The sequence below is a fragment of the Falco rusticolus genome, chromosome 2 (genome assembly GCF_015220075.1).
Source record: "Falco rusticolus isolate bFalRus1 chromosome 2, bFalRus1.pri, whole genome shotgun sequence".
In the NCBI taxonomy this organism is placed as follows: domain Eukaryota; kingdom Metazoa; phylum Chordata; class Aves; order Falconiformes; family Falconidae; genus Falco; species Falco rusticolus.
In genome coordinates this window covers 92,897,292-93,022,081 of record NC_051188.1, presented here as the reverse complement: position 1 = coordinate 93,022,081, position 124,790 = coordinate 92,897,292, and the positions used below count along the sequence as shown (strand labels likewise).

The 124,790-nt window shown below is 41.1% G+C and overlaps 3 protein-coding genes across 11 annotated transcripts; 1 reads left to right on the top strand and 2 right to left on the bottom strand.

The window, feature by feature from the left end:
- Window positions 1-7,367: 7,367 nt before the first annotated feature.
- On the bottom strand, window positions 7,368-30,057 carry CLTRN (collectrin, amino acid transport regulator). 2 transcript variants are annotated; one of them, XM_037377315.1, is made up of 6 exons: window positions 29,605-29,874; window positions 29,171-29,229; window positions 23,423-23,508; window positions 16,459-16,575; window positions 13,468-13,662; window positions 7,368-9,367 (listed from the first exon to the last, which is right to left on the bottom strand). In XM_037377315.1, exons 1-6 carry the CDS (start codon window positions 29,669-29,671, stop codon window positions 9,211-9,213), a joined length of 681 nt encoding a protein of 226 aa, XP_037233212.1. In that variant the 5' UTR covers window positions 29,672-29,874; the 3' UTR covers window positions 7,368-9,210. The 2 variants fall into 2 exon arrangements, with proteins under 2 accessions (XP_037233212.1, XP_037233213.1); XM_037377316.1 differs by lacking the exon at window positions 16,459-16,575 and having other exon boundaries at window positions 29,605-30,057.
- A 6,183-nt stretch (window positions 30,058-36,240) lies between these two features.
- ZRSR2 (zinc finger CCCH-type, RNA binding motif and serine/arginine rich 2) lies at window positions 36,241-53,600 on the top strand. Its single transcript, XM_037377309.1, has 11 exons — window positions 36,241-36,336; window positions 38,171-38,250; window positions 38,386-38,485; window positions 38,767-38,875; window positions 39,198-39,284; window positions 41,465-41,503; window positions 42,998-43,113; window positions 45,795-46,008; window positions 48,341-48,396; window positions 48,574-48,683; window positions 49,305-53,600. Exons 1-11 carry the CDS (start codon window positions 36,290-36,292, stop codon window positions 49,784-49,786), a joined length of 1,440 nt encoding a protein of 479 aa, XP_037233206.1. The 5' UTR covers window positions 36,241-36,289; the 3' UTR covers window positions 49,787-53,600.
- An 851-nt stretch (window positions 53,601-54,451) lies between these two features.
- Window positions 54,452-86,929, bottom strand: AP1S2 (adaptor related protein complex 1 subunit sigma 2). Of its 8 annotated transcripts, none has more exons than XR_005102639.1 (7): window positions 86,745-86,928; window positions 85,211-85,389; window positions 77,615-77,723; window positions 76,561-76,698; window positions 68,086-68,180; window positions 57,300-57,308; window positions 56,338-56,447 (listed from the first exon to the last, which is right to left on the bottom strand). XR_005102639.1 is itself a non-coding variant. In XM_037377312.1 (7 exons), the coding sequence occupies exons 2-5, from the start codon at window positions 85,387-85,389 to the stop codon at window positions 76,159-76,161; spliced, it is 447 nt and encodes a 148-aa protein (XP_037233209.1). In that variant the 5' UTR covers window positions 86,745-86,928; the 3' UTR covers window positions 56,342-56,447; window positions 57,300-57,308; window positions 76,148-76,158. The 8 variants fall into 8 exon arrangements, 4 of the variants coding, with proteins under 4 accessions (XP_037233207.1, XP_037233208.1, XP_037233209.1 ...); XM_037377312.1 differs by lacking the exon at window positions 68,086-68,180 and adding an exon at window positions 76,148-76,179 and having other exon boundaries at window positions 56,342-56,447; XR_005102638.1 differs by lacking the exon at window positions 57,300-57,308 and having other exon boundaries at window positions 54,452-56,447.
- Between the last annotated feature and the right edge of the window lie 37,861 nt (window positions 86,930-124,790).

Sequence of the window (124,790 nt, the reverse complement as noted above, 5' to 3'; positions counted from 1 at the left end):
GTGTTTAGGCCCATGTTTTAAAAGGCTCTTGCACAGCCCAAGTGATTTGGAGAACATACCTCATTTTCAAAGCAACTAGGGCAAATAAAACCAGATTTTTAAACATGTTCACTGAACCATCAGAAAAAGTAGCAAGAGATTTCATGGGATCACAGCATCCTGCATAGAGACATAATCTGAACTATAAATCAACTGGTTTTAAGTCCTAAAGTGATTAAGACTACTAAAATGACTCCAGTAAAATATCTAAATACCTTTGCTAATCTAGCTGGGAGCCTAGCACTTACTGCAAATCAATAGGAAAATCAATGCATGAATTAGTTCTGGAACTGCAGCTTGGGTTGTGTAACCAAACAGGCAATACCTTAGTACTTTTTAAATTAGCCTATTTCTGCTCAAGATCACGTGGTTGGGTGTGTTTTGGGTTGGTTGTTTGTCTTTTTGTTTGTCGGGGGGGGGGGGGGGGGGGGGGGAGGGGGGGAGCTTTTTGAGACTCAACTCTGCAGCCGCACCTATGGGGCTGGTTTCCACTTCTTGGCAGAACTTCTCCAAACCCACTATGAGTCTGTCTACATGGGAACAACAGCAATCAGCCCCTTTACTGCCAAACTGTAAGAAAGGAGCTCCAGCTCACCCACCTGCAACAGGCTGAACACAGCACGGCCTCAGCAGAGCTACCGGCAACAGGCATCCCCAACAAGGAGAGCCAGAAACCAGGGACCTTGAAGAAGCACCTTGCTTTGATATCTTCTGATAACTACATCCTGTCAACCAGGGACAAGTGATCTCTGTCATCTATGTGCAATCCTCTAACAATCCTTTGGGTTTTTTTTTTTCAAGGGAAAGCCAACAACATTCATTCAACCCTTCCCCAGAGGTCACATTCCCCAAATTGCATATTACTCCTCTTGGTACCATCCAGACTCACTACATTCTGTGCTTCCTCCACACCTGATCGTAACTGAAATCTTATCAATTATCAGCAGTGCAATCACTGTCTGCATCTTACATGCTGTACCTCACTGATACACACCTTCTTTCTGGCGACATTAGCCAACGTTGACTCATATTCCGGTTGTGACCTTTCTGGTAGCACTGGTCCCTGCTCAGCTGTTCCCTTTTTTGTCTCTATACATCTAGTTCTAGGGTGGCACTAATTAGTGCATTTTGAATCTGTCTGGGGTGAAGTCCATTACACTGATTTCAGACCATTTGTCCAGTTTTTTATGATCACTGGAACTGTAATCTTTCAAAAGACTCCCAGCTTGGTAATGGCCACAAACCTGTTAATAGATAGGTTTTTCTCTTCCCACATCCAGATCATATGGGTGGGATACAGCAAAGCCCAGGAAAGCTATCACTTAAAATGGCCCCTCTTCTTGACTGAGAACCATGGAGCCAGTTTTTTAATAATTATGTGCCTTTTGTGATTCTTGTCTAGCTCATCATTCCTTGATTTGCCAGTGAGACTGTCACGTGGTGAAATGTAGGAAGGTTTTTGTGTTGTTGTTTCATCTGCTGTCTGTCAGAGCAGAGAATTATGTCATTATGACATTATTATGACATTACCTTGATATGATTTCTTCTCCTCCAGCAGAGAACAGGGACTATGTTGACTATTCACTTTAATTCTTATTTTTTATTTCTTGGGGTGGACCTTCAGGCTGGTCTAGAAAGCTGGTGAGAGCATGGAGGCAGCTTGTGCCACAGCAAAAAGGAAACAGCAAACAACTGAGAAAGGGAAATACCTTAAGCCTTTCCAGGAAACCCAAACCTCCAGCGAGGGCAGCAAGGCAGCAGCCACTGGGTGATAGGAGAAGAGCAACTGGGAGTGAAAATCCAGTCTCAATCAAATAGTTGTACGCGATGGCAGCCAGCCTGCTTGGCTCAGAGCAAAGATGGCTGTGTCAGTTTGACACAGTTACAGAACAAAGGCTGCGGGTAACTTGACATGATAAGACAGGCTCGTTCTCCTCCAGTGTGCCAGTCCTCCCCTTCACCCCTTGGGTCTGCAGTGTCAGCTGTGGCTCCCAGATCCTACCTGATACTCCCAGTCTGGTAGTCCCCAGGGTCCAAGTTGTCTGACACCTCCTTAAATAGCTGCCCACCAATGTTCATCTGTACTCTGGCTCTGTTAGAGCAGTTTTCTGCCTCATCACTCATGTTGTTGGCTGAGCTGTGCTATGAAACTAGGACTGCAATAACAGAATTGCATTTAGGGCATGCCTCAATAAGAAACCACTGTGTTGCGTACTGGGCACCACACACCCTAAAGATTGCTTAAAATACCATTATCAGGCCATTTTTCTAGGCAGAAGCACTGCTTAATCTCTCTGCTGCACTTTGTCATTCTGCCTAGTGGATAAAAAAGACAAACATAAGCATTACTCGGTGACCGATTTGCCGAGAGGGGCTCTGAAGGGCTGGGGCTGCACGGCACTGGGGCTGCCTGGCCTGGATCATCCCCGGGGAGCACCTGCGGCCATGGGACAGCCACCCCACCACCTGCGCCGGGCTGCGGCTGCCCCACTCTCTGCGGCTCCTCTGCCTTTTGGCAAAGAGCAGCTCACATCAGTTAAATACCTGGCAAATCCTTGCTCTGAGGACTTCCCGTAAAGTGACTTTATGGAGGCAGTGGACGGCCCAGGGGTGGATTCAGCTCCTCTGCACATTGCCCTGATTCAGCAGTAGTGCTTGGAGAGGGGCTGTGCTGCTTCAGCTGCACCTGGGCATCGCTGGGGGACAATCCCAGATTGTCCCTCTCTTCCTCATGCTTCAAACTGGGGGCTGGGCAAATAGTCCTTTTAATCCCCTGAGCAGCCTTTTTCCCACATGACTAACCCTTCTGCATGCGTGACATCCGCCTTTTCTCAGACAAAAGCCCTCCCGCCAGCGCTGGGACTGATGCGCTGGCTCCCTGGCTCACCAGCTGCCTTCAGCCCGCGAAGCAGGGGCTTTCCCCATGCTGGGAGCCCTTCTGCAAGAGGGGGATTTCGTGGGACCCTTGTGTCCGCTCTCTAGGTGGGGAGCAGAGCTGTGTGGCAGTGAGGAGGATGGATGTCTCTGCCCCAATGCGGGCAGGCACAGCCTGTCCTGCTTGACCTCTGAGCCACCCAGGACCAGCGTCGTCCTGTGCAAAAGGCACGTACTAGCAGCCAGCCTCAATGCATCAGCATCAGCAGTTTGGGCTTAGCTGGCTCTTCCTCGGCAGGAATGAGGTTGCTGGTTGGATTAATTCCCCGTTGTCCAGCAGGAATGGAGGTCAGGGCAGCCAATGCAGAGCACAGAGAGTCCTCCCACCTGCTGCCCACACTTGGGACCTCTGTCTCAGAGGGGAAGAAGTGAGGGGGATTGCTACCTGCCTTACACCAGCTCCTGCAGCTGGCTCAGCCGTGTGGCCGTATCCTGGTGACCTCCCAGAGCAGGGAGGGGTTTTCACCGCACTGGCCCGAAGCTGAAACTATGTATCCCTCCATAACCTCCGGTCCCAAGATAGGCTGCTTTTCTCCCTGGATTTCAGACCTAAATAGAAGCTGTTATCTCTGCACCACTCCTTTGCACCCCAAGGGAGGCACAGGCTGGTGGCTGTTCCCCAAGTCAAAGCACACTCAGCATCACCAAGGGGGAAAATGCCCTGTGGGCAGTGGCGAGCCCCAGATCTGAAGACAACATCAGGAGCTGTGTAAAGATGCTGTCAGTTGCCCAAAGCATCAGGAAACCAAAGTATTTTTTCAAGGTTTAGAAGAAAACTTTGAAACGGAATGATTTTCAGGAAGGCAGATGAATGTACAAATTGGCAGGTTACATTAGGATATCATAAACTGTCATTGCTGAAGGCCACAGTCAAAATCAAGACCATATGTTAAGAAGGTAGAGGAGAGGGAAACACGCAGGGGCAGCATATTATGTATTCCTTGTCCATCGTCCACCTTGCCCATTTACAAAAAGCCACCTGGCCCACCAATGAAGGGGAAGGTACTGATCCTGTGAAACACAGCTTTTCATCTAGGCAACCTGCATTTCTCATTTCAGTTTTACTAAGGCAGGAGTGAGTGCTCCCAGTTTGTTTTACAGTGACCATGTGTCCACACGTCAGCATCTACTATGTTGTTTAGATACAATACCATAGAGAACATTAGTCCAAAGTCTAACATTCCTGTTGGTCCACAACTGACAAAAGCTACACACTGTAATTTGGAGCAATTAAAATCTAAATGATAGGAGGCAGAAGCTGATAGAGAGATAATGCCAGAACACTCTCACCATTTCTCCAAAATTAAACGTTTTCTATCTAGCCATTGCTGTAGCTAATAAGATGCTTTGATAGCTTCAGGTTGCAACCTCTAAGGGAAAGGGAAACACAGTAGGAAGAGGACAGACTAGCAAAATCAAACTTTTCTTTTTGTTTTCATATTCAGTTCCTACTGAACCAGCTGACTTTACTTAGAACAAAGTTGAATCTGTGATATAAAGGTGGAATTCTTCCTGATTCATCCAAACATCAATCCAGCCACAGAATATCCAGTTAAAATGAAAATGCATTACGCTGAGTGCACCCACAGTACTTAATGTGTTCACAGAGCTGAATATACTGACACATTTGTGCTGGCAAGCGTGTATCACTCATCACTGTCAACATACTTTAGCTCTATGTGATTTGAAAATTAGCAAGATCAGTATGTCAAATCAGGCATATCTAACAGTGCAAATTTTTCATTAGCCATTGTCTGGTAGCATAGAAAGCTGAGGTGTCACTCTGTTGCACGCATCACTTCTCGCATGCCACATCAATAGGAAACAAATACCATGAGAGGCCAAAAGGAACTGCTCATAGAAAACCAAGCACAGATTGCTCATTGCTAATGGATTGTGGACAGTTGGTCAATGTATTTTCTGTTAAAACTTGGCACATTTAAAACAGCTCATTTCATGAGCCTTAGGTTACTGCACTGATGGACTGACCAAATTTCTGAGGGCATCTGAGCCATGTTTTTAAGAGTATCTAGAAACACAGACTGCCACTTCTTACTGGGAGTTATTTTATGTTTTTGTTGCACTTCTGCCCTAAGCTTTAAAATAATTTCTCATTTTCCCACATGTGGGAGGTTACACGTGAAAAACTCTTTCTGTCAAGATCTGATAATGGTCCTTTCTTGGTCAAAACTGATGCCCTGTTCTTGGAACCACATTAGCGAACCAGAAGTTCTTGTGCTAATGCCATGATTGGTATTAATTTGGTAATTATTTCATTCTCATAGTGATGAAGGAACCTCCTGACCTGAGGTTTCTTGTGCCCACTTCATCCTTCTCTTTTGTGAACAACAGAAAGAACAATGAAGTAGCTTTAGTTATATCTTCCCTCCAAATGTAGAACAAAGGTGTCCCTTTCTGAAGGCATAACCAGCAAAGGGTTCTCGATGAAGGCCAGCATGACAGAAAAAAATGTCATACCTAGACAGACAAATAGGAGTATATAGTCTGCAAGAGGCCCATGAGGTCACCCCCCCAGGCTCTGAGGCACCGGCCGAGCCCCAGGGGAATACTGGGTCCAGCTGTGAGTACCAAGCTTCATGGTGAGCTAACAGGAAGATGTTTAGGGGTAAGTACCACAGATAGACTCTCTCAAGACTTTGTACATTGTCCTGGAATTCTGATGTGACAGAAGTAGCTTCAGTCTAGTTTTCTCCAACACAGATTAGGCATCAACTTGCAGGACAGACATTAGCTTTCCTTAAAGGAAGTGGCAGAATGGCTCAAGTAAGGACTTCAGCATCTGCCCACAGTTTGCAATCTTCCTTAAATAAACACCGATAAACAAGGACTACTAATTTCGTTTACAAAACCAGTTTGTGGTTGATACAATCCTTAAGGTTGCACACCGCAAATGTTTGTGTCATGACCAATGCAGTTCCTAATTCAAGGAGGGCACTACAGCATTCACAATGTTCCCCAGCACTCCAAATGTGTAGCTAATGACTGACAGTGTAAGCAATTTACTCATGCATGGTTTGCGCTTATTTTGGCCTAGACATCAATACTGTCTCAAGTAAACTGAACAGAACTGTAACATCCTTCCTGAAATGTTGACTCGCTGGGAATATAGAGCTAGTGATAAGCATTGAGTATTTTCTTCAAACAGAATTTCTCTGGCTTTATTGCTTCATCTAATTGAATTTTATTGCTTCATTCTTTTTTCCTCTCTTTTCTCAAACACAATTTTTGAAAATGAAACAGCTCTGTCTCAGGCACACCATGTTCCTGCGTCCAAATTCATTGGCATGGCACAAATGTAACTGAAAGCAGAGCCGACTCATTGTTTCAGGAAGTAGTTTACAGTATAGTCTGTATTGCTTGTTACTCACTTTCCTGTTTATTATCAGGCTGTTCAATGGCAGGTGGTTTAGAGAAAAAGAAGGTGAAAGTTACATAAAAATGTAGTCCAGATACTCAAGTGATATAAATTGTCGCCTTACCATTTGAAGGCTCTGGAGGACAGGCTTTACCAAATCAAAGTGCTCTTTGTTTTCTAGTAACATCCTGCTGCACAGAGACTAGAAACGAGATTTCTTTCTTCTGTAGCACTGTGCCCTTGATTAACCTAGTTAGTGGTACCTATTGCAGTGAAAGAGCTAGTATCAACACTGACTTCAAAGCATTGCTAAGTGTGGTACCTGCCTGTTCAGCAGAGGCAAGCAAGATGTATGCTCTGGGTGAATCCCCTATCATCATTAGCAGAAAACTACACCAAACTGCTGTAAAGCAATCAAGTGGCTAAAAGGTGAGCTGGGAGGAAGTCAGTGATTAAATACTTACCACCAGAGTCAGCCCACATCCCCTGATGTTTTGTTCAGAAGCTTTCAATCTGTTTTCAAATCACTGTCCAGTGCCACGGGCTGAATTGAACCTTCACTCAGGCCTTGAGAAGTATGTCCAGATATGCTTGGCCCTTTTTCATACCAAGTGAATTTTATTTCAGTATCATATAGTACAATACAGGATAACAGTAATTCTTAATCAGTAGCTCAAGGTTGCTCTTGCACTGCCAAGCTATTCTCACTGAAATCTTTCACGGGTTCTTGCAGGGTGCTGCAGTTACAGCAATCCATTGTGGTCACACTGCGATGTAGCTATCTGTCATACGAAGAATGTGAAAAGTGTGAAGGTTTAGAAATGATGGGATGTGAATTACCTCAATAAAACTCTGCCTGACTGAAAGACCTTGCAGCAATGACTGAGGAAGCAATAATAACACTGCACTCTCTATCTTCCCTCCAAATGATCTTAAATACTGGTAAGCTTAATCTTTGACATTCCTGTGAGAAATACATCTCCATGTTGTGGATGGTAATTTTGAAGCACTGAGATAGTACTATTAATAACTGCCTTTATTAATCCTTTCCCAGAACAAAGCAGCACACCCTCTGGCACACAGAGAAGATGCAGTCCTTGTTCAGAGGGACCCACCAGAAGGACATCAAAGACAACCATGACAGACAAGACCATATGAGGCAAATGATCAGTGGGTTCCATAGTTTTATTTTGTATTTAGCCCTCCTCTGCCCTGCCTCCCTTAGCCTCCAGCTTACCGGCTTCCCCTGTTCAGCTGCCTCCCTTTGCCCCACTGCTTCCCCTTCTCCTCCCCATTCCTCCCCTTCTGCTCACCCTGTTCCCAAGAGCCAGTACTGAGTCAAATGGATAGTCAAAAGTTCTCAATACAGCCAAAATTTGTACCCTGGGAGACCAGAAAACTTTGTACCCTTTAGGACACTGGATAGTCCTTTACAAGCAGCTTTTACCGTTTTACCCTCTTCCTGTTGGTGAGAAGTCTGAAGAAATAACCCTAATAAGTAAATAGATTTTCTAATATTGCCTCCTCCAAACGTGACACTGGAAACAGGGTGGTTAATGGTCAAATCTTGCCCTCAGTGATATGGGCAGCTGTTTGGTGACTGCAGATATCATATTTTGCTTCAACACACTTCTGTTCTCTGTGTACAGTTACCCACATATACCACTCCCCTTTACTGGGCCCCTGTTTTTCTGAAATTAGTCAGAATTTTATCACTGATTTAAATAGGAATCGGATTAGGGCACAGATAGCACAGTCTGTGTGTATGGCTGACTCCAAAGTAATCCAACAATGCAGTTTAGGGTCTGGCACCATTTGATGGTGCCCTCAACTTCCAGTCACACAAATGGGAAACACAGGTTTCAATGGTCTCTGCTGACTTACCAGCATCTACACGTTCTCACCCCGGTCAGGTGCACCAAGCCCACCAGCTGGTGATCCAAGCACTGAATCTGTTCACAAGATATCCAGCTGTATGATACCTGGTGATATCCTGAAGGTTCATCTGACACTGGGTTGGCTATGTCTGGGTAATCTACTCTAGTTCTATTTGCAAAAAATGTAAAGAAGATTTTTCCAAAGAGCTGTGAAATGCCCTCATAGATTTAATGAGAGCTGGGCCACTAACCACAGACTGCACCTTGGGAAAATCTGCCCTTTGTTGCAACTTTTAATTTCAACAAATATCGAACTTTTGCAACTTTTAATTTCCAGGTCATGTAATCCATGACTTGGATCCGTTAAGTGAAAAACACTTTCAGTACTAGATCTTTCCTAGCTCTAAAGCTGTAGGCGACCCAGCCACATTTTAACTTGCTCTTACAGAGGCTGTGAAAGCTTGCTTTTTTTTTTCTCTAGAAATGAATACTTTGATGCACCAATTACTATTCCATCCAAAGGCATACTGCATATCAGCAAACAGAAGTCATTTTACAGAGAAACTTTTGCATATGGCTTGAAAGAAAGCCCAGCAAGAACTGACAAAGATAGATGATCTCCCCAGTGATATTCAGGAATAATACAGTTTCACATTTATCTCAGGGAAAAACAAGCAATGGACATATTTAAATAATCATTAAAAATTAAATCCCTGACACAAGGCAGGATTCAACCCTGTTCTGCCACACATCTTCTGGAAATCTTTAATGGATATCATTTGAGGTTGTCTCATTTGCTTTGCTCATGCACAAAAGCTTCGTAATGGAGGTTTGAGTGTATGTGTTATCCGCAAAAGGTTCTCTCGAGGGAAATTAAGTGAAAGGACATTTTTCTTGTCTTCATGTTTGACATTCAGGAGTAGTGGCGAGATAAGGTAGGCACAGGAGTCTTTCAAAAAACTGCCAGATAGCAATGGCAGCATTTCATAAGGGTGTGAATCGTTCATCATCTGCTGCAAAAACTCCATTAACATGGCCTGCTTTTAAATCCAGCACTTCACAAGGAATCCCATTTTCTACTGTTACTGTCACTTCGCCTTTCTCTTCTAAATTTTCTCTCTCTGTTGACTCTTTAGTCTTTCTAAAAACAAGAAAGAGAAAATCAACTTATTCTGTTGACCTGCAGCACTTCGCCATGATTCCACAGACATAAAACCTGCACATTTAGTCAGAAGTTTATCATAGGTTATGTTCTGAAAGACATAATCTGGTGCACCTCTTTGCTGTTGTAAATATACCATGGAAGGTGAGAGGCCTACAGATTGGAAGCCCTGGTTTAGTGGTTTGAGGTCAGGATCAGGAATCAGAAAACCTAGAGTAAACACGTTGTAAATATGTTATAAATATTACTTCACTTCCTTATTCTGTAAAATGACTGGAAGGTGCAGAAGGAAAAGGTAGCGCAAAACAAAAATGGAAAACATCTTTAAATCTGTTCCTGCTTTACATCAGGAAGGACTGCACTAAACATCTAGTCTGACACTGTTATGTGTATCATAGATTTCACCTCACGATGTGGACAAATTAAAACATACTTTTTAGAAGCAGACCAGCTTTAGACTATAGCCTCCAAAAGTGGAGACTTGAATGCCCTCATACTCCTTGATGATCTTCTCTAGAAGTCAGGTACTCTTAATGCTGCAAATCTGCAGTTCTAGTTCAAACTTCATTAACAGCCACCTTCCTACCCAGTATTTTATACTTCTGTTTTCTAGATCAAACAATTGCACAGCTTTCACTTTTCCAGGCTCCAGTTCTCACTAAAAGCATATTAAAACAGTTGCTGAATAAAGTTATCTAAAAATACAACCATGAGAAGATGTAATACAGAAATACCAGTCAATGTGTCATGACATTCCTTTAATTCCAGATTTATTCTGACCTTGAGATCTACTAGTTCATAGTTGAAAAACCTGCTGTACTTTGCAGCCTGCAGCATCAGCGGTTTCAGAGGATAAGAAACTCAAAGGTCAGCTCCACTGCGTCCTATCCCATAACATGTACTATAACAATCTGACTCAGGACTATCATAACAACCTGACTCAGTGTAACTGCTAATAACGGCGATTTTCACAATAATAACATTTTATTGGCCTTTAGGAGATTCTTGGCATTAGAGACTAAAAAAAAAGTGGGGAATACTAGTTGAAACCTCTGACCTCTGGCTGATTTTATCTGCTCTTACAGTGATAAAAGGAGGGTTCTTTAATACAAAACCTGTGGGAGAAGAACATAAAAGATACTAAGAAACAGGTTTAGAAGAAATTAGAGGAGTAGGAGGTGTGTGGAACTAGATGTGTGGAATTTGTTGCCATAGGAATTCAGAGAAGCTAGAAATTTCCAGTCTAAGGGGACACTCAACAAGTTAAAGAAAGAGAAAACATTGTGGGTTAACCAATACACACAGACCAAATCCAGCTCCGGAAGACTCTCAGCTGCAAATTGGATGCTGGGAGAATAACAGAGGGAATCACTGTGTGTGCTTACTCTGTTTTCACTCTCCCCGAGGCAAATGCTTATGGCCTCTGCTGCAGATGGGATTTTGGGGGCTTGGGGTAGAGTTCAGCCTAGTTCAGCATAGCCAGCAGAGGCTGGTCCTGCCCTGGGTATACACCAAATCTATTATCAGAGAGGGAGGTGTCCTGTTGCTGCAATGACAGGAGAACAAACATAAGGCTGGGAGACACTGTGTCTGATCCAGCTCGCTGTAGAGTCGAGGGCTACAGTCACATGGAGCTCTTCCAGCTGCAGGCAGCTGTGGCTTTGAGTTTTACATGTTGGGCAGTGATGCACAGTGAAGACCTAAGTAAGAAAATCTTTCAATTCAAGAAATGATGCATGAGTCTAACTCATTACTGAAACTCCATTATAGGCCTGTGCTTCCCTGTCACCCGGAATACAAACAGCCTGAAGCACGTGTTTTGGGGCTTATCTGAACTAAGGCATTTAAGTGGTACTTTAAAGGCCTATAAAGACAAAATGCCAGATTTATGAGAAGTCAACACCGTCCTTGGGGCCAGATATCCAACACAGCTTACTAGGCAACAGAGCTGCCATTATGTCAGCTCTGGACAGGTTTCCAAGAAAACTCATTACTGGACACGCAGAAGTCTTTGACAACCTGGTCACATACTTCAGTGCCTGAAAAAGAGATGAGCACTTTTGAAATTTTCTTCTCTGATGCCTGGCTTTTCTTTTTCAAAAAAGCCAAATAGCCCAGATCATCCCTTTTACCCCTCCAGTCTTTGCAACAGTAGATGGAAGAAATATATGCTTGGTTTACCCTCCCTCTCACTTCCCCACCCCTGCCTGGAAACGCCATTGACGTGCAAGGAAGGTTAGAGTTCAATCATGGATGGATCTGCTCAGAGGAAAGGTTATACGCAAAGGCAGACTAGGGAAACAGAGGGAGAAATAAAAAGGAGAATAACAACTAAAAGGGAAAGAGCATGAGACAGAGAGGATACCAAATAACCATAGGCAGGCAGCAACAAACCATATTACTGGTAGTATGACAATAAGGGCATGTAGTTTACACGATATTGAGGGGAACTGCTCAAGATCAGCTGAGTTATTTTGAAAATAGAGGGGGGGGAGAATGGTGTCTTTCAGCATGATAGGAAGCACAAATGATTATTGTAGCTAGAAAAAAATCATAGCTATTTAGCATAATTTATTTATATTACACTTACTTGATATGTTCAAAGACCCCCTTTAAGTTAGGCACTATATAGACACACGGAGCCATGATACTACACAGCGGGTAGATATGGGCTTCAGGTAGCAACATTACTCTCCAGTTTTACAGAAGAGGTCACCTAGGTTCAGGGGATGAAATAACTCAGCCCATACCACACGGAAGGTTGTGACAGGGCTTAAACTATCCACCGATCCCAAGTACCTGCCCAGACTCTTTCCCCAACAGCATCCCTCATCTATTGTTTGTTCAGGGTTTTTTTGAAAATGGAAAAGGGTTTTGCAAATTCACGCAACTCTTCTGAATGCAAAACATAACTGAAGGGAGTCTGACTACAATGCTAAGGGTTCTCTATGAGAAACACTTATCCTTTGCAGTAAGTGTTTTTCTGAGGTCTTTTAATGTTGTTCGTCAAGGTGATAAGGACGCAGAAAGGAAAAGTCTCTGCAACACACCACTTTTCATATATGAATCCTTTGTTCTGATATATTTGGGGATGCAGTCTACCATACAGTCAATAATTTTGTCACCTTGTTGTCAGCAGAAATTTACCCTTTTTCAGTTCTTCTGCTGTTCTTATATGACTGTGTTGCTGAAGTCATAATACTGTGTTAACCTAACCTCTGCCTCTGTGGCAGCCTAAACCATGGCAAAAGCTGAACTTCTGTGGCAGAGTCTGAGTCAGCTGAGATATTTCTATTCCTCATGCCCAGCTCTGAGCCAACAGAGATGGCTGGACCAACACTCTACTTACTTTCTGTCTTCCTCCAACACACTTACACTAGGGAAGCATGCATAGCTTTCTCTTTTTCACCAGTACCTCCACAGGGCAGAAACTGAGAGGAAAAGAGTATCTCTCTCCTACCCTATTGTCAAACAGCAGATACCTAGGCTTATGGGGAAATCTGGTGATGAACCTGTGAAGGGCTGGGTACTTTGGACTCACCAGGTGAAGAATGGTAGGCGAGACCATGCATCATTCCATTGAGCAGGGCGCCTTCAGCCATATATTAATCATTATTATGTTGTCTACTGAGGTTTCTCAAACTGCAGCAGCAAATTTCTTTTAGCCCTGCCAGCTTTTGACACTACTGCCCTGGAAGGGGCACAGCCACTGCCAGCCTTCTCCCTCTTGGTAGCTATTTGGGTAGTCTGTGAGAGAAGGCTCACCTGTGGCACACTAAACCTTGAGAAGAATGACAGCCAACGTCTTTGTAAAGCTATCATATCTAGTTAGGTGGCCTCCAGGATCGTATTCTCATACTCCCTATTTCCTCATTATGCCCCAGCATTACTAAGCCATCTATACTTCACAGTTAAAAATTTTAACCCCTTTCCTCAGAAAAGGACATATGGATTATCTTTACCTACACAGGACGTGGGGGCACAGCTATCATTTCTCTGAGGCTGATTTGAAAAGGAAAACCAGCCCAGCTTAACTTGCCGGTATTCAGTTAAAAAAGAAGAAAATCTAAGCTGCTTACTTCTTGTGTTTCTGAATCCCTGAAACAACGAGGAAAACAATTCCTGCCACAATGAGACAAAGAACAACACCAAATACAATAAGCCAGACAGGCGTCGCGGGTTCAACAGGAGGTGATAAGGTTGAGGTTATCTTCAGGAACTGCAGTGTTTTGTCACTCAGTAGGAAGGCACTGTTGATTCTGTTCCGATTCATCCTTCACAAAAACACAAAGAACATTACAACTCTTTATAAAGGTATTTTACAAGTTAAAAAGAAGAGGGGGGAGGGGGAAGGGAATTTTCATGTATGTGCTGCAAATCTGGCAGGGCTGAATTTGATTCAGCATAACACTGGCAGGATTACACAGACCTTCACTTTAACATACACCTTGCTAGTAATCCATAGACATCCACACACTCAGAAGGTTTTGAACACCAGACTTCCGTATGTATTTATCTGAAAAATTGGGAAATACAGATAAGACCTGCAGTACAGTATTATTATTTATTTCTGTTTTGGACCACGTGCTGAAGGCATATCAGACTGTAATCTGTAAGGGTGGCTTTGCTGTCTTGCTCATGCAGCATTCAAGGTTAGCATGAGAGCGGCAAATCTACCCTGCAATGCTCAGAGGAGTTACTTATCAGTGCCCCTTGGTTCCTCAAAATGACCCATTCTGCATGTTATGGGCCAGTACATCTGCTCTTGCTGCTGCAGATTTTCTTAGGTCCCCAAAGCACAGGATACTATTTGGTCCATAAGAATCCATCCTTATTGCCAACACACCCTTCCTTCCCTGCAGGTGCAGCTACAGGGACTTCTATTTTGCATACTTTTTCCATTATGAGAAATGTAAGTCTGAGAAACATGCTTTTTCATATGAGTTGTACAACTGCTACTCTTTCTAATGGATATCTTCACCCACATTTACTACTTCTAAGCATTTGCAGGTATTTCTGGATCTGAATCTAAGCAGCCTTAAGAGGCTTTAGCAGTACCTTTCATTAGCTTTTTCAAAATGTTAAATTTTTTTTAGAAAATGTATTACATATATTGGTCTTGAGAGATTCTTTTTGATTGCAGTTGTATGATTCACAGCAATTCTTTCTTATATACAGTACAACCTATTTACCATAAAGCAACTATTTCCTAAGAACAGATATATGGGAAATACAGGTAAATTTTTGAAAATTTCTTTTCTCGGAAATCATAAAGTCTGACTGTCCCTTAGACAGTAAGTTCTTAGCCTTAATGGAGAGCTAGCATTCCTGGGAGGACTGAAATCCTTGGCAAATTATAAGACTCATTATACGGTAAGCTGTCTTTGATTTAGAAAAGATTTTCATCCTTATTGATATGAAAGGATCATTGTGAACAGCTGAAATGAGCATTGTTCACCCTTATCTAATGGCTGGAGTTAGAGAATTATGTGCTGAAACACATGCAGGCAACTACAATTGCATTTTGTGTTTGTATATGCATAAATATATCCCGTGTGTCTTTATGCAAGACCTTGGGTCTCATACAGAGCTCTGAGAAGGTTTACCTTCCTCTTTGTTCTTACTTTGTAGAGGATCTCATACAATAAAATTCTGGTCCCTAGGTAGTGCTCTTATGTGCTACTGTAGTATGAAGAATTAGCATATTGGTTTAGTATGGAAGCCTGCAATCAGAAGCAATTGAATAAAAAGCATTGTAGTTTTATAGACTGCTTTATTTCTTGTTTCTAAGTTAGGTAGGAATTAAAACTTTTCATAAATAGCATATTCTTTATCAGGTGACAGACAAGAGTTAAAAACCAAACGTAATATAATAGCATCCAATTTCTGTGGCAAACAGGGCACATAAAAGACTTAAATAAATCAGCTTATGCTACTGAACGTATCAAAGAATAACAGAAATGCAAAACCCCTGCATTCCAGCACTCTTACCAAGAACTTCAGTGAATAAATAATCTGCTTCCTCCACTAATGCTATGAAACTATTGTTTGGTGTCTCTGTTGGAAATAGTTTAATCTGCTCATAAGCTTAAGTTAATCTTTCCAAAAGAACGCATACTCATTCATCAGGAATTAGGCATTACACCTCCATAGAGATAAGATGAATTTTCAAGGCAGAGTACAGAATGCCTAGAAACAAAGAGGTCTGTTTTCCATTCCAAGCCTGAGAAATGTATGTGAGTTATGCTGCTTGTGGGAGTCATCCCTATAAACCCCTTACGCAGGTTTGGTGGATGATTGAAGTCAGATTACCCATTTTTTCTTTTCCCCTCTTCAGCTCTATACTCTTGCCGGGATATTGGAATGGGATATTTAGTAGAAAGCAAACTGATTTGTACCACCTGGTACTTTGTACAAGCAATGCTCAGCTATGATATTGACTGGCATTCTAGAAAGAGCTGGTATGAAAAGAACGTGAGAATAAGATTGTTTAAGCCAAACTGGGCCACAGCCAGCTCTGTTCATGAAGAGTTCACACGACCTCTTTTCATGTGAAAGCTTCTAAATTAAGTACAGATGAACTGTACTTGAGAAGCACTGAAAGGAAGCTGGTCACTTGTCCTGGTCATTAGTGGGCAGGTGGGCATGTGGCATGCAAAGGAAGTTAAATTATACAAATCCCACCCAGAAAGTGTGCAATTCTTTCATCTGAAGGAGAAGGCTCTCTTGCTGGGAAATGTAGCAGCTGGATGAGAGTAGTGTATGTGCCACACACTGGACAGCAAATTACAGGTAGGGCTCTGGAAACGGACTAGATTTCTTCTGAGGCTCCAGCATTAAGAAAGACCCCTTTCAAAGTTATAATCCCAAAGCTCACATGCATTGCATTCTGTGGGACCCTGCAAAATCCTCTAATCTCTCATGCGTGCAAGAATCCTGACCCCTTAGTGTTTTAACTACTTGGATTAGCTCATCTTTAAAGGGGCAGAGTGCCCATTCATACAAGGCCCAGAGAGAGAAAGTATCCTCAGTCAGCAAGGAAGAAAATGTTGCCGAAGCCGTGGCTGTACCTGATGGCTGCCTCTACCACACTTCCAGGAACAGTTGTCACATTTTTGGAAGAATCTGTGACCACAAACCAAAATGACACCCGATCCGTCACATTACAGAGCAGCACATTGGAAATTCTGCAGACAGTTAAAACAAAAATCATCATTAAAGAAGCATGGATGGAATCATTGAAATATTTCAGATTTTCTTAAAATATTGCTTTCATCTAAAGGGGGAAAAATTTCTGCTTTTAAAAATGTTAACAGTTAATGCTCAAGGAAGAAATATCACTCACAGCATTTCCTATTTCCCATTATGAAATTTTGCTTATTGAGACCAAACTTGAGTCTTCAAATGAATTTCTGAATCTATTACAAACTTGCATGGGCATACATTTAATGTAATCAAATGGAAAAATACATATTTACATCTCAATCATCAGGGCTGTGACATAGGCCACGTAATGGGGCAAATGCATTGGTGAACTATGAGGTTTGGTTTTGACAGATAGTACCACAGGAACCAGTCATGAGGGATTCCCCACATGATTTTCTAGTGAGTGTAGTCCTACAGGATACATTTGTTGGAGGGAAGAGCAATGAAATTGATGTTACTCCTTTTGGCATCTTTGTTCACAGAGTCAGGCACAGAGTGGAGGCAACAGGCTAAATCTAGACTTTCTGCTGGCACTGGCCTATGCCCTTCAGCTTATGCTATGACAAATATTTATCTCATCTGTTTTAAGAGAAGATTGCTCAGTTTTATGTGAAGTCAGTAGTGGAAGGGCAGAGACACGCAGCTTCTCATGGCATACTATGTAAAAAGTGTGCAAAATGTCTTTTAAATGCCTTTTTACAGATTCTTAAAAAATTTGTTTCTACCACTAATATTAGCAAATGGTGGAACTATTGTTAGAAAAACCTCATGGAATGACACCATCATGAGTATTTAAACTGAAGAAGTGAAGGCTAATACATTAGCTAATACACCTATCCTCAGTCACAATTATTATGATTAATAGTGACTGAGGATAGACGGTGTTCCTACGTTCTTCTCTCTGTTCCTAGTTTATTCACAAACCTAAGAAACAAACCAGCCAAACTGGTGTAATATATAGGAATTATATAAGATGGCATTTATTACAGCACAGCAAGGAACATAGTATCTATCATTAAAGGACAGCCAAAGCTTTTATGAATTCAATGACAAATAGCTAGAGAGAGAAAAATGAAAAAAAAAAAAAATTTAGTTCTATATCATTAATAAAGAGCCCAAAGAATGTGGCTCGGGATTTAGATTTACTGGCCATGTCCAAGCAGTAAGCAGATATTCTGAAAGTCCAGGACCAAGAATTAGGATTATTTTTATTTCCAGAGAGCAGCCTGGACTTGGTTCACCTTTCCATAAGGTCTACCTGGCCACAAGCACAATACAGCCACCCTGTCTTGACAGACTCCACTTGGGATGAAGGGTTTTCAGATACTGCCTGCTGTTCTGGAGAAGAAAACCCTGCAGTGAGCAAGTGGAGAAGAATGTAGCCCCTCTTTTAATTAACTGCAGTGATGTTTTTAATGCCCATTACTAGCTATTATAATTGGTTTTAAGATTTGGCCTGTCCATCACCAAAATCTAAGATATAACATTTCCTTTCTAGCCTGTCCTCTTTATCAGGGTGCAAGCAATCCCCCTGTCACAGAGCAATATTTGGCAGTGCCATCTGCTGGCTAATTACAAATACAATTAAATAACCTCTGCACTGGCCTGAAGAGCAGGAAGCATGAGGTAGGAAGGAACAGAAGGGAGCCAAAATTGCCAATGAATGCCTCCATCCAGAAAAGAATGAGTTTGCTTTTAAGGCAGGACAGGCATTGGCTTGATCACAGTAGCTCATTATGGATATTTTGCAGAAATATTCTACTTACTACTGAAAGGGGGTTTTTTGGGTGGTATGGGTGCCTTACGTAGTGCAACCTTTTGTTTTACAGAGAAGGAACATATTCCATCGAGATATACAATAAAACAGAAAGCAATGATTTTGCAGAGCTGAAATACCCACTTCTGCCTCTCTAGAACAATGTCAGTTTTGCAAATACAGAGAATTTTTATGGCTAAAAGAGGAAAGTTATCCTCTGGAATTTGAAAAGCTATTCACATCAGTTTTCTGACAACAGTCAGAAGATGGAAGCAGATTTATTCCTCCCAAAACAAAAGAAAAGCACAAAATTTACAGGACAGGGGAAAAAAAGAGTCTACTTCTGGCTGGTGGCTGAGAAACTTGCTGATTTCAAAGAGTATCTAAAATTGTATCTGCAGAGGAAGTTTTCCATCATGAGAATTTATAACAGTAGGACCTAAAGCTTCATGTACTGCAGTTCTTAATGCTGGATTTTTTGTGGTGCAATCAAAAACTGGTCCAGGTAGAAAATCTGTGTTTGTGTTGTCCTACAGATGTTCTTGAAATGAACATGAGTGAGTGAGAAATGAAATGAAGTGAGTGAGGAAAGTTTGATCCCCAAAGAGAAAGGTAAATTTGGTAGATAAAGACTGGCAGAACATTCTGACCTTATTCTCATTCAGAGACTCAAAGAGACTCTTCAGCCAGGGGTTGTCCCTACAGTGCCAAGGTTTTCAGCATGAGATAGGGCAGTTGGTCATCATTAGGTGCAGCATCTCTCTCTCTTTAGAAAATACAGTACACTGAATCAATTGGGCAGCAAGGCTTACACTAGGATACATACATACTGCCTCCTTTCTGCTCCCTGTTATGTCTAAAATCCTTGCTTGATTATAGGCATCCAATAAAAACCAGGAAACCGTAGCAGCTGGTTTCACTGCTGCGACTTTTTCATGAGTGTGAGTGGAATCTGAATGCTGTAAATCCTTTCAGGCTCAAAAGAGAATAATACTGCTCACAAGAAGTTCAAAGAGGATTCAGTAAACACCAAAACAGACTGGTTCAACAAGCACTAATGTGGCAGTTTCTTTGCAGCAGGTATGTCTTTTTTCCTCCCCCTGTGCTATTTGCATGCAGGTTTGATCCACAGCATGCAGAAACATTACAAAACTATCTCTTTACATTGTTTAGATTGGAGAAACCTGACTTCTCCAAGCATTATGTTAATTAAGTGTATTTGTAAACATATGTGGACATTTTTTTTATTTCCTTAGCAGGCAACAGATAGACTTCTGTCATGGTGATTATAGGAGACTGTTATCATCAAAATAAAAAACATCATGTTTCTCCCTTGTGGCACCATGGAAAAGTACAAAACTGCATTTTCTTTAATATACACAAGTGAACAACAATGAGTAGAGTGCAGGTTCCTCGGCCTGAAACGCCATCGTTGTTCTTTATGGAGATTTAAAGGATTTTTTAGGGGTAAGAAAGAGCTGCCAGAGACTCTGAGGGAGCTGCGTGTCTGCAGTTGTTAGCTCACGGGAGAGCCATAGTCCCCAAGTCCCAAGCACTATCTCCAGCTCTCCCGAAAGCATCAGGCCTCTTCCAACCCATTGCTGTGCAGCTGCTCCTGCAAAAGATTGTTATTTCCTTCCTTTTTGTGAACAACAGCTGTGGGATCACCTTGATGTAACAGCTTTAACTCTAGAGGCTTCTTTTCTTGTTCTAAATGCTCACAATATTTTTACCATCAAAATAGCTTGTCTTAGGAATATGGATAATGTTGGTGAATTTTTTTTTCTGTTCATTTCATGAGGAAAACTGCAGCTTTTTTAATCTACAAATGGGGAAGAAGATGTACCGAAGGTAGATTCTCTTACTTGAATAAAAGTAAATACGATAACATTCTTTCTACTCTAAAGATTAACCAGTCTCAGCCTCAAAAAAGATGCATATTATTTCAAATGAGTCACAGATTAGAGAAAACAGAGTTACTAACACAGATACAGACAATAATTTTTTAACGCTGAGAGATCAAAGGTTGGCTTATGTAGTTCATGAATGCATGTATTGAGAATTAATTGAAAGGCCATACATAGAGCAGGAAATAAAGGGGGTTTAATTCTCCACTGAAAAAGAAGTATTTATTTTATCTGTATTAATAATAATCGAATAATTTTATGGATTTTGTCTTCTGTTTCACACAGACTTGAAAATTTGACAAGCCTTTCAAACATTAAACACAGCTCCATGATTTATTAAATTTTAGTTTAGAAATTAACCTTAGAGAACTCAAGATGTAATGTGCAAGCCTGTCCATTCTGCACTGGGTCACTCAGTGGTTACATAAGGGCAACAGCAGCATCAGCTGCTGTTTCCAGCAGCACATTCAAATGCTTGTCATTATGGGCTGGCTTTTATCCAGCTTCAGAAGCCTAACAAAAGGTGACTTTGAATTTCAAAAGTGATGGGACAGACTGCAACAATAGTTATGCTGATCCACCAGATAAATTATTTTTGGGGCCTGATCCAGCCTGCTGAAGTTAATGGCATTTGGTCTCATGTGGGAGTTGGTTGTGGCTGTGAGTTACTGCAGGGCTGTGGGTGTATTAGAAATTAATGGGATGTTAAAGGGGAGGTTTGTCACATTCTGGTTATGGCCCTGTGCAGAATTTATACCCTAACAGAACCAGTATTTGATTATGTAAAATACTGGTGAATTTTTTGTAAGTCTTTATTTTGACAAAAATCTTCAACTCACTAGATGCAAAATGTGGTTCATTTTAGATGCTAGCAGAACGCAGTCACAAGCGCCTTGTTTATTCTTTTATAACAGAATAATTGATCATTGCTCTTTTACAGCTCCCAAAGAAAATCTGTTGGTGTTTATCTGTAAAAGCTTCTGTAGTGTAATGTAACTTATTTGCCACAAATTCCTGCTTCTGCCTCCCTCTCCACTGCAAGCCCCTGCTGCAATCCTGCCCAGCTATCCAAGAGTGCGGTTCCTTGTGCATGGCATGCTGCTGTACCCTCAGTGCTCCCACACCTCCATACCCACTGCAGAGGGGACAGAGACAGACTGCTTTCCTTCCTCTACACTCAGTTCCTTCCATCTGCCAGCCACAAGGATGGGGAAAGGAGTGCATTAGTTGCAGGACTTTTAATAGGATGGAGGCGTTCAAAGCTTTCCTGCTTCCATGTAACAAGCAGGTTATTTGAGGTGTATTGGGAGGTTCATCTAGCTCTCCATCATTGAGTAGTGACCCTGAGTTCCCTTGGGATTTGGGAGAGATCTATGGATAGGAAACACCTCATCCTGTTGCCTAGTAAGTTATACTAGATCTCAGAGCTGCTCCTTCAGCTGGCATGCTGCCTACACATGACCCCAAAGGTATCTAGAAGTCCTAGAAGAGGTATCAGTTATACCTCCAAAGTACACCCCAAGTGATACCCCATGAGGGAGTCCTACACCACCTTAAAAAGAGGTAAAGTTGCCCTCACCTAGCTGTTTTCAAATATTATACTGACTTCTCTGACAAGCATAGTAGCAGGAAATTACTGATGTGTGCAACCTCACCTCCAAACTGGGGTAACACTGTCATAATCATAATTGTCCATAGGAAAAATTGTCTTGGTAGGAAACTGAATTAAGTGAACATAAATGCTGTGATTTCCTGCAGTGGATAGAGATAACATCCATTAAAACTTTAACTCCTTTCATACTGGCTTGATTTTTCCCCATCCCTGCACCAAGCTTTCTAATATTAGTTGAGTCTGCAGAGACCCATGGTGCTTGAAGAGGAAAAAGATCACTGGCTTCTGACAGAGTTTTTTTGCTGTGTGAAAGCACCACAACTTTGAAGGAAGAAAATAATTTTAAAAAAGGACCTGGGACTAAAATAAGTATACAAAAGTGAATCTGTATGGATCACATACTTGATGAAAACTCTGCTACTTTGAAAACCTGAGAAAAAGCCTGCAAAATCACCTTTAATTAGCATGTACCTTGAACTCATTTTTTTAGGTGTCATTTTCATTGGGTGCAGTAGCATACTTGGATGGTTTTGTTAAGCTTGGTGTGATGCCTCTTTTGCTCAAAGACGCCAGCTTCTGAGGAATAAAAATGAAACAGCAGGGAACCAAACACTCCTGTTCCATGGAGGGGGAAATCACCTTCTATTTAAGAGAAAGTGTGGCAGCCACAATAATCATAATGTGATTAAATTTAACTAATATTTTTGCAAATGTGGAATATGCTGCATCTGATGCAATGACAGTCTGAAGTATTTTTAAAGTAAACTGAGAAATTTATCCTCATTAGCCTACCAGAACCACAAGTCTGGTGAAAAATAATAGGCCTATAGAAATACACTAACAAGGTTTCTCATTTAAGAAAGATAAGAGCATTCTGAAAATACAGGTTGCTAAATGGTCTGTCTAATCTGCTATCTAACTTCGTAAGTATCAAGGATCGGAAGCCTGAGAAGAATATTCAATACCTCAGGGTAGATTTATCCCAAAACCAATTAAAAGCTGAATTATGTCTAAACTGCAACATCTGAAACTTCTTGATGCTAGGTAACTCAACCGCTGCAATATTAGGGACAGATACCCCCAGCAGAACACAGCGCTAGTATAGCTATCCACCCTCCAGTTCAATGAGTTAGCTGATTTTCAACATACTGAGGAAGCTGTGCTCTAAGAAAATGTGCACCAAAGCTGCTTATTCAAGGATCTGTACTGCTTCTCTTGCCCTTGCCAATGTGTCCCTTTGCCTCCTCCCAGTGTGGTCTCCAGAAGGTATTATGTCTTACTGCCAGATTCTGCTGGAGTGAATTGGCACAATCCCACTGAGATCCACAGCTGTGTCATTTCACATCAACACCGATACTCGTCCAAAGATTGATCATTGCTTAAAACAGAGAAACTGTGATGTTTAACATATATCTGGGTGTCAAAGAAATATACTGGAACAGGCTGTTCTGAGAAGCTGTATGTAATGATCTCTACAGTTCAGTACAGCAGAGAATGGGCTACAACATACAGCATTGTTAATATGTATAAGGCAAATCAGAGTAGATGCTCACTGAGTTGTGCTCTTGCTGTAATATCTTCTCATTGCAAAAGCCACCATTGCTTTGAAGAGGTACTCTTCATTAGCGTCCCAGGCATACTGTAAAAGAAGATGGAAAATAATCAGTTCCAGCACCAGTGCTGGCAGTACAGAGAGGGAAAGGAGTCACTGAACTTGAAATGCTACATTGATCAAGGAAATGAATAAATTCTCTGGTTGTGCTACAAAAATAAATTCCTGCCCGTTATTCGGTGTGCATGAAAGACTTTTTCTAACAGCTGTTATAAAACGCAGTATAAAGTGCAAAGAATGTTTCCAAAAACTGAATGAATTGAACGCTTCTGAAAGCTGTCCAAACTGGAGTTGTAAAGTTTCTTGTACCAAAGACTAGGCATACAACTAGAACTCTCCTCCCACAGCTGCACCCATGGCCTTGCCTCTTTTGCTGGATAAAGTAGAAGGTTTAAATCCACTCTCAAAGACTATTTGGCTCTGCCCAAAAATAAAAAAAAAAGCAAATGTTCAAGGTAGTCTCTGGGAGTTGGATGTCAGGACACCAGGAAATAAATTGAGATTATGGCCTTATTGCTGCACACCATCCTTGGAACAAGAAGACAGACTCAACAATAGCACAAATTACTACATCACAGATGAGATGAAAGAAAATAGCATCCTTACTACTTTAATAAGAAGTAAAATACAGGCTCCTAAAACTGTTCTCCATTGTCTTGATGAAAAATCATGCTTCCACAATTTCAGTTTTCTGAGATAGCTTCACTAGGTTCCTCTGGGCTTTCATCCACATATGCAATTCTAATCACCTGTAAGAACTGCACCTATTACATTTTCATAACAGAGCCATGGCTGAGGCATACTGATTGAATTTCCCCTTTCAGCAGATTACAAAGATTAATAGTTTCTTGGAATTATATTAATGGAGGTTAGAGGCAACTTTCTTCAGACAATCAGAATACAAATCTAATCTTCAACTTTCAGTATTAAAAATATCTGTACTGTAATCATCCAAACCAGAAATCCAATGGTGTGGATACTTAACCCTGTCGACAATTTGGACCTACTTTTTCACAGGCCTTTGTAACACATTCAAAAAACAGCAATATATGTCAAAAAGCAGTAAACAGCATTGAAAATGCCAAATCTCAATTCTGGTTTTTAAATACTAATTTTGAATGCATGGGGCTGCAACCTCTCTGCAGAAAGGAGGACTCCAACTTCCAGGCATCAGCCCTCATTTCGCTCTGACATCCTGTAGACTGGGAACCTAAGCAGGCAAGAAGGCAGTCATTTAAAGAGCAGAAAGTCATACTGATCATATTTATCATCCCTAGAAAATGAAAAGTGGTGAAATGGGCTCTCTGAGATGCAATAGGACAGGGACAAACAACAAAGCTGAGCAACAGACATCTTGAGTAACATTCAAATCCAGCTGCAGTGCTGAAAATCTGGGTTCTGACTCACCACTCTTGCCTTGTGAATGAAGGGAGGTGTAAGCATACTGTGATAATGCCAGCCTAGAGATTTAAACTGGGGGGGTGGGGGGGAGACCTTCAAAAGAAATTATAAAACCCTGTATTTTGATCCCACTGCACTGATGAAAACATGAGAGCAACGACAGCAAATAGTACTAAAAGAAAAAGAGATAATGTAGTAGAGAAATTAATGTAGATGAGAGCCATAAAACTATTGTAATTTTAAAGATATCTGTGCTTAAACCACAGAGAGCACAAGTTGCAGCACTAAAAGGGAAGATCTTCCTTTTTCTGTGTGGGGCACTACTGACTGAATCCCTGTGTGCCATCTGCAGACTTTCAGAACAGGTTCAAAAGGACAGAGAGAAAAAAAAATTGTTATCCAGTGGATTAAACCAGCTGTAGAGATGATTTAATCAGTTGTCTTGAAAATGGATAATGATGAAACACACTCTATTTCACACTTACATGGACACAAATGCAATGCAGCACTACCAAGTATTGTAGTTGAAATGTTTATGTTTAGTGCAATATACGTATATATGTACAATTAATTACTATCAAGTATTCAGTTTTCATAAATAATGCAGTAGCCTACAGCTTCTTTAAGTCAGAGTAACAAAAAGGGCATCTCGAAACAGGGAAAATAATTTGTAGTGAGGAACTCCAGCCCCAGCTGAAAGATTAAGCACTTTAAAAAAGACAGAACAAACAGAAAGCTGCAAGATACAGAGGAGGAGACTGGCAGAGAAAGCTCAGCAGAAATCAGGGGTCTTCTTGAGTGAGAAGATGCTGCAGAGAACCTTCCAGGCAGAAGGGTAAGAAGCCCCAAGAAAACAGTGATCAGACAGGAGGTACAGGAGATAACTAAGGGCTCCATATGAACAAGAACCTATGTACATGATTGCATGCAGGGCTGTGCAGGGGGAAGGCAACATAATGAGGAGGAAAGCTATGGCAAGACTACCTTTAGGCTAATAAACTGTATGAACTCATGACAAGTGGGCACAAATTGCCAGTAGTCAGTTTCTAATCACCAGCTTTCTCCAGTCAGAGGGACAGGTACAAAGAAACCTGAATTGTTCTGCTATGGGGCTTTATCAGTTTCATCTTTATCCTCCAGCTGCAAAAGGCCTGGACCACAGCTGATGACTGAGGACGTTGTTTTGGTTCTTTTATGTCCCGATGAAGTACAGCTATTGATGCGCATCTTGTGCTGCTACAGAGGAAGGGTATTAAATATCATGTGCAACCACACCCTATAAACATAAGATAACTGTTACCAATGAAACCTTGCATGATATCAGAATTATTAATGTTTACCATCATCCTTACTCTATAAAGGAACAAACACAAAGACCCTAACTCAGTTGCCCATTCCATCTTTTGTATGTTAAGGACGAGCAGAACTAGACACAGCTGACTGTGAAAGCCAGGTCTTAAGTGCCTGTTAGTGAAAGAGGAGGTTGATGAGATAATGGGTAAAAGATGATGAGCGTAGGTTGTCGAGGGGGTGAAATGCTATAGTAGTGCTCTAAGGAAGACAAAATTTAAGGTAGTAGAACAAGATTATAATATTACAAGATTGCCCTGAGCAACCTGATCTGATTTCAGAGCTGACCTGGCTTTGAGCTGCAGGGGACTAGGGACCTCCCAAGGTCCCTTCCCTCCTGAATGGTTCTGTGTTTTAACTGAACAGCCATTCAGACTGCAGAGTGGCTACAGACACAGGAGCACGCTTCCGGGCCCCGTTTGATGGCAAGACACCAGGTGCATCCCCTTCATCCTCTACCCTGGAGACAGCCTGAATGCCCGAGTCAGAAGGGAAGTGCACCTTCTGATTCACCTGGCTGCAGCCCCTGGGGTGGCAGCTCTTCGGCTCTTACAGTTACATTGAGCGGTGACACAGAGTTACATAGACTTCTCAGTGTGCATCACTTTTGTTCATTCCCTAGTTGCCTTTGGCCCTTTTGAATTAACTCTCTACCACTCTGCTAACTCCACCAGTAGGAAGCAACTAGTGACTAGCAGCTATTCCAGAAGCCACTCAGAAAGTTAACACCAGCCTCAGAGAAACTCATCTATCACCTTCCTTCCATTTAGGCTTGCAGATACCATGTTTCCTCCCACCGGTTAGCAAACAACGTCTCTGTCAAGTACACCCATTATTTGCAAATAAAATGATAACGGCTAAATACTTACTGTATCTTAGCTGCTCTTTCCAGCTCCGTTGTGATAAGAACTATATAAATACACTAAATGGCACTCCCTGCCTCCAAGCACAGCCTACCTTGCGAACAAATTAAAAAATAGTATCCTCTCTTAATCAGCCTCACACAAAGTGGATGCCATGCACTAAGCTATGTGGAAAACTACACTGACCTCTCTGCTGTGCCCCTGAACGTACATTGCAGTTATCCTGCCAGTCCTACAGCAAAATGCCCACAGTACTGGGGATTTCTATTATCATCTAGTTTGAAGTGACTTGGAAATCAATGGAATAGAATACAGTAGCAGAACACCATACTAAGGTATTGTAAGCTGGTCGTGTCCTACTGTGATACAAGGACAGTATTATGTTTTTCTTTTCTAAAATAAAGAAATAAAATAAAAAAGCATCCCAAATTCAGTTTGATAGTAATTTCAGTTTTCCATCTCATTCATTCACAGAGAAGACTGCAATAGCTATGAAAAGGTACAACTACCTGTGCACTTAATAAATTGTTCATTATTTGTGGGTAATGTTGTATGGCATCTTACCACTTTCAGCATGTTGTTGTTCTAAAATGTTGTTCTAGATTGTCCAGTTCTTAGGGCATTCACACACTTTGTTATACGAAATAAACTACTACACATCTACAAAAAAACAATAGACTCCTCAGTTATTTCTTTTTTCTCGTAATATAAAGTGCCTTTAAGATTAATGATTTATATTATACCCTTTTTGGATGAAAAATAAATTACAAATGATCAAACCCCCCTTATTTTACTGTAGTTGGATACGTAAAAAGTAATAAGAAAGAACATTACTGGGAACTGCAATTTTCATTCTTTGCTACTATTTTGAACAAAGATTAAATCAAAATATTAGCAGTTATCATTGAGAGGAGCTTCAATAATTATTTTGACATATTTTCAGCCATAGGATTACACTATTTTTAATAAATATTTCAACAAACCAGGCTCATACTACTGTTTAATTAAAGTCTCTCACCCAAGAGAATTTACTTCAATATGAATTTCCACAAATACTTTAGCATGTATCTTGAATATTTCTTCCCAATTTGTCTGGTTTATGAAGCTGCCACTGGAATTAGGTCCCTACTACTGTTAGTTTAAATTACCTGATATTTCAAGGTAATTTTAGAATAGCTTCTATGGTCATAGGGAGATTCTCATAGCTCCAATCTCTTATAACATGTAACCTACTCTTTTTGCTTCCCAGAGCTCCTAACATAATCAGACACCAGATTTCCAGCGGAGATGACTGTCCAAGACATTTTATATCTAATTTTATGCTGAGCTGTGTAACATGCTGCAGATTTGCTCTAAGCATTCAAAACTGTAAACAAAGTACTGGGCTCTGCTGTATTTCATAACGCTTTAGATCAGGAAGGACCATTCGGTCATTTAATGTCCCAATCTTTTATGCATCACAGGCCCTTATTGCTCACACCAGTATTTTTACATCAAGCCCAAGGACTTGAGTTAAGCCAAAGCACTTCGGTCCTCATGAGACTAGCTTGTGCACCACAGGCAGAGGAGAAAGGCCACTATCCTAAGCCCTACATTAGCAGGGAATTGATAAGATATGCTTGGATGATCTCTATAGATTGTGCTTGTCCAAAAGCCTGACATAAAGTCCCATTTCATAAAAAACTAACAATCTTTTCCTGCTTCCCATCCCAGACGTGCTGGACTTTACAATTAGCGCTCTTAAGCAGAAGTGCTTTTCCCAAAATACAGACTTAGATTTGTGCAGCACCTCTCACGCTTAAAGTCTCTACTGTTCCAGGAAAAAAGAAAAGTCTTTGACAGAAAACTATCTTTATGAAAAGGCAAGCTTTATAATTCTCTTACAGGATGCCATTTTAAGGAGCGGGTTAGTCAAATGTCAAGAAATGGATGCCTGGACCATGACTTGCACAAGCTGTTACAATTAACACTTCAGAACAAATTGCTTGTGCTGCCTTCAGAAATTTTACAGTACATATTACTTCTATTTTGGCAGATATTCAGTTAGGAAGAATATGTAAAGATACTTTACTTACTGCATTCTCTCCCAAAGCTGTTTTGATACTGAGCCGTACTTTGAAAGCATTCTGTGCATCTGACACAAAGAGAAAAAAGCAAACATATATGAAAGTCAGGCAAAATAGGATTTTAAATCATTTACTGCTCTAATTATTTCACAAACAGCAGCTTCTAAATGTGTCTTAACAGATCACCCACTTAGAACAGACGTTACTAGCACGAAAAAAGCTGCAGCCCTATAGTCTCAGTGAGGTTCACTGTGACCTCTTTAAGTGAGATCAACTTCAATACTGAATTTGCAAAATCATAAAAGAAGCAAATGCTCAGTAATTCAATCTCCAAACTGGAGACAACCGGTTAAAATTAAAATCTGAGAAGCTGGCAGCTTTGTAGGCATAAACTCATAGCTACATTTACCTGGGGAAGGATGGGAATCGGCTCCAAAACTTACCTGGCTTGCAGAGCTCAGCGTGAGCAATGGCAACTACAGAGAGAGTAAGCAGTGAAACCCGTAACATCCCGTCAGCGTGGAAAGGTTGAGGCAAAAAGAAGTGAGTCTCCCCTGTAAAGCACTCTTAAACTTTCTGTGACCCAGGATTAAAGCATCAGCAGCACAAGTGAGCAACCAAGTAAAAAGTTTAATAATTAACCCCCATTATTTTAGCTAAAACAGGCACTAAAAACAACTGTCTTCTGTTAGTTATTGACTACCTTTCTCTGTAGCAAAAAAAAAAAAAAAAAGCTGAATGAGTTTTTAATTTTCCTTCTTCCTTTTTAGAGTAATACAAAATTTCACACAGTGCCCCAAGCCAACCTTTTTCCCCCCAAGTTGCGATGTCAGAGAGGCACACAAGATGTCTGAGGGATGTCACACCAGAGCAGCTGGTGGGACACTGTGCTGTTACAATAACAGCAGGTGAACTTGAAGCTCAGCTGCCACCAGTCCCCAAAGGAAGCTGCCACCTGGGAAACTGGCTGGTCCCATAGAGGGCCCCTAAGGATGAAGGAAGAATGGGCACCCTTTCCATCCCTAAAAAGAAATGTGTGATGAACACAGAAGCCCCAGACCCAAAAAACAGGGCTCCGGATTCGCCCCTCATTTGCTTTTGAACTCATAGCACTTCTGAAGGGCCTGTCTGGTGGTCCCAGTACCATGTCCCTCTGTCCTCCATCCCAGTCCCACTCCTGTGTCCTGGCTCAAGAGCTTGTCTGAGCCTGGCAGAGAAAATGCCACTGTGGAGAAATACTTTCTCGCTGTCCGAGGATTGTTATGGTAGCAACTGGGATAAGAAGAGGTGCAATAAAGGGACTTCGTAGGAGGCATGTTGAATAAGGACATATTCTTGTTTTATAGACATGACATGCTGTGTACACTGTATGCAAACATGCGTGGAAACATTTTAATGATGCACTCTATTAGTCAAATGTTTATCAAGACAAATGCAGAGGAGAAAGAATTCAGAAACTGAAATGTATCTCAAGTACTTGAACAGTCTTTGCGATCTGAACAAGACAGGATTATTTGACTCCACTCGGCAGCTGTATTCCCCCTGTAGCCTCTTGAATGGTTAGTTCCCAAATTGAAGATCACTTCAAAATGACTTTCAGTTGGTTCTTCAGCACTGAGAAGGGTGTCTTGAGGCTGCAAACCCAAAGACCTTCACAAGAATGAGTACCAGTAAGAACATTTTACTTAACTTTGGAACTGAATTTATGGCAAACAATAACCAGCATTTACTACATAAGAATACTTGAATTTTCAGGTAATGGAGAACTTACTGCTTCACTAAATCTTAATTTTAAAAGCCACTGTTAAAGGACTTGATATCCCATCTTTAAAAGTCATTAAGTCAAGCTGATTCCTGGGCACTTGGTTACTCTCACTAGGCAACCAGCTCCGAGTACAAAACTCTTGGATACATTATCTGCTTAGACATTCAATCTATGCCTATGAAAACAAAAAAGTGATGCATTCATTTCTAATGACAGCTTAAATTAACATGCTGTATGTACCTACATCAAAAGGAGAGCACTAAAAAATGCACAGATGTATGAAAGACTGACAGTTTTCTGTAACATCTGTAATTCAAAAAAAATCTTCAAGGAACATAAATATAAGTTTCATGCTAAATTCATGTGCATTGCTTTAATAACGAGCAGTTGAACATTTTTGTACCTTTGAGGAAAATACTGGAGAACTTAGGAAGAGAGCAGAAAAGCCGAGTGTTGTTTCCCTGCTGCCAGAAGGCAAATGGAACTGAGCGTCAATACACGGCATCACCACTTCTCCCTGCTGTAAACGACTGTAAATCAGTTCTTCCCCCTGGAATCACATGGAGCCGGTGTCAAAGTACATTGAAGGCACACGACGCTCAGCAGGAACAACCTCAGAGGACATGACTGGATTCCCCGATCAGGGCTGCTGACTTCCAGCCAGGATGGCTGGTTTTCCCCAATTTGTCTTGCTGGCAATCAGCATGACAAATTATTTTTTTCCAGTGAAGAGGGGAGGAGGCCAGGAGACAAATGATAAACGCCCCAGCTCAGAGCTCACAGGGAGAGAGCATCATGCAGTTGATATATACGTACACAGCAACTTGGATGCGTGCCAAGTGCATCCAGCTGACAGCCCATGTGCTTATCTGGCTGTATATGCACAGAGTACCGCACAAAAGCAACTGATTGTTGCACACCTATAAATCTTTTTCCAAAACCAGCATGTTTTTTAAACAAGCCAGGTGGACAAGCAACCCTAGACCAGTTGTTAGTAGAAAGCTAACTTTTCTTCAAATTAATGACATTTTAAAATGCTCTCTTAAAAAGCACTGTAACTTTTCAGGTTACAAATGGAGTATTAACAGCATAATCTATAAAGATAGAGATTCTGCTACTTTTTATCTCTGTAATAAATCTACATGCCTGGATAACTCTCTGTCCAGCCTCTTTTCTCCCATTTTGGCCAGATACATAGCACTGTTTAAGCATGTATGCATTTGTTTGCCACTGATTGATCATTCAGGCATCAGTTTGCTTGAACAAATTACAATCTACATGCACATATGCTAATTATGTTTTAAATTCAGGACTTTGTGAGGTATTCAATTTCTAAATAGTTCCTTTTTTATAGTAACTTTGTTTTTCCTAACTGCTGTTCAGCTACAGGTCATAGCCATGCAGAATCTCATGCACGATCTGCATCCCAGAAATAGCATTGAACTAGTGCAAAGAACTGCCTCCCTTCTTGTACTAAATGAATTGGTCTGTCTGGTTGAAAATAACAGTAACTCTGTAATTTTTTTCAGTGCTTGTGACCTCCAGAAGTTCAGGCATTGTCTGTACGTATATACTTAATAGTATACCATAATTTGGACTTCCAAAAAAATTGAGAGGACTGAATTTTCAAGAAAGCATCTGACTTGGTAAAATAAACAAACCCATTCCATCTTCTCAATGTGATTAGCAATGTACTTTTCTGCTTCTTGCAACGTCTTTGAAATGGAAAATCCCAGGAAAGTAAAATTTTGATAGCTATCATATAAGTTAATTAACAGCTATGGCCAAACTTAACCTCAGTTTTCAAATTTGACAAATTAACAGTTTTAAACTCTGAGGAAGTTAATCTTTAGTCTTAAATAGTTGTGTCCAACTCTTGCAAGGAAAGAGTCAATGTGCTATTGTCAGCATTAGCCACTCATGGAAATGTACCTGGAGAACTGCAGATCTAGTTGTACACAGCGCTTTGCAGTTCCCTGGGGGCAATGGAAATGATGAACGCTGTGTCTTTCTTGCAGACTTCAGAAGCCGATGAGATTAAGATCCAAGTGAATTTCAGCATCATCCTATAGACCAGGCTGGCTGATACAGGTCCAGCCTAAGTGTCATTAAATGGGAATTCTTCCAGAAGCTTGTGGGGGAACAAGGTGTTCAATAAGGACTGCTACCACTGTCATCACAGTAATAATGCCAAAGCGACTTAGATTGTCACAGAGGTTTTATCCATGCTCACAGAAGTAGATAGCATGTGAGAAATCATTTACCACTTAAGACAGTAGCATAGCCATTAGGCAGCAGGTGAGGGAAGGATGCAATCTCCAGAGTCTGCACAGGCAACAGCCTTGAAAAGTGCACTTTGCAGTGGAAAGCACCAAGGATTTCTCAATACGGGGCTGGCACTGAGAACGAAGAAAAAGAAACTTCCAGCCCTGCTGGGATGGTGAAGGAAGGTGCTGATGCTGCCACTTCACTGGTAAGTTTATAGTATGCTCTACAGCCCTGAAGTGCCAATGAAAACTGACCGCTTCCCATCTCAAACCCACACTTCCTGAATGTCTCCTAGCCAGTGTGTATTTTCCGAGTTGCCCAAATCCACGCTAGTGTTTTACTGCCATTTACCATGTGTTCTCTTATGTCCATTTCCTTTAGCGAGGAAAATGACAGCTATACAATTCCATCAGGAAAGATACCACTCTTCCACTGGAGTATATAGCAAAAATCATAAGGACAACTTCTAGGTAACCCGTGTGCTTATAAAATGCATCTTTCTCTTTTTCCACATGGGGCTTGGGCATACAACAAAGAGGGTGAACATTTCTTAACTGCTAATGTCAGTCCACAATGGTAGGAAATACAAGAGAAATGGAAACCAGAAGAGCCATGTGGAAACGAAGTGCAAACGTGTGCTAAATGGAGCATCTGTACTCTTGCTCAGAGATGGTTTACTGCGCACGCGTAGATCTGTGCAGATCTTTAAAGACATGCATAGATTTATAACGCAGTATGATAGGTAACTCTTTAAGTGCATTCAGTGCCGACCTTCTCATGATGAGGTTCAAATAGTGTCATACCATGTAGGTATGTTTTTCTTTAGGAAACACAGAGAGTGAGTTCCACAAACTTCTTGAAGGTTTCCACAAAACTGTGCTTGAAAAGGCCTGTGGTCTATAATCCCAGTGTAAGGGCCAACAGCTACTGACCAGAACGCTGCATTACTTTGGGTATGTGAATGGTTCTTGCCTGGAATGGTCGTGTTTGTTTCTTTCTGACACTGTATCAATTAAATTGTATAGAATTCTGTGCCTGTACTTAATATCAAATTGCTGTTATGTGTATAAATTCATAAGATTAAACAAAATGGAGAAAAATGCAGTTATTGTATTCCTGTTTCAAAGGCATGACAGCTTTTCCCAGAATCATTATATTTGTAAAAGCTGATGTATTTTGTGTTTTCTAATAAACAGATCCTCCTTTTCACAACTGAAATATATAAGCTTAAAGATGGTCCTTTCCCCAGGTATATGTGGAAAATGCCAGAATAAAATGCAGAATACTAATGAAAGAAATGATTGAATTTCTTAGGTTTTTTCTTATAGATAAAGGAAGGTTATTGTTACAGCACTTGCTCTGTTGAAAGGAGGCTGGAAGGCTACAGTTGTAAGTGCTTAATGAAATAAGATTTATGAAATACATTTTGTTGTGTTTTTTCAAAACTTTAATGGGTGTCAATATTTTGTCAGTTGTAAAATGCACAACAGTGCCATCTTCTGTATCTAAGAAGGAGCAAATTATGTATTATTTTACATGTATGCATGTTTGCACAACAAAATAGAAGTAAGATTGATGTCAACTCCTTCATTTCAAAAGACAATCCAGAATCTGAAACATGGTTAAGTAATAGCAGAGGACATGGCTGAACATTCATTGGTCAAATAGGAAATGTAACTGCTGCCTATATGAGTCACATTCTTACTTTGAGCAACTTCACTGAGCTTCAGAATAAGTAAGAAGATACTCATGCTGTTAACGAACAGCACGGTCAATTAAGTGTGATTTTGACAAAACCTGCTCTGGTATCCTTCACTGCCAGCAGCTCAGACTATTTATGCAATATACTACCTCTAAGATATATGAAGTACGCTCCTACATTGTGGTTTATGACAATAATTTAGATATTAATCAACAATGTACACTATTAATGCCGATGCAAAACATGCCCAAATAAAACCTACAAATCCATTGCCTCTGAAAGCTGCAATCTATAATACATGTCACCAAGGAACTAATTACTGACAACTTGCGTATTTGGACTCGTCATATCCATGAGTCTGTGCATTCTAACTAATTTCCTGTCATGAAATACATTTACAATCACAACAGGTAGCACGCCTCAGACATGACAATGAGAATATATTCACAATGTCAGCTAAATTCATCAATTTAACGGTCTGATGTGCTCCTGCTACACTGGAGCTGTGATTTCCCTTACTCTTTGAGAGGCTGCAGACCAGGGCAGACACCCATCACCCATGTTCTTAGCGTATTTCCACACATATGTCACAAAGCAACCACTGCGACTTTTAAGCACAAGCTGTCAGCACTTAGTTACTACTGCTGGGGAGCGTCCGCAGGGACACGCAGGGACACGGCGAGGTGCGGAGCCCCCAGGCCAGCTGTCACTGCACCCCGCCTGCGCTGCTTTACTCAGGGGACTGGGAACATCACAACACAGCAAAAGACTCAGTGGATTCAGCATTTCTGGTCTCGAAAGAGAGCTTAGTAAACTGGCTTTAAGACGCTACTTTCCCATGCATTCACTGAATCTTTCGTTATATATATGATAAATGCTTTTGACAGGAGGAATAACACAAACTCCATCTCAACTTCCAAGAGGTGAAGAGCTCTGGCCTTCTTTTCCGATTTGCAGAGGCAGCTCTAACAGCGTGTAAGCATGCTGCGAGCAGCCGTGCCGCTCGGCGACGTACAACCGCCCAAAGCTGGTCCCTGGTCCCCTGCAGCTTCACCCGGCGGCCACGGCCGGCTGGCACACGGCGCCCAGGCCGCCCGCTCCCCGCCCAGCGGCCCGTCCCTGGCCGCCTAGGGACGGCGCGGCAGGGGCACCGACGAACAACGACGACGCCCGTAGCCGCCTCACGCCGGTTACTGCGCTGGCCGCCCCGCTCCCGCTCCCCGGGGCCGGGGCCCAGCCGCCGCCGCCGCCTTCGGGCACACGGCTCGCGAGCCCAGCTCCCCAGCGGCCTCCCGGCGCACGGGCTCGCCCCGCCTACGCCCCGCGCGGCTGCCGGAAGGGATTTTGAGCCCTTCCGCCATGGCGTCACGTGACATCCCCTTGGTAACGCAAGATGGCGGCGCCCATGTTGCTGCCCGAGTCCTCTCTGGGGAAGTTGAGGTGAGGCCGGGCTCAGGCCTGGGCCGGGGCCTCCCCGCCGCCCCCAGGGGCGAGGGGAAGGGCCCAGGGACCCTCGAAGAGGGCCTCGGTCCAGCCCTGGCCGACGCTGCCTGGCCGCACGGCGGCCGCGGTTGAGGCCGCCTCGCGGCCGGGCCTGGGAGTGGCGCAGCTACGTGCGGCAGCGGCCATGGCCGGCCCGCCGCCGCCGCCGCGCGGGAGGGCGGGGGGGGCAGCCGGCGCCCGTGTCGGGCGGCATCCGGGAGCGCGGCCTGGCGCTGGGGGGGGCGGCGAGCGGGGCCGCGGGGGGCGCCCGGGGGCGGGGCCGGAAGCGGGGGGCGCGGCGGGGGCCTGAGGCCCGGCGCTGTCGCGGGAGGCGCCGCCGCTGCGGCGCGGGCTGCCGGCGGGGCCGCGTTCAGCGCCCCGCGCCCGGGGAAGCAGCGGGCGGGGGCGGGCCGGGGCTCGGCGAGGGCCGCGGCGCGGGGAGGCAGCCGGCATGAGCGGGCCTGGGCTCAGCCCCGTCCGGCCCTGCCGCGGCTGACGGGATCCCCGCTCCGGGCCTCCAGGTCTTTGCAAGCACCTGCGCTTCGCGCTCGCTGGAGGGCCCGTGCTCGCCAGTGCCGTGTGGCTGGAGCGGGAGGGCAGCCCCAACCCTGAAGCCGGTGCTTCTTGGCTCTTCACCTGTTTGTGCACCGCCTCAAGTGCTGCTGTGGCCTGGGAGCCAGGAGCGTTGCCTTCTCCCTTCCTTCCTTGGGCTTCAAGGGTAGCTAAGAAGGCCTGGGAGCTGGGAAGGAGGTATACTGGCTTGTCAGCCCTAGGCACCTGCTGAGCAGGTGAGATTTGTTTCAGGCAGGTGACATTACAAGAGGAGTCACTAGGCTTGCTTGATCAAAGGTGGAAGGTACAGATGCAGGCATTGCGCACAGTCAGGCGTTGGTCTTTGAGGGCAAGTGCTCTGCTGCTGGGATAACCACCACAGTGTTACTGGTGGCAGGCACAGGTGTGCAGGTGGTGAGGTTGTGAGTTACCCTGAACAGGGGAGTTAGAGATGGGGGTGAGGTTTTGGTTGTCTGAGTTGTACCTATGGAATCTTTTAAAATTACATACTCTAAAACAGGAAGATGTTGATCTCTGGTCAGCATTTGGTGTGGCAGAATGACCGGAGTTGAAATTCATGCGCACGCGCACACACACATTTTTCCTTTACAAACTGGGTAGAAAGAAGAGCTCTGAAAAATGACAGAAAAGGGGTTGACATGAAAAAGTTTTCAGATACTTGAGGGTTTTTAACCATAGTCAAAGCATGGTGCTGTTTCTAGGCAGCCTTGCGGAGCTGTCAGACAACTTTCAGTAGCAGAACAGTAGACCTGAGCATTATCTGTGGTGGTGAAGTGTGCTTTTTTTATCTATACATTAAGACTGCTGCCTGAAAAGAATATCAAGGGAGAAGGGAAAGGACTTAAAGCATCATACCCTGTAAAAGAGAGGAAGACTAGAATGTGCTAAAATTATAGGGCAGGAGATCCCCAAATTTTTCTGTCTAATCTTACCTAGTGACCAAGTTTCAGGAACTAAAGGAGATTTCGTGGAGTTGGTGATAATGTCAGGTACTGCATTCAAGAAGAATGAGACCCTGTGTGTTGTGTCCAGATGTGATTGTTGCTGTTGTCCACATGCAGCTCTAACAACACAGCTATAGATTTCATATTGTCATGGCAGTTGTTACTGTTCCATATGAATAGGTGTTAATTTTGCAGTTTGTGAGGTTTTGTACTGCATGAATGACAGTAAAAATCCTTTGGCCGTATTAATGTAAATAATAATCTCTCATCTTCAGCCATCAAAAACACAGAGCTATTCTGAAGAAAGAAAAGCGGAAAAAAAAGCGGCAGGCACTTGCCAAACTAAGAGACTCAGGTAACTGTCAAATGTTTTGTCTTGTCAGTGGAACTAGCAGTGGGTTTTCTTTTTGTTTTAAAAAGATCTAGTTTTGTGTCTCTTTACTGAATATAACATCCAGTTATTTATGTGCATTGTTCTGTTTTTTCACAGAAGCTACAGAAAAAGATGAATCGGTGTCTGAGGAGGAAGAGGAGGAACTGGAAGAAGATGAGGAAGAAGAAGAAGAAGAAAAAAAACTTGAGGCAGAAAGGTGACAAATCTAGAAAATGGCATATATGCAGTAGTCAATTCCATTTTGATACTTTGAAAAGTTTCAAGGTATTCTGTAAAACAGAATCCTTCTCTTATATTTCAGGCTACACAGTTTTTCTTTGAAGCCTGAATGATTCCTGTGTAATTTTCTCTTTTAAAGAAGATTACATAAGCTGTGGTCATTGCTGAACTAGTAAATTTGAATTACATGCATGACGATTGCATCAGTTGTGGGTAGTCAGTAAATTTTGTCTAAGTGATATCTGGTTTCCTTGGTAGACAAAAACTACATGAGCAGTGGTTGCTGAGGGAAGAAAAGGCGCAAGAAGAGTTCAAGCTTAAGAAAGAAAAAGAAGAGGCTGCAAGAAAACGTCAAGAAGAAGAGGAGGTGATGTATAAACAGTGTTACAGTTCAGTCTGGCAATAAGATAGACTTAGTGTAATATCTTGTACTGTTCTGTAGTGGAACCAGTTTTCTTGATGTTGGTATGTTTGAATGTGTAAGCTCCTCTTTCTTTCATTCTAGAAGAACAAAATTAAAAATTAAAAAACCCTCTTTTTAAAAGGCTTTTTGTCCAGAGATTTTGTTGCTTATGACTGAATGAAAACTTATTGGACAAGGGTTTTTCATACAATATGATAGGTTTGTATTTGATTTTAAAGCATTTGTTTCCCTAAATAATGTTTTAAAATATTTTTTTATCATAAAGAGGAAGATCAAAGAAGAATGGGAAGAGCAGCAAAGAAAAGAGAGAGAAGTGGCACAGCAGAAACAACAGGAGAAGAGAGAGAGAGAGGTGATTCCTGGCTGTGGGAGGATAAACATGTTACATATCCTCTTACATTATCAGATGCTATATATCAGTCTATACATGTTGAAGAGGGATTTTATTCTGATTAGCAAATGTATAAATGTGTTAGTCACTTCTTCTCTCCGTTCTGTCTGAATTCCTGAATCTGTTATTCACTGTTAAAGAGGGTCTAGTGAATTCATATACCTAGAAGGGTAACTAATTTTAACACATCATATTGTTCATAGTACGTAGTTTTTTTACACCAGTTAAATACAAAGACAGGCTGTGAATGCAGATTCTGATATGTGCACATCTTGCGTTAAAGATAATCCTTACTTAATGTACCAGTTGAACACAGTCAGTGTTGAAGAAAATGCCCAATGAGGATATGGAATATGGAATTACATTGCTGCTGTTCGTTTACACAGTTCTTAATCAAAAGATGTATTACAGCTCTTCTTTACCTGACTCTTCCAACAGGACGTATCTTTTTTTTTGGAGCTCCTTGGGTGGAGAGAAAAATGATACTGAAGAATACTAATCATTGATAACATCTCTGTTAACGATGCATTCTTCATAAGTTTTAGAAGTTGAATGACCTGGATGTAAGATGTCCTGTACAGAAATCCAGTGTTATGACTGGCCTATTGCCAGTAAGGGGTGATGGCAGGTTTCTAGGATCCGGTCATTTTAGCTTCTCCACAATGAGAAAAAGATTCCGGTCATTTCACTAGGAGGTGTCTTGCTACTGTGTCTGTGTCTCCTGCCACAGCAGAAGGGACATTAGCAAACATTGTCACCTGCATTTAATAGCTGGTTGTGTCACTGATTACGTAACAGTTGCATGAGGAATGAAAAAGAACAGCAGTTGTGGTATTTCCTGTCTTACTTCCTCTTGTGTTAAGTGTCCCTTTCTCTCTGTGCAGAGTAGGGAGAGAAAAGCACGGTCGCGAATCTTTTATTTAAGGTTGATACACAATTCCAAGAGAGTTGAACAATGGCTAATTTGGTTCCCTGAACTAGATGGAAGCTACTTGCTTTTCATTGTTTGGTTGTTGGCTTGTTTGATTTGTTTGTTGGGTTTTTTTCTGGTTTTTATTTTAGTGGTTTAGTGTGTTAAATTGGCTCATTGAGGGCATTGGCAGGCACCCAGAGAGAAAGTGAGTACCCAGCTGGGAGTAGAGCCACCCATTTCAGCAGTGGAAAGTTGGTTGAGTGATTTGGTGTGTCTCTTGAAACAGCAGTTTATTCAAATTCTGACTTGCTGATTTAAAAAAAAAAAAAAATCCCCCTCTCTAAAATGAGAAAATAGATTTCCTGGTTTGGTGGGGTCTTGACTTGGTTGGTTTTTTTTGTGTGAGTTTTGTTTGTTTTTTCTTTAATAGGGTGGTTAATATCTGACATACTTGATGATTAGTACCAGATGCTGTCTGGGTCCTCATCCTGGATTGCATTTTTTTATTTTTATATGTTCTTCCTCTTTTTAAATCTAATTAATTCTCTTCCAGAGCACAACAATACTAGCACATTTTCTTGTGTTGGTTATTTTAAATGTCTTTTTTTCTTGGAACTTCCTAGAATAATTAGTTAGAACTAATTTCCAGCCAGTTTTGGAGAGTGACTTTATTGTTTTGCTCAGCTCAATTAGAAGAAAAAAGGGGAAGAATATCCTCATTATGTTCCTGTATTTGGAAGGCTAGATACAGTGAATTTATGGTAGTAGAAGTTTCTTAACAGTTACATGTTTTGCTTTAACAGAGGCTCACTAAGCAATGTGGTTTTCTGTGTGTTACATGGAGTGTTCAGAGTTAAAACATTTAGTGCAACTACATGATTACAAAGTTAACTGTAACTGGACTGAGTACTAGAGTAGGCAATATATTTAGGTATTCAATAGTTCAGTGATAGTTTTAATAGAGAAGAAAATGAAACTTTTTAAGTTGTCTAGCATTTAGATTAGAAAAATAATCTATGTGAGGGTCATGTCTGATGTATCCTTTAAGAGCTTTGTAGAACACGAATTTCTACAGAGCAAAAGTAAAATTCGTGGTTTTAAAGCAAACCCCATCAAACTTGTATTATGCATAATCATTGATATTGTAAATTAGGTTCTTAACTAAAGAAACCAGATGTTTTGCGTGTCCTCAGGGTTTTCACTAGTCCTGTGTTTGCACCATTTATAGGCAGCTGTGCAGAGGATGCTGGATCAAGCTGAAAGCCAGGTATGTGCAGAGACTTTTTGAAAAATAACTGTAATTTAATTGCTATCTGGTGTTTGCCTTCTAGCATGTTGTCCATCTGCTCTCAAGAACTAATGGCCTGAGTAAATTTAATACGTAGTGGCTTGCATGAGCCATGAACAATTGTTTACTGGGTGGAACATAATTAAGCATATTTCTGGCTGGTTGGTAGCAGTGCAGTTGTGCATGCTCATTCCTGTTCAGGAGATGAGAGTCAAAATGAATCTGGAAATATAGCTGTGTGCTGTTGAAAACACACTATGCATGATGGTTTATTTGTGAATTAGCATTCTAAATAAATCTGTCAGTCCTTCTGGGTGGCAAGGCAAACTTGCTTTTTTAAGCAGATGGCATGCTTTAAATAAAAGGATTCAGCCGTAGAGGTGAGCACAGATACATAAGGAAAAAAAAAGTTGGGGGAGGGACAAGCTGGCTGCTCAGGTGGCTTGGAAGAGCATGGATCTCAAGCTGGCAGTGTGTAGTAAAGAAAACTGCAGTTTTCATTTGAATCTTAGAGAGGATTAATTCAATCTTTACTGTTGCCTTAAAGAATAATTTAGCTTTTCATCCCTATCACATGGATAAACTTGTGAAGATTCTTGCTCTGCTTAAACCACTGCATGAATATGAAAATTAAGTTTTAACCTCATTAATCCATTGTATGTTGATTGCCATAGCTACACTGGAGTTGCAATCAATTCCAAATTGTTTAAACAGTTCTTTAGGCAGGGAATCTAACTGTTTCATAATATGAGTAGAAAAATGCTCTGAACTGCTAGCTACCCAGAGCTCAAGATGGGTTAGCAGCTGTTTCTGCAAAGGAATAGGCAGAAACGTGGTATGTTAGAGACTTCATTATAGTATCAGTTCAGGGTTCAGTTACTTATTGTTGATGTGGCAGTGCTGTTCTGTTACAGATCTAACAAAACGAAAATTTGCTTTTTTAAATGTTTTGTTTGTAGTCGGTCAAGGCTTGCAACTTGATAATCCCATTTTGAATTATAGAAATCATGGTGGCCCAACATGATCAGTGTGGAGGCTTTTACTTCCTAACTATGAATTTGTCCCAATAGCTGTAATTCTCATGGATAACAAAAGAAATTGCTGTTTGAGGAGCAAATATATTGCAACTCTTTTAGTTATAAACACTTAAGATCTTAAGTTTCCTGTAGCAAAAGAAAACATCCAGTTTAGGGATTTGTTTGTGTTAAAAAGAAATCATGACTATAGGCTTAAAACTGAACAATTGCCAAGAAAAGAGGTTTCCATCACCAGAGACACAAGGCATATCCTCATTCTTTATACTGGATACGCTGGTTACTTTCCTCTTTGTAAAACAATGCTTGGAGTAGATTTCAGCTTGCCATGTAGTAACACAGTGCTAATAATTGCATGTGGATTTAATTTGTGTTTTTATTTGGACGTTACATTTCTTTACTCTTTTCTAACTTCTGTATTTTAATGTTTTTTCCACAGCTGGAGAATGGTGTTTCCTGGCATAACCCAGAGCCCCCGGAGAATATAGGAACAGAGAAGGATAGAGCAAATTGCCCATTTTATATTAAAACAGGTTCCTGCCGATTTGGAGACAGGTAATCAATTGACTATTTACCAGCATAGAAGTGTTTTGGAGAGATAAAAGGAAAGTAACTTATTAGGTTATATGCAAACTGAAAAAAAAATGCTATATAAATTACTTTCATTTATTTGGCTGTGGTTCCGTTACTCACGATGGAGCTAGACACAGAGCAAAAGTGTTGCCTGGCTGGAATTGAACTATTTATTGTTATAGCATATGGTGGTGCATTCTGGTCAAGCTTCCTGAGCTCTGACACATGCACAGATGTATTCAGACAGAATATATTTGATTTCTGTTACTACTACAGGTCTGATATGTCAGTTGTTGTTTTCTTATCTTGTTTAATTTGCATATGTCACATGGTCTAAATATAAAATCAAATCTTAAGTGGAATAAAGCAAGTTAAGGTACATCTGCACAGTGGAAAGCTGTTCTGTAGCTTCCAGAATTCTGTTAGTATGCTGTTTAAATGTGTGATACATTCATTCTTGATTCTGTTACGCTAGTACGGGTGCCCTATCGGAAAGAAAGTGTAGTAAAAGGCAAGGACAGAGGAGGACAACAAGATGATCAGAGATGAGGAACAGCTTCTGTAGGAGTGGCTAACTAGTGTAGAGCCTGCTTTTAGAGAGATGAAGGAGGGCGGCTGTGGTAAGTGAACGTTGAACTCTTGAGTAGGATGGGAAGGATTATTTGCTTTTATTATGAAACAGTTTAGGTGTCTCTGACTCTTTACCAGCTTAAAAAAAAAGTATTTTCTCATACAAAACAAATGGCAAAACTTGTTGCCGGCAGTCACAGAGGAAGCCTAAAATAGAAATGGGCTCACAGAGTACAGGTTCATCGGCGACCATTAAAGATGATGACCCAAATGCGGCATCTGGCTAGAAAATCCCTGCATTTTTATGTGTGTTAAGGAACAATAGTTCAGCAAGGAAAGACCCTAATATTTACTACATGAATCTTCAGCAGAAACTAGTAAGGCTGTTTTACTAACTTGTATCACTGAAACAGGTATGGTCCAGCTATTGTAGTTTTCTTTATCCTAAAAGTAACTTGGTTTAGTGTGACATATATTGTGGATAATTATGTGATAATCCAACTCTACGGAAGCTTCAAGTCCACATCTTTATTCTGAAATACGTGTTGAATTCCTGAATAAAACTCTGGCCACCTATTTCACCGCAGGCAGCATTTTTGCTTTTCAAATGTTTAGTTCTTCATAACCTTCGCAGTATTTTTGTTTCAGTGGTATTTAATGGAGGTAACCTTCTCGGATTAATTATGGATTGCATAAAAATCAGTTTTGCTTTGAACTGTGAATAGCCTTTGTGAATAAATACTGAGAAACATCGTATTCTGTCCTTCTCTCACCTACAGTTGTTGATCTTAGTTACCTCTCCTTTATCTTCCTTCCTTCTACTCACATACGGGCTACCTTCATATTCTGGGCATTTTAAACTGGTATTGACTCTAAGTTGAAGGACTGAGATACAGCTAGGATAAGGACTGGAAGAATGGGTTGGAAGCTGAAATAAACTGCAGTGGTGAAAAATTGAGAGCCAGTGTTATCCATAAAATAGTTGTTGAATCTTGTCAAATCTCACTATGCCTTGGAGAAGCTAAAACTGGCTGAATTCACTGTTATTAATTTCCCTTGTAATTCAAACCCTGATATGTTGTAGTAATACTGGATTTTGGGTTATTCATTTTCATTGGGGTGCCTTTTCTTCTGCCATGTGCTATATTCATTTTGTGTACAGACAGTATTGGTTGGGTGTAATATTTTGAGTTCTATTCAAAAAGAACAGTGAAAGGATGCAGCTTCTAAAATGTAAAAAAAAAAAAAAAAAAAGTCTCCGGTTTTAGTTTTGGGTTTGGAGTTTTGTTTTTTCTGTTTGTTTTTTGAAGTCTAAGGTGACAACCAGAAAGTGAAGAGTCAATTTCTGACTGACCCAGTTGCTCAGGGAAGTGTTTGAAAGGGAGGTCATAAAACACAGCAAAATAAACATGGAGTCTAACATCTGTGTCTTTACTGAATCTAAAGGTCTGTAGGGGAGAACTGTATTTCAGCAGGTGAGGGAGGCAGCGTGAATATGATGGATGGTGAGGGAGACCTATTAATTTTTTTGACTGCTAAGAAGATGCAGATTAAGAGAAGACTTAAAAGAATCATTTTTTTAGAAGTGGAAAATACCAATCTTGTATTCATCCAACTTCAGGTTTAAACATGCTTTCTATCCTTCACTCCCCCTCGCCACTCCCGATATAATGTAAAACATATATATAACAGTAAAAGTTGTTCAGTTTGCAAAGGCAAGAGTAAGGACTTGCTTTACAATGTAAAACATTGTCAGTAGTCTTTCTATGAAGCCCTTCAGAAATGAGGAACACGTTTAACCCTAGCAGCCTGAAAGAAATTGCCTTAGCGCTTACTGTGGTACTGTTACCTATAGCTTTTGTAGGCATGCTTTTTTAAGCAAGAGTGTATTTAGGCACAGCAGAAAGCATTAAGATTATACACAAACTCACTTCCAAACAATTTGTTTTAATAATTTAAATATGTTGATTGTCCACTACTGGATTTTCTTTCTAATAACTGTTACTAAAAATGGCAAATGTTTGAAGTTTCAACACGTGCATCTTCTACCGAAGGTGCTGATCTTTTCACTTTTCCTTCCCTACAATGTCCAGGTGTTCTCGCAAGCATAACTATCCAACATCTAGTAAGACACTACTCGTTCGAGGGATGTTCATTACTTTTGGCATGGAGCAGTGCCGGAGAGATGACTATGACACAGACGCGAGTCTTGAGTACAGTGATGAGGAGACGTACCAGCAGTTCCTTGAGTTCTACGAGGATGTGCTCCCTGAGTTCCAAAACGTGGGGAAGGTTGTTCAATTCAAGGTACGCATCTGAGCGTAACAGCTTGTAACACACGTAACATCTACCACAGAAGTTGTGTTTTACTAGCCTTAACAGGAATTTGGTCCAACATGCCCTAGCTAAACCCCACGTACTTTAGAGAACTATAGTTAGTGCCCTTATAGCAAACTGTGCATCTCTGATGTCACCTGTAAACTTACAGTGCTGTAAGATGTCACTGCTTTGACAGAGCATTGTCTTACTCTGGGTGAGTCTTCCTTCCCATTCTCTTGAGTTACAAAAGCTTGTGCTTTTTATATTGCAAGTTATTCATACCGCTCAACAATCCACTTACCTCACAGTCCCTGCTTTACTTAGCCTACATAAGCCCCAGAGGGTCCGTGAAGATGGGTAGACAATATAAATATATCTGGGCTATTGTATTTGTGTCTAAGGAATGAAATAGTGGCGGTATAAAGTGTATTTGGAGTATACACCCAAACAATGTCATTTTAGGACTGCTTGGATCAAATAAAATCAAATTACAATGGACTGAAAAGGTAGTAGACATTTCAGTAGGAGGAATTCTAAAAGGATAAGTTATGTAAATGTATGTAATGTTATGTAAAAAAGGTGTTGAGGCTTGTTATCCATCCTCAGTTCATGCATTTGTTTTGCTGAATGTTCTGTACAGAATTTTTCCCATTTATGTTATGATTTCTTATGGGGGGGGAAAAGAGGAAACAGTAAATGGAGATCTTGGTGATGAATGATGTATGTTAACAGTCCCATGTTGCCCCAAAATACGCAGCTTGGATGATGAAATCTCCTTGTAGCAGAATCTGTTGCAGCACCCCTTCCTGCTTGCCATTCTTGAGTGTTCTCCTGCAGTCACCAGGAGGCAAGCAGTGCTTTTTCTCCCTTTTGTTTCTATCTACTGACAGCTGCCTCAGAACTGAGATTGTATTAGCATTTCAAGCAAGAGGAAAGTAGGAAAAGTGAATTTTCAGTAGTTGTATAATAAGCTTTGTAGATAAGAAACCTTGACTTGTTTGGAGGAGTATCCCCTTCGTATTTTGACTCATGGGATATTAGCAAGCTGTGCTCCATCTGAGAAGACAGGATGTAGATTCTCACTGCAGTGTGGGTTGAAATGCTGTCTTACCATCAAACTTGGATCCCTGACTTGGTATCATTGTTCCATCTAACTGTGCCAAGTTGCACATACTTGGGTCCCTATGACTAATAACAGGGTAAGAGTTTTCAGTGTCGTGGTTCTTAGCTTCTGAAGCAATTGTTCAACTGTAATATGATTCTTATGGGCACTTTAATTGTATTAAAGATGCTTAGAAATTACATGTTGGCTGCAGAGATGTTAACTGATTGAGCTGAGTCTCTGCTACCATTTAGAATTGGATTATACACACCCCTCGTCCAGCTGACTTCCCGTTCCAGTGTAGCCCGTGTTCCTTCTGTGAAGCTACTCCAGAATCTGGCAGATCCTGACAAAACACACTTCTTTTCCCACCCAAAAGCACCTATGACAAAACCATTCTCACTTGTTCTTGTGTTGATGTTGGTTTATCTCGAATAGTTTGACTGCTTATTCTGTAATATTTAATTATGGAACTGCTTGTTGCTGTGTCTGAAGCCCTTCGCTAACCCAGTGCAGAGGTGTTCTCTGAGGGTCAGTCAGGGTTCAGCAATGAAAGGTTGGTGCTGGGACTGGGAGAGGCCTGGAGGCAAGAGGCTGGGCTCACAGTCCTGCCCTGGAGAGCCGGGTTCAAGCTTGTTTGGGCCTGCCTGTCCCAGAGTCTTTTTTTAACTAGCAACATGCTTTTTGGAAGGTAAATTGTGTATTTTTGAGAGCTTTAGAGATACTCTGAATGCTAAATTGTTATGAAAAAAGATGTTTCAAAACTGTACAGTGCAAGCTAGTGACTTCAGCTTATTTAACTCATCTCACAGGGATGCTGTGCAGGTAAATTGCTCTAAAGAGTCTCTTACCATAATGAATCCCACATTTCCACGTGAGGATATTGCTAATTGTTTTCAGAGTAGGATTTGGCTGCTGCACAGTAGGGTCGGCCCGGACAAGTGCAAGACAATTAGTACAAGCTGTCTTGTGGGCTAAGTGAAGCAGAGGTCCCAGAGTTAATCACAGCGTAATGCTGGAAGCAGTCAAAGCCAGAAGGGCTGCTTTTTTTTATCCACACACACCCCGCCCTGGCTAAAACTAAGTCTTCAGAAGAAAATAATGTAAGTTCGCATCAATGAGCTGTCGTGAATCGGCGTGGCTGCCATCTTGGCATGTGTGAGCTGCTCTACAGCATAAACCTTCCGTTGTGCTAACTTCATGTTTCCATCCCCTTAGGTCAGTTGCAACTATGAGCCTCACCTGCGAGGAAATGTGTATGTCCAGTATCAGTCGTAAGTACTCACAATCTTACTACGGTTTTAGAACTGAACTCTGAAGTCCAGTAATGAACGCTGTTTGTATAATCAAAGTGATTTGTTCTCATACTGTAATGGGAACATAAAGTTGGTAAGTAACATGTTAAATGATTGTATGATGATAATGCTGTGCGTCATTTTTACTTTTTAAAGGGAGAAGGACTGTCAGGCAGCTCTTGCTCTATTCAGTGGACGATGGTATGCGGGCCGTCAGCTTCATTGTGAATTCTGTCCCGTGACAAGGTGGAAAACTGCTATATGTGGTGAGTCGCATAAACACCTGGAAAAGAGAATGTGTGTTGTTGGAAGAATACTTACAGAAGTGAAAGGGGGAATTAGCCTGTGGCTTTCAGATCTGCCTAATGTTGTAGTTAATGTCTGTTTGGAAGACAAATATGCTAACTTGCTTGTGCAGATCTAGGAAAGAAAGGGAATATCCATTCTGTGTCAGTTAAGTGTCTGAATCATTCCAGTGGAATTTCCCTGGACTGGGAAAGCAAGTTTGGATCTTAGCTTTGGAAATAATCGTAAGGTGAAACTACAGGAAATACTAATCTATCTCTTTCAAAAGCAACAGCAGTTTCTGAACCATCAGCAGTTCTTAGCAGTAACTATCAACATGTGACTTCTATATTTACATTCTTAGATTAAGGTAGTAAAATAATATATGAAAATTTTAAGCTAAAATCGTCATAGCTGTTAAAAATTTAATTCCCAGAAAAGTACGTATTAAAAATTAACCTTGTGTGAAATAAATTGATAGGTGGTCAGATGCATGTTTTTCTTACTTTAGAAGCAAAACTCAGTTTCTTTCCAGTAGGTACATAATGAAGAAAGATTTAACAGGTCTGGTTCATAAAAAAGCAAACCCTAATCTGTTGCAGGCTTATTTGAAAGGCAGAAGTGTCCAAGAGGGAAACACTGCAACTTTCTTCATGTATTCAAAAATCCAAACAATGAGTTTTGGGAGGCCAATAGAGACATACGTATTTCTCCTGAACGGACTAATCAGTTGTCTAAAAACTCTGAAAGGAGAAACAGAACGAGCTATCGTGATGACTATTACAGCCGGTCAAGGAGGAGGGGCAGTCCAAGCCCGGATCATTCTTACCGGAGAAATGGAGAATCAGAGAGAAAAAAGAATCGCCGCAAAAACAAGAGAAGGCGCCGATCTGGAAGGTCAAGAAGTCGGGAAAGGAGAAGGTCTCGCAGCAGGGGAAGAAAGAGAAGAGGCCGCAGTCGCAGCAGAAGTCATAGTCGAACACGCAGTAGGAGCAGAAGTCGGAGTTCCTCTCGATCCAGGAGCAGGGGTAAAAAGAGATCGAGCAGCAGAGGAAAAAGTAGTGAAACTCCCAAAACAAAGTGAGAATTACTTTTAGAAATCGCTAATTGATCAAACATAGAGCTGACAAAGAATTCTTTCCAATAGGGCACCAGATTATTTGAGTTTCAAATAAAGTGTTCTTGCACATTAAAATGTTTCTTCCTAATAAAGGAACCTAGTTTATTGTGTGCTAAGCTTCAGAAAATTAAAAGTTTAAGTCCTATATAAGGTGTGAATGTCAAGTACTCTAGCTACTCTGTCCCTCTGAACTGCTGCAACATCTGGATGCATACCGAGTACAAATAGAAAGAGAAGTAAAACTTATTTGGTATATGCTTATTTCTGTGTTACGTGTGTGTTAAGTGTTTACTGTCCCTGTAAGGAGTTAGTACAGAACAGCCAGTGTGCTGTCAATTCACACCACAGCATACTGCGAGTTGAAGCCTCCGTAGAAGACTGCCATTTATAGTTTCCATCTGTTCATGGGAAACTCTTTCTAGATGAAGTAAATATAATCATATTATGAGTTGGAGAAAAGGGATCTAAAAGACGTCACCGTTTGACTGTACAATACTTGCCCAGTAGGAGCTTTGTGGTCATAAGTGTTGGATTTTTCTCTCTCCCCTGACCGAGCTGCTGAGATAATTGCCTGTAGGGATTGCAGTAGACTTAAAACCAAGTAGGAAATACACAGGGAAACAATCAATTTATTCAGTACCTTAATTCCCTAGTAAGAGTGGAGACCATGCAATTGTAATCCTCTTGGCTACATACCATTTGTAGTTGAAAACAACCTGCCTAACCTGCAATGGAGTGGTGGAAAAGTGTGGATCTGGTAACCAAAGACACGTAGGTAGTGGGGAAGGCTCAGGACGGCTGCAGAGTGGCTAATGCAACTGAGACTTTTACACCTGAAACAATACTTGAGGTTTTTGGGAGAGGATGACTTAAAGCCTTTCGTAGGCTTATTTTACAAACAGTTTAAGGCACCCTACTGCCTGGCTTTCCCACAGTCAGGGTGGAGAGTAGGGTACATAAAAATGAAGTCATCGGGACAAAAACTTTTTGAAGTGACAGCTATGTTAGCAAAGTACCTGCAATCAGGTAAATCCTTACAAATATTCCTTCACTTGTACATGAAAGATTTGTGCAGTTAAACGGACTGTACTTCACGCTGCTTAACTTCAGGTATTTAACTTGGTGTCCTTTGATGCTCGGAGAGAGCAGTTTGTGGCACTGAAGGTGCAGGTTCCCTGAACAGTCTGCAGAAATACGTCGTTCTCTGTAGCCTCCCCAAAGAACCTGGGCTCCTGCCTTCAGAGTACTGTTCAGACCGCCCAGGTTAGAAGCCTGAGGTAGGCATGGAGTGCCCCCAAATACATCCTCGTTACGACTCCAATAATGTAACATAAAAGTCCTGTAGAAAATCTGGATATCCAAACTTGACGATAGCATTCCTCACAGCAACGTTTCTCCCCCAAGGATAGTTAAGAGTGAATGAGCATTGCTTCTGGATATAATATATATATTTTTGCTTTTCTAAATGCATACTGCACCTAGCATGCTGATTATACATTTTCCTTCTTCCATGTGTAACTGTTGTCCAATATGGAGTAATACAACAGAAGTGCTATATATTGATGTTCAGTTCAAACCCAACTTTCACTATATATTGTCATAACCGTAGGCGGAATTGTAGCTTAGTTAATTTGATTAAATGTTTTAGTTATTAACAGATGTAGGAACTGTAATTTAATAGCCTAACTTTTGAAATAATAACTTTGTTTGAAAGCGTATTTCCAAGGATAGACAGCACTAAGTTTTAAATTATCTTTGAGAAATTTGTGACCATCAGTTTCTCATAATGTATCTTTTTCTGACTAGACCTTACAGACAGATTTTTCCCTGAGGTTTCTATTTTTTCATAGATGCTCACTTGTCCAGTTGGGTCACTTGTGCAGAAGGTGGCAAACTCTGGTTCAGTTCCCTGGAGCGGAATTGAACTGACGTTTCCTACTTGCCCACCAGCAGGCCGGTAACATCTTCCTTTCGCTGGTGCTGCCCTGCTTCCCACCACTCACGCTGCTGAACTAGCCTGCTGGTTAAGGCTCTCGGGTGGGAATAGTCAACTTACACCACTCGCAGCACGTTGTACGGCCCGCGTCGTGTGGCAGGCTTTCGTTGGGCAGTATCTGAGCAAAGTCAATTACTGAGCTCAAAGTGGTGGAATGGGTGGTGGGAACTCGTGACCAGTCAGACGAAAGAAGCAAAGCAGGCTTTAGGATTAGAAACTTAAGTGCCAACTAACACCCACGTGAGAATTCCACAGGTAATTAGGCTCCTTGTCCCCACAGTTTTGTAATGGGATCTGGAAAGCTGAGCAGCTGTATTTTTTTTTTTTAAAAAAAGTTTTTATAATTGAAAAAAAAAAAGGCTTGATCAGAGATGCATGTAAAAATTTAAATATACTTTATTTCTGCTACTATAGTGGCTGAAGCTTCAGCTTTTCTTTCTTGAGGTCTGGACCCAAACTTGCTGGCTGTACCTGTGCAGTGTAGGACTGGTAGCTGTAATTATCATTCACTTTCACATGCATCCTGTATATTACACAGAAATTGAGTGCTGTAGATCTGACGTTTAGTTTGCATTTGTTAGCATGAAACCTGGACTTCAACCAGTTTTCTAACTTCAGAGTTCATATATTTCAGTATTGTTTCCCTACTTCATTATCTTAAGTAGTGTTATATGCATGGTTTTGTGTTTCTTTATTAGCTGATTTAGCTATTTATTCTGAAGAGACAAAGAGACTAGAAGTTCTTAAATGTTAAGCTTAATTCTTCTTTTTCCAGAGGGGAGAAGCCCCAGACCACCACAGAAAGGATTTAAATTGGCAAGGAATAGCTTGTTCTCACTGTGTGTTATTCTGCGTATCCCACATAAAAGGACCTTATGAAGTGAATATTGGCCAAGCTTTGTTTTGTTTTTAATGACTGCTTAAAAGCAGTGACTTCCAAAATTCTTTTCAGTTGTGACTGCTGCAAGGCTGGCTGAGGTGCTTTGGAGCGGTGATGAGGAAAGCAGCATTGACACAGAGCTGCAGGGAGGTGGTTAGGGCGCCAGCGGGGACCCTCCGCGGGGGCTGCCAGACAGCTGGCTGCACAGCCGGGATGGGGAGTGGGCACAGCTCCCACCTTTTCCCTGTGGCAGAAAGGGAACGAAGAGAGCGTGGTGGTGAGCCCTCCTGCAGGCACCGGCAGTATCACTGCAGCGCTAGGCATCAGGGAACTGGGCTTGCCTCCTCCCTGTTGGGGCGGGCAGTTGCTTCCGTACCGTTTCCCTTTCTGCACGTCCGGAGTGGCTCACCACCATCGCGGGGGCGAGGGGGCTGCCCCTCCCATGGAGAGGAAAGCAGCACACCGGGAAGGGTCTTCCCTCCCTGACAGGGCAGATGGTCCGAGATGCATCCTGAGTAACTTCTTGGCGTTACATCCTTGGATGGCAGCACGTCTTTCTCAGATGCAGTTTTGCATTACCACATGCAGCGTATCAGAAATTGCCCCGAAGTTTACTAGTGACATTCCTGTGTGCTAAATAACCATTTTTCAACAGAAATGCAAAAGCCTGCTTAAAGATGCTATTGCTTCTTGTCCTGGATCAGCACTTCTTATAAAACATGAAAGCCTACGCTAGTTAATAACTTAGAAGCTTAATTTACTTTTTTACATCATCTAAAGAGTGCAGCTGATTTTGCTTTCACTCTAAGTTTGTTGTTATTAAAATAAGCCCCTATTATTCCACATATCCTTCTCTTCAGCACTGATGTATCAGCTGAATTCAGCATCCATCTCAAAAAAAAGAGAAAAAAAAAAAAAAAAAGAAAGGATGTAACACTGACAAGTTACCCTTCAGCAAAGGACCAGACAGGTTGCAAAGCGAGCCCTACAAGTGTGACCCGTGGCACATGGTAGCTGCACAAAGGCAGCCCCAGGGTGACTGACCATCATCACGGTCTTGACCCAAAAGGAACAGCAGATGTATAGGAAAGCCTCCTCCGGTTAAGACTCCGATTCAGTGACGAAGTGGAAGACACTCAAGCCAACAATCACTTGTCTAAACAATCCAGAAATTCCGATTCTTTAGCTTCCCCCAACCCCTTCCCCATAAGACAGAAAATTTGAGAAACAAATTTTATTTCATATTAGATTTAAGAAATGCCCAAAGATGGTAAGCCTTCCCCATGCTTTTGCTGGTAACATCAACCAGTTCAGTTCTTTTAGAAAGCTGGAGAACAGATTAATCTGAAAAATTTTTGGTTGAGACTATGATTGTGAACATTTCATTGATCTGCTCATAATTCCATGTAAGGAACTGAATATTCAGTCTGTATTACCCAGAACCCTCCCTCAACATGTCATTTGTTTTAATTTTCAAATGAAGTGGCACCACCGCATCAATTTAACATTCACTTTAATAAATTTCATGTTTAATGTGGTAAGCCTTCCAAAAACTTGCTAATTTATTGCTTTCTGTACAATTTAAACAGATGTAAATAACTGATCTTGGACACAGTATACTCACATTTTTTAATAAAGTGCTCAAGAACAGGTTAAGCACTGTAATAAAATTTCCCTTTTTTTAAGCTAGCACCGAGTAGCCTCTTATTTCCTTTGCAAACACCAGAACTAATTACATATAAACACACAGCAATGGTGTAAAAGTGGACATTTATTACAACTAAACCAATGTGACAGACAGGTCAAACAGTTTGTCACAATCACAACAAAGCCTAATCCAGCCAAGCACATACAAGTGACAGTGTAAACTTTAAAAACATGTTGAATACATACAAAATTGCTTCGGGTTTGACTTAAGGTAATTTCAGCACTTCAGTCACACACAGAGGATCGTTCTGCTACCACTTTATCCTCGTCCATCCCTGCACGTTGGGCACTGGGGAAATGCAAGCCACTGCTTTTGCATGCCCTAGATAGAGACAGTCTCTGGCAGTCTGGTACGTTTAAATCCCAGGAAAAGTGTTAAGTAGACTAATTGTAACACTGAATGCACAAGCTCCATCCTGGCACTGCCACGCAGGCATGCAGAGCCACCCCTGCCCCAGCTGGCCCTTCTGCTGCCACAAGCATTGCACTGGGATCTGGATCAGGGGGCTTTCCCAGTGGGTTAAATTTAACCTAAATCGCATCAAGCCCACAGCCTCGCTTTCCAGATGGCCATGTAAAAGCTTATGCTCACAGTGCATGACTGCTTCCCACAGCAATGCCGAGGCATAAGTTTTGTGAAAACGTGGCACTACTTACTGGTGAACAAGCCAAAACATTGACTCCTAGAGTGAAGTTACTGGGAAGGGAGGGAGGGAAGCAGCCCTGCCTTCTCAGGGACCCTGCAGACGCACAGAATCTGGCTACTCCAAAGCATGGCACTATCTCCTCAAAACTCAGAAGCGTACATGAATCAGATTTCCTCAGGTGAAAAAAGGTTTAGTTTGTAATTACTGAAAGTCTGCTTAAAGTGTTAAAATATGACTTGATATCACTTTACATGATTTGCAGTGAATCTACTATACAAATCTGGTATTTAAAAGCTCTCACTGCAAATGAGGCGGTTCGACTGTACATCACGCAGGAATTTCATAGGGGATGTGTCACATGTTAAAGGTCTAAGTCAAGAAAAGCAGTTAAAATGACACTGACACTTGGTGTAGTTTCTTCAAAGGTACCTATACACCCTTAAAGCATAACTATAAAACACCAATAAATACAAATTAATTTGTAGAGTTTGAAATAATAAAAAGTCCCTTTTGCAAAGCTCCTTCTTTCCCATCTTCAAAAGTATCCAATCTTCATTACACACCTCTCTATACATTTAGAAAGCCTACCTCCTTTCTGTGTATGTTCAGAGCAAGCCAAGATCAGATCTAAAGATAGTTTGCTAACTTAGAATTTTATTATTTATTTTTTTAACTACATGCATTCCCTCTTTAGTATACAAACTTGCACAGTTTTACTCAAGGTAGCTACACTTAAATACACCTTCATTTCTAGTGAATTGATCAGTTTGCAGTTTTCCAGCAAAAAGTAGTATCACCTTAACAGTTTTTAGCAGTTTGATATGCAGATCCTAACAGGATTCTTTGGTATAATGACAAATTCAGTAGTAAACAGGTATTTCCAATCTTTATGCATCAACTGAAATAAGTAGAATTATCACAAGTGGTGACTAAGATGTAGATGGAACAAAAGTCTTTGGTTGCATAAACACAATTTCTACACCGTAATATTTCATATTTGCAGTTGTCCATGTAGATATGCTATGTCATAATGATACATTTCCTGAAGTCAAGTTTGCTTATAAAAAACAGTACACTTATTGAAGTCAAATGCAATTTTTCTATAAATGCAGTGAAGGGAGACACCGAGTCAATTTAAATCTAATTCCCTTTCATTTATGATTTTTGTACTTTAGTTTCTTGTTCCCTTTTCAAAAAGGAGTATTTTTCTTGTAGGCCTGAATGAAGCAGGTTAGCAAAACAGTAATACTGACAAACAGCATCTTACACCATTAGCTAAACATTACAATGAAGGCAGTGAACATTTACAGTATGGAACACTGAGATGTCATCAGCTGAAGTGAAGGTTTATGTCAATCCAATTTCTTCAAGTACACTACGTGGGGTCTCTGCTTCCTATGGAGGGAAAATGTGAGACAGTGGTAAATGGACCCTGTGCTTCTATTGAACAGTACCACACATGAGTTAGTATGAAAGATGCTTACTTAAAAAAAAGCTGAAAGATATGAAAATATATAAGTACTGCAGTTTGCAAACATGGTATTAGCTGCACTTTTCAAAGAGCTGTTAATTAGATTGTCATGGTTCACAGGAATAGCTGGTAGATTTTATTGCCCTTCAGTGCAATAAAAATAAAGCAATTCAGATGTACCAGCAGGGAACAAATCACAGCCCAGTAACAGAGAGATGAATTGGGGAGAGATGGGGAAGCGGCTTGCAGCGGAGTCAGTGATTTTTGTGGTGGATTGTTTCATGGGTCTCAAAATTTGCTAGGGAAGAATGAAAAAATAGATGAAATAAATGACTGATGCAACTAAGATACAGTATCCCTTAAGCTATTCATAATGAGTCTAGGTTCTTTATACCATTCCCATGCTTCGTTCGTGAAGCCAGGTCAAGGTACCTCGGTACACCTGGTCACAAGAAATCGAGACCTATAGAAATGGAGGAATTGCCAGGACTGAAATTGTTTTATTCCACACCAGGCACAAAATTTCAGTACCTAATTCTAATCTTAAAAGCTTTGTTTAGATTCAAAAGCAAGTTGTTTAATACAAAATTCCAAAGGGTTATTATCAGTTTTGTATCCATTAGTCTTAGAGCATCTGAAAACAAACAGTAGTTTAATTGGAATCATTAGGCTGTCCTTTTCCATAATTATTAACAATATCATAGTAAATAAGAAGGGATACTGTGTCCTTACAGAAACATAAACAGTTTTGGTATCCACAGTATGAATAAACTTACTTTAGCATCCTAAAACAAGACATGTCATGAAGCAGAAAAAAAGGCAGATAATAGTTAAGGCAGCGAACAATTTTTTTTTTCAACTGTTTTCTAAATATGTATTAGAAAAAAATCTGTCAGTAAAATACATAATTATAACACCTTAAATCTTGCAGATAACACCAGAACATAGTCTCTATCAACCTTTACTATGCAGCACAAATGATTGAGTTTACAGTCCTCATTCAGCTCATGTTTAAGGTGATTCAGTCCTAAAGGAACAAACTATATTTTAACAGCAACTTAATTCGAAAGTCAGTCAGTGCTTGGAACAGGCCACCTCTGAGCATTTCAAGATGGCTCCCAAAATCCATCAGCAAATAAGAAATTGCAAGGAAAAGGCAAGTTTAAACTGAAAACTCAGTGCATTAAAGATGTAGTGGTTTTTTGTCTCACTGATGCAATATTTAAGCATTCTCAGAACTGCAGTGACATTGATAAAGCCAGAGAGGATGGCAGACAGGATTAAAGACTTACATGTGTATTTTAACACAAATCCCCCCAAAGGAAGACACTGACTGAAGTAAAGGCTACGTAGCATTTTTACTATAACATGGCACTATATTCCCAGATGATTTTCTTGCATTCATTTTAGAGGACATGGTCTCCCCTGCCCACCAACTTGAAGCATTTTACTAAAAAATAAATAAGTAAAAATCCTACATTCTTAACTAACTATAGCAACAGAACTCAAGAGTATTCTAACAGGATATAAACTCTCAAGCATTTCAGGGTCTTAAAAACATCTGTAGTAAAACAACTTTTCAGTTTTAAATTGATTAGACAGTAGAGGGCTCTTCTAGTTACTCAGTGGTGACACATGATATTCACTAATTTACCTGGAAAAAAAAAGCTGCTCAGCACCTATCAAGAAATATATTACACTGTGCCGCTACTATCTTTGGAGCAGTTCAGTAATACTGTTTCCACTGCCAATTCAAAGTTGTAGGTAATTTTCACCAGATGTATACATAAAGATTAAATTTCTTCAAGTAAATCAAGGTCACTAGTTAACAATGAATTTAAAGCAATGTATTTCAAGGACATTGGCTATTTGTCCACAGATACCTCACCAGTAAACCCCAGTAAGTTAATACTACAGCTGTAACCTTGAGGCAAGAATGCCTTCTTAGATGCACATCAATATAATCTCCAAAGGAACACCTAAAGGCTCATGTGTTTTGCTAGAGGAATAATTTAATCAATTATGACTTTTAAGAAACAAACAGAATGAATTATATTACATTTTGTTCACATTATTTGTTTCAGCAAGTGTCAAACATTTTATCCAATTGTTATGGAAAAAATTCTGCAGTATTACACACTACCTGCAGCTCAGAATCACCCAAGGCAAACAATGCAAATTTGAAATATATCAGAACACAGATGAGGAAAAAAAGTCATTCACATGAGACAAAAGTGCATGCAATACTTTTATTTCAAACATGCCAGGAAAGCTAATTCATTACCTAGTCATTTAGAAGCAAGCAGCTGTATACAGATAAGAAAAACAGCATCTCATTACAGCTCAATGCACAGCATTTTAAGCCAACAGGCATGAAATAATGCAGGCTAAAGCAGCATTAACCAGACATTCAAACACATTGTTAATGTCTTACAGAAAAAAGGCAAACTTGGAAATGGAAAACCACTCCTATGATCATCTTCTCTAAGGTTTCAGAATGCTGCAAGCCCAATCCGAATCTTTTGTCTAATCTCCTAGATCTCTCATCTTTATGTCAGTTTAACATTTGAAAGGTAGTGCATTACCACATATAGTACGTGGAACTAGCTGTTTGTGGTTAATCTCAGTAACCACCGCCTTGCTAGTTAAACAATTTTCAAAACCAGCACTGGTTTTAGGTTATAAATTACCTTTTCTTTTAGCAAGTGTCATTAATTTTATGTCATTAACTAATTTTTACCTTACTCTTTTCTACTAGGCAAACAGAGGATGCAATACATGCCCTCTCACACTGCCCATGCTTTTTAATTGAATGACACTTATATTCATCCTTGTGGCAGCTCTCTCATATACAAGGTAGTCTGCACTTTAAACTGGAAACGTCAATTGAAGGAGACATTTCAAGTATGCTGTTCATGGACTTTAAAAAAATCTTTCCAGCCCTAACCATTTGTAAAGCAATGAATTTGTTTTCTCCTTCAGTAGCAGCAACTGCTCAACTACTCACAAGAGCATTTTGAACATTTAAATACAAGTGTAACTTCAGATTTACTTAGGTCATTCTCTTTGTCCTAATCAATTCTGCCTTCCTCCTCTTTATCAGGTAAATCACACTATTGTGCCAGTCTCAGAAAAGGATATTGGCACATGCGTCTTTAATTAAAGATGCAAGGTCTGTGAGAATTGTCTGTAACATCATTTAATACTTGTGTGTATACGTTTCACATACTACTACTCCTTCGCTAGTTTCTCTGTAAATATTAACTTCATCTACAGGTTTTAAGTGTATGTTTAAATAACACCAGAACAAAGATAAACACAGGTCAAGTAATGTTACAGTATAGGTGTTGCAGTATATAGGTGTTTAGCTCAGAAAATTCTACAGAACTTTTAAGCATAAGACTTCAAGCTTACACACAATAAAAAAGTTAAACCATATGCTAGCAAGCACAAGTTTTGCTGAAATGAGACATGTGAAGAGACAACACTGTAAAACAGTGGGGGAAGAGGAAAGTACAACAGCAGAGAATGGTTGTGGTATTCTATTAGATTCAAGATGACTGGATTCACCAAGCTGATGATAATGTTCTGTCATGAGTAAGTCACAGGTCTATCTCCTCTGAAATTCTGCATGCATGATGAATGAAGCCATTTAGTACACTGGGACATTAAAGTATTCATGGCGTGGCTACAAAAGAAATATGTACATATTCTTATACATAATAGAAAGGTGGACAGATATGCAAGAAAACAAAAAGATCATCTCACTATTGTATCTCTGACATGAAAAGGACATTTGATACAGAAATACAATATTGTATTTTTGACTACTCTAGACTTTTGAGGGGAGGGGGTGGCAGGGAAAACCATCATTTTACCCCCTACACGCATCCACCCACCTTGCATGCTGGGTCCAACAATATACAGGACAACTCTGTAATTACTGTATTATGCAAACTCAAGTTTTTTCTTCTCAGCCAAAAATTGTTTGAAGCTGAAATACTTTCCAGACATGGACCACCCTATATATTTGCTCCAATTCGATCTAGTCTCCTCAGCAGGCATCGACTGTCAGCTACTGCCAGAGACAGGGTAGTGGACTAACTAAACTTTTGACATCACCTACTATATCTGCTCTGACACACACATGGGTTACTAGGCCCCAGAAGCCAGCTGTGAGCAGCACCGTGCCCGGGTAGTACAGCAGAGGCACTACTTGTGACATTTTATAAAAGAGTGCCTGTTTGAAAACTGGGAGGTATCTCAGGCACTTCTGACAGCAGGCAAAGTTTTCTTTTGAGTTACGCTGCTGAACTTAATATTCTCTTATATTACTAGCATGAACATTAGTATACAATCTGTTGAAAGATGAGTTAGAAAGCAAGCAACACTCAGTTTTCTGTATTAAAATCAGTGCCCTGAAGACAGAAGAGGATATTTTTAATGGCGTATTATCAAATTAGGAGTGTCAGCCCCATTACACATCATCTGGGAGAAAAAACAAAAGCAGCACAAACCAACTATCTGCGCATCAGTTACCATCTTTCATGATGTACCCATTAAAATCTTCAATTTTAGCATCCCACCCCAAAAAACTGCAGAAGTGTTACAACAGACCTGAGAAAGTTACCGTGACTTACAAAACCTAACAGTTTCCTCTGTGCCTTCTCAGTTCGTTCACGTTTTCCAGCTTGTATATTTTGTAATTGGAGTTTAGAATTTTAAAAAAGCACAACAAAAATACCCTAGAAGCCTTACAGGATTTACATTGCTTTTCAGTATCAGTAATTTGAACATTATTCTACAGTTGCTAAAATTATTCAGAACAAGCCAACTAGAAACCCAGTAGTTCACAAAGTTAACAGCTCCCATAGCTCAGTGACAGCTGCAAAGAAGTTGTTACAGTCTGCTGTGAATTTTGGTAGAATTCAAAGTAATTTGGTATGTAACAGAGAATTACAAATGTGAATTTTAACTCTTAAAACCTCTTGTACTCTGCGTCAGCTTACATTAAAAACAAAATGTTGAGGCATATTCCTAACTGGAAAAGGCACTGCATGATGGGAGTACACAGGATTAGCCCCAAGGAGAGGGAGTTTTGACTGAACAGAAGATCTTAACTCTAAGAAATGCTAGAGCCTTCACAGACAAAAAAAATCCAGAACAGGTACTTATGGAAAACTTCTTTACTGACACTGCTGGCACGATACAGATTCATGACGACCACTGAAAAACAGGCATATTGTAACAATCTAAAATGCCCAATTTTTACAGTCTTGTATTCTCAGTTTTTACCTGGAAAATAGATGCACATGTGATTGATTCTCCTCCTCCTTGAAAAAACACTCATGTCTTCCAGGGTTTCACCCTTGGAAACCTGGAGCCAAGGTTGGTGTCTGCATTGAAATGCTTGTCAAACCTCGTAACAGATTTTGCCTTAATTTTACAATAGCTCTCCGGACAGAAAGAACAAGAGCAGCTCATTTTCTAGCACTCTGTAAGGCTGACTACAATTCATTGTTGTTGTGTTCAAAGATTATCCCAGGCTGCACACATTCCTTAGCACTCTCTTTGGCCTGGAAGCGCTGACCATGCTCCCTTTTACATAACTGGTAGGAACAAATAAGGACATGGAAGTTTTCATTTCATGTTTATCCACTTGTTACCTATTAGTACTTTCAAAACTTCTACTCTCCCACACACCCCCAGGGTATTCCCCACCCTGTTCATCTTTCATTGGTTTCTAACTTGACAAATTAACAGTCTTTGACGAAAAAATCCTGGTACACAAAATTAGATGATTGACTCAAATTACTGTTACAGGATTAGTGTCTCATCTTGACAGAAACTGACCTACTGATAAAGCTAGATTGTCAGATAACAATAGGAAGAAAGTGCTTGTTGTGCTCCTGGCAGCTCTTTAGCTTACAGAACATGCAAGTACCACCTGCAACTAGACTAGCAGTAAACTGACATTGTAGAGGTGAATCTAAAAGATTAAAAATGGACAACACTAGTTGAGGTATGAAGAGATAACAGAGCAATATTGTGAGATGAAAACACTGCCGTTTCAGCAAGACCTCTGTACTCCACTGAGGACATCCAAGACCATCAGACACAGAGGGTCTGCCACTGTGGCCAGCCTGACAAACAATAGAAAGGGAAATAAAAAGTTTTGACAAATTATTTGCCATCGCAGAACTATGGTATCTGACAAGCTGTATCTCACAAGCTCCAATTACAATTTGTTAAAATTTTTACTGTGTTGCCTGCCACATTGTCTCCAGAGCAGTTTGTCTGGTCTGACTACCAAAACACACAATGGGGGGGAAAGGACACATGCCAACTTCTACAATCACCATCTAGACTACCTTGGCTTCGTTCTGTGGGGCACTGCAGACCTCATCTGAGCCTGTGAAGCATGTCCTTAAGATAGCTAACTGTCTTGATCTAGCTAGCAGCTAGCAACGAGGCAACAGGATCCTTACAGCATAACACTATGGCAAGTTAACATGAAATACTACCTCTGAAAAATCATCACTTATTTAAAAATATGGATGTAAATTGTTTATCTGACTTTAACACATAGGTCTGAGATCTTAGTTTTGCCAAAGCCATAATAGCTTTTCAATATAAGCTGCACATTGCAATTTCACAACATTTTAAAGTTACTAGAATCCCTCTTTTTCAAACTGACATCTGTGTTTACAACTCATTTTAAAAAGCTAATAATACTCTGAAATTGTCAGCCTGAGTCAATGGAGATTTTTAAATTAGAAAAATGGTAGAGTTGATTTGAGTCAACAGAACTATTTTGATAGCCCCAACCCAACTGACATTTTTCTCAGCCAAATTTGTTATGACCCAACCTAATTAAAAATCATAATCAAACTGAAATTAGAAGGGACTTAATTTAATCCAGTCCCCCAAACAGCATACCTGTGACATTCCTCAGAGATATTTAATCTGTTAAAGGCATCCAGCCATGGAAACTTTTTAATGCTCCCCCTAGGCAATCTACTTAAATGCTTCATTATCATCATCTCTGGAAAATCTGCCTAAAATCTACTTTGAAATTCTTTCCTTGCCTCAATTTAAGCTATTTTGTGTCTGTAGTGGACAAGAAAACAGTCTATTTCTACACACAAGAGACACTAGAAATTATTTATGCCCACACCAACCTCACCCAAGTTCAGTGTTTTGCAGTGCTGCCATTTTTCTGACATCACACAGCAGTGACACAGACTTCATGAATACTTGGCATGCCTTCTTTTTCAGGGAAAGTTCGCTTAGGTTTTTAACTTCTTTCCCATCAAAACCGGCACAAAGCCTACGAAGGCAGGTCATGTTAAACTGCAGGCAAAAGTATAAAGGCTTCGCTTTTTTTTTTCCGCCCAACATCAAAACAAACCCCAAGCTAGAACAACAGACAAGATGTGGGACCATGGAGTACACAGCAGTTTGGGAACAATTCTGCAGAAGCAGGAGGATATGGGGAAAAGAGAGGAGGGATGCGAGTTTCTATGTAGAAAAGGAAGTTCTTACAATAGGAAGCGATTAACATTTAAAAAGCACTTCTTTAGCAATACACTTCAGAAGCAACTATTTTACACTCTACTTCTGAATCTCTATTAGGGAAATACTTCTACTGAAAGGCTGCTTTAGGACACTGATGCTGTTCACTTGCCTTTTCAGGGATTTCAAAATAGTAGAGTATCTGTTTCCCTGTCTTTGATTAGCTAACTATCCAGAAACTCCAATCACATGGTTATTGGGAAAATTGTGCCTTACTTCCAAAGGGGAGTAAAGCGTTTTCTCAGAGAGCCTAGAAACACCCATGAGGTCTTGAACATGTTCAAAGACAAATATTAACTACGATGCTGTTCAAAACCAAAGAATAACCCTACATCAATGCCAACTCCCAAGTCAAGATCTTGTCTGCAGCTTCCTATAGAAAGCAAAAATCCAATCTTCAAGATCCTTGCAAAGTAGTCAACACAATACTCAACTAGGATCTGAACAGCATCAAGTCATCACGCAAGTGTTATTCAGCAAAACATCCTAGCATATGCACACCCTTCGGCTCTAAAACATCAACAGACCAGAGCAGAAGGATATTACATAAGATCAGCAGTGGCCTGCCTGTCTCCCCTCCAAAAGCAGAAGGAAAAACATCAGCAGTGCTGTAACTGGATAATAGTGAGTGCTTCCTGCTTCTTAGTTGCTATTCTGATCTGTGGGATCAGAGGTGATAATCGCTCCGGGAGGCAGTGCTTTTTATCTGCCAATCAGCTGCTACACACTGAGCTATGAAGAACTGACAGTCTATTCTTCAAGGGCAAGGACGGCTCTAAGCATCCACTGGAGGCTCCATTTCCCTACCACAAAAACACAAATGCTTTAAGCAATACTTCTGCTGAATACTTTGTACTGTGAAGCTAGAGGCAAAATTATTACGTATCACTGAGCCTCTATCAGATAATCCCACAGTGTATGTTTGTCAGTTTGCCAAACTATGCATATAAGGATTCATTAATGTTTTCTTCCATTTTCTTCCAGCACTGCAGCTACAGGTTTGCATGACTTATTCCCCTTTGCTTAAGGAACCTTTCCTCGAATGGCAGAGTTGTACCTTTAAAAGGATGACTGGAATATACTGCCTTAACAAGCCACGTCACATCCAGTATCATTCAGCTTCCACAGCAATGCCGTTTAACATTGCCCTTGCTTTCCACTCCTGCAGCACTTTGCCTTCTTATAGTAGTTTGGACAAGTGTTTGCAGGGCCAGGTTGTAAACACAGAAAAGCTGCTGACTGTGTGGTTTCAGAAATGAGCAATTTAAATTGGATCACTTTAAATGTATCTGAAATCCCATTCTAGAATCATCATATAGTTTCTCAGGCACAAAGGGAAGAGGGAGGAAAAGGACAACTGAAAACTCTAAAAGTCAATACCACTGGCTGAAGCTCCCTGCTGCACACCTACGACTCAGGCCAACAGCAGTGGTGTAACCTAAGACAGGTAAATTAGAACCTACTGAACTATACTACCTGACTTGGGGGTTCACAGCAAGTGAATCAAGGCAAGATACATGGGGAACACTAGCTTTTTAAAACATTTAGATACACTTGGAATTGTTAAAGATAAAAGTAACTTCAGTTAAACTATTAGCTTTCCTAAAAGTCCCGACTGCCACCAAAAGCACCTGCCTTTTACTTTCCTTTTCAATGCGACTGTTTTCCTCCTCCTGGCACTTCTCTCATGCTCCCCTGCATACTCTCAGATCCTAGCTAACAAGCCAGCAGCCACATAACCACAGGGCAAGTGGATCAACACAAGGGCCACCACAAACGTGGCAGCAAGAATGGATCTGGCTGCCTCAACAAGTCACTATCATCATGGTTTTAGTTGATGAGGAAAGTGCACCCTGACTTTACCAGCTGTAAACTGCTCTTGATAGAAAGCGTAAGTTCTGTCCAGTAGAACTTGAGTGTACAATAAAAAGAATTCATGTTGTCTAGTTGTATATCACTGAAGCTCTTAAACGTTATAAAAGACTTGCCTTAAATTTAACCAAATTCTGCATGGAATAGGCTACTTCTGTGTATCTGGCTTATTACATTTGCCATACAGCACATGTAGAACTCAACATCTAGTTTACAAGCAAATCCCTCCAAAACAGCCCTCAAAAGATGACATTCTACTCATTTAGTGCTTGTTTATGCTTGACAGAGTAACACAGATTAATTTGAATTTGTGTGTTCTATTAAATAAGGTTAATCCAAGCAGCACAGTTATATGGATCAAACTACTCCCCCTGCCCAAAGACAACCTCCTTCATCTCAGATCTTTCTTTACCACAGATGATCTTCATTCTGCATACAAGCTGCAGTTCCTTTCTGCAGTCAAAATACCTCCATCTCTTACTACGTGCAACCATCTCTCTGTTCCTCTCCACTCACCCCAGAAGATCCCATCCCTATTTAGCCACATTCTGTGGAGTTATAACAACAGTGTAAGCTAAACTCTGTACAGACTACAGACTACTTCTTCACATTTTCCAGGGAATAGCACAGACCAGGAAGAAGGATCTCATTGGCATCTTTAGAAGCAATATTAGAATACATCCACATATTTTTCATTTTGAAAAGGTCTCCTACAGATAATGCCACTGTGTTTAAATTAATGGGAACAAAGCACATTTCTTCAACTGAAACTGTGCCCATACATAAAATTCATCAGGGACATACTGTAGACAAGCAAACTGGAGCCACACAGAATTCTCTAAGCCTGAGTATGCATGTTGCAGAATTGGCCTTTGTAGCCATCTAAGAGAAAAAAAAGATTAAGATTCCTAAGTAAAGATCTATGCTTGGCATAGGCCCCAAACTATATAAATACTTTCTAAAGTTTTAAACGTAAGGGAACTTTTACAGTCCCAGTATTAATACTAACCTCACTAGAGAATCACACTCTTTGTACATGAACTTGTTATCACAAAGAGAAAAAGCAATAAACATGGCGGGGGTGGGGGAGTTGGGGTGGGAACTGTGGAAAAAAAAATCAAGCTTGAGCATTTACATTTTCTTATCATTGTTTTGTAGAATGTCCACATTCATATAAGAAATTTGATTTTGTACAAATGACTTGTCGGCTGCCCTAATTCTACAGGTCTAATATGCAAGCAGGTTATTAGCTACACAGATCACCAGCTGTATCATATACTAGGTAGCTTTTACATGGTAAAAGTACCCATACACCATCAGCGAATTTTATTTTGAACATGTTACAAAATATTTGTCTATTATAATAATTTTCTTTTGTCTGGAAACTAAAACCTGATATTTATAAAGCGGCATATGAAATGAGATCTATTACTGCAGTTCCACACTACAAAAGTGAATTTGTTTACTGAACTACTTGTTTATCATGTCATCAAATAAGCAGCAGACTAATTAAGTTTGCTCCAGCAAATCATTTTCATGTGTGTTTTAAACTTGCCTTATGTAAAATAAAATCTTACCTTTATTAGTAGGACTGCCACAATGTATTCCATTTATGCTTTGGACAAAAATATGTTGCAATGCACTATATACGCAAATAAGCTTTGTTCTGTCATGCAGCATCCGGCACTTGATATACAGTCAATTGCAGCAGCACCCAGTCTTTTTAGGGCCCATTTTCTTTGCACAGCAGATGTAAACAGCTCATTTTCCAGTAAATACATGTTTACGTTTGTAAGTAAACAAAGCCAAACATCTGTTTAGTTATTAGTTTTGGTATCCATTTCTCTAACTTGCATTATCCCACTTAATTATCAACACCAAAGAAAGCTAGTAGAAGTCAGACACTTCAAGTTGATGCAGTTAGTACAAAAAAAAAAAGGAAAATAAAAGGGAACACTCAAAGCACTCTTCAAAGACCATCATGCAAGTGTTGCAGAAAGTTAAGCCCATCACCCATTTTCTCTTTACCCTTTCAAGGACTTAATTACGCGTGCAGCAGTCTTCGCATAGCACCCAATTAATCCATGCCACCAAAATGGTAAACTTGGTAGTTACCAATCATTTAGATGGGGGTCAAAAGGGCTAATGCCTTAGATTGCTCTTAATCATAAGATATCCTCAGACAAACCTCCCCAGTCTTCATTCTGGCTCTATAAACACAAAATCAAGCAGCAGTGAAAATGTAATACCAACTACTTAAAAAAAAAAACAAACAACAAAATGAAAACAAAACCCCCACCCACCCAATTATTTACAGCTTATTTCCATTTAAAACAAGTTAGAAAACATTCTAAACTATATACAAAAGTAAATTCAGTTATTTAACTCATATGTGTTTCAGCTATTGTTATTAATACAGTTTTATTAGATCTTAGTAAAAGTCAACTGCTAAAGCAAACAACAGAAATGCATCAGTAAAAAACATCTGCAAGACTCCAAGTAGATGCATTAAAAAACCTCCTATTTTTCATTTCTTAACAAGATAAAGCATATTAGTACCTTAAAAGAATAAGTTTTAGAAAGTTGTTTAGAAAGCTTCACCTGTGCTTGAAGGAACATTAATTCAAAGATTTTTCTTCTTTTTTTTTGAGAACTTAAGATGAGTTGTTCATTATTATAACAGATTGAGAGCATAATAGAATAGGATGCTACCACATCTACATATATTTGATTCTGTAACTACGTTTCACACAGTATTACTGCTAACACTGATAATAAAGTGAGATTTTTTTCCATGAAGTGAAAGAGTTTCTTTCAACTTAGCTACCTATCATCCCTGAAGTAATTTAAAAAAATTTATTTACTATTAAGCATCATTGTTAGTTGCTGAGCTGCATGTGATTTTCATGTAGTAATGATTGGTGCAAAAAGTCAAATATTTTCACTTTAATCAATCTGTTAATCCAACACAGATTTTCTCAAAGAATTGTGAACAGCAGGTCTTCTGAGACTTTTCTTTATGCCTTTTTAAAAAATCAAGTTTACAGTGCACGATTTAAAATACAGTTTTATTGTATCTTGATATCCATCCCCAGAACTACTACTGTTGCTAGAAAGTTCAGCAACAAAAAAACCCCACAGTTTCTCCCTTAAAGATAACTTACATAAAAGCTCCAAAACACGTCAGGCATGTTGCTGGTATTTGTACAACACACAGGTAAGGCCACAAAAATGAGAAGCTAAAAACTGAACACAATGGGACCCTCCTGGGGGCATTCAGATTCCTTTCACTTACTATTCTGCAATACTCCAAAACCATCTTCAGAGGTAGTGAGAATTTTAGGAAAGGGTAGTAGCACTGCAACATGACACATCATCTCAGACAATTCTCTGACACCAGAGGAAAAATGGATTTCTTCTCCTCACTATCTCAAGGCCCAAACATTAATATTGCTCTTTTCAGCATTCTGCCAGATTCAGGGAACATGTTCTATTAAAATGCAGATTAATGTACTCATTCAGAAAGAGCATCTAATTTTGAAGATAAGATACTCCTTACTGTCAAACAGTCTTCTGCAATTGTTCATTGAATTTACTATGTTTATTGACCAAAAGCACACAACTAAGCTGCTGAAAACAGCCAGGGCATATGCAGCAGTACTAAAATTTTCATCGTATCATCCTGACCCAGTGCTTCTACAGACAGCAACAAAGAACATCACTGGAGAAAAATCTATCAGTTCAGCATACAGATAACAAATACACCCATAATGGAATTATAATCTATGAGGAGTCTGGTGTACTGTTAATATATGCTCAACAGTTCTACATGAATTGCTTATCTCAGTGAATGATCCACTTCATAGGTAGTTTTGCAAAGTGGATGTTGTTTATCAGTCTTGGAATTCACATCAGAGAGGGTACCGAATACTCCTCACACAGCAAGGACTTCACTTACACTAATTTGTCTCATTTCTAATTGAAACTTCCTAATGGTTCAATTTGCAAAGCTGACCGAATGCATACTTAATATTAATACAGAAGACTCCTTTCTCACAACTTGTTGAGTCTCAAGAAATTCTAATCAGCATTTTGATTTCTTTAGTAGATTAATATCACTCATATCTTACATGCACACACACTGAACAGTCAGGAAATGAGGAAAAATATTATGGAGACAGATTTACTAAAATGGTATTTTAAAGGTCTGAACAAAAGCTGCTCAGATGAAAAGCAGACTGCTTTTTACCATGTTCAATTCATAAAGCCAAGGGTAGATTAAGGTTGGAGAACATGTTTCTGGAAATACAACTGGATTTCTAAAGCACTTAGAAATCACAGCCTGCAAACCTACGTTAAGTCCTAAACATCATGACACATCCAGAAACTTCACAAAGAACATTAAAGCTACTGAACTGCATTTTTCCAAAAAGAATCAAAAGACTTGCATACAGACCAGTAAGTTACCAGAAAAAAAAGCAGTCTTGAGAATGTGAAGAGCATTAAGTGTGATACAGTAACTTTCTGGATAGTCACACTAAAATCTGGAAAGGTTAACTTGCCCTCCCCCCATTCCTACTTGGGAGAAAAATAAGAAATGCAGATTCTACTATTAGTTTGCTGGACAAATTACTATTGCTTTAAACAAAAAAAGTATGATTTGGCAGGTATTTGCAGGAACACCTACTCCACAGTACAAGGAAGACAGTTATAAAATATCTATTAAAATCGTGGAAACACTTTTGATATCAAAGTTTACAGACCTGACTGCTACTATTAAATGTACAACTAGTTGTCTTTAAAGGTTTATTCCAACGGGAAGTGATGTTCCCATGACTTCTGATTATGTGTATTCTTACAGTTCATTCAGTCTAAAGTCCAGCTGAATTCATCTTAGGTATTTATGATGGCTTCTTAAAAAACTGTTGGCAGGTATCACCAGTGATTTTATAAACTCAGCAGTCTATAGTACAGTCTGACAAGCAAAATGGCCATGAACATATATATATATATAATCTACACAGTCAGAAATGCAGTTCTATAAAGATTTGAAGTTACTTTTTACTTGAACAGACTGTTCCAAAGAGCAAAGTAATTAACACTAGACATACACAACAAATAGATGATAGCATAAGGCTTGAAACTAACTGACACATTTGGAAATACCACACTCACACAGTTCCATGCAATCACACTTCGTAACTTTACAATCTCCTTGCTTTCTCTGCATCCTGCAAACACTGAATTTAAGCAGCAGAGTAGTTTTTACAGCATAAGAATAACCCATACCATAACTGAACAACAGAATAAACAATTTTCTAAGACAAGATGCAAATAAAATCTTCCAAAGTGAAGCATATTATACATACAATGTTATAGAGCACTACTGTAGTCAAGCATCTATACAAGGCCTACTTCATTCAAAAAATAATAATAATCTGTTCAATCCATGTGGGAAAATGAACACAAAAGCAACTGACCTCTTCACTTAGGCCCAATATGCTTTATCTTGGTTTTGAGTAATGTGTTGTGACAAACTACACCAGTCTTGAAGAACAAGCAATTCAACATTTTGTTCCCAAGACTGGGGGGAAAAAGACCTACCTCTCACACTCAGAAGTATCTTACAAAAAGCCATTTTCACATGCATGTGTTTCCTCACCTACTACTTAAAAAGCACCTACATTCTGAACAGCAATATTAAGAAAACATGCAATACCTCAAAAAGCAAGTAATTAATGTTGAATGCACCTTCCCAAACTGAACTGACTTACTCTGCTTAGGTATAGACTTTACCTATCCCATCAAACCAGAAACAGTTTCATTCCAGGTTCTTAAATAATGTCTAGAACCAATACCATAAACAAGCTCACTTTAATTTTTATCAATGTATCAGAGTCAATACTTTCAATATAAATGGACAAGACACACGTTTCATACTTAAACCAAAAGTTCAAACAATCTCACTGTGTTATAATGTCTTTCCTGCTACATACCAAAAATCCTTCAGGGACTTAAAATCCAAAATACATTTTACAAAAGCATCAGCTACCAAAACACTACCACAATTTACTGTATCTTTTATGAGCTGAGAGGTTTTCCAGATCCACAAAGATCGTAGCTATTTCCTAATCCTTAAATAATGAACAAACAATATACCCCCTTCGTTCATGGTTACTCTCTTAAGTCCCCACACATATCTTCTAAAACGTAATTACAGATCATTATCTGTACCTAAAATCAAGAACATACATGTCTTAAGAACTGCACTCTTACACTGAACAACCAAGCTGACTACCTGAAGCCAAGCCAGAAGTTGCACATGCAGAACAGACAGCAATCAAGGCAGTCAGATCTCCATAATAATACAGATTTCATTATTTGTTGTTTCACATTGTGAGGAATACAAATACAGCCAAGATAAATATTGTCTGCCAACTTAGGAAGGCAGTCTATTTCAGTAGCCTATATGTAAAAACTAATATTAAGTGAAGACTGAATTAACTGCATTAATTATGGGAAGTTTCTCAGGTGACTAGTAAGAAACAGGTGCTTACAAAAGCTGTTTCCTAAACCAGACCAAAACCCTTATACTCCCACTCACTCCAGGCTTAAGCATCAGGGATTTTCTTTTGTCATTGGCTAATGCTAACAGTCCTTTATTTTGTTGTATCTCAAGGACAACCTACTGCCCTCTCTCCACCATTATAAATACCTTCAAACCTACCATTTCCAATTAGCACATTTCATCTCCAAGAAAAAAATTTTCATGGCATATGCAGAAAATTCACTAAACCTCGATTTCCAAAGATGCTCATTCTAAAACTAAAAGCTTAAATCTACATAGCAACCCTAAGCACCTAGTGCAAGTCAACTAAAAACAACAATTTCAGCATCCTTCTGGATGTAGGATGAAGTGAGGACTTGAAATAGCAAAGGAAGGTTAATTGGTATCTATTATTCTTTATGTGGAAGGGCTAGTAAATACTACCTGAGGCCAAACTGCAAGAACCTAAGAAAAAACATTCAGATAACTTTTAGATTTTTCATTACTATAATCATGATGGAAACAAACAAGTGTGATATGTCAACAGATCCACGGGCTTTTTTACTGAGATAGCTTACTATCAAGTTTATTTTAGATGTTCTACAATCAACTACTAAAAGAATACATACACACCCTAAAAAAGAATAGTGGTGGACAAAATGGGCATAATTTCCAAAATACTGCAATAAAGATTACATAGGATGAATAACAAAAAGAATTTTCACTTAAAGCCAACATTTAGGAACTTTCTTCAAATGAAAGTGAGCAAGTCTGTTTAATTTTCTTTTAAATACATATGTAACTGCCTGGTTTAGATATCAGAATTATTAACAGGTTTCGTGTTTTAGCACAGTAAATGACCAAGCACCATACTGAATTGCTTGGATCATCAAATAAAAACACAGCAACTAGAGTTGTAAGTGAAGAAAAAATCAGATCCTCTCCTTTGGATAGAACATATTTTGGTGCTAGTTTCATGCACTAAAAAAATCTAAATATCACAAAATTATGCACAGGATTATCTTTTAGCTGTTCCACACCTGATATAACTCATGCAACAATATTCTACATCTGCCAATTTTCTTCTCTCAGTACAGTTCAGTTGTTCACACAAGCAAAAAAACCCCACCTTTTCAGAAATGCACGCCTTTTTAATCACTAGTTAAGACACAAAATTATCAAACAAGACACACATAACAGCATTCTTTTAAACAGAAGTATTTCTAGCAATAGATTTAGAAAGCAGCATGGCAGCACTGGAATAATTAGTTTTCACTACCATTCATATGGGTAACACAGCCAGTATTGACAACTGTTGGTAGGTTATCGGGTGGTAATGAATGGGAGAGTAGGGGGGTAGGGAACGAGTATTTGAACAGAGCACATTACTGGAGAGCTAACAAGGAAGGGAAAAAGGCTTAAAAGGTTAGTATGTTTCAGTCACAAACTCTAGCAGTTAGTAAGTGAACTGCACAGCACCAAGAACTAATGACACACTGAAGTAGGTGCTCAGAAACAGAAGTACATCCTGGAAAACTGCCACAGAAAATACAAGTAGGCAAGGCTATTAAGAACTAATTCACTACTCAGCAATTTATGTCTCTGCATATTTCTTTTTAACATCACACAAGTAGTCACTTAATGTATTTGTAATGATTTTCCTTTGTGTAAGTATTCTGTACAGCTTTTAATCTTTAAGGTGCTTCATACAATAATGTATGTAGCATTACTAATTAATAATGTTGTGTATTCAACACCAATTAATAATTCTTAAATTAGGCAATATGAGTATTCAAGGCCAAATAGAAGTTCCTTTGTTGCATGTAATTAGAATCTGACGTAGTCAAAAAACAAACACACAACAACCCTGCCAGAAATGGTTTGCACTTGGAATCAAACCACATGTCATTCCAGTAACTTTGAAGTATTCTGGGAAGCAGAAATTAACCAAAAGTACTGAGAAGTTTCCAGTTGTGACAAACTATTATTTTAACACCTCTCTTCAAACTCTGCATGTACAGTTGACATAAAAACAAACTTCTGCAGAAAAAGTCCAGCTTCATTGCAAGCTCGATTTAAATATGAACTCAGACTTTTTTTTTTTATAAACTAAAAATCAGATACGTGAAGCAGTTATATACTTGACCAACAGTCTGTATAACTAAGAATGAAAAACATAAAAATCAAACATAAGATTACGGTGGTGCTGTGAAACTTACGTTCTAATTTAATCAGAAAAATTTTAATAAACCTTGACAGAACAGAACATCTCATAGAAATGTGAAAAGGAAGGGTATCAGAATAAAGCTATCAGGGCAAGGGAAAAGTCTCACATTGGAAAAGTTGTATTTCCTTTTGTGTAAAATTTCTAACTTGAGGTTATATTAAATGTGAAAAGATAATGCTAATTGTTTTGATAAAAAAAATCAGTAATTAATTCCTAGAGGTAGAAAGCATTTTTGCTTTAGAAGAGCCCTAAGAAAATGGTGAAACTAAAATTCAAAAACAGTGAGAATGAGAAAAAATACAGTAAATCTATTTTATGTAAAATTAACTGTGCATTTGCATGAGACAGACTGGAATCGATAACTATTCTATCTGTTTTCATATACAGAAGAGCAAAAGATTTTAACAGAATGAACAGCTTATTTCCCCACCACCACCACTTTGGAAACTGCAACAGAACTTCTGATTAAGATACTTCCTTCCAAGAGTAAAGAAGGGCTCAACAAAAACAGCATCACAACACAAGCAGTAAATAAGCACATGTATTTCCTCCCTAGAAAAACAGGGTAGCAAATCCATGTGTCACAGCTGACCTCGTTCATGACACTAACTAGCTGTGGACAGACAAGAACTTCAGTGTGCTGTGGATTTGCCTGTACTCTGAAAGGCTTACAAACACAACTACAAGGGTAAAGATCATCATGTGTTTGCCCATCCTATTAATAATATGATCAAAAAAATAAGAGTACTGTGTAGAACACAGAATGCTTATATGAGAATTAAGTAGTTAATTTTCAGGACAACAAAAAAATTGAAGGTTCACGCAAGGCATAAAAACAGAGGAGCTTACATTTATACAAAATCTTTCCAGTGAGCTTCAGTACATTTAAAGAAATCAAGGTTCATCATCCCTGTTAAACCATATGTTCCACTGACTTGCACACAAGACTGATGACTCGCCCAGCACAGCAGAGTTTTGTGACTGCCATTTAGACATTCAAGGACCTTAATATTCAAGACTACAGCAATTCCATTAAAAAAAAAAAAAAACAACCCAAACCAAACAAAAAAACCCCACCCCAAAACCAAACAAAAAAAAACCCAAACCCAAAACACCAAGCACAGGAAGGACAAACATGAGGAAATTATGCCAAGTTTTTCCTGTACCATTGAACCCCTTCCAATCAAATATTTTCCAAAGAAAAATGGAAGAGATGCAATCTGTCTTTCTTCAAAGTTAGTAATGAGTAACAAAAGCATTCAAAGTGAAAAAACACATTTTTATACTTCATTCTCTATGATTCTATGGCACTACTATTACTGCTTTCTCAACTTAAAAGACAGAAATGTTTCACAGTAAGCAACCTATAGCAGAAAGCCAAGTCTTTAGAATAACAACTATACCTGAATGAGTCTCAAAGAAGAGAGTCTAGCTTCTGGATTTCAGCAATAAAACAGTAAAGAAGTGAACATGCATCAGGTATGAGAAAAAACTAATGGTTGATCAGTAAAAAGAAGAAATGAACAACACATGAACAAAACTAAGTTAAAGCAACATGAACTATAATTATCTAGGTATACATTTAAAACAGCCACTTGCATTTCTAACAAAACGTAAAATCACAGTAGACTACAATATACACACGACAAACAAAATGAAAAGAGCAGAGATCATATTGCAGAGTCAGGACAACTAACTAGAAACTACATGCTAAGCATGCTAAAAAGCACCTTTCACAGGCTTACAGAAACGGGCACTTTTTTGAGTCACAGACTACCATGCTGATACTTTGGCCAGAGAAGTTGAATTTGCTTACCTCCTGTAAAAGATCCGCCTGTTCGATGGCTTTGAGAACATTTTTCTTGGAAGTCTCCTGAACTTCCCCTCCTAAAAGGAACTCATCCAGAATAAAATAGGCTTTTTCAAAATTGAAGATGATATCAAGTTCACATACCTAAAAAGAACATCAAGCATTATTGCAAAGTGGAAGGATACTATCTACCGAGATATATCCTCTCACAAAACTTGCTCACAGCTTCACCAAACTTCACCAAACCAAGACGTTAGCCTCAGGCTACAACCTTTTAAGAAATGGGTCAACAAAAAAAACAACCCACAGTCCTTTGAAAAAACAATGAATGAGAATTATTTTTTCTTGCTTGCGTTAAGAACAGTTACAGCAATCTCTTTGAAAACCGTTTTCATTGTTAAAAAGGCTCCAATTCACAGCCATCAGTGTGACATGGCTCTTCATGAGGCAAGAGAATATACAAAATTTCTCTTCTTGCATGGAATATCCAAAGCCAGATCAGGCAATCTCACAGAAAAATGTGAAAACATAATCTCAACTTTCTTATTCATCCTGTGCATTTCCTAGTCAGAAGGACTAGGAAGGCAGAAGGATGAGCAGCAGTTTTTCTAAGAGTGCTGCTAATGTACATCACCACAGTTGTTTGTGTTTGCTGTCTGGGTAAGCAGATACCTGTCTTTTCTTTCTATACCACTCCTGCTAGTTCACAACCAACTGCCTCCTTTGGGAGCAGGTGCAAGAAGTGCACACACTAGAGCAGTGCCAGGGAGAAGAAAGCTGGGCACCTAGACAGAAAGCTAAGGATAAGATTTTATCTGTCCTCAAGTGAGACTACTACAAAATGAGATAAATACAGAGAATTAAAACTGGATTAGTAAATTCTTCTCCCAAATTACTAATTTTGTATTTTAACAGTTATATAGGCAACCATCAGTTTAGTTTGGCCAAGCACACAACATATAATATGTTGGGTGCAGCTTTTCAACAGCTAGTTGATTGTATTTTTTAGAAGTGCTGTCCGCGTAAAATAAAATGACATAATATAAACAGACTAACTCACACTGCCAAAATACTTGTCAAGAAGTTCTACATAGCGATGAATTATTTCCAAGGTTATTAGTTCATTGTCCTGATCTTCAATAGCACAGCAGAAATACAGGCTTGCATATCTGTAATAACAAAATAATCCTGATGTTAGCCTAAGAACATGAACAAAATGAGCGCACCTGCGCTGTATTACATTCTCAGTAGTCCCTCCTATTGAAGTTTAGCATACTGTAACTCTACATCAACAGCCATGCAAGTTTACCAAAGAATGGCTGAAAGAACAGCAGACATATGCATGTACAAAAGGGATCTGCCTCCTTGAGCCAAGCAACACTTCAGTCTTTATCATCCTTTAGCTGGTAGAATTTAATAAACCTATGAGGTGGCTGGAAAAGGAAACTTATTTGGTTTTATGGCCTCCTTGCAGAGTTCTGAGGCAAGATATTTTCTTTATTATCTGTAACATCCAAACACTGATGTATCAGTCAACAAATTCAATCTTAAATTTTTATCACACGATCTACAAACAGCTTTATTAAAAAACTATAGAAAATACCTAGGAAAGAGAAATTGAATTAGCAATTAGGATTTGGTCTTTATATAGAATTAAAGAAATACCCCCAGACCTTTGAAACTAATGCCATATACTCCAATTGCTATTAAGTCAACAACTCAATCACTACCAACTGCCCTGGTATCAGACTAAGGAGAAGCCATCAATCCACTTCCACCTTGGAAGACAGGGAATTCTTTACTTCAGATATGATCCTGAGTTTCACTTTAAAAACACCATCCAATTCTACTGTACTTACTCTACCATGCACTTTTTCCAAGTCATGTTTAAAAAAAGCTGATGCAAAACCAAAACAGGAATGAAAGCTGAAAAACCCATTTGTAGTATTTTCCAAAGTGCCCAAACCATATGCTGTACAGACACATGGCACAAATGAGATTTCAAGGGATACCTGTTGTAACTGATAATTTACATGAGCCAAAAATAGCTTTTGTTTGGCTGTTCAGAGAGGCCAACTGGCCACATTAAGCACTCCGAGTAACCAGCCCTATTGAAAAAGTCATCATTCAGATACGAATGCCAGGTCTGATGCATATTTGTTCACCATGTTGAAAAACACATACAACTTTTAAACATTACACATATTTTATCAGCTGAGACTTTGTAAGCCCCCAAAGGAACTGTCAGGGTTTTCAGCTAGAAACCTGCAAAAAAAACGTTGTGTTTTGTTGTACATTCAAATTTGTCTTCCAGCCACTCACTCACCTTGCATAATTTATGACCTGAATGTACCCCCCACTCTGCTCTAGCTGATTCAAATTGCTACACCTTCATCATGAACAACTAATCAGAACAACTTTTTTTTATTCAAAAGCTTTAAACTATTGTAAAAAAAAATATGCCTAGGACTTCTTTCCATCCAACCACAAAACATGATGAGGAAGGGGGAGGGGAGAGAGGAAGACACCTCCATTGAAGCACTTGACACTTAATTCCCTTGCTCTTTCATCTCTTCAGTGCTGACTACTCAGCTCATCAGAAGCACAGGTCTTTTTAATTTTACAGTGTTGTGTCTACACCTCACTGATTTTTCAAGGACATTTACAGTCATTGTATTAGCTTGTAAGAATCAATTTGTATAAAGCATCTTTTAGACAAAGCTATTTTTAAAAGTATTGGAAAGTAATAATATAAAGAAAAAACATGTTTGCAAACCTACCGAGTAGGTTTGTGTTTCAAACTCCAACCTACAAACTACTACTACAAACTACAGAGTTTTAAAGTCAAACTCTGAATTTCATTGTAGAAAAGAGCTTTGGCACATTAGTTGACAGTTATGCTAATTGCCAGCGCTCAGGCCAAATCCACCTTAAGGAAGCTTTCTTCATGTTCAGAAGTGCAGCACTGATTATGCTAAGTGTAGTTAAACTGTCCCCTTACAGTGCTTAAACCCAACTTGCATCACATACCAGCACACCTCATCAAGTTTGACTCAAATATTTGAAATTTACCCACATGGGGCAGTTCTGTTGTGCTTTCCTGCTACTTAAGAATCTCTTTTGATGCACATAAGTATTTCATGTGAATACCTGCACACACAAAAAAAAAAAAAAACACACAGGGGAAACAGGGGAGGTGGGGGAGACTACCTAACATAAAATACTTTCCCAGAAAGTGGTCTGCTCTGTGTCCTCATTTAAAAGAAAACTTACATACTTTTGAAAGACATTGTTTGGCAGCTAGAGTGTAGATTACACATCCAAGCTCTGCCAACTGCAGTTTTGGGGAAAGAATAGACAAACTAAAACTACTCAGTGGGCATCTTAACACAAAATGGAGGCTTCGGTATCTATCATTATATGCAGAGAATATTTTTTGAAGCATTTTAAGTTACAACTGTGACTAATGGATCACTACTCAACAAAAGGCAAATGCAGGTTCAGTAAGCCTACATTGCAAATAGTAGAACAGTATAAACAAGTTAGCCATCAGTGCAAAGGGCATGAGCATACTACAAACACATACGTTTCTTCAGACCCAAATTCTCAAAGACAATAGTTTACTGCAGTATTTTTTTTTTCTCTGCAGGCTGGAGCTTCGGAAAAAAACGACCACATAAGTCTACAGCAGATAAACTAGAGATTTTGCCAAGGGTAGAAGCGTACCTGAGTGTCCATATAAACATGAGTAGATAACTGTACTTGGGCTGAAAAAGATTTCTGCTCTGCAGAAGCCTTGTTTCTGCCTAATGAGCCTGACAGAAACCTGTCTTTCATATGCACCCAATGAAAAGGCAAATCCCAATAGTAAAGTATGCCACATCACACAAAAGCAAATGTAGTGCAGTCTGGAAGAAACATTCTGCCCTTTTTATTTTTATTGCAATTGTGGGAGTTTTCTTCTCAGTAGGTATTATTAGCAGAATCTTCAGACTCAACTCAGCTGCTTACACTCCTTTAGGGAAATATTTTATGATAAATATGGTATCTTATGATAATATTAAGTGTTTTATGGCATCATAAAGGGGACCAAAACCAGAGAGACAAAAAGTTTGGAAAAATCACCTAAAAATGTAATATGGAATACAAGAACAAAAAGGAAACACAGAGGTATAAATATTTAAACAAATTCCTGCCTTTAGACAGATGACCTTAGGGCTTTTTTGTGACATGAAACAAACGCTGGGACCTCCCTTTCAATAGTTGCAATAGTTCAACAGTGGGAAGTCACAACTGGCAGGCAGAGTTCTCCACTACTACTCTGCTTGCAACCAGGTTCAGTAACTAACTGCTGGTAGATCAGGTCACTGTGGGTAGGGCATAACTTGCAAATCCTACCAGTTCAGTGGTGTTCTACTAGGTGAGAGAACATCTGCATGAAGTCATCCTGGAAATCCGTCACCAGTAAAGCTGCAAGCAAGCCTTGTCAGCATCTAGGTCACTTTGCATGTAGATCCTAAGTGCAGAAATTTAAAGCTTACAGAGTTCGGCAGAAGCACAGCTGAACTGTGAATGACAACCAAGCTGCCTTTAAGAGGCAGACAAGTGCTTAAGGGAGCCCAAGAATCTGTGGTTTGGCAACAGCTGACCCAGTGAAAACTGGGGCCACTAAAAAGTTATGCTTTGCAAAAATATTTTTTTTTCTCCTCCAAAAATCTTACACATTTCTTTAATAAAATAAGAAGTTCTGAGACTCTAGGACAGGCACATCAGTGACTATTCAGTCAAGGATACAGAATCAACAACAGAACACTAATGAAGTTAAGCATTTCTTTTACTGTTTCTCATTTCAGCAAGGCTATACCCTCCAGTAGTTTTAGAAATGAACAAAAGCCTGGCACTGGTAATCCTTCAAGAAAAAGCTACCGCTTCTTGATTCTGAGGTCTTCTAGTACCACACAAACTAGAATCCTGTACAAAGAGGACCTGATCAAGTCAAAATAATCAAACCCATGTATCACATTCACTAGAATTGTTGCATTCAGTCAGTTTTACAGTTCCACCTGATCAACACCATAGTAACATCTTTAACAGATCCAACTAGCAGCTAAGATGTACAGAAAGATAGCGATCACATCAGCTGCTGGGCACAAACCACTGGCCACGTGACTGCACCTTAGGTTCACAATACTTTGAGCTAAGCGGCACATTACTAGCAGAATGGGCTCCTCCCTTGTTTCTTTCAGTGCAGGGAAGGTAAAGTTTTAAAGCTTCTTTTTCCTTAAGTCTTTAACATAACCTGTGATTATGGTTCTTTTATATTAAAGACTATTAACAAAACATGAAGACCAGCACAAGCTATGTCAGTTTTCTAACTTTATAATGCAATCCAAAATCACACATAAAAGCAAAGCCACAATCCTTAATCAAATTACCAATCAACAATAACCAAGTCACATGATCTGTTAACCAAATGCTAACAAAGTAAAATTTTCATAAAAATCAATTATTCTGCGATTTCTGATTGACTGCAATATACTACACAATGAAAATCTGTGCCAGAAGCTAGAACAGTGAATAGCTGAGGTCTTAAAAAAAAAAAAAAGACATCTATCTTAAGTCCCTTTTTAGTAAAATTAGAAATGTTAGTATTTAACACATTTCTCTGCCACAAGGGGAAATCTGCATGAGCTTCTACCCTACATGCTCCAATACCACTACAGTTAGTTTTTAAAATGGTATAACATGAAAAGCAATCATTAATTGTGTCTGCTAAGTTCTAATTAGATGTTTGCAGATGACTCCCTCTCTATTTTCAAAAAGTACAATTGTTATTGGCATCACATATTTGATATTTTTTTTTCCCCCAGGAAGTCACTTCAAACCCCTATTCGTCTCTAAGTTAGAAACTCACATGCTTTTTCAATCTTCTGGTGTCTACCAGCCTGAAAAACTCTCTTCCAAACCAGCTACAGAATACATACATCCCAATTCACGAACGTCAAAAGCAGGGCACCCTTTATTCAGTGTTTTGTAACCCTGAAGAAAAAAAATTAAGGTGGCAACGACTGTCCCTATTTTGCAACCATTATTAATGCTATGTGTATGAAACCAAGAAAAAGAAGTCACACATTCAGATGGATTTCAAAACACTTAGTTCCATCTTCTTGAAGTTTCATTCAGAAAGCATCCTGTAAGGATGAAATGCTACAGAGCTAAAGAGGCTGATCAAAACAGTTCAGTTTTCTTGATAAATGTAAAGTATCAGAAGGCAGCAAAAGCTACTGGCTTGCCAATTTTGCATTTGAGCTCATTCTGTTCTTGCAAAAAGGTACAGCAATGAGACCCTTGAGTATACTTCTAATAATGCCAACCATTCTTTGAGTCACAATATCTAGGTCAATTCTCTCTTACATGTTGACAGTAGATACACTCTAAAAACAAGAACAGCACATCAATATCAGCAATTTAAAGATGAAGATAATAGCAATGATACACACACTACATGTATAACAGCACCATGCACATACTTTTACAACTTATTAAATGAAAAACATTTGCACCAGGAGGTCCAGATCCTTCCCAGTAGTAGATCAGACAATAAGAGAGCTTAATAGAGATGCTCAAGAGCCCTTCCCCTGTAAGCAACTGGGAGCACCTTTCGCAATTTCACAAACCACACAAAGTTTGTGCAGGTGTGTTTTCAGCCACTCACCTTTCAGAAAGTGTTAAGACTTCTACTGTCATGGTTGGCTTGGGATTATCTACTTTCGAGCTGTAACACCTCCCTTTTCAAAGAAATCACACTAGCTGGTACTCATCTACTTGAATTATGGTGGGATGACTGGAAAATGACCCACAAACCTAGAAGCTGTTAATGTTATCAGATAGATTAATCAATCACCTCTTATACCCAACCCTTCTGGTGACATTTTAGCCTAATAAAACATGCGAAGAAAGCAAACGTAAAACAAGTTTGAAGTGTTCATTAGTTTGATACAAGCTAATCTTAAGCAAGGTTTCACAGGCTGGCTGTGCCAGATTGGTTTGCAGTGAAAGAAGCTACTGCAGTCAGCTGTGCACACCAGCAGTCTAGCAGATGGACTGCAGTCTACATCCAGCCCAAAAAGGTCTAGATACATCTCCCCAACAAATTTCTTCATTCTCCTTGACCACAGGGCCCACAGCACACTACTGATATGCACAAACACCAGAACTTTCAGCAACTCAAGTCATACCCAAATTTCCACCAGTTCCCTAGACACAAAAGGCCACAAGTAGTTGTTACAGCAAGAAACAGACAGGGAGGGAAAGCAGCTGTGGAATCAGCTCACCACAGGAATAACTACTGCTGTTCAAGACTGGGCAAGGAAGGCAATTGACTGGCCTATTCATGCCTAATTTTTCCCATTTAGTCCCATAAAAGGCCAGCTGAAAGAGCAACTGAAGGCATTATCACTTCAGGGAGCACACAAAGCATTTGAGCAAGCTTGTCTACATGTATGTACAAGAAATTCTGTGAGGAAATCAAGAGGCAGAAGGATGAACCGTGCATGCTTTAAGTACAGCCTCAGCACATTGTTCCTCCTCTTTCCTCCTCGTGTTAGAGAACTACACGCATTAGACTGCTAATATTCACATGCATAATGTTACATGCACCAGTGTATATATGAAACCAGGACTTAAAACATCTAAACCTTTTTGATTCTACCCATTTGGTACACTGGAAAAGAGTTACAAACACTTCATTTGAGCTCCAGTTCTCTCTGTCCTACCTACAGAGAGAATACAACAGTATTTATTGTAGGGCACAAGTTATTTACTATCACAAAGAGAAAAGAACGGATAAACCTCCTGAAGTTTATAACTAACCAGGGAAGGGAGATAACCCAAGGTTTTGTAGCACCAGCTTTAGCTGGAAGAGATGCAGTCTACCACATCAGAATGAGGATTACTGTTATTTGTGGAGAAAATTACGTTCACACTGCTGTGTTTTAATACATTCAAAAGATCAGCACAAAGCTAAAAAACGCTTGCCAAATACTCCTAGAAAAGTTAGGAAACAACTGAGAAATTAAACTATTGCAAAGAAAATTATGCAGTACTTCCAACAAAAGAAAGCTACCCATGGTATCTTCAATTAGGACAAATGCCTTTTTGTATTCACAGAAAAAAAAATTATTAAAAAAAAAATCAAAAAACCAAACTAGGTACTGTGCAAAGTAATTTTCTTATTTCTATGAGCCTTTAGAAGTAAGTTACATTTTCAGGCAGTTTATGAAGTCACTGCCTGAAGTAAATGTTTATAAAATCTAGATTTTCTTTATCACCTCTTAAATCTTATATACTTCATATCTGTAAGCATTTATGTACTGTCTGAATCTAAACAGAGAATCAAAAACCTCCACTCCTTGTGGAAGTAGAAGGAAATCTCATTTCTTCAGCACATTTCTAAATGCATGAGTGATTTTCTACACATGAATGATTCCTACTTGGTTATCAAATTAGATTCAAGGGAAAAGTCAGTCTTCTCCATAACTAGCAAAGGGAAGGGGTGGGGGGCGGGGGGAAGAGAAAAATCAACCTTTTTTTTTTTTGCTACTTATTACACTGTTTGTGATCTATGGCAATTACAAGGTTAGTGAGACAGAACAACCTTTTGTAGACAATCTTCAGGTCTCTCCATTCCAGGAAGCTGCACATTTTCGGTTTGCGGGCTAACACAGTTTGAACAAGTTCCCTCGTGATTTTCTTCTTTTCTTTGTCCGATAATGGGACATACCACTTCTGGAGTCTCAGTTTCCCCTGGCGACTAAAAAGCAACATAAACTGCATCTGTTGAATTAGAAGGAAAGGGAGGGGGGGGAAAAGGGATTAATCTCAGTCTCTCAGTTCTGAAAAGATTTTGGTGATGAAAACCAAACAGGAAGCAAGATAGCATCCAAAAACCTAACTACGTTATGTATTTCTATAGCAGTGGCAGATGTTACACAAGATTTGGAAGTACCAGTAATACAAAAGATTCCACTGAACAAGGTCAGTCAAAGCAAAGAGAGCAGAAAGCAAACACAAGTTTCAGAAACGGGTATTAGAACCCAGAGGTAGTGACGGAATACATCAAAATTTCAGACAAACCACGTCCAGCACTGGTATGGTTGCATTTGCGTTTACTACAGCAAATGACAAAAATCCCAGCACAGCGGTCTCCTCAAATACCCAAACTCAGTTTCAATTCACCGGATTAGAGCCTTACAGCAGGAGCAATTTGGACTTAAGATCTTTCCGAAAAGCCTCGGAATACTTTAAAAGGCATTAAATCTCCCAACGGAGAGTCCTACGGCATAGAAAAGCCTAGTCTTTTCTCACATTACACAAAAGGAGTAGAGATTGAGTGCTTTCCCTGCGGTCCTATGGTCCAGGTCTCGCTTCCTCTAAAGGAGTGATGGTGCAATTATATTTTGAGGAACTTGTCGGCTGTGTTTTCCAGCAGCTGCAGCGTTCGAGCAAATGGCTTTTCTCTTTTTTTTCCTTTTTCTCTTTTTGCTCGAAGTTGTATCGGGCTGAGGAAGTTTCCCAGGCAATATGACAGACGCGAAATACGATGAGAAAGCCCAGCCTAGTCCCGGGTGACAAGTCCCACCAGCGCCAGCGCAGACAGGCGGCGGCCGGGCAGCGCGGCGGTGCCGGGGCGCTCCCTCGGCGGGGGCAGCCCTCCGAGCCCGCAGCCGCCCCCCCTCCGGCCGGCGCCGCCGCCACGACACCCCCTCGCCTCCCCCCGCCTTCAGGCGACCCTCCCGGCCCCGCCGCGGCTCCTCCCCGCGCGGGAGCGGTCGCGGTCGCCCCGAGAGCGCCGCCGGCCGCGCGGCCCGCCCCGACCCGTGAGGAGAGCAGAGCCCGCTCCCCCCGCCGGGCGAGGGCCGCCGCCCGTCCCAGCCCGGCGTGCGGAGCGGGGGAAGCGCTGCCGCCGAGGCGCACGGTGTGTCTGTACGCTGGCGGGGGGGGGGGGGAAGGGAGCGGCAAGAGGGAGAGCCGCCGGCCGCCCCCTTCCTCCCTCGGCCGCTAACAACCGCTCCCCGGGGCGTGCTGGAGAGGAGCGGTCCCGCAACCCGGGGCAGGGAGAAGAGCTCCCGCGTCCCGCCGCACCCGGCGCGGGGAGGGAGGCGAGCCCGTCCCCACGCGGCTGTGCTCACCGTGCCCCGGGGGTGGGGGGCAGGAGGACGAAGAGAAGGAGGCGGCGGCACCGCTGCCCAGGCTGCTGCTGCTGCTGCCGCCGCGGCTGCCGAGCGGGACTGAAGGGAGGGGAGGGAGATGCCCACAGCTCGAGCCCGGCTCGAGCGCGCGCGCGCGCCCCTCAACGGCCTTCCCCCCCCCCCCCCCCACTCCGCGCGGGCGGGGCGGAGCCGGGCTCGCGGACGCCGCTCCCAGGCGGGTGGGGGGGGTGGGGGGAAGGGAGGGACGGTAGGCGGGGCCGGGCGGCGCCCCTGCTCCCCCCTTCTCTCTCCCAACAAAACTTTATTAGCTTGGCGGCTCGCGGTAGCGGGGGACTGGGGCCAAGGCGGGCGCACGCGCAGTGCGGCGAGGCGCGGGGATCTGGGGGAGCTGGCCGCCACCCAACCGGGGAGCTCGGCGCAGCGGCGGGCGGGAGGAGAGAAGCGCGGCACTGACCAATCAGAGGGAGGAAGAGGCGGCGGGGGAGGAGCCGGCGGCGGCGGTGAGAGGGGCTGGGTAGGAGGCGGGGTTAACGGAACTTAATCCGCCTGGTCCGTATTAGGATTGGGCAACAGCCGGCGCGGCAACAGCCAACCAGAAAGCGCAATGCAGATAGAGGTCCGCAGGCAGCCAATGGGCCGGCGAGGCACGGCGCTGGGGGAATGACATCAGTCAATCAGGCGCCCGGAGATTGAGACTCCTCCCGCGAGCGCCCCGTCCCCGGGGCAGGGGAGGGGAGGGAGGGGAGGGAGGGGCGGCCGGGCCGCGCCTGCGCCGCCCCGTGTTTCCTTCTAGCACGTGCGCGCCCCGCTGGGGGGGGTTGGAGGCGGAGGCGCGCGCGGGGCGGGGCGGCGCGGGGCGGGGGGCAACCCCCGGGAGGGGATGCGGCGGGAGCAGGGCAGGGCCGGGGCCGGCGGCACCGCTTCTCCCCGGGAAGTTTTTCCCCAAAGTCACCATGGTTGCCAGCGGAAATTAGATTCGCAGGGACAGCCGCTGTCACGTATTTAGCGGTGTTGTGTTCCGCAAATCCAGTTTATTTATTTTTATTCGTGTGCAGCTTAAGGAGAATTTCCGTGCCCGAAGAGCTTGATTTGGGAGTTTGGCTGGTTTTGTTTCTTTTTTTTTTTTTTTTTTTTTTTGGGGGGGGGGGGGTTAGTTCTAATTGGCGTAGGCTGAAAAGACGCGGTGAAATTTTAGTTGGACTAAATCTGCAGATGTGTCTTTTCCAGCCAGCGTCGGATCAGCTTGTAAGAAATAAAAAAGAAAAAAAAAAGTCTTTTAAGGACTTAGAGCTTTCTACATCATTAGCGTTCATCTGCCCAGCAGCATTAAAGGTGGCAGTGGCCAGAAAAGATGACCTTAACCCGCTGATGCTTTAATGGTGTAACAGTGACGGACAGCACTAGGCAAAAAGGTTGTGCCCCCCTCCGCAGCTCTCCTAGGATCAGCTCCAAGTGGTTTGGGATGTGCCATGCTTTTCTTACTTTTTATTATCGACACTTAAAAAAAGCTTATCCTTATGGCTACAAACCAGCTGTGGCAGCAGAAACCAGTGCTGGAAGTGCTTTTGTGTGAAAACGTGGAAGGTCTGAGAGGAAAGCCAACTTTCTGGCATTTCAAGGAATGCTATGGTCAATTGTACTTGAGGAAAACTGCAAGTGTATTTCCCACATTATAGGAGAGGTTGTAGTTGTAGAGAAAAGTGAGATGGGGGTAAGGAGGCATGCATGAAACCAAACTGAATGGATAAGGCAATTGTGATATTAAAGGTCATGTAAAAAGTGAGACTACTGTTGTAGGGGCTTGTTCCTGACATACTTAATGTTTGTTTAGCAGCCATCTCATTCTCGTTTGAACTTGCCTTTCATCAAGCACAGGAACAGATGTGTGTGGATCTGTTATCTCAAAAAGTCTTCCCTTATACCAGTGTATTACTTTGTCCTCAGTAGTTACCATGCATTGCAGCTCTGCTTGTTGCTTGTGAGGCTGTTCCCTGGTCTAAAAATACTCTGTTGTTCAGAAAGCTTTTCATAAATGATCTCTTTCCTAATCTGCACTTCGCAGTTCTTGAATTTAGCATCATACATCCTATTAGTTCTCCATTAGGAGTGCATGCACACTTCAGGTGCTTCTAGATCTTCTAAATCATTATTTAAGCCAGCAACCAACTTTTATTTTTCTTCATCTGAGCTACTTCCAGTATATTAGCACCATTAAGGTAATGGGAGCTCAGAAATTAATTTCTGAAGGAGTTGCACCAGACCTGTATTACAATTTGTCACTTCCCAGCTCAGTGAAATATTTCTGCATATGGATAAAGCTGCACATTCTACAAACGCTGAGTTGATTGAAATCAGATGAACTACCCAGATGGTTCAAGAAATGTATGTATTTTGGTGGCATAAAGGCAAAGTCTCAAAGCTCCACTGACTCTTTGCTTTGATCCTGTATCTTTGTTTTATTTTTTTGTCAGATTTCCTGCTCAGTTTCAATTTACGGTTTCAGCCAGTAATGCAAGGGCAATTGTCCCACTGTTTTCCTCCCTCGTCTTTGTTACTTGGCCGGATTTCTTCAGACTTTAACCTGGAGTTTCTTAATGAAGTCTCTTCCTGGTCAGAATCACTACTATATGCATTTTAAGGTGGTATGATAAGGCATATGATACCAGTGGTATATCAGGCGTGGTGGGAACGTGTCTAGCCAGGTCTGACTCGGCTGATGCTTTCTGCCTTCCTCAGCCTGTCCTGCCTACTCATCACTGTTCCAGTTGGAGGATGCAGTCCTCAAGTTTGCCCGGATTACCATTCGTACGATCCTTCCTTAACTCATTTATCTCAAAATGACCCTGCTTATATTAAGCAATTTAAGGTGCGATTGTGTAGCGGTTTCAGATGATCTAAATCCTGACTTCTCCTGCCCCTCGTCCCATTCCCAGCTCCATGATGCCTTGTCTTTTCCTGTCCTGGCATTTTGCTGTGTCTTACATTGGCCATTGCCAACGAGGTTGCTTTTGGCTGTACAGGTGATGATACAGTAACGGAGTGAGTTGGTTTCAGGATTGAGTACCTCTGTCAGGAGGGCAGTGACAAAGGGAGGTAATGCTGTGCTTTCTGTTTGTGCTGTTTCTTTCAGGAACTTCAGAAGGCTTGCTGCTTGCATTTTTTTGCAGTGTTGCAATTTATATTAATTACCCCTCTTTATACAGACTCCATTGTTTGTTCCGGCAAGAAATTATACTGTCACTTACCCATTGAACTAGCAATATACTGAACTAGCTGTAATTATCAAATTGATAAAGATACATATGATTGCTTAAAACAATAATATAATAGCCTTTAAGTATTCCACAAACCTGTGACAATGTGAATGTCATGCAGTCTAATTTTAGACATGACACAGTGAGTCTTCTGTTCATTAGCCTTTGTTTATTGTCTTATAACCAGCTTTAACAAGATGGATTTTAAGGAATGAGTTCAGTATTTTGGTTTCTAAGCCATGAATGATAACCTCCTTGTTTATTATGGATGGATCTTTTAACTGCTATAGCTGTAAAATCCTTGGTATTCCATTTTAGATGTAAGGCAAGTCTTCAGGGGATGTATCCATTGACCATAAGACATTCGGGGTCCCCAGCCAAGAGTTTGCTCTCTAGGTTATTTGCAGCATGACTTGACACACAGAAGAGAGCTGCCTGGAGCTGGGGAGGGAGGCAGGGTGGGAGGAGGGAAGCTTACATCACATAAGATTCAGTTTGCTTGAGGTTTGCCTGGTATGGTTTATGTCAGTTCTTGAGGAGTTTTGTTTGATTGGTTGCTTGGGGTTTTTGGTTGGTTGTTTAGTTAATTAGAGTATAGTGGGTTTGTCTGGGATATTGGGTTTTACACCAAAATTAATAAGGCAAACATCCTGGCATTTGGCACTTCATGCATGGTGTTAAAGGCTTTTATAACATGAACTATTTATTATTTCCAATGGAAAAAATGTATACTCAATTTTAACAGCTTGGGGGTTTTTGTCCTTCAAGAAAGCAACCCACTATTTAGTAAAGAAAGGCGCTGCTCCTGCCTCCTTTTCAACCACCTCAGCACCTTAAAGAAGAGGGCAGCATACTTTGAAAGTGCATACTGTATCTTTGCAGGCCTCCGCTAAAGTAGGCGGTGGATGTATGAGTGAGACTCATTTTATTGTTAATTTATCTTTTTGATGCTCAATAGCAGACTCCATTTTCATTGACTGAATAACTGTGGAGTCATTATGAAGGCAATAAGAACTGAGCTACTAGCCTTGGAAGTGATTACTGCTAGATTTCTGCCTCTTAAGCCTCCCAACAGGATGTTGCATTATTATATGCAATTCTCTTCCCTGATGTACTGTCTGAGCGTTGGCCAAACTATCGGTGTACCACTATGATTCATGCAGAACACTTAATCTCAGTGGAGCCAAAGTAAGTATACATAAGCCCGTAAACGGCAGTTTTCATTGCTGTGCTCCTTTTTTACATGGAGCTCTCTCTCTTGATGAAAAACTATTTAGTGCAATCTAGTAGCCTGATTGCTGGGTGCTAGTAAATCATCAGCTCATGCCTGGAATTCTTACCCACCTGTCTTTTCTGTGTAGGGCTTACAGGTTTGCCAGTGAGAGACTTCTGGACAATTACTTGTTTTAAAATACTATCGGTTTCTAATAGTCACGTATAGCTTTCAGAAACATGGATTGTTAGGCCACATGTGCGATAGGCACAGCTACAAATAAAGTATCACAGATGTTTGTCCTTGAAATTGAATTTTCAGAGCTGAAGGAGTAGTTTGAAGTGTGGTCTTCCAGCCTGGTTGTGAGAACTACAGAGTCTGAACTATGCCTTACACGTGTCATTTGCTTTGGAAAATAAAAACCTGCTTTTGAAAGTGTCTGAATAGGCACAAATGAGGTTAGGGAATGTGGTAGTTACCAGTCACCAAGGGCTTCTTTTTGTTTACCGTGTTTATTATCCTGAGCCTGGTGCAAGGCGCAGCAGCTGTTTGAGTGAGACACACACAAGCCAGCTGGTAGCACTGTGTATGTTGGGCAAGTAAGCAGCATATTTCTCTTTTGCTGAGGTGATGTTCTTTCATTTTTCAATGTTTCTGTTGGAGTAGTGCTCAGAGGCCCCACAAGTGAAGAAATTAACTGCTCTGCAGACGTTCATGAAGAAATTGTCATGGCTTCTAGCTTTCCTTCCTGCTCCGCTGCTACAAACTGTGCCACAGTGCAGCAAAGAATTGAATGGTTTCTGAAGGACGTGTGTGTGTGAGGAGGCTTGGCTTTTCAGCTTCACAAGGTAAGTCACTGGGAGGAAGGGAGAGAGGAAAGGAAAGGGGAGGCTGGGATTTCTGAGGCTGTGTCAGTACTTTGAGTTGTTGAATACAGCATCTCATGTGTATGTTGCTCATCCTCTGTCAGTTCTAAGAAAGCAGTAGCTGCCACTGCAGTTTGTAAAGTGGCTGATGCTGCAGGTTAAGCAGTACATACTTGCCAGATCCATTCCCTCAGATGAAGGAATGCTTGGATAGGCTTGTGCACAGCTGCTCAATTTTGCCCAGGATAAAGATATATTTTTTTTAATATACCAGAGTACAACTCCGGTTAGGACACTTGTGAAGTCAGACACATTCAGTGTAAAACACTGTGTAGGTTTTCTGTAATACAGTTTGATCACCCTAAGTCCGTGGAATTCCTCATTTAGGCATGTATGTCCTCTTTTGTCCTTGCTATGAGGCATGCCCAACTGATTACCCTGTGAGGCCTCTTGAACTGACTGTGTGAAGAGCCTGATCTAACATAGCTCAGCAGGTTCTACCTCTTGCACTAAGGAGATAATCCAGTTTCCAACTTCTGACTTTCCCAGATTGGCGCATTGCTTTGTGTAACCAGGACAGAAGATACAGACTTGTGTGTCCTAATTTTCATCAGATAGAAACTTGTCATGGAAACCTGGAGACTGGTCTGAATCTGAAATGGTAACCTAAACCTAAAATGTTTCATGTTATAATCGGACTCCTAAATCTCCCATGCTTCCACACTGATCCTCCAGTAGTACGCTAAGCTTTCATTTCAAATCCTTCTGGAAAACTCAATATAACTTCCACTGTCATTTTAAGGAAAATATTTTACATGATCTGCCTAGATCTTGCCACTACCAGGAAGGGATGACGTCTGTAAGGCCTTCATTTATTACCATTTTTGACTGAAGTGTTTGAAGTGGATGAAACTGGGGCACTCAAAGGCCTGTAAATCATTTACTCCCTAATTTTAAAGGCTCAAGAAGAATTTGTGGTGCTTAGATTTTGTGCTGGCTGTGTCCACATGTGAGAAAATTTTATCCATGTGAATTCTTGTTTACGCTGTTTGTACCCCCTCTCTTGCCATTACTTTGTAAAGCCTGTCTTTGCAGTGCCACCCTCAGCCCATCTTAAAGCTGCTGAACAGCAGTTTCAGCAAACATCTTTGCCAGAAGGACGTGTGCATCAGTTGAAAGGGTATGTACCTGGGACCTCTAGGTTTTGGATCTCTAGGTTTTGAAGGATTTTGAAGAACTAAAGAGCATAGGAGATGAGTGTGACAAAACTCACCATGATATCTTATGGAAAGGGAATGTGATTTTATAAAAATATCTCTGTAAGTAGTTGACTGCCTCCCATTACGCTTTCACATCCACATACTCCGCAGCACCAAAATGTGCATGTTTAAATGGTCTGGCCAAGGTCACGTTTGTGATCACACAGAGCATAAGGATGCTGTCTGTTAAGTCTTCATTGTGCCTCTGGGTTACTTGATTGGCAAATGAACTGATTTTGGACTTCCTTTTTATGCTCCCTAGGAGGGGATGTGTCTGGGATACTTTGCCTCACTATTTTGTTTCACCCTTCACAAATTCATGAATGTCATTAATGTCCTGTTGCCTTTGGGTATTTTATGGTTCTGGACTTGTTCTTTGTCTTGTCTGATACCTTCTCTTTAGGTCAGTTTGTTCCTTCTCCTCATGTGCATACCTTTCTTTTTAATACATGTTCTACTGCTTGTTCTGGTACTTTCATACAAACACATACACATGTGTCCACTCACACTCTGTTAATGCCAATCTTAGTACTTGTTACAAATCATTGCAAGAGGGCCAAGTAGCTCCTCCTTTTGCCCTGAACACTTTCTTCCTCAAGTGCAAGCCTCAATTTTTATTTCCATCTCTACAGTAGCATATCAAATACAGTTAGAACCCTGTCTCAGTTAGAAGACCCTATTTACTCTCTGACTTTAGGATTCTCCTATATTCCAATGGGTCATTAGTGAAACAAAGCCAAAAGGACATTCAATTATTTGCTCAAGTCTGAGAGGCCAGTGTTTCAAAACTGCAGTGTGTGCTATTAACAAAGATGAATCCTTTGGCAGTGTATCCTTCCTACTGCAAAATACTTGCCATGTGGAACCTAAGACCCTTATTACAAATTCATGAATGATTTTAATGCATCCTGGCAGCTTTCATAAGCATTGCAGTCATATGGAAAGAAAAAAAGATCATTGGTTTGTGCAAAATAATACAGCTATGCTCATATTTGATCTATCTCTCTAATGGGAAAGGAATACTTAAACTTTTTTTTTTTTAATTAATCAAGAGATGTTTCTACTACATCTCACCAATCTTTTTAGAAGTCATGTTCAATAAGAGGCAATAACTCAATGCAGAGCATCAACAAAAGAGAAAAAGATGTCTAAAATGTGCAGGTCCTTGATGTGCTGGAGGAGTTGTAAAATCATGTTGTAAAACTTAACTACCAGTTGTCAGAAAGTAACACTCTAATAGGAAAATCTGGCTATGAAGGAGTCCTTTCATTTCTTCATAATATTTTAAACACTTTCCCCAAAATGCAAGTTTCCCTTCGAGCACTCTTAACTTAGAGGCACTGTTTGTTGCAGAGACAAAGCTGTCAGAAAGGAAATCCGATCGTAGAGTAAGCAGATTTTATTTCCCTGGGCACTATGGTGCAAAATGATAGCAACAGTCAACAAGTAACATTTTTTGTGGTAGGTGCTTGAAGAAGTACCCAACAGCTGATTTTTAGTACAATTTTCATAATATTATATTTTCCCAGTAAGCAACTGTGTAGAAACAAAAGAGAGATTGTAGTGTCGCAAGTCGGAGAGGAAGCATGCATGGGAGAGTATGCATTGAAATGAGTGGTGTTCCAGAACTGCTGTATATAATACAGTCAACCCTGATGCAAGTCCAAAACTAAAGATTCAGACTTTCAAAATTCTGTCTCTTTTTTTCTATAGAGCCAAACACAGCTGAGCTTTGGATAGGGCTCCTAAATGCTATAAAATCTCTTCTTTCTGTAAGTTAAACAAGTTTGTCTCACTTGCTCAGATTTGTAAAAGGACCTCCTGTGAAGAAAGTTTGCAATCAATCTCTCTTCCCAGTCTGCCATGGAGAAATTAGTTTTAGAGCTTGCTTTGCTACTGATAAATAATATTAATAATAAAAAATAATAACAATCAGAATTAGGCATCCTACCTCTCTGTGTAGTCATGAGTAATTTGCATTGAGTGGTGCCAAAGAACAGCATAGTTGGAATCACCCCCAGGCAGCTAAACAGTCATAATAAGAAATTATGTCTGTGCATAAACTACATATAGATTTTCAAAAAACCAAAACCAACCAGAAACACCACCACCAACACCACCACCCAAATGCAGAAGACCCATGCCTGAAACAGAGCAACAAGCCAGGGAATATTTAGGTTGGTTTATATTTATTTACAAATGTTGGCAGCAGATGGTTACCAACATTTTATCAGTATGGCTGTTTAAGCAACTTAAAAGCTGTAACAAACAGCACAATTTATGTAGCAGCTCGCCTTCTTTAGCCCACTCTTAGTTGTGTTACCCAGAACAACTCCCATTACAATTAATCACACAGCTAACTAGCTAAAAAAGGAAACAGATGCAAATGCAAAACCAGGAAAGCAGTGTGGTTGTCCAAAACTAGAGATCGGTGGTTTCTCCGTCATGGGTGTCTTCTTGGAGTGATAGTTCTGTGCACAAATGATCATTGTCAAAAGATTTCTTCCTCTCCTAAGTACTGAGTGTACCTTGGTTATTAAAGCTTGGGGAGGCTACAGATGCAGATGCTACCTTAGCTGCTTGATAGACATGATTATCTCACCACTTTTTTTAGAGCATATTTAGCAGACAAACTAAACTAGTCTGTTTTTTTTCCCACATTACCCTTCTATTTTCATGCAACACCCAAGCTGGCTAAGTTGAGGAGGTGACTGACAGATGAGGACAGCTAGTCAAGTGGATGCCTATGACACATATCGGTTAAAAATACCGTCTAAAGAAAATAAATAAATACAATGGGAGGTCTCGCCTGAATTTTCCCAAAGGCAGCGTCACACCTAAGAACATCACATCTAGAGTTGTCATACAGAATATACAGGTTTTTTATACCTCCCACTGAAACAGTTTAATTGAGCTGGATTCCTCTCTCTTGGATGACCAATTCACTCACAAATTCCAGAAGAAAAATTATGTCTTTGTAGACAGCTGGATGGAACTGCTTGTGATACCAAAGTGGACACAGAAGAAAACGCTAGTTATCTCATCATAGAAGGGATGGGCAATGTAATGAACAGTGATTTAAAAATGGAAGCATAAAAGCTTGCTTTGCAAATATTTACAGTGAAGCTGACTCTCCTGTTCTAGCAAGTGGTAAGGAGCAGGGTGGTCACTTGTTAAGGAGAATGTCACTGTAGAGAAGAGGGTATCGCTATCAATTCACTGTCTGACATGGCCTCACAACCTGGCTGGTGTCAGAAACCTCCATTCAGCAAGAGGTTGGAGTGTGTCTGTGCGTATGTGTGTGCACGTTTGTGTCTGAGAAAGGATTAGTGACTGTACACTTGCAAATTGAAAAGGTTACTGACTACACTTCTTTGTTGCTTCCTGAGAAAACTCTGTGTACAGTGGTGATACAACATCATAAAACCCAGGTGCAGTCTGGAAATGGGTGTAGTTTATGCTGATTTAATTGATTAAATTAGTAATAGTAAGAGGCTGAGAAAAAATAATAGGTTTTCCTTTTCATTTATGTGTAGTAAATACTCAAAACCACTTTTATGAGAGTATCTCCTTAATTAGGAGTGGTGTGCTTTTAAAATACTCTTTCTGTGTATCTTGACAAGTTCCGCAGCAAATTTTAAGACCAGAAGTGTGCGTTTAGATCTGATGCTTGCAGGGTGTATGCCCACTGCACACGTTGCTGAGGTCCCCTCTCAGAGGTGAGCAGCTCTGAGCTGATGGATTAGCCCAATGTGGAAACGTTTCCATGCCACAGCATGACTGATGTGCCCGTCGCCTCATTGTTTCTGTACCTGCTTGGGTGCAGTGGAGCACAGAGCTGGCAGTTCTGTGTGTGCTGGGACCTGCCTTTGTGCCACCTGCGGGAGCCCTGGTGTGGCTGGGAGTGACAGGGCTGGGGGACAGGGATGTAGAGGGCTCCAGCTTGCCTGCACCGTTGCTGCAGGTCTGCCCAGTCCTAGAAACAGATGGGTGCTGTCAGTTTTGGGCCTTAAAGCAGCGCCAGACTGAAATCACCAGACTGAGGAATGGATGATGGATGGGTGCAGGCTGAAAACTGGCTGAGAGCCCTGAATAACTCTCCAGTGTAGACATCACTACACTGGAGGAGTCTTTGGCAGCATCTACACTTACCTTCCACCAAGGGCTGAATCATCCTGCTCAGGTGGGGTGCACAGCATCTGGCCAGGGAAGGGGCCACCAGGGAAGGATGTCGCCGTGCCAAGGGGCAATGCTGGCTGGGGCTCAGGGATGAACTTTGGGGCTCAGGGAAGGCTTTGGATCTCAGGGTGCTCCTGGTTCCTGGGCGCAGGCACAGCCACCCTCGCACCCGTGCAGACAGATGCCTCCAAAGCCAGACAGACCCAGATGTGTGGGGTCCACCTCTGAGGAAAAGGCAGATTTGCCAGACACCAGGCAGGCAGATTTATGTCATTGCTGTTTTCTCCCTGTGCTGCAGAGAGGAGCCAGTGCCTCGACATCTCTTGGGAAGCAGAAGCTGTGGGCCTTGCTGGTGCTGTATGCAACTGGTGCTGTTAGACTTGTCTTAGAAGTTGCTGATAATGACATATTTAGGTTACAGCAGATCACATTTTCATTAGTGGTGCTGCTTCTGGAGAGGAGTGCTGAGCAGTAATCATTATTACTGCTTTAACAGATTGTATCTGCGCACAGCTGCTACCTGCCACTCTCTGTAGATACAGCCCTAGTTTTAAATCCTAGTGGGTGACCTTGTTATCAGTTCCATGTTTTCAAAGCCCACAGAAGCCTGGCCCCACACTATGCGATTTAGAAATAAATACATTGGAGGCTCCTTTTCCATGCTGTTTGGCTTCTGAGTCTTTAGCATCCATATAGGTAATTTTTAATTTTTCTCTCTTCAGCGGGCTGAGATTTAGGTGCAGGAAGGAGGGAAGGACAGAAGAAAGGGAGGAAAGGAGGGGAAGAAAAAGGGGGAGAAGGGAAGGAAAAAGGGAAGAATAGCAAGCAAGAAGAAGAAGAATTATTTCTACAAAACACCACCAGAGGCTGTGCCTTTAAGAAAGGTAACAAGTAAAGTAAGTTTCACATAAAACCAGAGACAATAGCTCTGTCAAGACTTGGCTCACTGAACAAGAGTGAAAATCAAAGTAAATTAATATATTTTATCCAACAGTAGCTTGTCAGCTCAAAATTATCCGTGCTAGCACGGACATTAACAGGTTGTAAAGCCACCCCATTCCCTTTTCATAAATTCCCTGGCTTGACTTAGTGAACTTGACATTTCTTGTCCCCTCTGTACTCATGATTCTTGAGACTAACTCACAGCAGTCCAGGTAATGGATTACCTTGGTGCTGAATTTTATTTTATTTTCTGAAGTGAGAGGGATGGTATTTCAGGCTTTTACATTTGAGTGCTACTTTTACTTTCTGGGCTATTGAATATGCAGGTGCAGAAGGACAGAGTGATTCAGGATCTCTGGTTTCTCTAGAAGGCTGAGAATCAGTGAGGTGGTATTTCAGGAGTTAAACCATTGAGGGATCCAGGAATAATTGTTTGGACGATAAAATACAGAATGTTTTGGGGGAAGAGACAGTGCTCTGAGCTTTGTCTGGAGGATCAGCCTCCCTAAGACCTATCCTGGCAGTCACCTGTGTCAGCATGAAATACGGTATAGATTGATTGGAAAGTGTGACTTTGGATTGTTATGCTGTGTAAATCCCTACATCCACCAATTTAATAGAGAGATACAAGTTTACACCACTGGCAAGTCTGGCCATGTTTTTAATGTATAATCAAAGGCTTTTGTCACAAATACAGAGAAAATTACCTCAAAATGTGATCCTTGACACGGGGAACAGTGTCATTTCAATGTAAACTGTGGGCTGGCCACAGTCAAAGGTTTGTGGTATGCAGTGCTTCCATTTTAAATGTGTGTAGAAAGAATGGATTATGTAGTTGAAAGCCTGATAATGCTGTTATCCTTGTTCAATTTTTTAGCACCATCTGTTCTTCCCAAGCAGAATTTTCTGACAAATCATATGAGCAAAAACTTACTTTATTTCTCCATGCAGCAGACAAACCATTAGAATTATGGAAATCTGGTTGGGCAAAGAAATATGTTTATAAAATGATTGGTTTAAGTCTTTGTTGTCTGAGAAAATGCCTTTTTAATGTACTGACAGCTGTCTCCCTCTGGCTTGTTTTCAGTGTAACAGTTTATGTTGGAGCCAGATCATTTGTTTCGTAAGTGGCTGTAGCATAACAAACAGCACCTTTAAATCTCCAGTCAGCCCACGTATCACATAAATATTATCTGTCCCAATTGGGATACTTTTCCAATCACTGAGTTTTCTTACTCGTGGCTGAAAAATACGTAAATAATATGGCCACCTGATAATCCTCTTTTAAGTCACATAGATAAAAAAGTGAGTTGACTGAAACATTTGGATATTTTTATTAGGTCATTTTAACTTAGAGTCAAGGAAGCTACCCAGCACATGAATGCATATTTATTTATTTGCTAAAATAGTTCTATAGTGCTTATTTAAATCTTATCTAGGAAACAATTATTTTCTGATCCCTAGAGGTTCCAAAATACAGTGTGCTGGGCACTGTGCAAATACAGTCTGGAGTCTTGCAGACTAAATCAGGGGTTCATTTAGATGTCTTCATACCTCGCTTTCAAATATGAGAGCACGGGGCTTCGTGGTCTGATCCCTCCATCTGTATCCAGTGTTGTCCAGCTGGACTCAGGCTGGTTTTGTGTGGGTGAGTGCAGTTTTCACACAATTTGCTGTCAGTGCTGCCATCCCTTGAGCATCATACCGGACATCCTCACCACCACTTTGGCACAGTGCCTGCACCTTGGGTTGAAAACTACAGTCTGAACATGAAAATCAAGTCATAGTAGGGGCAGCTGGAGGTGAAACAGAGGGAAGTACTCTTCATTTCCATCTAAAGTGGTCTTTTGACATTTTATCTCCTTAATGGCATGTGGTAGACATGACATAGAAATGGCACCATTGGACTATTATTTCTATCACTGGCATTGTGGTGCTACCTTTCCCTGTCTCACAGGGAAAAGAGAAGATTATAGGCCAATTGATCTGCAGCATATTCTGTGTACAGTGATGTCATCAATACTCATTTGATAAGGATTCTTTAACATCATTTTGAAAAGTTGTTACTGATTTCACTAGTTGATTAGATCCACTTGTGGAACCAGAGCAATGCTCAGGCATCTCCTCAAGGCCTAATATGTTCTGTGTTCCTGAACAATAGCATACCGTTCTTCAAATAAATGTTGTGACCAAGGTGGAAAAGGGTCTACTGTAAGTAGAAAATTTTCTTGATAACCAAACAGTGGATGTTTCCAGTCTGGTGTATTTCTGAGGCGCATCTGTGTCTGTGATCTGTCCCTAGGCTATACACATTCTGAAAGGAAATATTTATTTTGTGTCACAATAAAGTGCTTATGGACCATGTAAAACCAGAAAAATATTAAAACCTTTGTAAGCCTTATACCACAAATGAGTAGATGCATAAAGAAGAAAAAAAATGCAAACTCTCTGTAGAAGTAAGCATCTGGATAAAACATCTGTAAGGGAAGATGTGTCTGGTGGATGGCTTTTTAGGTGAAAAACAGAAGCCCCATTAAATAAATATTTGTTGTCAGGCTGTTGGAGTTAGCAGCCTGGGTAGGAAAGGTGGTCTTCTGACCATTTTCACTATAATCTGCGACAGTACTAGTGTGACACCAATATGAAACATGGAGCTACAAAGGCAGCAGTACAACAAAGGTTGTACTGACTGTGTGTTGTGTGGCTTCCTTTCCCTTCGTTTCCCTGTGATGACTGGCAAATCTGAATTAACTCTAATTCAAGGCAAGGCTTAGATATCATGGCCGCATTGGATGCTGGGAGGCCTGATTGAACATAGTATTCATTGTGTGCTGGTCACAACTCCAGAGCAGATTGTACCATATGGAGCCATGTGAGGAGTTTTGGGATAAAAGGAGAAAGAGTCAAGAAGGTTCTTGTGGTAGGAGGTATTATGCATGGGAACATCTTTTAACCACAGGACTTGCCACGTCAGGTAGGCTGACCTTCAATGGCAAAAGAAGCATAATGGTCAGTAAAGGGGCTATGGGACTTGTATGACTATCCTAAACGATCCAGTTCCAACTTGAAGGAATAGTAACTGAGGGAAGTACAGGTTGCATTTATTATTTACTCTATGTCTTTGTACTATTTGCATAACCTTAGTGAAGATCCGCTCAATTTGAAATCTGATAAGCCTGCATGTGTTATATGCTACATGTCACCTGTCTTTTAGGACATGGACTCATACTATTGAAACTCTGGGAAAACCTTCAGTGTTAGCTATTTAAGTTAAAGCTGCACCAGTACTTACCTGCAGATACATTGCAGCTGTCATCTGATCATTCTGCCTGTGGGAACCAGAGTGGAGAAGAAATGCCAGTTCGTAGTTGGTTCTTGCTTTAGTTCAGGTACCAGAACTCAAGTGCTCCTAGATTTGGTCACAGAGGTAGAAGCAGGGGTAATCTTCAGAGCTTGTCATGTTAAGAGTCTGACAAGTGGCGGGGGAGACAGCCCTCCTGTTGAATCATGAGGTTCAGAGAGGATCCCCTTGCTTTCTGAACTTCTCAGAGAGGAGTCTACTTGCATCCAGATACGATCCTAGTCTCTGACTTGGTCAACGTGTTTAAGTCTAAAGGATTTTATGTACAGAAACTCATCAGTCAACATTTGCTTGCCAGAGTCCAGTTAAGGACTTTCACTGAAACACTTTCACAAAGTTGAAAAAAAATAGATGATTTATTAAGGTGATAGATGTAACAAGTTCAAAATTGCCATTGGTAAGTACACTTACTTCAAAAATCAAGCTTGAGTTAAGAGTACAGTGCTTTTGTTAGTGATACTGTCCTGAGTAACATCTGATGTAGCTGGAGGCACAAATCTTACCAAAGAGGCTTCCCTGCTTGGGAAGGAGAGAGGTCCAGGCCCATCGACCTGTCCCATGGTTAAAGTTCTTGTCCTCCAAAAAGAAGATTCTAAAATGCCAGATTTAATACTTGTGGCAAAGTGGGACTAAATCAATTATTGTGTGCCGACTGGCCCTTAACAAGGTGTCAATTCGGGAAGGTCAGCTGGACCCAGTGATTCAGCACAGAGTGGGGACCACGCAGTACAGATACAGATTTATGGTTATGGATGAGGGATATGGGTGTTCCTGGCCTTCCCTGAAGCATCACCAGGCTGTGAGGCCCTCACTTCACCCTAGGCATCACTCAGTTGGCTCGATTGTCAGACCGCATCCGTTATCTGTTTTGTGAGATAGACACACTGCTCAAGACAAACTCCAGAATCAACGGTGAGCAGAATGCAGTCACTCATTCTTGGGTCAGGATGGGAAAGCAGGGCGGGGGGCAACTGGCACAGGTTTATGGTAAAGTCCCAGCTCTCAGATGTTGGTAAAGGAAGGAGCTGGTTCCAAAACTATGTGCAGAGATCTCAAATCTGGATCAGTCTTACTCCTGCTCTGACTTGGGAAGCTCAGGCTTGTGGTGTATAGGCAAAGCAGTCGTGTGTACCCTGTGTTCAAGTTCTGGGGAGCTCTGCCAGCACAGTGGCATTCAGTGTGGGCTTCTCTCCAAGTGTCAGGGGGTTTCTGCGGGACAGGATGGAGCAATACCTCCCACGGAAGAAAACTGCAGAGGAAAAAAGCTGGAATTAAGCCACAGTAGTAGAAAGAAGGTATTAATAATTCTAAGTACAAATTCCTTACTAATTTTCTTAAAAAAAAACACCCTCGAGTCAGTGTTATAAATTGTGGAAGCTCTTGCAAGATGCTCTCAGCTCTGGAGTGTGTCTTAAGGTATATTTTTTTGCAGCTGTTCAGGCAATGGAGTGTCAGGAATGTCACATTAGGTGTATGTGGATATGTAACAGCATTTATGAGCTTCCATGATGACACAGGCTTTGTTGAAGCTCTCTAACAGATCTCAAATAATTGAATGTTCTGAATAAATTGGCTACGCTATTGTTTTCTCACTGCAAACAGAACAGAGCCATTTTTAAACAGGCTGGATAAAAATGACACAGAATTTAATGTATGAAAGAAAAGGACAATTTCAATTATATTTTCCCTGATATTTTCTGAACACTTCTCATAATGCCGGGGTTACTGGTTTTGTTAATTGCATGGTTCTTTCGGTTCAAGAACAGACAAAGCTTTGGAAAATGTTGCCTCCCACTAATAAACATGGGAGTAGCACACAATCGTTCACTTAGTGTTTTGGCACAAGGAGTACCTAACAAAGCTACAAGAAGGGCAGAGCCTGGGAAAACTTTGATGTGGCATTTTTCCAGGCCACAGCTGAAGAGGGCTGTGCTTTTGTTCCTTAGATTTCAGATGTTAATTGCATCAGGATACTTGTCCTGTGCATTAGTGAAAGACTTCAGAAGATAAAGGTGCTGCAGCAGTCAATATTCACAGTTTAGCAGAAGAGCTGAAGTCTCAGTGTTTTACTGGGAAACACAGTGGTGGCTTGCTGACAAGCCATTGTGGTGGGTTCATGACCTCTGATGGTCATTACAGATGCCGTGTCAAATGTTGTGAAGAGGTGCTGTCATCCAATACAGATGATAGCAGCGCTCTCTGAAACTCTCACTGCGGTTTCAGCTGGATGCAGCATTTTTTCTGTCTTAGATTGTGATTTACAGAACATTTACAAGATATTTCACTTCAGAGCGAGCAGAACAGTGGCAGTGAGTAGGGCAGTGTGCCTGATCAAGGACTGATGTACACACGTGCCCTTAGAGGAACAGCCTTCGGAAGAACTGTGATTTACAAGACACTCTCTTGTCCAAATAGACTGATGTTTCAGGGGATTTTAGAGGCCACTCTGCCTGCCTTGCAGCACATCTGCTTTCTGCCTGCTTACCCGCGCTCCCTTGCTCTCAGGGCTGCCTCTAACCCCAGCTGCCTCCAGTGCAGAGAGGCATGACTCAGGCCAAGAGGGAGATCTTAGGCAGCTTCTAGCTAGCAAGCAACCAGTTCCTCCCTCCTGCGTCCCTCATCCCATGGCTCTTGTTTGAACCTTAGCTGGAATCAGATGGTGGTGAACATGCTGACGCTGATGCCATGGAGCAGAGGGCAGTCTGGAGCCCTATCGCCTGTCCTCTCCCTCTGTGCTGGGACCACATTCCCCATGGCGCTGAGGTCCCTGGGTGCTGGTGCAGGGGGACACAGTGTTACCTGGGGGGAGGAAACGTCTGAGGCTGGAGAGAATCCACATTCACATATTGAGTCCTTAATTAATACAGTGCTTTGAAACTGGAAAGGTACTACTTAATAGGGGCACATAAGAAATAAAAGACATTTATTTTCTGAAGCCTTCGGGTTCAAACAGCAGTGTCAGCTAAAATGTGTGTATTTTTAAATTTAGCTTTCATAATGTATCAGTTCTAGGGCCAGTCACATTTTCCCCATGGTAATATTACTGAAGTAATTCTCAGCTGAGCCCATAGCCTTATTTTGTGCCTCGTCACTCTGATAACTGGAAACATAGCACAGATATTAGGCATGTACTGGAAGTGACGAAGTATAGAAAATGGTTGTCTCATCCTTGAGAATGACAAAGTATTTTACTGTCAAGAAAATCAGCCACAGTTTGTCTTCTGGAGTAATTCACAAGTAAAAGGTTCTTCAAATGTGTTTTAATGATCAACGTTCCCTTTAAAAGTCTCAAACTGCCTGCATTATATTAATGGTTGTTTCAGATTTTTTTTTTTTTCCTCATTCCAGCAATTAAAGTCTTTATGTCCAAAATTTTCATTAGGACCCATGAGTGTAGGAAACCACAGTCCGGGTGGGGGGAGAGGAAGACGTGCTTGTGACTCCAGCCCTGTGCCACGCTGGGCAGTGCTGTGAGCGACTGCCCTGGGTGAAATGCTTTTGGGTTCCTGAAATGCCCATCACCGCTTCATTTTCTTTTCAGAAACAGTCCTGCCCGTTGCTGAACGTTACTGTGAGAACGAGATGCCATCTTGTGGCCGGCTTTTCATTTTACAAGCATTTTACAGCTTGCTTTTCTGAGAAACTAGTTCAATTATCCCTCCGGCTTGGGCATGCAAAATAAGTAAACCAGGATTTTCAGATTTCATTATAAACCCAAGTCCTCCGCTAAGACCTGCGGGCTCCTACAGTAAAATCTGGACAGTTTCGAAGTAAAATTGCCTGCTATTAATCATAACCATTGGCATTTGGAGATAGCAATTCTTTAAGTTATCAAAACTAAATGCTGATATGTGCAATGTATTTTTTCCAAAGACAAGCAAATATATTAATTTTGCAAAGTGTAATGGTTTTGTGCAGCTGCTTGGAAAAAGGTGGTGCAAGCATTATTCCAGGGAAAGCTTATTTTTTCCATTATTTAGGGAATAATTGTTAGGACTACCTCATACTTTCACATTTCCTTGCTTTTCAGGTACAAAGCTGAGTAATAAGAATATCAAAATGCAAAATCTGCCTGGAGTACTAAGCTTCTAGACTTTGGGAGCACTTAAATGTAGATTTTTGTCCAGGTGGTTATTCAGGATACACTATTTGCAATATTCTGGTATGTTTTGTGCAATGTAAAGATCGACTTTCTTGTTCCAGCCCTTTCAGTAAATAAAGGAAAAGCCAAGGGTATGATTGCAGAAATCTTTTATCAGTAGAGGATAGCTGCCATCAAGGTTTCTTCACAAGGACTGTACCACAAGCTGTAGCACAGGGCACTTTATAGGCAGAACAATAGAGCCCTAATTATGTCACAGGCAACTCCAGTCTTTGGAACAGCTGAGGAATGAATGCAATAAAATGGATATGAAGCTGCTTCGCCTCCCACTCCTTTTGGGCTATGAGTTCAGTCCAGCTTGGTTTTAAAAAAACAATGTTTGTACCTGTTGGACCTGCTCTCTGGGTACAGCTACGCACTGTCTGCATACAGACAGTGGCTGTGTCAGTGCTGTATGGACTCACGGGCATGCTGACCGTGTTCATGTGGCTATACTTGTAAATGAAGCATGCCCAGAAGTCTCCCTGGGCATAACGACCGACTGCTGTGGGACAGCCTGTGTCCGTGCCAGCTCATCTGGCTTGCAGATGGAGGCAGCTGTAGGCACACTGTCGGCTAGCAATGGCCACCCTGCTGCCTTCACTTCCAGGCTGCGCTTGGAAGCTGCTCTGGGGGAGCACTAGCTCAGCCAAAATGGGGATCAGGGCAGTTTAAGGCAGGCACTTGTGGTCCTGTGTCCAGGAAGCTCCTTGGATTGACTAGGGTGGATGAGCATCATGTAACAGAGGTGCTATGCATGCAGCCAGGGGAGGAATAGAACAACATGGACTGTTACAGGCTATTTATTTGTTATTTGATATAATACTGTACAGTGCCCAGCAAAAGAAAAGAACCCCTGACCTGAGGAGCTTGCAAGATGAGGGAGCAGAGGAAAGCAACGGTTCCATGATGGGAAATGCCTGGCCAAAGCTGCCGAGCCAGCCTGTGGCATCACTGTGACCAAAACCCAGCTGTAGGAAGGGGAACCCGCAGCTGGGTCCTGGTAGTGCTGGCCCAGCTGGCACCCAGCCTTGCATCCTGACTGAGCAGAGGGTTGTGGGGAGGTTTTGCCACCTCTGTGCTGTATCTGCCTCCATGCTGGAAGGCGGGTGATCAAGGTGAGTTAGGAGAACAGAGGAGCAGGGAGCTCTCCCAAGCCAGCCATGTAATAGCTCCAGACGATGTGTGCTGCCGTGTCTTAAATGGTGTCAATTTGTGAAGGAACATGATGGAGTAAAGGTGCAAGTGTAAGCAGAGGATGCAGTGAAAAGAGACTCTGTACCGCTGCCAATTGATTTATTTTTTTTTTGGCAGTAAAGAGGCTTTTATTCTCACTGCATTGCAATGAGGGCTTCAAAGCTCTTTTAAGTGCCTGTTTGCCCTTCCTTTTACTCTGCATTGCAGCTGGCATGCCTAAGAAAAATAGCTTGCTCTGAATGCATGTTAAGGCTTGGCCAGCACGTGTGTAAAGCAAAAGTGATACACCACCATTTCATTGCTAGCAGGCACTGGAATCAGAGGAGAAAGCAGGGGGCACAACCGCATTCCAGTTCCTCCCAGGTGCGTCCTCATCCGTGTCAGTGGAGGCACAGCCATCAGCACTGTGGGCTTTGATCAGACATGCTGCACCAAAAGGGATGGAGCTGAATAAAATGCAAACTGCCAGAGCTGCTTACTGAGATCTGTGAGCTGTTTCTGTATGGGTACTTCTGCCTGCAAAGCTAGAATTTCTTTACATCCACGTATTCATTTTGAAAATTTGACCAAACAGACATGAAAATTTGTACTGTATGTTAGTTCTTTTCTCTCTGCCCTCATTTTTTGTTTTTATTCAGCAGCCACACTGATTGACATTAGGGGAAAAAAATGAGGAAAATGCATATTTTGTTTTTTGCAAGTGATCCATTTCCCTCCTCCCTGTATCTGCCAAATTTGACAAGTAGCAAATCAAGCAGCACTGCATCCTGCCTCGGGTCAGCTCAGGAACACACACTACTGCAAAGTCAGCATGATCAGGAACAAAATTATCTATAAAAATAGGTGTATCTTTCATAGATTGTAGAGGTGAAGGGAACCCCTGTGTTCATGTGCTCTGGTCTTCTGCATAAACAGGACATAGAGCTGTTCTCTGCAACTGGATGACAGCCAGTTTAGAAAGACAATTTCATTTTAAGAGCCTGTGCATTTCCCCTGATGAATCATTCCAGCTGTTAATTTTCCTTATTTCAAGGAAATTGTGTCCGATTTCAAGGCTGAGTTTATCTGGCAGAGTTCAGCTTCTAGCTGCTGGATCCTGATAAGCTGCTGCCAGCAGTATGGAAGAGCTGGGGCTGGAGGAGCTGTGCAGCTTTCCAGGGGTGGAAGAGGGGAATGTGCGGGTGTTGCTCCTCTATCACTAACAAAGCCAATGCACAGCCTCAGCCAGTGCCATTAGTAGATTGCAACCCTTCTCCTCCCTCTTTCCCATGAACTCATGCCTGTAAAAGTAACCCCCAAACCAGCATTTTTCCACGTATAAATACCCATCTAGAATGACTGTAAGACCTCTCACCCTCTGTTGAACAAGTTGAATAACTCGATCCTTCTGCATCCTAAGAATCCCCTCCCCATTCTGGATCATTTTCTGTGTCCTTTGAATCCCTCCTCTCCAGTGTCCCCCCTGGAGGCACACTATTCTAGCAGCAGTCTTGAACAATTGCTGCATATCGGGGCAAGATCACTTTCCAGCCCTAGCCTGATACTTCTTTTTGTTTATTGATATTTCTGTATTAGAGTGATCACCAAGCCCTTTCCGGACTCATTGCTTTCTGTGAGAAGCAGTGTGTTCCCTCAGCTGACACAGATACATGGATGTATCTCCAACAGGGTGGGTGAAAAGTCTCTCCAAAGACAGACTTGCCTTAAGCAGGGTGATTGTCCACAGGCCAGACCTGGAGTTCATCTCATGCTGTGACATCCTCAGCCCTCATTCAGCTGGTCACCCAGAGTGGTCAGTGCAGGTCTTAGTCCCAGCTGGTCTATCTAACAGGTTAAGCCACTTAAATGTTTCTACTGAAATTCCTACTTACATTTCTGCTTATCTCTGAATCCCAATAAACCTTCACTGACTAGGAGTTCAAACTTATGTATTGATATTAGGAAGAATTTTTTTACCATGAGGGTGGTGAGACACTGGAACAGTCTGCCCACAGATGTTGTGGATGTCCCATCACTGGAAATGTTCAAGGTCAGGTGAGATGGGGTTTCGAGCAACCTGATCTAGTTGAAGATGTCCCTGCCCATGGCAGGGGGGTGGACTAGATGATCTTCAAAGATCCCCCTCCAACCCAAACCATTCTGTGAATTCTGCGATTTATGAAAAGTTGTATGACTCGTGTTTTGTCACCTAGGAAGCTTTTAGTAGTGGAGAGGAATACTGAAAATGGAGAGAAATACTGAAATCTGAGTGCCATTAGCACACAGGAGCCTGGAGAACCAGCAGCCTCTTGCACCCAGGCACCAACCACAGCTCCTAAGCGGGATTCCTGTGGCAAAATAACCCATCTGAGGGTAGTCACTGAGCTTTTAGCAGATCCAGCCCTGCTTACAGTGTAGTTTGTAGAAGCTGGTCAGGATTATACTGCAACTCTAACAGCATGGATAATACTAACAAGACACTGCTGCAGCATCTTCAGTAATTCTGTCTGAAATGACACTCCCAGAAAGATCAAAACAGCAGGCAAAGATTAAGTGAAAACTCATGAGGCTAGCACATGCTAGAACCTACTTCTTGTTCCCACTAGTTAGATTTCCTGGGTAAAAAGCCATCACAAACTAGTTTTCAGATTTTTTTGCCAAGTAAAATAAAAAGAAGTTTATTTTTAAAACATTTCTATTAAATAATGTTTATCTGCAATGTTTTATAACTGCCAAATATGAGAACAGTGCTAAGAACTGGAAAATTTCCTCTTATTTCCGCTTACTTTTACTTTTCTGACAAAAAAATCTGTCCATTTAGAATATCAAACAGGCATCCACTTTCCTGCTTTCACCTCAGAGGTATAAAAAAATGTTGCATTGTCAGCTCTGCTTAGGCCCAGCATGAAGGGTTTGCCTCTCGCTGTACCTGCTCAGTGCAAGCTAATCCTTCCGTAGTGCTTGTCTCTTAATATTTAACAGGCTCCAACACACTCAGATTCAGTGGCCAAAAACGTCGCTCATAAAGTAATCTTGTAGTCGGATTCTTTTTTTAGTTTCTAATGCTTAACCATTGCCTTTGTGAAATATTTTTGATTGCTTAGAAATTCTGACATGACCTTAATACAGCTTTCATAAAGAATTACTGCAGAAGTGACAAGTTAATTTTGTAGCACAAAATATGAAGACAGCAGTAATATATTATTGGCAGAATTTAGTCACAAATAAGAGGTAATTTTTCTACTAACATAAACGTAATTTTATGTCTTCAGTTATTATTTTCTGTAATTTGCAGTTTTTCAGATATTTTTTGTGTATATAATTACTGCTCTCCCATAACTCCTGAGTAAACATAATATATATTTATCTATAAATAAAATATTACCTATATTCAGCAATTAAAGCAACACCATTAGGATTGTAAATAATTGAGCAGTACAATTTATTTCTTACAATAAGCTGTGAACTAAAACTTAGGTAAAGAAAGGCTCCTTTTCTAATTTTAAATAGGCTTTAATAGTATATTCCTGTCAAGCACATAATTTAAACGTGTCATCCTTATTAATTCATTATAAAAATGGTAATCTCAATAAATTCTCTTGGTAATGCTGTAGAATCTCTTGTGTAGCTGTAGCATAGGAATTGCAGTGTCCAAAACGTGACAATAAAACCAGAATTGCTCTGCTCTTCAGTGCATTTTTACAAAAACAAAAGGCATTTTAGTTTATCTGTTTGACATTTATGTGTCTTATGGAAAGAAAAAAACCAAAAAACCCAAAAGAAGACTAATTCATTATGCCATACACCTGTCCTCAGGCTTTTTATAGAACAGCCAGCTGTGGAATCCAATCCTTGAATCTGTACTGGGGCCTTTCTCTGTCTCCAGTCTTGGAAGTGGGTGAACTGAATAGGTTATATGGATACCTTCCTAGATTACCTAAAATGAATAGGACAAACAAAGACCACAGTGCAAGAACGCGTTTCCTCACCTGCTGTTCGTGGAGAGGGTGAGTTATCACTCCAGCCCTTAGCATGGAGGACATACACTATACTGATGCATCCTTTTCTACCTACAGTGCTTATGGGCCCCATCCAATGCCTGGATAGCAGAGGTGGGGTTCTCGTTTTAGGATGGTTGGGCAAGAGGGAGAAGTGCGTTGGGTAGCTTCATTTGTGGAGCCTTCCTGGTCCTGCCTGCTGCCAGCTGCTGCTGTAGGCTGCGCTGTGTCGCTTGGAGATCTGGTTTGTGAGCTGTGAAGATAAAGAAGGACTACTTTTGACCAAGGAAGATAAGCAAGGTGTGAGGCAACCTGTGGAAGTTCTGTGATAAAATCAAGAGGAGGAACACAGTAGTGAAGTTTCAATTGATCAGTGCCCACCTGGTTCTACAGCTAGTGCAGGTAAGAGACTTCAGAGACTACTGTTGGTCCTGGACCCAAGCCCAGGAGGCCACTAGCATGGATACAGCAATGTTACAACCAAGCTGAGAGATCCTCCACCTGCACTCATGTCCACCCTGCTGGCAGCAGCTGAGGCTGAATGGGGCTATGGCAGCACTGCAGCATGTACCCACATTCGTGCAGTAGTTCAGCTCAGGGGTGAGCTTCTAAAGCAAATGTCCCCAGCCCAGACACCCCCTCTGCACGTTGGTACAGTGATCACAGGGCACTTTTGGTTTGCAGGGACTGAAATTTGTTGGGAAAACTGAAGAGTTGAAGGTGCTTCAGGAGTACAATGAATGCATCAGAGCATTCAGTTTGCAGGGCTGGGCTAGAGCTGGATACACGTCCCATGCAGGATGGTCGTAGCACAGGCACCAGGTCCTCAGCACAACCCTCTCACTCTAGAGACCTGCTCCTACTGACCCACATTACCTGCTAATACAAAACCTCACTGAAAAGTGGCACCCCTCATCCTCCTGCCTGCCCACCCCTCCCTGTGTTTGTTCCCCTCCGCTCTGCCCGTCGAGGTCTTTGTCAGGGCTGAGCTGTGGCTGGATCACTGAAACGATCTGGGTCAGGGGTGAGAAGAAGGGTTATATTTGGCCTTGAGCAGAACTTCTATTTTGGCACAACTGAGAGTGCAGCATGCTGCCATGGGGCATGGGAGAGAACAGCCCAGCGTTGGGGAAAGGCGGTCGCGTTGGCATTGCTGAGAGTTTGCAGAAACAGCATTTTCCTGTCAGCCTGACAACAAGCTGTAACCTACTTCCAGAGCACCTTTCCCACATCAGCCACCCTTCCTTTATTTAGCCCAGTTAGTAGGAGTTTTTGAGGTCAGGACAGTCAATTTAGGAAAAATACAAACACCATTGACAGCAGACAGTTGAAACTCAATAGTTGTGCAAAGGTTGCTCAATAAGAGTAGATATTATGTTACTTGTTATTCTTCTATGCCCTGGCCCCATGATCCATTCAAGAGGGCAAAAGTATTTTAATGCATTAACTGGAACCTCTGCCAGCGTTTGGACTGATGTAATTTGTGGCTGATGAACTCTTGTAGTCTATCATTAAATTCCCTAATAGGTTCTTTCACAGGCTGCTGTTGAGAAAAGCTTGCCAAGTCTGAACAATTCTTGCTCAGGACTTTTCCATACACTTCCAGACCCTTGGATGAAGCCTGAGATGTTAACAGAGAGACCTCAGGAAATACCGTTTCTCAATGAACACGTTCTGCCTGGCATTTTCCTGAGTTAGTGAAACTATTGAAGGCATAAGGTCCAGTTGTTTTAAAATATCTCCTCATAGAAGATTCTAAACACTATAATTATGAACTGAGGTTAAAAAAAAATCTGTTGCAGTGATGAACTTGCCTAGTTAACTGAAGCTACTTATTTCCTTTTAAGTTATTGTTTGATTAAATCTGTTTGATGTGGAAATCAGAATTGAAATATTTCTCCATCAGCTTTCTGAAAATCAGGCAGACTTGCATCTTGCCAGCATAGCTGGAGACGAAATAGAGATGATATGAAAAATTACATAAGTAAAGGGTTTTCTAGAAAGGTTTTGTAGAAATAAAGGGCTATTCATCAAGTGGTATGTATCTAGAAGTCCTCCTAGAAATGGCAGCAATGATAATCAGAGGATACCAAAGTTTCGGAGCTCCTCTTGTTAGTAAATACATGTATATACAATCTTTTTATGCCTGCCTCTTCCCCTAAGAAACAGTAGGAAGGTTTTTTGTTCTTACAATTCCCTTCATATCATGTGGGATTCCTGAAGCTGTGGCTTACTGCTTGGTCACTGCCTAATGTCAGCCAGGAGGAACTTAGCCTAGATAACAGATAAACTTAAGCACAAACCAGCAAGTTTGTTCTAGAAAAGAAAATTATTATGTCATTTGACCACAGAAATCGGAATTAGAAACACAGAAAAGAGGAAAATAAATCTATAAAGTGCAGTTATCCATGATGTTCAGGAATTAGAGCTGCTCCCACTTCTCAGCATGAGGGTCTGACAGACTAGTCCCCTTACACCGAGGAGTATCCTTTGTATTTTTCATTTTTGTCAAACATACGGTCTTCTCCCTGCCTGACTTGTCAGCTTGCAGGATGCCCTTCCCACTTTTTCTTCAATTCTTCAGCACAGCTTTAGCATCACCAAAGTCTTCTGTCCCACCTGCCCGTGAACATTTATGGATCTTCCCTCCCAGCCAGAGGGACCCATCCTCCTCTCCCCTCCTCTGGAATTAGCTTCTGCTATTCAATCTAGAAAGGCTTTAATTGGGACACATCCCAGTCCTGGAAGCTCCTCTGCACATGCAGTGATGTTGCAGCCATTACCAAGCAGATCTTTTCTGTCTTAAAGACCCTTCCTGCTTTTTGTGTCATTTTCAGGATTGCTATGGAGCTTTATAAAGCCTGTGCTATGAGAAGAGATTCACAGTGCTGATACCTGATTATATCCACAATCTCTGGCTCAGTGGTAGTGTATTGCCAAGACCGCAGGTGAAAAATTAATGACTGGGGAGACAGACTTAGAACAAATGAAGTATGCGGCTTTTCCAGCATGTCCATTTCCCCCCTTCACCTTTTACTGATTTTAAGCATTCCACTTATGGTTTATAATTGGACAATGCAAGCTCAGCTTCAGTGGCTGGGCAGAGTAGGACTCAGGCTCTGGGGCACTGGAGATCTCTTCAAGTGCTGACACTACTGCCTGCTGGCCGAACTGCTGCTGAGCAGCACCTTCTTGGAAATGCAGAGTCCTGTGCTATGAGAAAGGTGGTTGTGGTGACCCTGAGCAGGTCCTTCACAAGAGCAGGGAGTCAGGAGTGCCAAGTCCTACAGCCAGAAAACCCTGCTGCCCTGGGTGAAGGATGCAGGCACCTTCCCCTGCCAAATCCTGCTGCCAGTCTTGACCCTACATGGGGAGGTTTTGTGCCCTGCAGAGCTCTGTGCAAGGCCCACTCAAGGAACCGAGCTCCAACAGGGTGGAGGTACCAGGGGCTCTCCAGTGGGTGATATCCTGCTACCCTGAGAAGCAGAGACTTCTTGGCTAGTTTTGCTCCATGGCACTTGCAAGGAGTTGGGTTAACTGGTGGAGTTCCTGGAGGCTTCCTGAAAACTAGAGGTGTCATTATGGTACACATTAAAAAGGAAAGGTATGGCTATGGATATTGTTCATTCAGGTTACAGCTTACATCCAGCACCTGCTAGGTGCCTTGAATCTTTCTCAACCTGTGTCACCGCGCATCCATCTTAACTTGCTTTCAGTGCTAACCGATGCTCTGGGGAGAGCTTGGCACCTGCCTCCTGCTTGAATTGGTTTGGTTCACAAAGATTAATAAGCATGAATGATGGGATATGTCTAGCAGCGGTCTGGGAAAAGCTGATGACAAATTGTGCAAATCTGGTGTCTCCTAGCAAATGCAGATCAGCCAAAAGAATAGCAGCTGGAAAATCAGTTGGCCTCACATTGTCAAGATTGTCCTGGCAAGATTTACCAGGGAATGCAGCGGCTGCAGAGCATCAATCCAACCCCATCCAGCATGAAGGAGAGTGCCGTGACCGAAGAATATACATCCTCAACGGGAGTTAGAAAATCAGTTCTCAGGGGAAAAAAGAATTCGCTGTGCCCTCAGTGAATAATTCAACTGAGGAGTTTTGCTTTGGGCAACTTGTGAAAGTAGCAGAGCTTCATGTATAAAATGGTATTTCTGAAAGCTTTACCATTAATTTAACATGACTTAGCTCAATTCCAGCCTTCCTTATACAGTACAGTCCATCTTCTGCTTTGCTAGTCAGGACTGATGTATTCCTCTGTGGTGTGAAGTGAACCAGCTGCTCACAGATCTCAATAACTCGCTTGCACGGCAAAGCGAAAGGAGAGCTTTAGAACAGCAAAGGAAGTCATACAGAATTTTCAGTATACTCAGCAATTTCTTATTCATTCTGTGCTGTGCAGTATCCATTTATGGATAAAGTTGTTATAAGAGCCATTCAAATATATGATTGTAATAAATATTCATAAGTCCTTTTGCAAAATTTTCTAGAAATGTATGGAAAACCAGCAAAGGTGTTTCAGGGCTTGCTTTCTCTGTACAGTTCTAGAGATATTAACATTTGTGAAAAGCAAGGGGCAAAGGGGACTGCATAATCACAAGTGACAGTCATATAATGTAATGTTATTTCATATTGGACTTTACAGCCAGTATACTAGAATGCAGAACACATGCACAGATGTATCAAGTAAACTGGGGCTTGTATTTAAAGAAATACAAGCTGTTTTTTTAACTAAGTTCCAAATAGGATTAGAAAATATACATTAAATACACCACTTAACTCCACTGACTAATAACTGAGATGTTCAGTACCAAAATAAAAGGAGACATACAGAAATCTAACAGAAGAGGAATTCTTGGAAAAGGGTAATGGAAAGTGCAAAATCCAGGGCTGTTGCAGCTTTATGGCTGGCATGAATGCTAGTTATGTTGTTACCCTGCTGCTTTTTAATGTAACTTCAATGTACCTGCTGAATGTTTCTAGACCGATCAGGGGTTTAGGTTTGGGGTTTTGGTTTTTTGTTGTTTTGGTTTTTGGTTGATTTTTTTTTTGTTGTTTTTTGTTGGTTTGTTTTGTGGTTGTTTTTTTTATTTTGGGGGGGGGGGGGGGGGGTTGCGGGGGGGAAGGCAGGGGCCAGGGGAGTGGGGTGGAAACTCTGAGGGCAAGAAAGTTTCAGTGGAAGTGATCTGGTTATTTCCAGGACTGAAATTAAAAGAGAACAGATACTTTACTAAGTTGAAACCGTTTTGCAAGCAATTTGTTTCAGCAGTGCCAGCAGGCATCTTCCTGCTTTGGAACAGGAATTCGGACTTTTTCAAGAGCAGAGAACTCACTCTGGGTTTGAAGGCATACTTTTTCTTTCTCTGAAAAATCGTCCATATTTGCTGAGTTGCAACATTTGAACTAGCATAAATTTGCAAACGCCGAAGGCTTTTCAGGTCTATCCTCTGAAAGCTGTCCAGCCCAAGTATGTTCCAGCTGCTCAGAGCTGAAATTGGCCTGGAATCACAGGATCAGTCATCCTCAATTCATCCAGTAGCAGAAACGGAATTTTACTTTTATTTTTTCTCCCAGAAGAGAGATTTTGGGAGCAAGAAGATGTAGCAAGGGAGGCTGGAGGACAAAAGAGAAAGGAAAAGAGAGAAGTTCTGAGGGTCTGGAGAAAATGTGGTATAATGAGAGGCTTAAATCTTTCAGCCTATTTATCTTGTTTAAAAGCAAGTTCATGGGTGATGTGATTTCTGTGAGTATTTTCACAAGAAGAAAATGCTAGGTACTAAACCAGTATTTGATCCTTGAGAGAAAGATGGTGTACTGTAACAACATCTGGGGAAGCTGGATTCAAATAAAAAGGTAGGCAAAGTTGTTGCGAAAGGAAATTAAAACACTGGAACAAATTCCTAAAGGGAGCAATCATTTTACTGCTTTTGGTATCTTTCCTGGGCTTGCTGTTTCTAAAGAGTATGCTTTGACCACTACAGTATTTTGTGCTTACAATTTTTTTTTTTCAGGTGACAGTCCATAGCTAGGTTTATACATTAAATAAGGTTAGGTAAAGAATCGGTGCCTTTAACGGGTCTTGAAATCTGACCATATCAAGTGGCGAAGTGTCAGGGACAAGATGAAGATAGGAGCTGAGGAGGAGGAAAAGGAATGGATGAAGAAGATGGATGATGAAAGAAAGAGACAATATGGGAAAGAGGGACCAGGAGCTCAGCTGTGCGGTTGGATGATAAACCAGAGGGGACACAGCTAGACTTCATGCCCTGAGACTTCCTACAAACCATCACTATTAAAGCTAGTGCTTCTTGGTTTAGGAACAGGAGTACACCACAAATGAAATTTTTTTTTTTTCTTTTTTACATTGTCAGCAATTGAGTAGCACCACATCTGTTAACAAATATTGCTATTAATATTACTATGGCTGAATGCATTTGTTGTTAAAGCAAAGGATGTAGTTTCTCTCCCAAAGGGCGTAATCACTTGTTATATGATGTAAAAAAGAACAGAGACATTGTCTGCACAAAAGATAAATGAAATATTACATTTTCAGTCTATTTGATAAGTTACTTTATTTTCTTATCTAAAACATTATTTTTATGATGTAGCGAAGCAATGAATACTTAAACAATCGTGAACCTTGACCTCAGTTTTACTGCTTTGAGCTTTCTATTAGAAGAAAATCAGCAGGAGTTTCTTCAGTTTCCTCAAAGTGTGATTCCCTTTCTCAGGGGTCTATTTCTGTGGAGATGTTCTCATAATCTTTCTCATGTTTAAAGACCCTTTTACAGAAATAACCTAAGAGATTCAGCTTCTCAGCACTTCATTTGCGAATATCCTCATGTCTTGACAATTAAGCACATGACATTTCATCCTACCAGTAACAATCTTCAAATCTGCCTTTCCTCTAGGATATCATTTGCCAGCAAATTGTAAGTAAATGATGAGACAAATGGCAGACAAGTCGGGTTTGAAACGTCAGATTTAGGGATGATACCAGCAGAGGGCAATAAATAAACAGCGTCCCTGACAGCCAGCTCTCCAGCAGCCTGGAGACTGGAAGCTCAAGGCCTGCTGCCCATCGTTTCTGAAAAAGTCTTAGATTCCTTCAATAATTTAAAAAAAAAATTAAATTCAAAAGTTGCTTTCCTTTACAAAATCTGTTTAGCCGTCACACAGTCTCTTGATAAAAAGTGCTTTCTAAGTACTAGTAACCAACCATAATAAATACAAGTAATTAATAATATGTGGAATGAAAGTTATAAACCATAGCATGCCTGGTTGAAGACACACAGCTAGTATGTGCACATGCAGTAAAGTAGGTGCTCCAACTACAGCTTGAAAAAAGCTACTTGTTAACTTGATTTACAGCACCTTCTTTTCCTTTTAGTGATAGGAAATACAGTATTAGAAACTATGCAACAAACAGAAATGGGTGCTGAACAAAACTTTGTAATTGCCATCCGTGGAGGTACAGAGCTCTTCATGGCCTTCAGCACATTTTCTTTAAATTACTAACTTCTAGGCTGAAATGTCTTTTTTTTGTGTACATAGCATATGCTGGTTTTACTCTTTTTTACTTCTGTATGATCATGTCAAGGGACCATTAACTAGTCTTTAACTTCCAGCTTGCACATTTTATTTTTTGGTGAGGAGGCGTCTGCTGAAATAGGAGAAAAATTATATTTCCATCCTAATGAGGCAGAAAACACTATTGGAGTTCCCTAAGAATCTTGTTAGATAATTAAAGTGCCTTAGGCCTACTCAGCATCACCAAACTTTTCAGCACTTAAATTATTTACAGGTAGTTAAGACCAAATGTTTCACCCACCGTCAATGGGGATGCTCTGTTTTGTAGGTCTCAAGGCTATTTTAAGGCAGATTCATTAATGTAGAAAGTCTTGCAAGCAGAAAAAAAAATTAGGTTTTTTCCATTTTGGGCCATGCAACCCCTGTGGCTGATTCCAACTTACATAATGCAGATTAGACTGAAGGTTGATATTCAAGGATGTGAGATGATAGAAAAATAATTCTGTTCCAAGTGCATCCCATGAAAATATTGTCATCCTAAAACTGATGTTTTAACAATGTATTTTGTTTCAGTAACCTGTATTCTGACAGTAGCGATAGTTCCAGCAGCTGTGTCTGAACGGCTTTATTGGGTCTTCATTTGGGAGTTGTACAAGTTAAATAACTTCTGAATTGTTATGCTTCCCATAATGTTGTTATTGCTCATCAGCATTTGCTTTTTTTTTTTTTTTAATTGCTACAGTTGTAGCTGTTAGATGAAAGTCTAAAACCATTCTTACAACATTATTGTTTAATGACTGTATTATCAACACAACACATACATGAAAACCAAACAGCACTTTATCCTCCCTCTGCAACAGCTACCTCTGCTGCTGAATACACATCTCCCCTCTGCGACCTACCAGACAGGTACGTTTCCCTCAGTACTCCTTTTCTCCAGCATCCCTTGCATTTTGTAGCCTCTCATCAAGGTCAGAATTAAAACAAAGATGTCCAGGTGACTACATAGTTCAAGGGGAATATACTATGGGCCTGAGCCTGTGGCACGGGTATGTACCAGGGCACTTTGGCTCCAGCTTCTCTAACACATGCACATGCATCCTGCCCAGCCCTACAAACTGACTTTGGTTATGTGAAGAAAGAGACATCTTGCCGGAGTGAAACAGAAAGTATCCCCACCATCCCCAAGGCCCTGCAATCTGATGCAAGATACATAGCTTGGACCAAACTGTTGACCTACTAGACCATCAGGAGCAGCTCTCCAGGGTTCAAGCAGGGGAAGAAATGGTCTTTGATTCCAGAAAATGAAATGAGCTCCCCCAAAAACCAGGACAAAGTGGGTAGGCAAAGTCCAAGGCTGTCAGATTGAGGTGCCTTGTCACCCTCACATCTGCTGTTTTGCATGAGGAAAGATGGTTTTCCAGGGGTCCAGATGGTTTGCTGTGAGTCCCTGGCCATCAGCAGCTCTGCTCACCATGGCCAGGTGGACAGAGGTCCTCAACAGCAGTGATTTAGCAGTGATGTATAATTCCACATGGGAATCAGACTCTTTGGGAAATTAAAAATGTATGTATGCTACTTGGGGAAAAATAATCTGCAGTTCTTTTCTGCAGCACTAGCAGGGGCACACATGACTGGCCAAGGTCATTACTAAGAGTCGTAGCAGTGGGGCTGTATTCAGTTGAACCCTCAGTCTGTCTAATCCAGTGTTTGGGAGCTAGAAATAGGCAACTAATTCTCTCTGTGCTCTAAAAATACCGGGATGGGGCATGATAGACATACTGTAACAAATGCAGCTGCTTAGGGTGGAAAAGGAAAGATGTTTTCTCCCTGACACTTGAGTCTGTGTACATCCCGATGGGTTACAAAGTGTGAGAGAGACAGGGAAAGAATGTCTTAGCAACTTATTAGTATTCAGCTCACTCTTTCTGAGGCTGAAAGAAGTATTAGCCCCGTCTCCCTCTCCAAAGGATTGTGCACAGTACTGTGTGCCCGTACACATGCAGGGAATGGGGTCTCACAAGGAAGAGCCGTTCCATCTCCTGCTTTAAAGATAAAAAGAAGTCACATCATTTGCCAAAAAACCCCTCAGCCCCAACAACAAAAACCAAACAAAAAAAGTGCCATTTGAGAATTGGCTGAAATTATTTGCAAGTTGTAACCAAACTGACAGAATCATTTAGAGTATTGGAAAAGTGAAAAGGAGAAACATTGAGAGCATTTTTTGACACTTAAAATACTTGTTTCTCATTTCAAAGTGAAGTTTTGTTTTCAACTTCACCTAAATATGATTTTACAACGGCTAAAGCACCCTGGCACCCAGAATGATATTTTTTTTCTTTCTTCTCGGACTTGCAGATCAGAAGCCCTTTGATAATAGGCAGGGCAATGCATATTTTGCCAGCTTCTTTGTTCTCACAGTCTAAAGACTTCTTATGTTTTGACATTTGACAGCTCTCTTCCTGCTTTGTCCCAGAGAGAAACAGAGATCTGTTTTACTGAACAGGTGATGGGAGAACTAGAAAAGCAAGAGAGTCTGTGAAGCAATTCCAGGTCTTTCTTTGAATTCAGAGTTCAGGACTTAAAAGTTCAGGAAGAGTAGGAACTGCTTTTTCCTCCAGCACCAAAAGTCTGTGGAAGTCGACAAGAATAGCTCTGCCTGTGTGGGACTGATTCCGTCTGGAGCAAGCCAATACATAAGGGACACAAGGCAACTTTAGGAAGGTCTCATCATCTCAGAAGTTGCGTGACCCTCTCCTGCCTTCATAGGTAAATACAAAGAAGTATGAATGAGCCTGTAGTAACAGTGCTAATCTCAGAAGAATGATAACAAATCTTTCCAGAAAAGCATTATAATAAATATTCAGGTTTTCTAATGTGTTGCTCATTGTAACAGTGGCTAGTAGGATTTAGGACTATTAAACGTCTACAGCAGAATATTGTTCTAAATTGGAAATGTAAGTACCCTCCCGTACCAGGCTCTAACCATCATCAGCTGACCTAATACCATTTTCCCGAGGCTGCAGTGTCACTTTAGCATGCTGTGAGTTGCTGTGGCTCTTCGCAGTGGTGCCCTCTTACAGTCGAGCTGTAGCAGGGCTGAAGCTGAGATGTGATGGCACAACCTAGAGCAGCCCTGCCGCTGGGCAGTGCTGCCTGCTACCAAGACCGTCCTGAACTGCCTTTCAAATGGAGAACATATATGGGTTTTTTATGTCTGGTTTAGGGGCTTGGCACTCAGTCAAGGACAAATCTGGTCTGCTTATACCGTCAGTCTTTTCATACTGTGAGCCTACTCTTTAGGAAGTAATCACTTTGCTGCAAATAAGAGTGATACATTCAGCTTTTTAATGGTCACAAAGCTCTTTCTGTGCTAGGCTTTCCAAAGAATTGCTGTGCTAACAAAGGTTTAGATCAGCTATCAATTTGTATTACATACTCATAGCTAACTTCAAGTGTGCAAATTTCAGAGACAAACTAATGAGAACTTGACATCACACAGACTTCTGAAATGCTCAAGAAAGGCTTCTTCTTGCTCTTGGGTATCAACAAGTCTTTAACAATGTCATTGTAGGATGTTACTGTATGCCTTGATATCTCCTCTTTTTTCCAGGCAAGTAATTTTTCTTTTTATTTCAGGACAAAAGTTTTTAACTTCTCCTTCCAGTCCTGGCAGCTCATTACGTCCTACAGGTCTAAGAGCTCTTTAACTAAATTTTGTTCTCATGTGGGTTCTTAGAAATTTTGTTCAAACCCTTAACCCTCTGTTGTATAAATGATATGAACTGATACCTCAGCTTTTAACAAGGAAAGCACATTTTTAGCTTCTCTGACTTTCCTTTTTTTTTAGGGTTTTTTTTGTTGTTGTGGGTTTTTATGACTCTGTGGTTGCATTGAGAACTTAAGTTCAGCTGGTTAAAAAAGTTATGCAAAAAACAGTTACAGCTTCTCAGGACAGAGTTCCTGATGCTATGGGAATTCCTGTGTTCCTACACATATGACATGATGTTATAAAAACATAAACCTTTGAATTTCACCACTTCACCAGACAATTCAGATTATACTGTATCGGTGACCTAACGCTTTACATTATTTAGCACTGCTCAGTCTTTTCTGTCACCAGGCAACTCCATCAGCAACATATCATTAAAGGGTATTTTGATTTCTTTTTCCTGCTGTGATTCATCAGTCTTCATGAAAGACATGTTGTCAGCATACTGTTTCTCAAATATTTTAGTCTTAAATATTTAGAATCAAAGCAGAAGAATTTGTCATACTTCCAGACAAAAGAGGAGGCTCACAAGTCCTGTATGTTTCCCCACTCAGAGAGACGGAGGAAGGATGGGAGGTGGAGAAAGGGGAGAGAGGAAGGAAGGGAAAGGATTCCAGTAGCGGCAAAAATCCCCTTTATTCTTAAAGATACTTGAGCCCCAGTTCTGCTTTTATATACACCATTTTCTACACTAAGGCAATGTGATGGACTTCACTGGAATAGCTGTTTTCCACCCTGATGAAAATAAGAGGACAACCAGGCTCTCAGACTGAAGAAGGAAAGCTAACTGACTACATTCTGGTGGATGGCTCTGAGGACTTGCCTCTGAGGTAAAGCGAAACAGACACTCTTAGACAGCGTCTCATCTCAACCTGAAAGAAGACAAGTGAGTGACCATAAAGGACAGTAATATAGAATAGGTGTCAAAAGACCTGAGGGACCAAAGATAGGTGAGGTGGATTCTGCTTGTAATGATCGATGTACTTCTATACAATTATTTGTGACGAACAGTGCCTCCTACTACAGGTGAGAAAGGAGCTTTGGTTCTATTCGGCGTGCCACTAGTCAAAATGCCAGTACAGAAAACGTGAAGGCGTCCCATTTAATCCAAAGTAACTATATTCAAGTTCTTGCTTTATTTTGCACGTGTGCTCTTATCTGCTGCCAGCAAGGTGCCAGGCAGGTGCAGCGCCCGGCGCGCAGTGCGGGGCTGCGCTGCAGCCGGGTTCGTGTCTCAGGACAAGTGCATGGCACAGGCGTGGCCGGGAGAGGGCCACCAAGCCCTGGCAGTTTCACCGTGCTCTGCTCTTTTACCAAACAAACAAGCGTTGTAAAAACTTAATTGCAAAGTCACTGTAATTTCTAGACGTCTAACCCCAGGGAAACAATTGCACGCTTGTAGGAGGGGAATGCAAGAGAGATGTTCCTTCAGATCTGCTGCAAACATTAAATTTAGGAGACAGAATTTTTTTTTTAAAAAAGGAGATGAAAAGTGCTATTAAGAGTGCGGGGAGTCCTTGCCTTTCATCCTGGCAGCCTCCATCTGGTAAATGTCCCACAAGCTACAAGGTCATTAATCTATGCACAACTCCAGATGTCCCACAGATCAAGCAGAATCACTCCATGCCTCCTGCTGTAGTCCTGCCATACGTAGTTTGCTAACTTGTCTTGCTCTGTTAGGACTAAGACAGGTGAGCAAAGGGGCTACCTATTCCAGTCTATCCCAAACTCTCTGAACATGCCTTAACTGAGAGAAAAACTACTTAAAATGACTGAGTAGGAGCTACCTGTTTCCAGACTCATTATATGGGACAATTTAGGGGAGGTGCATGCCTCAAGTGTTGCCAAGAGGTTTCCACACGTGGTGGAAGGCTGATGTGCCCAGTGCCTGTCCCCCCGTGCCTGGGGCAGCACAGGCAGCCTGCAGTGCTGCCGCCCCTCAGCGCAGGGCAGCCCACAGGCACACAGGCTCCTCTAACCTAACTGTAAGCACCCGCAGGATGAGTATGGGTCATCTTTCCTTCTGAGCTGGCTGGAGTTGATGGGTGTGTGTAGCATGTTTTCAGTGCTCTAATAAGTGGAGCATCTCAGGCTTTCTTGCTTCTCTTTATGCTCGCAGGTGCATGTAGTCCTCTCTCGACCCCTTCTCACATTACTGAGTTTGGGAGTTGCTATTATTTTTATCCAGCAATCATATTAATAAACATATTTTGTCTCTGCAGAAAGTAGGTGGGACCAGAATTGTCAGGGCATAGGAAGCAAGGTGAAAAGGGAAGTCTAGTGGGCATAGACTCCAGCTTTAGGAATCTCCTCTGTGCAGTCTGATTAA

What these genes read in the sequence shown, in the direction of transcription:
- AP1S2 (XM_037377310.1), bottom strand. Translation starts at nt 85,389, where the DNA reads ATGCAGTTTATGTTGCTTTTTAGTCGCCAGGGGAAACTGAGACTCCAG. An exon ending in CTGAAGATTGTCTACAAAAG is followed by an intron (nt 77,724 to 85,210) that starts GTTGTTCTGTCT and finishes TTGTTATTACAG; the next exon opens with ATATGCAAGCCTGTATTTCT. An exon ending in TTGACAAGTATTTTGGCAGT is followed by an intron (nt 76,699 to 77,614) that starts GTGAGTTAGTCT and finishes TGTTCTTTTTAG; the next exon opens with GTATGTGAACTTGATATCAT.
- ZRSR2 (XM_037377309.1), top strand. Translation starts at nt 36,290, where the DNA reads ATGGCGGCGCCCATGTTGCTGCCCGAGTCCTCTCTGGGGAAGTTGAG. An exon ending in TCCTCTCTGGGGAAGTTGAG is followed by an intron (nt 36,337 to 38,170) that starts GTGAGGCCGGGC and finishes TCTCATCTTCAG; the next exon opens with CCATCAAAAACACAGAGCTA. An exon ending in GTGTATGTCCAGTATCAGTC is followed by an intron (nt 48,397 to 48,573) that starts GTAAGTACTCAC and finishes TACTTTTTAAAG; the next exon opens with GGAGAAGGACTGTCAGGCAG.
- CLTRN (XM_037377315.1), bottom strand. Translation starts at nt 29,671, where the DNA reads ATGTTACGGGTTTCACTGCTTACTCTCTCTGTAGTTGCCATTGCTCAC. An exon ending in TACAGCAAGAGCACAACTCA is followed by an intron (nt 16,576 to 23,422) that starts GTGAGCATCTAC and finishes AACTGTCTGCAG; the next exon opens with AATTTCCAATGTGCTGCTCT. An exon ending in GGGATTCAGAAACACAAGAA is followed by an intron (nt 9,368 to 13,467) that starts GTAAGCAGCTTA and finishes TCTTGTTTTTAG; the next exon opens with AAAGACTAAAGAGTCAACAG.